A 142,755-nucleotide genomic window follows, 5' to 3' on the forward strand; every position below is an offset into this window, starting at 1 on the left:
TCTCTGACTGATGGTGGTAGAGTTCAGCCCCGTTCTCAAGGACTGCGAAAACTGAGTGAAAATAAACACACGTTAAATTGCATAAATGGGTTGGGGGGGAGGGGAAATGATGCACTCCCATATGTGTCCAATATGTGCTTTGTTATTGTTTTTTATCCTGGTGCCGGGCCATTTTGATTGTTTGATGTCTTATAAGCCTATGAGGGCTGGGTGTATTATTGTACGCATGTCACAATAATGAAAAATAATAATAATAAAAATGTCAAATGTCATGTGTGTGACAAATCAGATTGATCACTTCAATACCGACCTCAAAATCAGTGTTAAAATTACACTTAGGGGGTTGAAATAAACCCTCAAACATATCGTGCCAATATTTTAGCATTCCAGTTTTTACTGTTGGTGTATGTAATAAGTCTTAGATTCTCATAACACAAATAGAACTTTGGACTGAAAATGAACATGTATTTCCAATCCACTTATGTCAAGTTTTACATGATTAGTACTGGGGGGGCACTTGAAAAAAAAAATGTAATAAGGATTTATTACATAATAATAATCATGTAATAAGCATTTTTATTATACATATTGGTAAAAATGTTATTACAATATCGGTTAGGATTTTTTAATTACATAATTGGTGAAATTATTACATTATTGAGCTTAGTTACATTTTTGATTGAGTTAAGTGTAAATTTTATTAGATTTGCAGGCGTTACATTTTCAGGAAATTATTATTATTATGTAGATACATCTACAATGTTAGCAATAATATTCACAGCTATTGATGACTATACAAAAATGCATCGTAACTGGGAAGGTTGGCAGTGAATGATTATTACATTGTAATTGTAATATTGGGGGGGGGGGGGGGGAAATGCAATCAGATTTTTTTCAAAATTGTTCAACCCAAGCTTCAATCTATACTTTAGTTGTTACACTTTGGAATAGAGACATTTTGATCTTCCTGCACCAATGAATGCCTCTGATTGGGTCAGTGCTTTGCCCTTCAATGCGGAGATGATTATGTACTGTCGCTCAAATAACAAAAAAAAACAAAAAAAACATTGGCACCAATACTCATGTTCCAATAATTATTGTGTTTTCATCCGCAAAATGTGTCCAGCTCAGTGGGGGAAGAAAAGGGGGGGCCCTCATTTGATGGATGGCAGAATCCAGACAAATCTCAATGGCGGGAAATGTTTCTACAGCCCCGTCGCTACACGGCTAGCTGGCTACTCACCATCATCGCTGTGTTTTCTTGTCAACGCTTGTCTGCTGCCATGAGCCGTCGCCTCTTCCGGAACGTTATCTAAGTCACTGGCCTGAAAGACAAATTGGTTTGAATTTCTTCATTCAATGACATTTTTAAATCATGTTTCTATCTGTTTCCGTTTTGCAGCAATTAGCATTAGAAGAGAGCTAAGTTTCATCAGTTTTCACAAATCTATTTAAAATTGTAAGTAATTGAGCATTTTTTTCAAGATGGCCCTGGTTGATCTCCTTTGCTCTGCTGCCACCTGCTGGCCGTTTGTATAATAACTTTCATTTCTGCAACCGTTCTTTGTAGTTGAGAGGCTGCATCAAAGCCTTCTGTAAGCTCTAGCATAAAAAAAACAACAACAACAACAACAAAAACGTATAAATACGTCTTTGGGACACTTAAAACATAAAAAAACGTATTTACACGTTATTGGGAGCAAATGAGTTTATTATTGGCATGTGGTGTTACGTATTTTTAAATACTGTCACTTTTACACCCATTTATCTAATTGTTGTAAACATTCAGTAGTGTGCCAACTATTTGGGATCGAAGAGTTTTCCGAGAATGAAGCCTTCGTAAGCGATTGGTGCCTGTCTAAAACCGCCACTGTTCCATGCACAGATGCAGAGTTGTAGCATTTATAATCAGCCCAATTCATCTCCAGCTGTAAACGCGAGCGCGTGCACAACAGCTCGCTTCATGACTGCTTGGACCAGAATGCCTTTATTGGTAGTGTTTATGGCTCCGCAGAGGTGGTATCTATTTGCTCCATCAGCTACAAGATGTCAGCGGCACCAAATAAACAAAGCGTCTGAGGTGGCCCGACAGTCGGGCGCGTGGTGCCCGGCCGCATGCGAGAAGGATAAATGGGATGTTTAAAAACAACGTTTTATAATTGGTGTGGCTTTATGAGTGTCATTAAGGGTCACTCACGGGTACAAATGAACAGGGTGAAAGGCGGTCGACAAGTGTCCACTTCACAGCAGTGATCTGCGATCACTCTGGCCAACATTGTTACATCATCCACCCGTGGAGGTTTGCTTGAAGTTCCTTATAAACATACTTTCCGCACTTTGATCTTCTACGTGGACTCCAATAAGCCTATTTTTGCTTCTGCATTGTCAACGGTTTTGTGACTCTCACTCGCTGATTTTTAAGGGAATGAGAGGAGCCGCTTCTATTTGCCAAGAAATTAGTTTAGTGTGTTCACGCCCACAACGGTAAATGAATATTTCAAAGTATGTCATCTGTGTGATGCCATTTGGAATTCTCTTTCATGTGAATCGAGTTCCTCCAAATTTCACTGAACTTCACCATCTCAGAGGTGATTCAACTTTAGGGATTTATTTGTACAGGGATGTCCTCGAGTTCCGTTCTTACACTAGCGATGTAACCCGAATTTCGAATATCCCCATTAAAGTCAATATTTACATCAAAATAATTTGCATAAAAAAATCTAAAATACATGAAAATAGAAAAAAATAAAATGCTGGACTGAAGCCCAAGTCTTTGCCGATGTTCGTCAGTGTCTCCTTTTTGCCATCTTTTTATGATGTCTAGCTTCGTTTCCATAGTAATTGCTTTTCTTTTGGCTGGACCAACATTGATAAAAGATGTAGCTTTCTTCTTTGGGGTCATGACTGTCATGGTTTGGGTTGGTGTTGGGTTGATTTTGTTACTTTTGTCAGTGTTCAGGTTTAATTTTGATTACATTTGATTTTGTCCTCATGTTTATTTAAGTTCAGTCATGATCTGTGTTTTGCGTTGTTGTCCTTATGTGTCTCCCGAGTCTTGTCAAGAATTGTCATGTCCACCTGTGTTTGCCTGCCCTTCCTCATGTGTCAACCAATCAGCATCCTTTGTCCATGTATTTAGTTTCTTGTCTCCCCGCTGTCCTTGTCGATTCATTGTTGTTTTCACCCTGTCATGCTGCTGCTTTTTTCTTTGTTTTTTTTTTGTTTTTATTGCCTTGTATTTTCCCCAATGTATTGCTTTGCTTACCTTTTGGATTTCGCTTTTGTTTTGGTGTAATTAAATTCCCTTCTTACGTCACCTCTACCTCCTCGCCCCGGTTCTCTGCATTTGGGTCCACAACCACACCTAAAACTTGATAATGACGTGGGAAAAAAAAGAGGGCAAAAAGCCAAAGATACTCCCACAAGTGAACAAGCACTAGCACTAGCTAAGGGCTAAATAGCGAACGAGGGGAAAACACTGCGGGCTAGGAGCCAAATGGCGGACCGGGCCAAAACTGCACACCAGGCGAACCGTTGTAAAGTTGAAACATCTTAGGTCCAGTACGCCTTAACTTGAGGACTCCCTGTATTTGATCCAAGTTAGGAACTGATAACCACAATTAGCTCTTTGACACAGCAAATGCTAAAGATATTAAAATCAACTCCTTACCGAGTTTCTTTGTGGCGACTCCGAGCCACTGGCCCGTTTGGCCTTTTGGGCCAATGACGTCCCAAACCTGAGCGCCTCGTAGACGGGGTCCACTTTATTGCCGCAAGCTGGGTTGGAACATAAGACGGGTGTTTGAAAAGCCGAGTGAACAGAAGATTTTGGCCACTCACCAATTGGCATGACTTCTTTGATGCAGCCGTACTGTTCCTGGATCAGTAACGGCGAGCTGTAGTATCGCCGAAAACCTTTTGGCTGGGAAGAGACAAAATTATACAGCGTTAACGTGAGATGGGGAACAGACTGGACTAGTCACCGGCCAATAGAATGAGCGATATTCTATATTGATATTTGGTCCCTTCCCAAGTGTCAAAGTTCAACACCAAACTGAACCAAAACAGACAAATAACAAGCAGTGATGGGAATAGCATCAGACCAAGACCTTGGTGCAAAAATGTAGTCATGGAAATGGTCTCAGTCGCTGAGCAAGTTAATGGAGAAGCGACGGAAATAAGCACTCGAAATTTCACCTTGGCGGAAATTGCCATTAGATGTGAATTAAGAGAAAGTGAACGAAATCATGCATGACTGTCATAAATCATCCGTCCAAATCTACAGATGGCTTTCAGAGGGAAAAAAATGGGAGACTAAAGTGGTGTGACCTCAAATGAGGACACCACGACTGAGAGTGGATCTGTGCCAAGGTCTTCGATTATCTGACCCAAGATCGTTTCGTTTTAGTTGAGCGACAGCAACGGATGATGTCATCATAATCACAAACTGATTGTTTGTCTCTATTTGTTTTTATCTGCTAGGCGTGTTTGGTTTAGTAAGATTGGGGATTTATTTTTCCCAAATTTCATCAAGAAATATGAGTCTATTTTCAAAAACATTCACTGAGCTCTAATCTCATAAAATCACATTTGTTGGTAGTGATTTCAAGCCCGTGCAGGTGTTCCTAATGTTGTGCCCGATGAGCTTAGTGACGCAACAAATGTCCTCTTGCTCGGGGAGGATTCTCAGGCCGAAGGGAAACAAGCATGCCCGCACAAGCGTCCCAAGTTTAGAGAGTCGAATTTAGAGCTGAATCCCACTGGGGGAAACTTTGTCCTCTTTAACCTCTCAACCTCATTTTCCACTCCTGAGAGCCGATCACATCGCCGCTCCACTTCCGCTCGTCCCCCGACAGGATGTACTGGATGAGCTAGTGCTACAAGTACCAAATAATCATAATAATAAAAATAAAAGTTTCCCTTGACGATATATATAATATAATATTTTAATATACAATGTTAGAATAATCTAGTTCTGTAGTTCAAAAAGTAATACCTATGCAGATTCACAACTTACTCTGGAAAATATAATCTTATATTATTAGGGGTGTCAAAATGAGTGTGTAATTTCGAGTTAATTTAAAGTTCCTTTAACGTAATTTTTTTTAATGCGCAATTAATTAATTTTTCCACCTTAGCAAGAGTATGAAAACGTTTAACATTTTATTATACATTTAAAACAGATATAACATTTGCGATTAATCGCGAGTTAACTGTTGAAGTCCTGTGATTAATTACGGATTTAAAAAAAAATGTAATTGCCCGACACCCCTAAATATTATTAATTTCACAAGAACAGCAGCATTCTTTTTAATAACGAAATTGGGTAAGAGTTGGTATTAGTTTCCTATAGGCTTTAGTAACTATGAAATAATACAATTAATTTAATTGAGCCGCACCTGTTTCTAGTATTAGGGATGGGGATTACTCATCCTTTAATTATTTAAATATTATTTTACATGATTGAAAATAATGTTTATTTTTGTGGTTGTATTGTGTAAAACAGTAGTGTAAAATTATGCATAATATTGACATGAGTATTCACGAAGTCTCAAATTTTTGTCAATGTTTCTGGAACATTCCAAAGTCTCATCTTACATCACATTGGTTGTGTTTTTACTTAAGCTGATGTTGGGGTCTCTTCATAAAAGCTATAATTCACATTTATAAATAGTTCACCATGATGAGGCCACCAGCATTCGCGTTACATTCAAATCGATCCTGCGACATAAATAGGCCGGCGGTGACGTCCGGGCCGGGCCGGGCCGGGGGGCCGAGGTCAGGGGTTTTGCGTCTGTGGCGTGCTTGGTGACAATTAGCTCGCAGATTGACTGGCAGAGGGATGATATAACGATGATGAGGAGCAGGAGGAGGAAGAGGAGGATGACGAGGACGGGTGGACGGCAGTCGCAGATGTACCGGCACACTCACACATACAGTAGAGTGTGATTTCTGAATAAGCGCATTCTGGTGGAGAATAAGTCGATATTATTAATATGTCTGCTATTACTTGTAATCTTTTTTCTGTTTTTTTTGTTTATTTTACAATAATATGTTTTACTAGCCTAAATATGGTATTCTGGTTAATATTTCATTAGTGGAATATGCAGAAAAATCCAACTGTTTTTATCCATCTCGGGGGCGGCCATTTTGCCACTTGATGTCGACTGAAGATGACATCATTCGTCAGGTTTTCATCCATTTGGTTCGAATTTTTTAAGCAAATTTACTGAAAATGCGCAAAACGGGCATGCGACTTATGTCCGTTTCCATCTGTTCTTCTTTTGCGAATATTGAGAGGGGACTCCACCCCTGTAGGTGGCGGTATACACCATAGAGATGTGATCCCCACCAGTAATTTAAACGAAGAAGAACAGGACCGCGCCGCGAGGTGACGTCGTAGGAGTTTGCTTTTGTAATTCTTGATAAACCGTAGAATTTCTTTGCCGTTTTCCATCTAAAATTGCATTAATATTCACTTCTTTAAAGAATTCTAAAAACTTTTCTGGTTCATCGTCCCCCCCCCCAGACATATCTTACTGTATCGTCCGCCATTGCTTTGTGACTCCAAACGAATGTGTGACGTAATATCCAATCAAATCGTGCAATGTGTATCCGGTCTTGGCGGCGTTTATTCACAAAACCCGTCAAAATTCTCGTTTTCCCTTTTTCGATACGCTTCAAAATCCACACCCTACAAGCGTAAATTTTTTATTTTTTTTGCAAATTTTGGGCTCTTTTTCGAATTTCTAGCGTTTACATTCAGGGTTTTTTTTTCGCATTTCTTGAAAATTTGACTACAAATGGGCGGATGAAAACCTGACTAATGTTGCTCAAGGCTCAAGCAACAACCAATCACAGCGCAGCTTCAGGTGAGCTCTGATTGGTTGTTGCCTGAGCTTTGAGCAACATTGATGTCATCTTCAGTCGACAGCAAGTGACAAAATGGCCGCCCCCTGAGATGGATAAAAACGGCTGGATTTTGCTGCTCTATTTATATTCCACAAATGTAATATTAATCAGAATGTCATGTTTAGACTAGGGAGGTCACATATAAAATATTATTGTCAAGAAATGTTTAAAGTTGATTTTCACTTTAAGAATTATATCAATTGTGTGGAATTTATTATTATTATTTTGTTGTAAATAATAAGCATCGTTATGATTGTTTGTAGGTGTTTACATCTCTCGTAGTAGTAGTGACATCACTAATCTGTTTCCTGCTGCCAGATGTTAACGTGATGCACGTTTATTGAAGAGCAGCGGTCTCACCAGTTTGCCCATGCAGCGCTGCTGCCCGACGCCGTTCTCGCACTTGTGGTGGAGGCTCATCTTGCAGGCTTTGCAGCGCAGGCCGTGCTTGGCCGTGTTGCCCGCCAGGAAGACCACGTGCTTGGCCGTGGTACCTGATACACAAAGATGACCGTTCTCATTAACAGGGAATCCATTCAAACACGACAATTAGCTTGAGATCTGGACTTTTATCATGTTTTGTGATCTTCTGAGAAAAAGGTTTTCCAATGAAATGAAAAGGCAGAGGATTGTAAATCGCAAAGCGCGCGTCATCTTTGCACATTCGAACGGAATCGTCGGCAGCTTTTCCCAAGCCGAAATAAAACCTGCGAAAAATGACACGTGGAGCGCTCGAAATGTGACAGATCTCGGGGAAATGTGACACATACATGTTGTGCATTTCTACTAAGATGAATTCATCAAATAAGCGCCTTCACCTTCTCAACACGTGAAAATTGTGTTTGGGTTTAGACTGTGCTTTTCTTCGCTCCATTCTAGTTTTGCAATGACATACAGCTCTTGTGTTGGATCGTACTAAAAAGGTGACATATTTTGACATTTGCCACAAATTAAAAGCTGGTTTTAATCAAATCTGTGACAGGTCAAAATACCCCAAGAACCAAAAAGTACAGCACACTAATCATCCTCTTTAAACAACCCTGCTCATAACAGCTGTTTGGGCAGAGGGCGTACTGCTCACCCCGCTAGCTTTGCGTTACCATGACGACTACTAAGCAAGGGGAGAAACATTGCTTAAATTATGGCCCTAAATATAAATGCGCACAATTTGACTTTCTACTCATTTTTGAAAAGTAAAACTGAGAGGCCTTTTATTGTCAGCATTTACTGTGAGGATTATCTTTGCAAAGGAGAAGTGCTCACTGACACAGATTTGTGAACAATACTTTTTGTATACATATTAAAAGGGATTGAAAAAATCAATTAAGCACAATTTAAGATCTTTCAACATTACCTTAACTCATTCACTGCCATTGACGGCTATATACGTCAAAAAATCCATTTTAACTGGACTGGCAGTGAATGAGTTAAAAAAAGGGCTTAGAGATTTGATTTTACTTAGCTTAGCTTGACTTAGCTCCTCCTCAACATACAAAGCTTGTCTCTCAGTTGAGCTAACCACTTCATCATACTTCCTTGACACCAATTCCGATTTAAACAGGGTTTTGGCTGCATCTTGTGGCATATTAAAACATTTCAGCAAGAGCATAAAAACATGAATTTCAATATGGTCTATGGTAAATTAATCCTATTGTAATGTCACAAGATGACCAAAATCTGAACTTGCTTCGAGACACAAACAAATGACTCGGTTCTGTAATTTCACAGTCGATCGGGAGGCAGGCACTTCAGAGACCCATATATTTAAAAAAAAAGGGAAAAAAAGTCAATTTTCCATTAAACCAAGATCAGAACGCTACCATGCACAGCCAATTCTACATAAAGGAGGTCAGTTTGTTTAATAGTTCTGTCTGTGGTTGTTTATTGATTGGTCAGCGTGCTGTGCACTTGCTTTGGCCCCGCCCACGCTCTGCCCGTGTGAAAATATGGACATGCAAAGGCAAGATCGATAACTGGTGTCTTTTTCAAGCAGCAGTGGGCAATTGTTTTTCTTTCACTTTTTTTTTTTTTTTTGGAGGGTGTGTGTCCTCATTCATTGCTTAACATTTATCAGCATTTTTTGAAGAATTTTGGGGATTTCAAAATAAAATGGGTACTGTCTATAATCAACAGTAAAATATATATATATATATATTATTTTTTTTTAGTTAAGTACATTTTATAATTTGAACTTTTTTTAAAAATTGAATTTACTTTTACTAAAGGGTTTTCAATCAGTACACTTTTATTCATTAATTTTTTTTTACAGTTCAGTGCGAGTGCTTGCCACCAGCTTTATAGTTTTGATATACTGGAGTCTGAGGTGATATTGTAGGTAAACCTGGCGGCACATCTAATCCCCGAACAGGACAGCAAACACGAGTAGACATGAACTTGAAGCAACAAGGTGTGAAAACAAATCTATCAATCTCGGCTCCACGTGCTGACAGCAACGCGAGCTTGCCGCCGCGAACTTGAACCTCCGCTTGTGTGGCTACAGTGAGACGGAAAAAAAAAAGAAGACAGAAACGTGATCTAGGTTAAAAAACCTGGATGAGTGACTACAGATCGCATTAACAACAATGCGTCAGCATTACTAAAGCAACCCGGATTGTTTTTTGAGGTCAATCTGAAATCAGGTCATCTAAATTGAGTTAAACTGAGGTCATGACATCATCGATTGTTCTACCCAAAATGCAGAGACATAAGGTCAAAAGTCTGATCACGCATTTTAAAAAATATTTGTACTTCCAATACTGTTGTACATATATCAGAAAGCTACTTTTGATGCAAACATCTTGAAGTCACTTTTAACTCATTCACTGCCATTGACAGAAAAAGACGTCAAATGGTGCATTTTTTTTTTTCTGGTCTGGCAATGAATGTGTTAATAAATAACCAAAAAAAAAAAAAAATCTAAGTGGCCCTTGCAGCTTTCTATTTTGGTGTATGTGGCCCTCAGAGGAAAAGGTTTGGACACCCACCCCTGCTGTACATTATATCAACAATTTATAATTGCTTCATTGATTTTTACCATGTTTAACTCATTCACTGCCACTGACGGAAAAAGACATCTAATGATGTATTTTTTTTTCTGGTATGGCAATGAATGTGTTAATGAATTGCTCACTAGTTGGCAAACTGATGCTTATTGGTGGCGAGTTAACTTCACTGGTACCTGAAGGCACCACCGTACTCCAATATTGCGTTCAGGTACTTTATACAAGACAGTTACAGTACGCACATGTCCTTGTCACGCTGCTGTCGATCAGCTCGTTTGCTCTGACTCACTCCAACGTGGCGAGCAGAACAATACGCCTCCATGCTAGCAGCTTAGCGGATCACACAAACTGACAGTTGGGTAGTGGCGGGTGGGCTGGGGAGGGGGACCTTGGTGCTGTGTATGAGAGCCTCTCTGTAGTGTATGAAAAGATTTCAGTAGTGTGTATGAAGCGTTTCAGTTGTTTATATGAGTACATTTCACTTGCCTGTGTGAGAGTGTTTTAGTAGTGCGTGTGAGCAAAAACATGGCGGTAGTATGTGAGAGGGGCATTTATATAATATAGTGAAAGATGAAATAAAGAGAGCATGTCAACAGCCTATGAGTGTTTCTGTAGTGCATTTCAATAGTGTGTCCAGTATGAGAGTGTTTCAGTGGTGTGCATGAAAGTGTGTTAGTAGTAACTATGAGTGTTTCAGTGGTGTGCATGAAAGTGTGTTAGTAGTATTTATGAGAGTGTTTCTTTAGTATGTATGAGAGTCTCTCAGTGGTGTAGTGTGTACGAAGTGTTTCAGTTTCAGTAGGATGAGAGAGCATTTATATACTATAGTGAAAGATGAAAGAATTGGAGTATGTCAGCAGTCTATGAAAGTGCTTTTGTAGCGCATTTCAATAGTTTTCTATGAGAGTGTTTCAGTGGTGTGTATGACAGTGTGTTAGTAGTGTGTGTGAGATTCTTTTAATGTGTATGAGAGTCTCTCAGTAGTGTATAAAAAGATTTCACTATAGTGTGTATGAAGTTTTTCAGTTGTTTATGCGAGCACATTTCACTCGCCTGTGTGAGAGTGTTTTAGTAGTGCATGTGAGAGTGCATTTATATAATATAGTGAAAGATGAATGAATGACAACATGTCAACAAACAGTCTATGAAAGTGTTTCTGTAGTGCATTTCAATAGTGTGTACAGTATGAAAGTGTTTCAGTGGCGTGCATGAAAGTGTGTTAGTAGTATCTATGAGAATGTTTCATTAGTGTGTATGAGAGCCTCTCAGTGGCGTATACAAATATTTCAGTAGGGTGTATCAAGTGTTTCAGTAGGATGTGAGAGCATTTATATATTATAGTTAAAGATGAATGAGAGCATGTCAACAGTCTATGTGAAAAAGTATTTCTATAGTGCATTTCAATAGTGTGAATGAGAGTGTGTTAGTAGCATGTGTGAGATTGTTTTAGTGGTATGAGAGTCTGTCAGTAATCTATAAAAAAGATGTCAGTATTGTGTATGAGGCGTTGCAGTTGTGCAGTTGTGTGCGTTTTAGTAGTGTATATGAGTAAAATGATCTCATTAGTACATGAGAGAGGATTTCATTGGTGTGTCATGCTGTTTTAGTAATGCGTGTAAGCAAAAAAAATAAAAAAATAAAAATCAGTAGTGTGTGAGTGAGAGAGGGTTTTGGTATTGAATTATGTCCCTCTCACGTATTTATCTCCACAATCGTACTCGTGCTGCACTTGTGCTGCACCGAAATCTTCCCATCTCATGAAATTGACGCCTTTGCTTATTTGTACCTTTCCCACAAGCACACCTTCACTTTTTTTTCTCTCTCTCTGAATAGCATTGATCCATTAATCCAGCAGTCTTCACGCCTTCATACTTCCTGTGAGAATCTACCTCCTCCTCTTCATCATCTTCATCTCACCTATGCAGCTGTGGCGCTGCAGACTAATTAGCTGCACAAACAGCATTTTCGTTTGTTTTTGCTATGGAAAAAAAAAAGCCCCGCCCCTCCCCCTAATGGCTAATCCACTGCATTTATTACACCACTTCACTGCTTTAAAGATGTTAAAACACTATGATTCCATCAACCATGTACATTTCACACACCGTGAGACACACAAACACATCCCTCGCCCACGCAGGTGTTTATTTAATTAGCAACTTGCTGCAATCCATAACACAGCATCAGTTGGCGCGCAGGTATTTTTATTATATGCCACCGAATGTAATTCACTTCTACGCAGCGCCAAATCAAATTCCCTTTCCGCCACAAGCTTTAAACAGCGTAACGGATAAATCTTGACTAATGTTGTTTTTAAAGGGCTTTTTGAAAAGAGCGTAATTCTTGCATATTTACGATGGCTGGCACATCAAATTTGTGCAGACATTTCTTATGACGAGGAGCAGGTGGGTGTTTAATGCTGCCCGTCTGCATCTTCGAACGTAACGATGACTGATTTAATAAGGATTCATGTACTGCTAACAATGATGACACTTTCCTAAAGTAGGATTTACACACTCAGGATCACTGATTGAGTTTTAAGAAAATGATAATCGATCATTTTGGAGGACTGAGCAATATATCTATTGCTGTGAATTGCCAATTCGATCCATATCGCGATTCATAGGTCACGATTCAATTCGATACCGATTAATCCTGACACGACTCGATAAGTCAATTATTTTGATTTGATTTGATTTTTTTACTCAAATTTAGAAAATACTAATCAGTAAACTTGTACATGTACACTCTAAAAATTGTATGAAAAAGTATTTATCTGAAACTTGAGGCTTATAACTGTGAGCACCTGTATTTATTATTATTTATATTTATTTTGTATGTATTTAACAAACAGGTTGCAATCTGTTTCATGTTTGAAATAAAATATTAAGTCTTAATGTTCCATTAATATAACGTTCTTCCATGCTTAAAGTGGGAACCCTAACCCTAAGTTTCGTTGAATATTTCCATTAAAAATTGATGTTTAAATATCAATTTGGCCGCATATTGAATTGATACGAGAATTGTGCACTGTAATATCGCGATATATCGTCAAATTGATTTATTTAACACCCCTAATATTTACTCTCTAGTCGATCGACTGGCCCAGCCCAAGAATAGTGAAAAACAATGTTTAATTGATGTTAATTGGAGTGCATGGGGGGCATTATTAATTCTTCAAAAAATGCTGATAAACAATATAATTTACCATGTAATAGCTTACTTCGTGGTTTTGATCGATGACATCACTGATAGATTAAAGCCAATCACCGATTTTGCATAAAATGCTAAATAATGTCCAATCCCGATCCAGTCAATCAGATTGGTGTAAAGTCAAGTCAAGTCAAGTGTACACAATCTTAAGGATAAGTAACGTTGGTAAGTAAGTATTTTGTCCCCATAATTTAAATTCAGTTGGCATTATCAAACAGTATTTGGAGAGTTTCCCATAGGGTTGTACTCGCTTTTGTTGCCATCAGTTTAGTCATTAATGGCTGTGTGTTGTCATTTTGAGAAGTGATTAACTGCACACTTTACATTGTAGAAGATCTTCATTGTTGTCCTATTAAAAAAAGTTAAAATGTGAGGCGGGTAATCACATTTGTGAGAGTCGATGTAGTATCGATTCTAGTGCTACTTTTATACACTGCTTTAACATCACACGCACGTTAACCCCATACCTACGATCATGTGGTTGCAAACGTCGCAGAAGGTGGGCTTCTTGAAGATGTGCTCCATGAAGCAGTGCCCGGCCGAGTCCACCTGCATCGGGTTGCGCGCCTGGGAGCGCGACGTGGGCGGAGGCGCGCAGGGGATGGCAGGGGGCACGGGCGGGATGTGCGGGCCGGTGGTGATGTGCGGCGGCGCCATGCCGATGTTGTACAGGTGGCCCGTGCTGCCGCTCACGTCGGAGAGCAGCTCCGTCTTGTTGTCGCCGCTGCTCCGGAAGAAGTTGTCGGCGCTCTTGCTGCGGATGCTCTTGGTTTTGAAGGACAATGAGCGCTTCAGCTTCTGGAGCTGGAAGGAAGAAAATGGGATTTGAGCAGCAAATCCACCAAAACAGAAAAACTGAAATGGTGTAAAAGAGTTTAAAGGGTATAGAAGCGTATTCTATTGGGGGGAAAAAAACAACAACTGTTTTTCTTACTATTTTTTGGGGGGGGAGCTTATTTTAATTTTCTGTTTTTCTAAAAATATTTTTCTGTTTTACTGCATATTTTTTTGTCATTAAAAATATTCTGAAAAACACAGTAATAAATTATTTAAAGGGATACTTCACTTATTTAGCCCATTATAGCAATAAAAAGTTAAGATTTTGTCTATAATTAATTTGATACTTTCATTATTTTTCACGTACAATTAGTACTTTTAAAAACACATTTTGCAACTTGCTGTCGACTGAAAATGACATCACAAGGGCTCAGGGAACCAATCACAGCTCAGCTGTTTTCTAGGTTTGGTCATGTGACATTCACAAGCTGAGCTGTGATTGGTTACCTGAGCCCTTGTGATGTCATTTTCAGTCGATAGCAAGTTGCAAAATGTGTTTTTAAAGCTACTAATTGTACATGAAAAATAATGAAAATATCAAATTTATTATAGGCAAAATATTCATGTTTGACTGCCAAAAATGGCTAAATCAGTAAAGTATCCCTTTAAAAAAAAACGGAAAAAAATATTCAGAAAAACACAGCACCAACTTCTGTTTTTTAGATCAAATTTTAATTAATTAATTAATGAATTTAATTATTTATTTTTGACTGACTAATATTTTCAGGGAACTTTGTCTTTTTTGTGTTAATATATTTTTTTTAATTTTCTGTTTTTCCTGAATTTTTTTTCTGTCATAATAAAAAATTACGAAAATTGGGAGAAAAAATGTTCAGAAAAGATGAGGAAAAAGTATTCAGAAAAACAGAAAAAAAAAATCAGAAAAAATGGGGGAGAAAATTATTTAAAAAAAAAAAAAAAAAAGACGCTAGTGCTCTGTTTTTCGGAGTGTTTATTTATTTTTTTAACCTCTGAACTCCAAGTGGCTTGTTACACTCGCGAATGGCAGACACTTTCCCACGTACAATACACTTCTGTAGAAATGTTAGCTTACGAAAATCATGCTGATCGATTGACACGTTCATATACTGAGCCAGTAAGTGATATAGGTGAAGGTATGTTGGAAGTATGTGGGAAAGTGTCCGCCATGAGCGAGTCTGCAACAAATCACTTGGAGTTCAGAGGTTAAAAAATAAATAAATACTCTAAAAAACAGAGCACAGGCTTGTTTTTTTTTTTTTAAATAATTCCCCCGTTTTTCTGAATTTTTTCTGTTCTTCTGAGTACTTTTTTCTCCTGTTTTTTATTTTTTTATTTTATTTTATTTTATGACAGAAAAAAATATTCAGTAAAACAGAAAATTAAAAAATATATATATACACAAAAAAAGACAAAGCTCCCCAAAAATATTACTGTAGTCACTAAAACTGTTTTTTTTTCCTCAAGTGAATGCAATTCCACTTTCTGTCGACTGAAGATGACATCACAGTTGCTCAGGTCAAGTGGCAAAATGGCCGCCCCCTGAGATGGATAAAAAAGGCTGGATTTTGCTTCATAAGTCATACTCCAAAAATGTATTATTAATCAGAATGACATGTTTAGATGAGTGAGGTCACATATAACAAATTATTGTCAAGAAATGTTCAAGGTTGACTTTCACTTTAACACTATGGGCACTGTTTTTGTGTAGCTTATCTGGCCACAGACATGTTGTTAAAACACGTGATAACTTTTTCAAATTGCACAGTATGTCTCCTTTAATGTCCACTTGTCCCAACACTTTCATCCATACCAAGCAGCAAGCAAACAAGATGAAAACAATTGTTTCCGTATCGCTAATGGTCTTGCGCCTGCTGTCTGTTCGACATCGAAGCGCTTCCTGGTGGCTATTTGCTCTCCGTCAAAAAGCATCCGGAAGCTTCCCCACCAGGACGCTAATGTGATTTCCAGGTGGTGCAGTTGCGGCATGGCATCCGTACCATCCGCCACACGGTTGAGCCGCCTGCTACCGGCCATGCTGTTTATTAATCTCGTTACCTTCCACGCTGACAACTCATTTCATCTACTCTCCTGCTTTAGTCGCTTTATAAACAATCCCTGCGCTGATGTAATGAGACTGAAGGGCTCTTATGTGGGAGAATTGATTCGGTTTTGAGGTAATTGAAGAGTAGAGAAGAACTCCTAATGAGCCTTTGTGACCTAATTAGACTGCACAATACTGGGAAGAATTTGCTTGAAATTGCTAGCAAAAAAAATCCTATTTTCATGTAAATGGCTGGTAGTATTGTCACAAATAGTGCCTAGTTTCAAGTGCTTATCATGACAGCTTGGGTGTGGAGAGGATCAATAAATCCTGTGGGTAACGACTAATCAATTTGGCACACTCACATCGCAGTGGTTTGTGTGTGGTCAGGACCAGCAAGACCCTCCCTGGTCGACGCAAAATCATAAATACTGACCTATATTTACCAGCAAAATTGGAATAGAAATTGTATTAATCTATTGCGTTGGTTCCAATTGACCCAAAGATAATATAGGAGGGTTGGTTATGAGGAGCACATGCTTTACTTAACTTGCAGTTCTGTACATAAAGCATGGGAGCTTAAGGATGAGGATGATGTCGAATAAAATGCAATACAATCAAAAATACATTAAATGAGACTTTAAGAGCACAGTCATTTATTGTGTGATTGCATTGATTAATGGTATTGCTTAATAACTACAGTATGTTGCTATGCACTAACCCTCCTGCACATTTAATCATAATAAACCGCTTATTAGAAATTCATTTAAAATAAATAAATAATTTAAAAATCAAAAATATAACCAGCTGATATTTATTCTATTTTTTTTGTGTACATTTAAAGAGATGAAATCTAGATTTTTCCAGGTCAAAAATCACAGGAGGGTTAATAATATGCGATATATACAACCATGGAGTCTCACCTTCCGTTTCGGATGTTCGGGCCTCACAGTATTCTTAAGAGGGATAAGAAAAAAACAACAAATACAGTTTTATTCACTTTATTTCCCTATAGGGAACTTTGTAGAACTATTTGGCCTTTTAACTGTTGTCTTCTGTAAAGCCTCATTTATAGGACGGCTATATTTACATGATTTACAGCCACCACAAAAATGACCACTAAAGTGAAGGAAGATTACGTTGCTAAGTTATTGCGGTGATGTTGCGCATATTCCAAACTTGGAGTTGGTCCGGTCCGTGGTCTGTTTTTATTTGCGAGGAATGCAATTTGTACTTTGGGAAAATCTGCTTTCGGTCACAACATTAGGTACACTTGGACACTCTAATGCCCATAATATTGCCAGAAGTATTCATTTGACAGTTTATTTACGACTGCTTGTAGTTTGCAGTGGCACTTCATCACACTGAGAGCTGCTCCTAATATTTTAAACCGACAATACAATACTGGATCTGTGTGGATGAGTAACACATTAAACATGAATTAAGTCATCATCTCGTGATACGAGAGGACATTTTTGACCCACAGGCTGCACTAATGCATCCAATAGTGCTAATTATTGCAGTCGGAGGTAACAGTTTGTTCTTTTTTCAGGGCAAATGAGGTCACGGAGGTAATAAGTCAAGTAGAAGGTGTTTTTAATGGCATTACTACACCACAACAAGACATACTGTAGTCTAGAACGCTTAAAATTGACATTTTCTGATATTATTTAAAAATATAAATAAATAAATAAAAATATTTTACTTTATCAGATTAAATAGGAATGTCGTTAAAGTATAAAAGAAAACACACCATTCTTTTTTCTAAAGAAAATGTAAAATAGTTGAAAAATTGAATTAGAACTTTCAGCACTTAAATCTACTTTATCCAACCTCTCCAAGCACTTTTCCATACCTTTCCAGGACTTTTAAATGGTGAGCACAAAGAGTTCTTACCTTGGTTTCTTGGTTGGAAGTGTTGCTCGGGGATTTGGGAGTCTCGTTCTGCTCGTCCTCTTTTCCCCCACTACTCTCCTCCTGGGCCGAGTTGGCCGGCGGGATCATGATTTCACTTTCTAAATATATATATATATTTTAAAAAAAATCAATTAAAAAAAAAAAAAGCAGATTGCGTATCCTCCTTCTCCTCCTCCTCCTCCTCACAACATTTACATCGTGGTCATGCTTTGATGGTCACCGTGACCTGAGCAGGGTGTGCGCCGAGTCATCTACAACCTCCCTGCTCCTGCCAGGAGGTCCGTATCACGTAGGAACACACGAGGAGTGTTGTTAACAAGTCCAAAGTGAAAGTAAAGGGAAAAAGCAGTCCAGTGTTTCCGAGAGAGTGGCAAGCTTCTTCCTCTGTGGTTCGTGTGTTAAGACTCCACAAGCATGCAGTGCTCCACTATGGGAGAGGGAGGGAGGGAGGGAGGTGGAGAGAGAGAGAGCGAGAGAGAGAGAGAGAGAGAGAGAGAGAGAGAGAGAGAGAGAGAGAGAGAGAGAGAGAGAGAGAGAGAGGAGAGAGAGAGGAAGAGAGAGAGGGGGGAAGAGAGAGAGAGAGAAAAGAGAGGGGAAAGAGATAGAGAGGGGAAGAGAGGAGAGAGCGATGAGAGAGAGAGAGAGACAGACAGAGAGAGAGAGGGGGGCAGGGAGGGGAGAGAGAGAGAGAGAAAGAGAGAGAGAGGGGGCAGGGAGAAGAGAGAGAGAGAGAGAGAGAGAGAGAGAGAGAGAGAGAGGAGAGGAGAGAGAGAGCGAGAGAGGGGGAAGAGAGCGATAGAGAGGGAAGAGAGGCGAGAGAGCGAGGAGAGAGAGAGAGAGGGGGGGGGGGGGGAAGAGAATGAGAGAGAGAGGGGGGGAGGGAGAGAGAGAGAGAGAGAGAGAGAGAGAGAGAGAGAGAGAGAGAGAGAGAGAGAGAGAATCTATTTTGTCATTACACTGAATTATGTTCCCAGTCTGTCTTTGATAGTAGATTTTTGTCTGAGCCAGTAGGTGGCATTTTTTTATTTTTTTTTATTTTTACTTTATAGTAAATACAGAGCAGTCATTGAAATGTGAAATTAAAGTGTGTGAAGTACATTTTATCTTAAATGCCAAATAAATGAAATGACTAGTTAACAAATGACTAACAATACTAAAATATTCCATCCATCCATCCATCCATCCATCCATCCATCCTCTTAGCCACTCTTCCTCACAAGGGTATACGAAAATATTTCTTCAAATGAAAATGAAAAATCGCTATCGTATAAGGCGTGTGTTGAAGTGAGACATCCCTCGAGCCGAGGCTTCCCCCCCAACTGTGATGCCATGTCCTTGAAGTTGCATCGTGGGACGGAGGAAGAAGGCGCCAGACTGCAGCCTCCTCACTCTGACGGGGGACGCGAACGCCCACCGACACGCACCCCCGGCAAGCCAACTGAGCACTTCCTTCTCAGCTTCCGTTTCAGATCAGGAGGGATTCCCTCCCCCGTAAAAACTGTAAAGGGGCTCAAAAATGGACGTGGAAACAGTAATCAACGATATTGCAATCTCAAAAGAGATGGAGTAAATCCCCAGTGTTTCATTTCTGGTTAGGAAAAAAGCCACCCAAGTCGAATAAGTCGACTTTACAAATAGGTCGACTGAAAAGGTCTGCCTCGAAGCTCTGCCGGAAACTTGTTGTCCATGTTTCTACATGGACCTTTTTTTTTTTTTTTTTGCAGACGCACGCAGAGAACAGGAAGTTATTGAGCTCATGTAGCTAACACAGGCAGTTCCACTCTTTTATTTGTTGTAGCATCGTCTGTAACTGACTTTTAAGACACTATTTCATGTATAATGTACCGGTAGATATAATGAATGATGTATGTGTGAACTAAATGTTAGTTAGTGTTTGTTTACCTTAAATGGTAATCACTAGCGCGTTAATGCTAATCGCTATTGCTAATCGTTTAGCATAGGCTAATTTTGTTGGTGTTTGCATATGTACTGAAAATAATAAATATTGAGTAGTTATATCCACTCACATTCACCTTAGTGAATTAACAAAAACAATGAAGTGACAGGAACATACTTCACCCACGGAACTTTGGGAGAGTTCTGGGTGGGAATGTTTTGTTGTGACGTACCGAAGGGAAGGTTTAGCCGGTTAGCTTGCCGCAGAGTGAGAAGTTGCTTTTTTTTACCTTGAAAGTTGATGTCAATAAAGCGCCAGCCGTTGACTCCGTGGTTCAACACTCCGCCTCCCACTGCCGTCACTCGCTACAACAATAACTTTAAAAAAATAAGAATAATAAATTATGGGGGCGGGAGGTGCTATTATTCTGTAGAATAATTGATAGGATAATGGATTGTAAAAAGATTCGATAGTAACACTTTTTTTGCACAAGTGTCTATACTTCTACTTAAGTAGAGTGTGAGAACGTTTACCACATCTGGTAACATGAAAAGTTAAAACTTGACGGAAGGAAGTCGAGCACAAGTCGTCATAATGGCCGCCACATGGAAGCAACAATGAAGCAATCAACATGCCAGCTTTTCAGCATGGTCGTGGGGGGGATAAAACACATTGGGTGAGTCAATGTTGCGTGTATGTTTGCGTGGCGGTGGGTTGTGTGCACTTGTGGTAAAAGTGTCAGTGCAAAAAGGCAAAATGTTAACACAATTGAGTCAGGAGTGGAAGAACTGATAGAAACTTAGCAGATTTAGCAACTTATCAGACAACCCCAACAACTTTGAAATCAACGTAATATTCTATGTAGTTATCCATCATCAAGTAATTTCTGTCATTTATCAACTTTTAGCAACAAAATAGAACCACCTTTAGTTAGCAACATCCTCTGACAATTAGCTAGCAACACTGAAAAAAAGAAGGCCGCAGCTACAGGGGGTTAATTATTCCAAATGGAGGGTTTCATCACACCGATGCTATTTCGACTCTCCCTGTGATTACAACACAGACCCTAATGGACATTATGAGTGGGAAAACAACAACAGCTTTTCTTAGAAAGTATATCCCCACATGTGAAAAAATATTCCCTGCGAAACGTGTGGTCAGATCGTCTCGTGGGGAATAGAATGAAGAAACATGGAAACAGCTGGACGCGCTCTCATGGAAGAGAGTTCCTTTCGAGTGATTTGATTGACGTTTGTATTCACACTGATGACGTGGCCGTTTTTCGGGAAGCGTGTGTGAACAAATGCGCCGCTCGCTTGTTTTCCAAGCGCGCCACTCTGAATATTTAACTGCTTCTCCGCACATTGTTGTGATGTGCTAACAGCCAGCTATTTTGGGGCTCCTCCAGATGTCGAGACTAGTATAGAAAATTGAAATCACTACAATTAGCGGCTGCTTAGATGCAAGGGGACACAAACGTATCCACTGTATTCAAAATGATATGCCGCCAAGTGAAAATCCCTTAAATCTCTATTTGAGACTCACTTTAATTTTATGGGCATGTCATGTTGGTGCTAGTTTTATTATTATTATTATTATCATTATTGCATCATCGAGCAAAAACTATCAATCTAGTAAGTGAGACATCAGTCATGAGATGATTAACTTTGACCATAACTTTGGCTTCTTTTTTTTTTTTTTTCTTTGTGACATTTATTTAAAAAGATTTCACAGGAAAAATGTCATTGTAGGTGGGAGACACCCACTGGAGGGCGGTTGTACGAGCATCAAAAGATTAACCTTTGCCATTTGCTATTCCTTGGATTTTTTTTTTTTTTTGTGTGACATTTATTTGAAAAGACAGAACAGATTCTGTTTGATGTCAAAGGTTTCATAATACTTATATGAGCTGCTTGGAGCAGAATGTGATAAAAATCCCCACAAAAGTCATCACACTTGCCAATCTCAGCATTTTGACGACCGTTCTTGAAGTTTGCCATCACTCGTAGGAATAATTTGGATGCATTACAACAGTGATAAACTGGAATGGTGATCGTGATAAAACTGTTATCACGTCAAACAAAAAGGAAGAAAATTAAATGTCACGTTCAATTAAATGGTTGAAATAGCCCTTGAATGCCTGTCATCCAAAAGTGTGCCAATTACCAGCTTGACATTATACGCGCACACATACACACAACTTCCACAGCATGTGTTACAGCGGTGGGCAAATGGATTCCCTAAGAGCCAAGGCTAATTAGGTGATCTTATTATGTGCTGTCCTAGGAATCGTCTCTGCAGGGTCCATGACAAAGTAATGAGAGACTGGTGTGTGTATGTGAGTTAGGTTAAATGACATACAAAGACATTTGAAATCACATTTAAAGGGCCGACAAAACAAATAATGAGTTGTGAAATTAAATTGTCAATGTCATGTAGAGTAATAATGTGTCTAAACAAGAGGTCAAGTCATGCAACCTTTGAGTACTATATGTTGTTGTACAAGGAAATTCCATGGGACGATGTGCCCCAATCTGATCTGGCAGGCGACAAGTCACCTGACTTGCAAGTTTTTTGAGATACAAGCCATCATTTGGCTGATTGTTATTAGGTTTTTTCCCCCCTTTGACTTGCAAGAAAAACTAGAGATACTACTAGTTATTGAACAGTTCTTCAAACGATCAGATGCTGTAGACCAGGGGTCTCCAAGTTCGAGATTAGGATTGTCCATTGGACTGGACAAATAATCGTGATTTAGACTTTGACTTATCATGATCATAAAAACATTATAATCAGAGGTGTGCGTATGCAAGAAAGTTCCTACCTGTAACTGTGCTTCGTTGCTTCTTCTGCTTATATGGAGTTTACTGTAAAACTAACCACACAACAAAAATAATTACAAAAATTGTATCTTTAAATACAATACATAGTCCACTTTAGGTACATCGCCATCTTAATGTTAGCACTCAATGGAAAAACCCAATTGACCGGCTAGCAAAAATTAGCATTACAAATCAAAAGAGAGATTTACCTTCAAATAATAAAAGTTTACATGAAAAACAATGCATGAACATACACAGAAAAGTAATATTACAATACTCACAGGTGCATCTTCTTCCTAATGTGTGAAAAATGAGCTACAATAATAAAGTTTGCCGCTTTCTTCCTCTACTATTTTTATCTTCATGTAAGTGTATCTCCATGTGTGCACTATACTGCCCCCACGGGGCCAAGCAAGTACAGCAGGAATTAATTTTTGTACACAGTACAATACTGTTTTAATTGCTATTATTTTAATATAATTATTTTATTTGCTACAAACTTTTTCTGATTGTTTTTTTTTCAAGTTACATTCAAAGTTTGATAACGTTTACATTTTGAAATCAATGAACAATCATGCTTACTAATAGCAGTTTCAATATCAACCAAAATTATTGTGATTATTTTTCCAAAATCGTCCAGCTACACAAAAAATAAAAAAATAAAAAAATGGTCCCCCCTGAATTTTGCCTAGCAACAAGTGGCCATTCAAATGTACTATATGGAAACATATTCAGTTACTGTGCCTGCTAGCTAGTTAAAATCTTCCAGGCAGCATTTACATTCTAAACAATTATGTGATGCCTATTAACAATGATTAAAAAAATATATATAGCGGCCATTTCCTAAATTGTACAGGTCATACTTTTGTGAAATCTTTCAAAGCAGAATGTTTACACTTCAAACGCATGTTGATTGATTGAAACAACCACAACTATTTTCACATTCAGACACCAATGCATATTTATAAAGATCTCATTCAAAGTCAGTTTTCCCGCCTGCATGTTCAAACCCACGCCAGGTTTCAAGTTTGCCTTTGAACTAATTCATGAACGTTCAGCACATTTTCACCACGCGTTTGACGCTCAGAAAAGGCGTCAAACTGATTGAAATGCCAAACACTTTTTTTCTCCCGCTGCGACGACCCTCAGAGCCAGCCATCAGTCTTTTCATGATGTTTCTATTATTTGATGGAGCGATGCCGCATGACCTTAACCGGTCTCCAGCTGGTCATCTCGGACTCTCGGTGCGTGCCGGTCAGCGCTAACGAGGCGGCGGCTAAAAACAGACCAGGGAGAGCAGCCGGTGACTTTGGGTCGCCACTCGTTTCATGTCAGAAGTGGCTTTGCTTTCAGTTGCTTCTGTATAACTTTGGTTACATATGTTTAGTATGTCTTATGCATGATCTTTTTTTTGTTTTTTCCTCCGCCCTCATGTTAATTTTGTCAACGAAAACTAAACAAAAATAGTTTCACTAACACACATTTTTCACCGGACTAAAGCGAGACTAGACTAGTCTAAAACCTCCATTAATAAACAATACCTGGGTCTAAATCAGTCTGCATTTTCGTCAACTAATAAAGACGAAACGGAAATTGGTGATGTAATAATATCCAAACGTCACAATACGATATTATCGCGATACGAAGCTCAAGATACGATAATTATCATAATATCGTGGGGGTTGGCGATATTTAAAAAAAGGTCACAATATTGTAAACAAATGAGCTCATACTAAAAAAAAACACACACACACACAATATTGTTGCTTTTGTACATAACAGCAATGTTATGTTACTATTATTATTGTTTTATTATTATTATTTCGATGTTATGTTGTGAGTGCACACACCAATTGAGTTCCTTCACATATTGACTTGCTTCACAGGCATACTACGTTCCCCTTCATCTGACAATTAGTGTAGTTTTTAAACATAGAAGGGCCAAAACATCCCTAATGAAAATTCAATTGCACTAAAAAACAAGCCATGAGAGGGCACTAGAACTGCACAAATGGAAACCAATTTGACTTTTAACAGATGTGTTGCATTTAAATATCGTGAACATGATGGCGACAATATTATGGCAGTTTTAATAGCGGTACACCCCTAACGAAAATGTACGTCTTCACTTCATAAAAACTGGACTAAAATCTACGGATATTTTAGTTCATGAACAAAAACGAGACGAAAATGAAATCATTTTGTAAAATCCTGTCTCTGCTAAACTGTCACTGTAACACACCCGCTTTCAAATCTACAGCTAACGAGTGCAACATGCACAAACACTTGTAACACACTTGGAGGTGGAGTCACAGATAAAATAAATAAAAAAATAAAAAAATAAAAATAAAAAAGTCAATTACAGTTATAACGTCGAATTATCCAACGTCTGGGCTATAACGTACCAACAAATAATGTTAATCCAACCACTAACTACTGCTGGCTACCTTGCTAGCTAGCTTAGCATGGAGTCATTGTTGATATACTGTAACTTTGTGTGAAGTACATTTTATGTGAAATCGTTTTAGATCCGAAATGTTCAACATTAGGGTAAAAGATTGTGCTGCTAAAACATTGACAGTTTTTGTTGACGAAAACTAGATGAATAAAATTTTCTTCTTGGACTAAAACAAAGACTAAAAGGCTTCATTTATAGTCGACTAAATAAAAAATGGGATGAGTTTGACTAAGTATAATAAAAACTAACAAGCGTGATTGAAACTGAGACTACATTTTAAAATGCCTGATAAAATTAACACTACCCCCGCCATGTTGGAACAGTTCCACCTATAAGTGTCGTCAGAGCGCTAAACAATACCGCGCAGGCCATAAGTGCCACAAACAGCTGCACGTCTAATCTCATTTGTATTTTCCAAATAGCAAAGTGAATGCAAGCAAGCGTCCCGTTGTTAGCTTTGTGTCTTGATGACGCCAGGAGCATGCGGGGATGACATCTGGGGAGAGAGAAGAGGTGAATAGGGCACAATGCCTGTCTTACACCAGACCTTTGTCATCCGCTCTGCGTCAATTTACGGCCGTTGCTAAGATACGAAAGGGAAGATGACAATCAAACTGAGCAAAAAAAAAAAAAAAAAAAAGAGAACGAAAAGTCAATTCTTGGGCAAGGATATACACTAGATGTGGACTCTATGCTGGCTTTTGTGTCCATCTCGCTTTCTTTTTGTTTATTGAACAATTGTAGCTGTGTTAATGCAAATGGAGGCTAATGAAATGAGTGGATTATCATTTCCAACTCTTTAAACATTTTTAATGCTATACTTTTAACGTCAAATTTTCATATTTTGCCTCTAATGTGGCTTCTTTTGCCCAATTGAAACCCATGATTTTTTTTTTAATTCATGTTATGTGTTTCATTCTAAACAACACTTTTCTCCCACAAATGGAATCAAATTTGTCATTAACTCTTTGACCACCAAAAAACGTTTAATAATGTATTCTAAAATCCTAATGAATGCTGCCATAAACGTTAATTTACGTTTATTACGTTGTTTTTTTCTTCTTCTCTCAATGGGCAGCGCAACATCTTTTAGAGCACTGCCTTGTCACAAAACAAAAAATATTAGTGTCAAAGTCACTGTTGTGCAAAAAAATGTATCTTTTCATAAAAAGTTTTTCTCATTATATTTTTGTATTTTAGCTTATGTCATTCAATGTTTGCTTTGAAAAATGAGTGAAAATGCTCGAACTCGGCTGGCACCGTTGGGGTTGTTTTTGGGATAACGTTTGGCAGTCAAAGAGTTAACCAATAGAGGGAGACAGGACAGGAAGCCTGACGGGTCATCAAAATGGCACCCTGATTTCACATATTAAAAACGAAAACAGAAGGGGGAGATCGAGGGGGAAAGAACCAACCCCAAGGCAGCATAATGTCTCCTTTTAGGTGGCATGCGTCATTCAAACAACGACATAGAGGCATGTGATCATGTTGCCGCTACTCTCAAATGTACCTCCTGCACACTTGGAAAGCTTGTGGGACCATCGGAGCATTCCGCTCCGATATTTCCTTTGCCTTTTTCCTAAGTGGAAGGTTACTCAGCCAGGAAATGTGAGTGAGTCACAATTTGGCATGGGGAAGGAAAAAAAAGAAAAGTAGAAGACATTTCATATTTTCATTTAATACTCACAGGATAGTACTTTGCTCTTCTCTTTCATTTGGCCGTTTTCAGACACTCGTTTTGGACTGGAAAAAGAGGCAATGTTCGGAAATGTGACCCAAGAGCCAAGCTATTTCCCGTCACTAGTTGGGAGGATGCGACATGTTGAAGACTATTAACTGTGACGACACCTGTGGTCTGCAAACGGCAGCTGCTAGAATGGTTTGAATGATGAATGGACGCCACAGCGGCAGGCTCATCAATCAGTTAAAAAAAAAAAGAAAAAAAGAAAAGACAATATTTTGACACGTGACGCATATCAGGCAAACACCAAGAAAAAAAATGAACACAAAATCAACCAACACAGGTGGAGCAACTATAGAAGGTCAGGTTGAACATCAAGGTAGCGTAATCAACACCGGTTGTGACAAACCGACTCACTTGTGAGGTCATCAACACAAGAGAGTATAATCAAAACAGGTCACGGGTTGAACAATTGAAATATGAGAGGTACTCAACACAGGTAGAAAAGTCGAAACAGGTGGGAAAAACAACACACTTAAGGTGATAAACACAGACAATATCAAGTGATACGACCAACAGTTAGCATAATTGAAACAAGTCAATGAGGTAATCAACATAGGTGAAGCCATTTGATACAGGAAGCAACATCAACACAGGTAAGGCAATTGACACCAAAAGTGTGGAAGTGATGCACTAGTAGGGTAATTAACACAGATAGAGCAATCGAAATAGCAGGAAAGTAAATTGAAATATTGTGGGATACAATACAGGAGGGTCATTTCGCACAGGTGTGGTAATCAAAACAAGTAAAATCAAAAGAATACAGTACAGTTTAGGTATTTTTTGACATACTTGCAAAAACTAGGTAACTATAGTGAAGGGAAGATGTTCAGGTAACACATAAGAGAAGGTAGCAAAAATAAATAAATCTGTTGAACATACGTCTATATATATATACAATAGAACCTAATTATGACGGCAAGTCTCATTTATGATAGCCCCCAACAGACATTTATAGGACCTACATTCAGGAGGGTGTTCATGGTGAAGGTGAACTAGGCCAAGGACTCTCTCAGAAAATAGACCGTCTCAATTAGGAGCAGCGACATTTGGAAACAAGGAGAGAATGGGCCAGAATATATGATTATGTTTGAGATTAGTGTGATACATTACAATAATGATCCTTCTTTCAGTTGTTTATCCGAGCTCTTCTGCCTCCTTGTGGTAACATTTGACACCGCATCAGCAACATGTTGGTTCAGAAGCATTTGGATGACTTTTTTTTTTTTCTTTAATGTTTTTGAAATATGTCATTGACATGGACTTTAAAAAAAGAACTAACTGTGGTGTATTGAAACAAACCGCATAACTTATGAACATGAACGTGCAGTAGCTTTAGCTTAATGCTAACATAATTGGAAACTCAATGGATGGGCGAACAAAACTGGCATTGCTATAAACTTATTCAGACAAAACATTCAACAATACTCACAGGCATATTAAATATTGTATTCTTTATGCTGTATAAAAAACGACTTAAATTACTGTATTTTTGTTGGGGCGTGTTTTGTCTTCATTTTACGTGGCCTAGCTCTATATGTTGCACTGCCCCCTCGTGGCCAAAGCGCTCACACCAGGAACAGCACCGTGTCCACTGAAATAAAGCATGAAATCATGACGTACAAACTCGGTCTGCTTTTATTAAATACAAAATTGTAACGTGCTATTTTTTTATTTATTTTTTTTAGTTAAAATTAAAAAACTACAAATGTTTTTGTTTGTTTTTTGTTGTTTTTTTGGGGGTGCTGGTACGAACACGGACTTTGACCAATGCACATAATGATGCGACAAATCAAAGACCAACAGAACATTTTCAAAAGATCTGACCATCTTTATTTACAAATTAGTACATGACAAAAAAATATAATAATAATAATAAAGTTCACATACATGTCATACAATGTGGAGGTGTGTCCAACCCAACAAAGAGGTTCAAATGGTGAGAAACTGAGGTAAATTCTAACTTGTTAGGAAACTTTAAAATGTCCTAATGATATCCATTATCTTTACACTGTTAGGCTCACCCAAAAAATAGTATGATGAAGTTAAACAAGCTTTTTCCGTCAGGTGGTCATTCCTACACATTACTTGGTGGCGTAGTGTGGTGGGAGGGGGAAAAAAAACAGCTCACTAAATAAGTTTCAACAAATAACACACAAATTGTGAGGCAACGAGGGATGAGCTTATAAAAAATGAAGTTGTGGCACAGTCGGGGGTGGGGGTGAATAAAATCAGGCATCTGAGCAGGCAACAGACGTGCGGTAAGGCGTCACCAGGAATATTTATCGTCACAACTCACGTCATGTACAAAGTATCGTAAAACACACACACACACAGCTCACTTTGCTTTGCCTTGTCAGTAATTCCCAATCTTCTTCAAAAGGCTGCCATGAGCTCGGATCATCCGTAGCGTCTCACTTGACCTTTCAAGTATGATACAGAACTGGAAAATGTTCCGATTTAAAAGCCCTCCTTTTCTACGCTGGATGGGTAAAAAGTGCTCCTTAAAGGGACCACTGGTCACTCCTCAGTTGAAACAGTCTGCTGAGTCATTGTTTTGAAAACTGGAGCAAGATATAGAATATTACAATACACATTTGTTTACTAACTGGCAGCAGGCAGCTACCGCATTGAGGTCTGAGGAGCAAGGCTGCGGTCCATGGCAGTTCATGTGGAAAAGGCCTAAAAACAACCCGAGTGAAGAAAAAAAAAAAAATGCTCAAGATGAAGACATAAAACGTGGATAAAAATACCCATTCTGACTTACCTGGAGCAGCAGTACCGGCAAGCCAAGGTGAACTACTTCCGCTTCACGCCAACACTGTCTTCTTCCTTCAGGACAAACTTTTTCCTTAGAGCTTCGGAGATTAGAGAAGCGGAGTCCTCCTCTCTCAAGGACGTACAGCCTCTGTTATACCTGATTTTGATTTAAAAACAAAAAAAACAAAAACACAAGCTGTGAGGTCATAGGCCACAAAAACTGAATCTATTTGGCATGGGAGAACAGTTGAATACACACCACTGCCCTGGTTAAACATATGGAAGTACAAAATTGACTTGAATGTGTTCCACAAACTACATGATGTAGAGACAATATGAAATAAAAAATAAAAAAAATAAAAAATAAATAAATAATGTGATTGGGAAGCTAAAATAAGGGCAAATGCACCAAATAGCCAAATGAAAGACAGACTATCTACTTCAATTAGTTGTTAACATACTCATCACTACGACTTGTAGTTTTTTAAGTGTGCAATACAACAATGCCACAAAATTCTACCAAATAAGTGTGGCGTGTACATGTATCATTAAGTTATAAATCAGGTAATAATAATAAAAACAAATCTGTTGCTTTATCAGTTCAGCGTTTCATGAAACAATGATATGTAAACGTGAACTGCATTTCTTAAGAACGGAATGTGTTTAGACAATATATAAATAAATTAAATATGCATTTATATAGGAAAATAAAGCCTACCGACCAATGACAGACCAATACTGCCAAAATAAATAAAAGTGAAAATAAAAACTAAATTAAGAAATCTAATTCAAAAATTTAATAAAAAAAACTAATATAAATAAACATAAATAAATATATATATATAATTAAAAGTGAAAATAAAAACAAGTATAAAAACTAATTTAAAAATTTAATTACCATAAATAGAAATAAAACAACAAAATATATACACAGAAACAAATAAATAAATAAATAGATTTAGAAATGAATACAAAAATAAAGGCAAGAGTCAAAAATTAAAAATAAATGTAAACAAATTTATAACTACAATTAAATATAAATCAATAAATAAAAACTCTGCTGTCCCCCAAAATTGCAGCCTTTGCGATTTGGAAATGGGATTCTACTAAATTATGATGTTGATTTGAATTTGATTAATTCTTCAGCCCTATTGGGACATTCCTAAATAAACTTATTTTAAGTTTAAAACAAATAAATTACTGAATGTTTTGTAGTGCGTCTGTGAAACTCTCCTCTCCTAACCCTACTGTTAAAATCCATCAAAAAATATCTCTTTTTGTCCTTGTCATGTGTGGTGTCACTCAAATGTTAAAAATATGCACGTAAGGTTACCCTGTGCGTTAACTCATTCACTCCCAGCCATTTTCACAGAAGCAATCCCGTTCGCTCCCGGCTGTTTTACTGAATTTTGACTGATTTTGCAAGGCCCACAGAATATTGTGTTCTATTGCTATAAAAACACGGAACCTATCAAAAGAAAGATTAAAGTCTCTTCTTTCATCAGGAAAAAAAGTATGTTTCTATCTGTTTCCGTTTTGCAGCAATTAGCATTAGAAGAGAGCTAAGTTTCATCAGTTTTCACAAATCTATTTAAAGTAATTTAGCTTTTTTTCTAGATGGCCCTGGTCTCTGCTGCCACCTGCAGGCCGTTTGTGTAAAAACTACCATTTCTGCAACCGTTCTTTTCAGTTGAGAGGCTACATCAAAGCCTTCTGTATGCTTTGGCATTAAAAAACAAAAAAAACGTATAAATACGTCTTTGGGACACTTAAAACATTAAAAAAACGGATTTATACGTTATTGGGAGCAAATGAGTTAATAGATGTGAAGAAAAATTTCAAAAAAATAAATCCTAATGAGCCAGTTTGTACCTGTCTTTGCTCATCTTCATGCGATTCATGTCCTTCAGGATGTCCATCACGTCGGCAAAGCTGGTGGACTTGGACAGCGACACCGTGTCCTCCTCCGCCTCGCGGTAGTCCATGCTGGGCCTGTCCAGGTCGAATGTGGCCGACGCTGTCATGGAGACAGGCGGCAGGGGATCGGGGACCAGCTCTGACACCACGGACACCATGTCCTTATCGTCGTCGTTGTCGTCTTCCTCCTCCTCCTCCTCGTCCTCCTCTGTGACGTCGCTGATGACGAAGGAGGCGGCTGCCGCGGCCGCCGGCTGGTAGGGGACAGTCTCGAAGGGCGCCATGGAAAAGCTCATGGTGGTGTCGTCGGGAGACAGCAGGTCAGGGGTCAGGGGGTTGGAGCCTGAAATGAACCGAGTAACATTAGCAATAGTTTATGTTGACTAGCCACAACATTAGGTACACCTGCACTGTAGCTCACCATTCAGACACACATTCACACAAAAGGACAATTTGGGGCCTGGTGGCCTGACGCTGGCCCAAACAGTCCACTGAGGTTATAATACAAATTTCGTCCCCATTTCCAGCAACTATAACGGACCTACCAGTATCGCCGGCCACAATCTTGGCAATCTGTGCTCGAAGTCTGCTCAGCTCATCCTGCAGGGCGGTGGTGCGGTTGAGCGCAGTCACCCCAGGTTTCCTCAGGCCCTCCACCCGCTTGCCCTCCCGCCGAAAGTTGGGCACCGACGAGTTCCTGTGCAGCACCAGGAGCGGCGTGGGCCTCCATTCGTGTTTGAGGGGGCGACTGTCACTCCTGGAAGGAGGAAAAACAAGAGTTAAGCTTCTAGCTTGTGTAGTAAGTCGCCACATGGCTGGCTGGATTTGATCATGGACTGGATTTACACTACAGTAAAGGCCAAAGTTCCCAATTCTGATTTAATGCCGCTATATAGCCGACTTTGACAGTGTTGCAAAGAGGGTGATTTATGTATTCCTTATGAGGAAAAAGATGTTTTTTAATGGAACTAATTAACAGAATTTCCATTCATTTCAATTGAGAAAGACAATTGGGGATATTTTATCAGCGTGGTCACAAAACAAATAAATCAAACCCATCTCAAGGACCGCTGCACTGTAAAATGAAACCCCGAAAAAGAAAAAAAGAAAAAAAATGCTCTAAACTACAGATCTGCAACATAGATGGGATTTCTGTGATATATAGAGATACATTCCACAAAAAAAGAAAATCTAAGCTGTTTTAGAGCCACATATCCACTATAGTTTGAGGTCTTGCCTAAAATCCATGTCCAAAAGAGATAATAAATTCCTGTATTTGACTTTACCGCACTCTGGCATACGTCTCCTCTTCATCTGCAACAATCCATGCGATATCTGCCAAGGTGGGAACCATGGGTCCGTCCATAGGGCGAAGGGCAGGCAGGCCAGGTAGCTCCTGATGTTTACGGAAAAATGAACGTGCCTTATTGTACCAGAAGAGACAACCTTTCAAGAATGAGGCGCAGTACCTGGAAACACGCCCTTTGTGGGGGTTTTAGCGGAAGAGTGGAGCCTATTCTCCTCACCACACTGCGAGTGGATCCATGAGGCTTGTTCTGCCAGATAGGAATGACGTCCTGCAAAGAAATAAAGACAAAGGATCAAAAAAGCACATGCCAGCCCCATTACATCTGATAAAGGGCTGCCTTACTGTTTGGGTTTCCATGATGACGGGCTCAGCTTGCTGAGGAGCACCGACGCGTTGGTGCTCTTAGTGGCTCAAGACTGAGCAGTTCACTGAACAGATGCAACGTTAATCTGACAACTCTTCTTGGAATGTCAATTGGAGATTAGTCAGAGCATCTGTTGGGGAGACACAAGCGCAGGGAGAGAGGGAGGAGGGGAGAGAGAGAGAGAGAGAGAAAGAAAAGACACATCATTGCGTTACCAATAACTTTAACTTTAGAGTAATCAACTATTTAAAAGGTTGAAGGATGCTTCATTGTAAATAGAACCAATTGGTGGACATGACCTGATTCTTGAATTACAGCAATTAATCTCGTACAAATTAACAGATATGATGTAACGAGCCTAATTTCAATTGGATGAACTGAAATAAAGAGCTACATTGTGTTAAAGGGGATAGAAAATGTACTTTGTTGTATGTACAGTGTCAGCATTTACGAATTTGCTGATTGACAGATTTGCGTTTGTAACCAGTCCTCTGTTATTCACTAAAAGACACTTTAGGGCTGTTTTGTGCTCATTCACAATAACAGTACTACATTGGCATCATCAAGTGGCATCTTAGTGTCAAGGACAGATGTTGAAGTGACTTTAGGAGTTACCTTTAGATATAAGCAAGTGTTTTCCCACCATCTTTGGAGGTGTGTAGGAGCGGGGTCCATTATTCAGGTATTTGAAATGCTGCCTCCACAAAGGAAAAATAGGGAACCTAATCTATGATATCCTGTATGGGAATGTGCATGCTTCACTGTTTGCAATCTTTGCTTTTATTTTTTACTTGGGCAATTAGGTGCAGCTACAACAAGCTCCGCCCCTAGTCATCATAGCAACAAAATCTGTATTTCCCATGGGACCAGCAGTATGTAGGGTGAGACGAGGACTGTCATGACATAGTCACCCCCTCTATCAAAACATGCTAGATAAGATGGACACCCCCCCCAAAAAAGTTTTGTTCTTTTTACAGACTGTTATGATTCTTAACCTTGGGGTGTTTAAAAAAAAAACGCGTTTCACAGATTTGATTGATCCTGAGAATATATTCAAATTATGGCACAAAAGGGGGAAAATAATAATAAAATTCTCCTGTAATGGCGTCACCGTTTACACTCTGTTACGTAAAAATGACGTGGGATAATAACATGTAAAGGACGCCCAAATGTGTAAGAACAGCGATTTTGGAAACAGCGTCGCTACATTGATGAGCACCGGCGGCTAACTGTACCAAATACACACACAAGGCCGTCTGTTAGCTTCAGTTGCTAAGACGGTGACCCTCAAACTGTGCCCCGATTTCCCGAACGGTCCGTTTAAATTCGAAGATAAAACTAAAAACACAAAAACTGAACTTACGGCAAACAAAAGCTGGGAGGTTCGGAGTGGTGGGTTTTATTTGTGGCGAAGTTTCTCCTTTTCGTCTTTCACTGTTAGTTGTGTTGATGTTCATTACCGGAAGCCGGTGGTCAATTTCCGGTACCTGATTATCGAGATGATTTTGTATGGCGCCCCTATAGGTTTCGGCGAGCACGCTTTTATTCAAGTTTTTGTTTAATTTCACACGCACATTTAAAAGCATTATAAATTTAAAAGTACTAATTAGTGGTTGGAGCTGCTAAAAAAAAAAAGCAATTAACAAATTGTTAAACACTGGAGTAAAGAAAGTTGCGGTTTTCACAATTTTTCATCTCGGAAAATACAAGATCACTACCTCAAACACACTTCCGCTTTCACAGGAAGTCGGCCCTGTCAGTGAGAAAACTGGATTCGTCTTAAATTAACCAGTGGGCGTACCGTGAACGCAGCACTGTCTTGAACGTGATGATATCGTAAAGGACGGCGGCATCCATCGGCGAGTAACCGTGACTGGTATGTGAAAGCCTCTGCTGGCTCGCGGTTCATCCGTATAGAAGTTGCTGTGTTGTTATTTATCCGATCAATTGCTGCCTGTCAGGCTTAAAAGCCTTGTTCTCTACTTCCCCTGTGGCGATTAACGAAACCCAACAGCACTTCCTGGAAGCACACTGATTATTTGCATGGGTGTGCGTTGTTTAATTTAAAGAGGCGAGGTTGATCAAACAAATCACCATCCGCAATGAATGTCGCGGGCCTTTGAAATGCTGCATTCCTGTGCTGTGATTTTATAATACGGTACTTTACAATGCAGCATTCATGTCTGCATGCAGCTCATAGAGGCAATGACTGAAACATTTGGAGCAATCTTTCTTTATAGCGCAAAGGCTCATATTTTGCATTTGGAAAAAAAACAACAACTTCAAAGCACGCAACTAAATAAATTTAAGTTCAACAAAAAGCTATGTACTGTTGTATGAATGGCAACAGCCACAGGTGACTACAGAGGTTAATTGTCCCTTCTGAGGCTCTGTCCTCTAGTGGACATTTAATTGCTCTCCGTGTCACTATATGTCGCTGGCATAGGTAGATAAGCAGACACATTTTTATTGTTATTTTTGTTTGTTTTAAAATAATTTTCAAAACAATGATTGGGTGAATTTTAAAACTGCTAAGAAGAATTGGATGCCCCTTAATTAATCACTCCAATTAAGTATCTGACGAAAGCTGCGGCGCTCACTGTATGTGCGCAATGCTCAACTATGGCCATTCAATATGAAATGTGATTATAAAACTGCATCGTTGTGATAAATAGTTACATATGATTGCTGTCCAGCTTCTACAAGATAGTAACACTAGCAATACTAAGCTAGATTTAGCACTGTAAACAAGTTGACATTAGCCTTTGCTGCTACATTGGTTGTGTAACTTATTTGTAATGTTAGTATAACACAAAAATATTATTGATTTGAAATAAGGGTGCTGCGATCAATGTTTTATGCTGCCGATTCCACTACTGTCAAATATTCTATCTAAAGTTCCATCCCTTATATAAGATATGAAATTATTTAAAATTAACAGCGCAGAAAATAGAATAATATTAGCAGATTTGGAGGTTTTAATGTTAAATGCCATCTATTATGGGGATTATTATTATTTTTTTTTATGTTTGTATACACTTATTTCGGTATGTGTGCCCATTCCTGCTTCATGCATTTTTCCTCAAACATGCTTTTAAGACAAATAAACTGTGAAAAATGCTTAATATGTCTCCTTTAAGAGCTAGTTGCGTCCCCTGCATACACCCTCACGATTCATTTGGCATGCTAATTGAATTGGCCAACTGGCTCCATTAGTCCACTAAGATCACTTTTCCTGCGTCTGCAGATGCAACCTGACCCCCCTCTGCACCACAGTTAAGTTGCCGCCTTGTGTTGTGAGCTGCAGATGCTGTAACACGGGAGCGAAAAAAGCCAGGCCAGTCATGGTGAATAAGAGGAGGAGGAAGGATGCCAGTTGAGTCCCCTCATCCTTCTACAGCGGGATCACAGCCAGCGTCAGACTAAAGAGACAAGAGAGGATGGCTCAGTCTGTGAGGAGGATGGACATCGCCATGGACCACAAGCCGAAGAGGGACAAGACCCGGGCGAGCTATTTTGGCAATGTGAAGACCAGGTTAGGATTACCGCGCGCCGTAATGCCGCATGGACAAAGGAAATAAAAGCAACTCGCGCGACACATTTGACTCATTTTTGCCCTTCAGGTTTAAACGTACCACAATCAAGCCTTTCATTCATATTTGTTGATGTGAGGAGAAGGGCAGGGTGGCACAAAGGATGTGTTGTGACAGATTATGGCATGAATAAGATTTTTATTTTTTTTTTAAGCACAATGCGAGTAGCTGGACTCCAAATAAACCCCCATGCTAATATGCTAACTTTTGCAAGAGGGCCACCAAACACTTTTTGACATTCAAGTTACTAATAATTAGTTTTGTTCCGATACCAATACTGGTATCGGCAGAGGTGCCGATACTGCATTAAAACAGTGGTATCGGTATCGGTGACTACTCACAAGTAACATGCCGATACCATTAATTACAACGCTAATATAGGATTTTGGATGCAGCATCTTGTGTCTTGCTCATGCGCGACATTCACTGATATGTGACATATTCACTGCATGCCGATCTAAGATATCCTATTGGCCCTTGAATGCTCTAAACCAATGGCAGGACAGCTTTTTCATGTTGAGGGAAAAAAAAAAAATTAAGTATCGATATCGGCCAATACTGCATCGGTATCAGTATCGGTATCGGGAGCCAAAAAACGTTATTGGAACAACACTGCTAATAATTATATGAATCTAATCTTGAAATAAATGTTTGCAACCAGCTACAAGAATTATCTTTTCTACAATTTGTGAAATAAATCGATAAGTTTAAAATCCACCCATATATGCCAAGTGATGAAACAAACAAGCAACAAATTGAGCTAAGCCATTCAGAAGCTCACATATGCAATCAATGTCATTTTTAAACAGATAAATGACGAGTCTCCTTTCCATTGTGTTTCTTTAGGCTGGGCTCAAAGCTTCCCTCGGGTGTATCCCAGCCTCCGCACTTCGCCATGCGGCCTTGGGACACTCAACCACAGGCCCGAGACCTGCAGGAGCCTTCAGCCAGCAACCAGCTTCAGCATCATCATCAGTACCAAACCGCCTCTGGCCAACCTCTGGACCACATCCCGCACATCAGAAATCCGATACTGCGGCAGTATTACCTGCAAGGTACTCTGGAAGTATGTCACATCTCTAATGTGGAACATGCTTTCTTTGAATTTAAAAGTTTATTTTTATTTTTTTTATTTTTTTTGTGAAATAACAGCAAAAATCTTTCAAAAATCTTTTAAAAATATTTTATTTAAAATAAATAAAATGATTATTATAGAATTAGTTTCCCTAAGGGCGGCACGGTAGTCGAGTGGTTAGCACGTCCGCTTCCCAGTTCTGAGGTCTCCGGTTCGAGTCCAGGCTCGGACCTTCCTGGGTGGAGTTTGCATGTTCTCCCCGTGCCCGCGTGGGTCTTCTCCGGGTACTCCGGTCTCCTCCCACAAGACATGCATGGCAGGTTAATTGGGCGCTCCGAATTGTCCCTAGGTGTGCGTGTGAGTGTGGATGGTTGTTCGTTTCTGTGTGCCCTGCGATTGGTTGGCAACCAGTCCAGGGTGTCCCCCGCCTACTGCCCAGAGCCAGCTGAGATAGGTGCCAGCAGCCCCCGCGACCCTTGTGAGGAATAAGCGGTCAAGAAAATGGTTGGATGGATGGATAGTTTCCCTAAAAAATATTGCTATATTAAGGTAAATACAACTGACCTGAAATTGCACTAGGAATTTTTCAGCTACCACTAGAGTGAGCCATAGTACCACACAGTTCTTTGAGAATCAATATTCCACTGCCACATTATGTGATGTCACTGCCAAAATTGTGTGTGGGTTTTTATAACATGACTTTTTTGGTTTCCTCACAGGGACCTCATGGGACTCCAAAACCGCAGTGAAGAAAGAGCAAATGGGACAATTGTCACATGAGGGCAAAAGCAACACGGTCAGTCACATACTTTGCTTTATGGTTGATGAGCCAAGGGCTAATTCTTATATAAGTGTAGGAAATATGATATGACTATTTTATGGCAGGGAAACGATAATGTAAGAGTTGTCCAAGGTTCAGTTCATTGGTGCGTTGGTCGTCATGGGTAGACTGAATGTGTTCCAGAGCCTGTACAACAAATACAATAGGAAGACTGTGTTTTCTGATGTTAGCTCAAAGGTATTTTCTCTTTTTATTTTTTATTTTTTTACATGAATCAACTAAGCTATTGAACAGAAATAATCACTAGTCTTTGCGTCTTCGAGACAGAGGTAATTTGCATTGACCTTTGCGCAGAAATTCGATGCATCGCTATGGTTACCTACTTCTGTAAAATATCTTTTGTGTGTGTTGGCGCATTGCATTCCATCTCAGGGATTAGGATGAAGATTTCTTTAAATCAAGGTTTAGGGTTGAGTTCGACAAACTGTATTATTTATCTTTGTCCAAAAGTAAATTGTTAATTTACATTGTGCCGATTCTACTATGTAAAATGGAAAGATTAAAATCCTGGCAGTCATTTTTGTTGTGCAGTTCATGTGGCCCCTTTAAGGGGCAAGCGAGGGAGTGAGGAAGCTGTAGCGCTTGGTAGGAAGGAAGTGTAAGGCAAGACAAGGCAGCTTTAGCTATTAAACGCATTTCATACACAAGTTGCATCACGTTACAACAGTTTAAAACAAACAACAAAAGTTTAAAAGCAAAGAAAAGAATGGGCTCTTTGCACAGCTAGACTACTTCCTGAACTGAATATCACACCTTCATGAGTGGACAAACTGATTAATCCAGGTGTGTCTGGCCAATGTCGTTGGAGTTACTGAGATCAGGCACACCTGGATTAATCAGCTTGTCCACTCATGACAGACAGGAAATGAAGGAGTGGTGTTGAGTTCATAAGTAGTGGATTTGTGCAAAGAACCCATTAAGAAGTAGTTTACTACAAAAAAATACTAAAAGAACATACAATGTAGCGAGGATTGTGTATTTTTGTAGTAGTAATTGATCCAAATGAACTTTGTTACATAATGGCTATATTTGGCATTAAAAATCTTCTATTTTGTGAAAAACAAATGCTCTGCTTGCATGAAATAGCGGTTTCCACAAAACATATCTACTATATCATAAAAGATTATATATATATATATTTTGTCACAAACTACTTGTTTGCCATAGAAATACATCTTTTTCACTAAATTACTAGTATACCACAAAAGTTTATTTTGCTACAGAAATCCTATAATGTCTCAAAACTGCTCTATTTTGCCACAAAAAAATGACATTTTATCACAAAACTGCATTTTTCAAATATTTTGTATTTCCATTAAAAATGTATATTTTCTCATAAAACATAAATCATTCTATTAAAAATGCTGCATTTTGTCACGAAACAACTACTCAATATTTTGCCAAAAATCAACTATATAGTCACATGAACAACATATTTTGTCTTCAAACATATATTTTATTTTGACAGAAAAGTATATTTTGCCACAAATTAACAATTGAAAGTCTTTAGTTACTGTTTTGTTTCTTTTTTTTCTTTCTTTTTTTTTAAACCCAAATGTTTGGGCTAGTAGTTTGGTTTGTTTATCATGATGATTTGTTCATGTGCGAAGAAAAAGAATACAACACAAACCTAAATATTTTACTTAGACTGGCTGTCAACCAGTTCAGGGTGTACCCCGCCTACTGCCCGCAGCCAGCTGGGCTAGGCTCCAGCACCCCCACAACCCTTGTGAGGAGTAAGCGGTTAAGAAAATGGATGGATGGATGGACAGAAAATTGAAATTTAAAACCACTTCAACTCGAGATTGTGCAACCAGTCTCTTATTTTGTGCTTTCACCTACTTTGAATTTTCAGTTTGTTCTAATCTTAGCTTATGTTTATTTCATTAACATCTTTTGAGACTTGGCAGAGTACCTTTTCATTTCATTTCATGGTCAATTTGCTTGCATAAACTTGTGACATACATTTAATATCATACGTGTTTTGTTGCTGTAATTCCCTGTGTTGTTATACTGACAGCGTTCTTTCCACCTTGGCGGAAGTCTGCGTTTCGGTGCATATTTTTCTCTAGGTGTACCTAAGTAATAAAGTGTCCTGCAGTGCTTGTTTTTGTTTTTCCTTCCCCATGCAGGATGAGTCAGTGTTCAGCATCTCATCCCGCTTGGGCAGTGATGACACACCTCCCTGTGCTCATTCCCAATCACAGTCGTCACCTTTGTGCTCTGCCCTTGTCTGCATGGAGGTAAGAGTCAGCACATGTCACATGACACAACCGAACTTGTTGTTGTTGTTGTCTGGAGTAGACATGCAAAACAGCACTTGTGTATGTAACTCTTGACTGCAGCTGATGGATGTCGAAACCTAAAAAAGTGAAGGTATGGTCAACTCATGATCAATATTGTTGTGTTAAATGTAGATATACATACTCTTTCTTCACAGTGGCTTGAATGTCTAAACTGGTGTCATGTGGAGCACTGCTATGACTACAAACAGAGATAGGAGGGGAAAATGCAGGCAGAAAGAGGAAGTACTTGACTGTTGCCGGGCTATAAGTCACTCTTAACATGGCTGCTATTGTGAAGCAGCAGCAATCAGAGGAGGGGAAGAGGACCATAACAGCCGACCGGGACGGTTGTAAGGAGAAGACGGCGCTGGGGATGGATCCAGATTTTTCGGATCGGCTCACTGCTCCCGCCCAGTCACCCTTGCCGGAGGCAGAATACGACAAACTTCTGGTAACTAGTACACATTGTCTTCTTGCTCTTAGAATATAGCAACATCTTAGTTTACTTTAATTTGCTTTAATCAATTGACTGTATTGCAGAAGGAGATTCAATTATTCAGCTTTGATCCCCTTTAACTCGGTCACTCCCAGCCATTTTCACAGAAGCAATCCCATTCGCTCCCGGCTGTTTTACTGGATTTTGACTGATTTTGCAAGGCCCACAGAATATTGTGTTCTATTGCTATAAAAGCATGGAACCTATCAAATAAAAGATTAAAGTCTTTTCTTTCATCAGGAAAAAAAGTATGTTTCTATCTGTTTCCGTTGTGCAGCAATTAGCATTAGAAGAGAGCTAAGTTTCATCAGTTTTCACAAATCTATTTAAAATTGTATTTGAGCTTTTTTTTTCTATATGGCCCTGGTTGAGCTCCTTTGCTCTGCTGCCACCTGCTGGCCGTTTGTGTAATAACTACCATTTCTGCAACCGTTCTTTGCAGTTGAGAGGCTGCATCAAAGCTTTCTGTATGCTCTAGCATAAACAAAAACCAAAAAAAACGTATAAATACGTCTTTGGGACACTTACAACATTAAAAAAACGTATTTATACGTTATTGGGAGTAAATGAGTTAATGACATTGAATGTTTATATATAACGCCTTTTAAAACGTGTATTGACAGTATTAGTTTAGTATTATGACATGTCAACACCCTTTTACTAAATTTCAGTTATATAATACTTCTTATTCGCCGCTTTTGAATGTTTACCATTGTGAAGAATCACACAAATACCTCAAAGATGAATCATAGAAATTCAGATAAAAATCATGCCTCGTGATGCTATTCTGATGCCTTAATTATTTATTTATTTATTTTACAATATGTTGTATGTGTCCCCATTCGTCTAACATTAGAATTATGATAAAAATTGTTTGTGGAATATGAATCAGCAAAATTCAGCCATTTTTAATCTATGTCAGAGGGCGACCATTTTGTCACTTGATGTCAGCTGGTAATGAATTGTAGTTGCTCAGGCCAATCACGCATCTGAGTTTGGTCATGTGACATAATCAAGCTGAGCTGTGATTAGTCGTTACCTGAGCAGCATCTGTGATGTCATTTTCAGTTTACAAGTGGCAAAATGGCTGCCAGATAGTGCTGGATGAAAATGGGTGGATTTTGCTGCTTAATTCAGTGGCTGCATAGAACATATTGTAAAGGAAATGTTTGAGTTGACTTCCTCTTTAACGACGGAGTTTTTTTGGGGAGAGAGAAAATCATATTTGCAAATCTTAAACCAAAGTAGATGACATATAGTCATTCAGTCTTGTCTTTTTGATGCAAACAGGATGTGGAGGCGGTTCCGATGCCCGACGGACAACTCTGCCTTTTGGCTCTACCGCCTGAGTGCTGTCAGGGGGAGGGGCCAGATGCCACGCCTTACCTCAAATTGTTCTGCCGTCACATCACCGACCGCAAAGTAAGTACGGCGGTACCTCTAAATCCATTTCTGAGCCTATGGTCTGCCTCCAATTATACATAACTATATTTTCTCTCTGCCGTCGTCAGGGTGTGGTCTCCGGTATCCTCCTGGTGACGACAAACAAGCTCTTCTTCGACCCGTGCAAGACGCACCCGCTGGTGAAGGAGCACGGCTGCGAGGAGTATCTCCTGTCCTGCTCCGTGGACCAGCTGTCGTCCGTCGCCTTCTTTTCGGATATCTCGCATGTTCACTTTCACAACTCCCAGCAGAGGTGAAAAAAAAAAAAAAATGCAAAATCTGGTCACCATCATCAAATTTGAATTTATTGACGATGGAATCTTAACTAGTTTAATTAGTTGCATGAGCAAGCAAGAAACTCAATTTAACATTGAATCAAATCTGTTTTTAACTAATTAGCTTCCAGAAACGTATAAATATGTTCTATTTTAAATATTACCATGGTCCCAAAGACATATGTATACGGTTTGTATGTTTTTTTTTTTTTATGCTTGAGCATACAGAAGGCTTTGATACAGCCTCTGAAGTGAAGAGAATGGTGGAAGCAGTGGTAGCTGTTACAAAAACGACCAGCAGGTGGTAGCAGAGTATAAGAGATCAACAAGGTCCATGTTGCATCAAGCTATTTTCCCCACTGTTTTAATCAGATTTTTTTATAATGATGAAACTTAGCTATATTCTGATGCTTATTGTTGCAAAACAGAAACAGATAGAAATATACTTTTTTTTTCTGATGAAAGAAGAGACTAATATTCCTTTTGGTAGGTTTCATGTTTTTATAGCAGTTGAACAAAATATTCTGTGGGCCTTGCAAAATCAGTCAAAATCCAGTAAAACAGCCAGGAGCGAAGGGGGTTGCGAAAGTGAAAATAATTCTTGAATTTTGTTTATTATTTTAACTCATTCACTCCCAGCCATTTTCACAGAAGCAATTGCCTTCACTCCCGGCTGTTTGACTGGATTTGGACTGATTCTGCAAGGCCCGCAGAATATTGTGCTCTATTGCTATAAAAACATGGAACATACCAAAAGAAAGATTAAAGACTCTTCTTTCATCAGGGAAAAAAAAGGTTGTTTCCGTTTTGCAGCAATTAGCATTAGAACATAGCTACGTTTCATCATTATTTACAAATATATTTAGAATTGTGAGTAATTGAGCTTTTTTCAACATGGTTCTGGTGGATCTCTTATACTCTGCTGCCACCTGCTGGCTGTTTTTGTAATAACTACCATTTTTTTTCAACCATTCTTTGCAGTTGAAGCATCAAAGCCTTCTGTATGCTCCAGCTTAAAAAAACAAAAAAACATGACATATAAATACGTCTTTGGCACACACACACACATTTAAAATAGAACGTATTTATACGTTTTGGGGAGCAAATTAGTTAATGTGTAATTTCCTCCCAGTTTCATTGTGCTATAGACTTACTATATACATATTATGCATATCAACAGTTTATGTCGGGTCTGTTATAATCATTATTAGCTATATTTTTTTGCGTGTACATTAGATATATAAAAAAAAAATCTATCTCAGGCTTATTTAATATGTATAATGTGAAGTTATTTGTTTTGTTTTGTTTTGTTTTGTTTTGGGTTTTTTTAGGAGAAAAGGGAGGAAACTTTTCCAGAGGCTAAAAAATGCCAAAAGCCAGCATCAGAAGGCGGAGTCGGTTTCACTTCTGGCACCTGCAGCTCTCTCCAATTTGAGTCTCAAAGAGGACGCTTCTACAGCAAGTGAGCCAACTGACAGCAGAAACGCGTCTGAGGACGATCTTGACAAGAGCCCGTCTGAGATGTTGTCAGAAGCTTCCGGGGGAGCTCTCAGCGTGGCCGCCACCTTCTGCTGCGGAGCTCCAAGGGTGTCCAGAGAGGCGCTGTCTTCATCTGTGGAGAGTCAGACAGCAGGTACAGTAGCTACAGTCGGTAGCGTTTAATACAGTCACGTGTGTTTTCAAATGAAACTTTTGAAATCTGCAGTGCCTGAAAGGTCCTCAGCAGAAAGTCCCAGGTGCGTCATGTTTGTGCGGCTGCGGGTTCAGTCGTCTGCAGGGAAGAAGAAGCGCGCCGGAGGATTTCAGTTTGGCATGACTGAAGCGACTGCTGCCCGACGGGAAGCCTGGATCGCCCTTTCGCAGGAGAGGTACGTGAAAAATGTGAGAGTGGGCACGTGGGAGTCCTTAAGAGGTGCAGAAGTCGTACATTTCCCGCAAGAAACTCATCGTGGTTTCGTGATGGACTGTGGCAAAATCCTGTTGGAGGATCTGAATCCTTTGTCAGAATCTGCATGGAATCTGTGATGTCATCAATGGCACGCCCACATTGAAAGAACCCTCTGTTGAGTTGTCAGGAAAAAATATCGAATTTGTTTTATTTCTAGCTCTTTTTTCAAGGTCCTCTTATCATGAATCTTTAACAAACAAAAACATTAAATTAATAATTTTTTTTAATAGATTTGTCTTATTGTGTAGCCTTACACTTAAAAAAAAGGAACCATGAATTATTGACAAATTATCTACCAAACAAAACAAGTGTGGCTTAAACATAAATCAGTAAATCCATCCATGGCCTGCCGCTGTTTATAGGCGCCTCTGACAAAATAGAGATGGGCGAGTACCAATATCAGGTATCAGTATGAAGATGGTTTTATTTCAAGGTATCGGTACTCGCGACAGTAGCCAATATCAGTCGATAGGCCTTTTAAAAGAATAAAACAATATAAAAATAGCAGGAATTCCATGCAATTTGAAGGGAAATGTAAATAGCTGTCTTTTTTTTTTTTTTTTTTTTTTTTTTTTTTTTTGGGGGGGGGGGGGGGGTTATGTATCAAAAGTAGTAGTGGTATCAGTTTCAGTGACTACTCAAGAGTTGAGCACTCGCACTGGTCATCCATTGAAGCGTAAAATTGTCTAAAATCTCTAAAGCCTAAACCATGAAATATATGAGAGAAAATTCTGATTCTTTTTAAATAGAGTATTTCGTGGTCCTTTTGAGCAAACAATTTTTAAAAAATAAACTTAGACATATGATTTTTGATTTGTCTCATATTTGATACATCCGGTCACAGTACTTTAAATTTGTACATTTATATAATTAAAAAAAACAAAAAAACATATCAAACATATTAGTATTTCAAAAAATCAGAAAGAACATTTCCCACTGTTATTAACTCATTCACTCCCAAAGACGTATTTATACGTTTTTTAGGTTTTTGTTTGCTAGAGTTTTTGTATGATGGCTTTGATGCAGTTTCTGACCTGAAGTGGTCACTTAAAGTGATAGTAGTTATTACAAAAAAAAAAAAAAGTGTGCTTCATCTGTTTCATTCATTTTTATTTTTTTTCTAACAACTACCATCACTTTAAGCTTCCACTTCAGGTCAGAAACTGCATCAAAGCCTTCATACAAAAACTCTAGCAAACAAAAACCTAAAAAACGTATAAATACGTCTTTGGGAGTGAATGAGTTAATAAGTAAGGTTGCTGGAAAATCCATCAGCTGAGTGATACTGCCCTCTAATGGATTATCCGTGCAATGCATGTGTGAGATCATCTACGTCAGGATTTTAATGGGGGGGGAAAATATTCTACTCCTGTCTTATATTTAATATGATACATTTGACTATGAAAAATGACCAGCTCATCACACTACAGAAGAACTAACCCAACCCCTGTGTGTATCATCTCATCTGAGTTAATCCTTCAACACTGTTCAAGATGACTAACAGGGGAATGCTGAGTTGCATTCGGGTGTCGCTTGTTGACACAGCTGCTAGCCTATTTGTCCGCCCGAGCTGCCCCTGACAAAAACGCTTTCTGTCCTCCCGCTTAGCTCCGATGAGCTGCACGCCTTTCTCAAGCACCGTCGACCCGACTTGTGTCTGCTCAAGGGCGCAGGAGGAGGAGAAGAGGACGGGGAGGCGGATCACAATGAAGAGGAGTTTGTCCTGGTTGAGGACAAAGATGATGATGAAGAGGAGGAGGAAGTGTTACAGAAGCAGCACAGCTCGGGAGACGACTGGGAGGTGAGTGGTTTGTTTTTTTTGGCAAATAATGGCTGCGTCGCTTTGAAAATTAGTAGAAGGAAATGGCGTTCTGTTTGCAGATGGTGTTGATGGAGGACAACGGGGGGGGCAAGCCAGGTCAGCTGACTGACCCTGAAGGACTTAACGCCATTGTGGAGAACAGCCACATTTTAGAAGCCTCGCATGTCAGAGAGGTCAGTGAACCCACAGGCCTCTCATATACGGACAAAAGTATTGGGACACATTACAGTACAGTACAATTGATAGATGAACTCCACGACATAGCAATCTAATATTTATTCTGTTGTTGAAATGTATTTTAAATAGGGATAGACGGCGCCGATATTCAGCATTTTGACAAATATCAGAGAGATAATAAGAATCAGATGGCCAATTAATATCAATTACAAACTGTGTTATCTTGAGGAAACTATTAAAAATTTCAGTTAACTACGTAAGAAATGCTGGGAACTCTCTATACCTAAAAAAAAAAAAAAAGTGAGATAAGTGAAAATTTAAATTTTCAGATATTTTGAAATTTTTGAAAACTTTATTTACTGTAGAAAACAAAAGGGAGTACTTTTAAGATTTGTTTAAAAACTTTTTTAAGACATGCTAATGGGCTCTCGGAGTTCCCTGAACTTTTAGTTAGAATTTTAAAATCAATCAGTCAATCAAACTTTAATTATGTAGCACCTTTCATACATTCAAATGTAACTTAATGTGTTGAACATTTAAAACATCCATAATACAATAAAAATAAAAAGCCACCCCTCCCCCCATGATCGTACCCACAGACAGACACGCAAACCACAACATGGCGGGGCACAGAAGAACCCTGTGAGGAAAGGCACCCAGGAGGAGTTCATCCAGGATATCTATTTATTTAAAAAAAAAAAATTCCAATATTTTGCCAATCTTAAAAATTGTTCAATAAACATATGCTTACAAAATGTCAACAAAGTTACGAGTTTTTTGTTTTGTTTTGTTTTAAATTTTACGCCAGCCAATATTTTCCCTTTAAGTGAAAATGAATATCGGTTCCAAATATCTGGCTCATTGACTACTAATAATTTGTATCGGTATCGGCATGGGAAAAAAACATCGGTCTATCTCTAATTTTAAAGGTTCATAGATGTAATACCAAAATGCAGTGTTTCCTCATTTTATGCTGGGGTTAAGTTCCAAAGAATACTCGCAATAAATGAAATCCGCAAAGTGGTTTGCTTAATGTTTTATATTTATTATAAATGTTTTAAGGCTCTAAAAACTCTCACCACATTTTTCACTTGTTTAAACATTCTCAATGTTCAAACATTCATGAATGTTATAAAATGGGTACATTTCTGTAAAAAAAAAAAAAAATGCATGCATAATTGCACCAAAAAGTAAACTGCGTTATAGCGAGGTAACATTGAATTATGCATTTGTGGTGCAGATATTTTTTATTTATTTTTTTGTCCACTTGGACTGCTGTATCGGTGAGTGTCTTTAGATTCTACTACAGTGCGATTTGAATTTGATTATTTGTTCAGTCCGAGTTTGTCCCAATAACAAGTCCATTTTTTTTTTCTCATCTCCTCATCTTTTCTCAGCTGTGCAAGGAGCTGCCCCCGAAGACGGTGGGCCACACCTGGCAGCTGACGTACAGCACGTCTCGCCACGGCGCCAGCCTCAAGACCCTCTACCGCAAAGTGAGCGCCGCGGACTCGCCCGCTCTCCTCGTTATCAAAGATGCCCTGGACGAGGTGAAGTCTCGGCTTGACGCCGTCGCGAGAGCGTAGCGGCGACCGCTAACGTCTCGTTTCCCTCCGCAGGTATTCGGGGCTTTCCTCTCGCACCCGCTGAGACTCAGCGAGGCATTTTACGGCACGGGAGAAACCTTTCTCTTCATGTTGCATCCTCGGTTCAAGGTAGTTAGCATTTCTTGCGTATTAGCTGAAGTTGCTAGTTGTAAACATGCACTGTGAGTAAGTGCGCTTTCCCTTTTTCACAGTGCTTCAGATGGACTGGAGAGAATTCCTTTTTCATTAAAGGGGACTTGGACTCATTTGCCATTGGTGGAGGAAGGTAAATTTTATAATGCACTCATGGAATTTGAGGGGAACCTATTCTCTGGCATTTTCTGAAAAACTCATCTAAGCCATGTTTAAATTAAAAAATTGGCTTTGGCGCCTTGATGTCAAATTCCTTCTGTTACTCGTACTTTATCAGAAATAATTTTTTGCATTGAAATGAGTGGGAATGTCATTCCAGCAATCATATTTTTTAGGGGTGTTTAAAAAAAATCGATTCGGCGATATATCGCGATACGACATCGCGCGATTCTCGAATCGATTCAATAATCGGCAAAATCGATTTTTTTTTTTTTTTTTTTTTTTTTTTAGGATTCACACCTTAAGCATGGAAGAATGTTATATGAACGGAACATTAAGCCTTAATATTTTATTTCAATGCTGTTCAAACATGAAACAAATTACAACCTCTATAAGACTGAAATTTCAGATAAATAAATAATACATTTTCATATAAATCTTACACTCTACAAGCTTACTGATTAGTATTTTCTAAATTTGAATGGAAAAAAATCGCAACAATCGACTTATAAATTCGTATCGGGATTAATCGGTATCGAATCGAATCGTGACCTGTGAATCGTGATACGAATCGAATCGTCAGGTACTAGGCAATTCACACCCCTAGTATTTTTCTTCTTTTTTTTTTTTTTTTTAAATCAATAGCACTCTATTATATTGTACTTTGTTAAAAATGTACATTGACACAATTATTTATAATATAAAGGAATTAAACAGTTTTGAACCACATTTTTTGCTTAAATTCAAGAATATAAAGGAATTTATCAGTTTTTAACCATGTTTTTTACTTGAGCCATTTTTAGCAGTAAAAAGTTAATATTTTGTCCAGAATGAATTTTATAACATTTTTTCACTTGCTGTCGACTGAAGATGACATCACCTGTGTTGAGGAAATAGGTAATGACCAATCACGGATCACCTGTTTTCTGGGTTTGTTCAGCAAACTGAGCCATGATTGGTCGTCACGTCACCTACTTCCTCAGCACAGGTGATGTAAACTTCAGTCGACAGCAAGTAGGAAATTTTTTTTTTTAAAGGTATTAATTGTACAATATTTAACTTATTTTTTTTACTCCTGAAAATGGATCAATGAGTCACGGATCCCTTTAAATTCAATGGTCATTGTGCTGCTCCTTCTGGTGTACGTGCTTTGGCCACCTGGGGGCAGCATAATACAGACAGCGATTATGAAAGACAGTCACAATTGCGCAGAAAATCGCAATAATAATAGCTGTTCTTTGAAGAGGATAAATAATATATGCATGTGAGTATTATTGTCTGGCTACGTGTTGCGCCACTGTTTGTGTTCAGATATCCGTTGGTTACAGGGTTATATAACACCACAACACTGATGCTATTCGTTAGCCCATCTATGGCATTTCCCATTTAAGCTACCAGACTTTAATGTGGTTTTTAAATACAGGTGCAATGCTCTTTATTTATTAAATAAATTATTTATTTATTTATTTATTAAATTCATCATCTGTTGTTATCCGGTTTTATTTATTTGGTTTGACAGTAAGCTTCAACTGGGAGAGGAAATAAGCAGCTAGCGTACAACGCTAATGTAACATTTTTGCCATTTTTGACTTTAACCCAGTTTGCAGCATGTATTTTCATTATTTGTCTTTTTCCCCGCAGTGGTCACTTTGGTCTGTGGGTGGACGAGAATCTCTACCTGGGCCGCAGCAGCCCCTGTTACACCTTCAATAACTGTTGCCTCTCAGAAACCGACGACTTCAGAATCATGGAGCTGGAGGTGTGGACGTTCAGCTGAAGCATCTCACCGCTGACATGCCGCAACTCGGCTTTCGTTTCATCATGGTACCCGTCAGGTCAAACTGTTGGACTTATTCGCACGGTCAAACGGATCAGGATGAGTGGGACTTTGGAGCGCTGGCTGCCAGAAGGGACGTTTTAATGGCTGACTCATTCCTGTGGGAATGCTCTCAAGAGGCTTTTGCACTTTGCTCCATGTGTGAATCGGTCGTCATTTATTATGTGAAAAGCTATGCATCTTCATGCTCAGACTTGTTAGTCACATTAGTTTGGAAAAGGCGCTTGTGAACAGTGTTATATCATGTGTACTAATACTCAAGTATTATGTATGCTAATGCTCCCTTCCTGACAGGATGTCATCAATTAATGTAACAGGCTGCATAAATAAATGTATCTGCACTTAGAATGAATCATAATTGCATTCTCTTTTGTCTGTGATGCTGCAAAAGCCTTTTTTTGTGAATTAAAGTTTAAATTTTACTCACCAGCTACAATATTAGGTTCAGTACAAGAGTTATATTTTAGAAAAAAGCTTGATTCCCCCCACCCAAAATTAATTTATGCTCACTTTTGAATTTCTGTAGGTAACAATATGATTTCAGTTTACAATGGAGTAAATTGGACAGTGTCATAGTGATGTCTTACTAATATTTTGCACCGCTGATACACTGGAGTCAACATTTTTAAAGCAATGTCTGTCAGCATTATCTTTAGAGGCAGACATTTTTATACATCTTTTAATCTCTTTAATATTTAAAAAAAAAAGAAGACATTTTAACGTGCAATGGTGTGTTAACAGATCATCACACCATGCCAGTTAAAAAAAAAAAAAGTTTATTTTGTCTTGTACAAAAAGTGATGTTACAGAATCACAGTGTTTTCTGTTAAATTCCAACTTAAATGGGAATTAGCAAGAGATCTTGGCAATTTGTCTTCTCAGGAAAAAACAAAATATGACATTGAAATCAGTGACACATTTGTGTAACAGGAAATAAGGCCAATAATTTGGACCATCATGAGGACAACAATTGGCAAATAGTGCCGCTTTGCTAATTATTATTATTATTATTATTTTTGTTTCCTCTGAGGTGACTCGAGGAGAACCAGGCAGCTTGTCGGACTGATTTGCAACTGTTACAAATGATAACAATTCTTTGGTGTAGTGTAGACTTAGAAAATCAAAAAAAAAATACAGACACAACATACAACTTAAAACACATTTTCATAAGTTATCAAATATGCTCAAGCTGCTCTTATTAAATATGTTTTGCTTGATTCATATTGTGCGCCACAAACCGATGTCAAACTTTTATCTGCTGCGTCAGTCCCCGAAGAGGGAGTAAGATTGGGGCGTTTCCTCCGGAACGCTTCATCAGCAACTATCATCAGGTTCTGCCCGGCCCCAGAGGAGCTTTCAGGCAACACCGTCACAAACTGCTGAATGGTGCTCGGAGGCTCCATTTCCAGATGATCTGAAAATGCACTATAATCTTAACGGGTTGAAAGTTTAAAAACAAAAATCACTGTCTTATTTGTTGTAACTGTGAGCACAAAAATAAGGCCTGAATGAAGAGCAGCTCTCAGTGCTTCGCCACTTGAACTCTGGAGAAGCTTTCTTATCACGCTTCTTACGCCACAGGAATGATCTCTCACAAACACTCACATTTACAAATACATCCACACATGCTCTACTGTGCCAGGTACTGCTGAGCCCTCTCCAGCCCCTCCTTCAGGAAACTGATGTAAGTGGAGGTGGATGGGTCTTCAAACCCCCCGGAGAAGCTGAAAGTGGTTCCCTCCTGCTCCTCGCCCTCATCGGGCTTCATGGACGTCTGGTCCAGAAAGAAGTTTGCGTTGATGTGATGGACCTACGGATGAAAACGCTTTAGTTTCGTTTGGCTAATTTTGCAACGCGTTCCTACTCATTGCATTTGTGTCTCGAGTGTGAGGTTATTTACGATGGTTCCGTTTGGAAGGGCGACCATCATCTCCACAGGGAAAGTGTACTTGTCAAGGTGCAAGCGGGCCTTTTCGCTCAGGGCGGGGCTATGCTCATCAGCCTGGTGCAGAGGAATGCATGTGTTTGTTTTAAATTGGACATATTATGGGAAATTGACTTTTTCATTTAATTAGTATGACATTAAAAACAATCTAGTAAATCTTTTGTGAGATATATTTAGGGAAATGTGTGTGATTCAAGATTATAAATTTGGGATTTTTTTATTAGTTTTTTTTATTTTTTGTTATTATTAATTTGTTTAGAGTTTTTTTGTTGTTGTTTTTTTGTTTTTTTATAATGTTTTTTGTTTTTGGTATGAAATGAAAACAACCAAGTAATTTTTTTGTGAGATATATTTAGGGAAATGTGTGTGAGTCCAGATTATAAATTTGGGATTTTTCATTATTTTATTTTTTTATTTTTTTATTATTAATTTGTTTTGAGGGGTTTTTTTTTTGTTTTTTTGTTTTTTTATGTTTTTTGTTTTTGGTATGAAATTAAAACAACCAAGTAATTTTTTTGTGAGATATATTTAGGGAAATGTGTGTGAGTCCAGATTATAAATTTGGGATTTTTCATTATTTTATTTTTTTATTTTTTTATTCTTAATTTGTTTTGAGGTTTTTTTTGTTGTTTTTTTGTTTTTTTATGTTTTTTGTTTTTGGTATGAAATTAAAACAACCAAGTAATTTTTTTGTGAGATATATTTAGGGAAATGTGTCTGAGTCCAGATTATAAATTTGGGATTTTTCATTATTTTTATTTTATTTTATTTTATTTTATTTTATTCTATTATTAATTTTATTTTTGTAAAAAAAAAAAATCAGTTTCTTTTAATTAGCTTCCACAGCAGGTATATTAGTTTATATATTTTTAAAATGCTTGGTTTTAGTTTATTTTTTTCTAATTATAATTAGGTTTAATTAGTTTTGTGAAGGTAAAATGTGGCTTCAGTTATTTATAGATATTTTGTTTTTATTTCATTTTGTTCACCAAAATATTTTTTCAGTTTTAATTTTCATTATTCCGTTCATTTTTGTTAAATATAATAACCTTGAGAGAGCTGTTCTGCACTTGTGCTAGCACACTGTCTATACTGTTGCCTCTACAAGTTATAAAGCATTTATCGTTCATTTCCCCCCCCCCACATTCTGGGCTCTGCTCCTGAGCGTAAAAGCCACTCTTCTCTCAAAGCTCAGGGTCTACCCGTCGTCATGGTAACGAAAGCCAGACTTGCAATTGATTGGCCTAACAGTATTTGAGGCGGTGTTTACAGTCACTTGCAAGAGACATGGCTGCCCCTCAAAACAGGCTACTGTCAGCCAGACAAGTCATACTGTGTAAAGTTAAGACTGTCATATTTTCTCAAAAGCGTAACCCAGACATGTTATATATTATATACATCTTGAGTCCGCTTTAAACGCCATCGTAATGATTGCAGATGTGATTATTTCAAAGTTCTCACCTGCATGTTCTCCAGCTCTTTAACCAGAGACCAGCTGCTCACGAAGCTCTGGTTGAGCAAAGCCAAAACGGGCGAACTTTCCAGGACGGTCTCCCGGAGAGTTCGCCCGGAACCTACAGACCAGATGGAAGATATGTGACACATGCAGATGTTTATAAGACCGCATATAAGCAAATGTTTATCTTTGTATGTGCAGAATTGCTAATTGTCAGTCAAGGTCATAAATATTGGGATATCAACAATTGGTTGTTTAATTGGATGTTTTGCTCTTTGACCAAATATTTTCACCCAAGTGTAAAAAAAAAAAAAAAAAAAAAAAAGGAAAATGTTTACTAAGATGAGGTCTTGTTGACAGGTTTTGTCCCACTTTAGATACATAATTGCTCTGAATTGTACATATTTAGTGGTTCCACTGTATACCACTGAGGGCTTATGAGCAATAAAACTAATGACATCAGAGCATTTTAATTAGACGGTTAGTCTAATTTCTGGCAATGCAATGACTTCATTGCCACAGACTAGCTTTTATTTTTTACTTGGTCCTTCAGAAATAAGTGAGAATAGAACTCTTTCATAAATCAAGAACCTCCCCTCTATAACTACCCAGCAATGACAATTAAAAATCTTTTGTGGACATATAATTGCGCTAATGTGTTTGTCAGTCGAGTTTCTCACCTCAGCAGGACTGGTCGTCCAGTGCTCCCCAAAGCAAAATGGAATGCACCAACTTTTTCTCCGCTTCGGCTCGCTGGAAGACCTCCGAAAAAGGCAGGTAGGAAACCTGTAGTGCACCATTAGACAGCAATGAAGCAGCATGTGGAACAACAACAACAACATGATCACGTTTACCTTCTTGAAGGGATAGAGGGTGACCTCCAGGCGACGCGCGGCTTCTTTCCGATCGATCTCCGCGCTCCATTCGATGTCCTCAAAGACAAACTGGATGGGCTCGGCGCTGCCGCCTCGGCTGTCGATGACGTTGCCCTCCTCGTCCGTGATGACGGAGGGGATGGACGGCCCGGTGGACTGCAACTCCAGCTGTGGAACACGTCGACATGTAACGCAATGCGGATTCAACTGCTGAGGAGGAAATCTGAATGAAATCGATATCCCATCTTGTCAAGGCCTTTTCACACTGCACTTGGCAAAAGGAAGCACAAGGTGGACGAAGCCATTTGTTGTGTATGTGTGCGAGGGTGGATTGCAGTGAGATTTTCCTTACATTCTCAGATTTCACAGGTCACTTTATGAGTAAATCGTCGTCATTATTTCATACTTTTTTTTTAAGTGAGATTTGAGTTATGTTTTTTTTTTTTTGTATTTTAAAACAGGTGCCCTGCCTCAATAACAGTTGGGAAATACTATTTGTATAATACCTGTACTACAAAAAAAAGACACTAAGTGGATATTCTTTACCTGTGGTAGGTACCCTATGTCCACCTCCATGTTGCTGCTCTCACTAGCACCGTACAACCACTCCATGTCTACATTCAGAGACCTGTGACACAGACGGAAAAGGCAAACTGCAAATTCCATTCTATCTAAATATTGTGCATCTGAAGAGGGCTTTACTTGTCACTGGGGACGTAGAGGTGAAAGTGTCGCACGTGAGAGGCGTCTTTGGAAAGGACGATATTGCCTGCGAATTGGCCAGGCGTGAACCAGAAGGGAAAATTGGGGACGTCGTTGAGCTGGAACTCTGCGTGAATCCTGTTTAGGATGAACAGAAGGAGTGAAGTTTGCGTGAAAAGGATAAGGAAGCTCTTCAGAATGGCCAATGTAAGTGTCCTTAGAATTGTCATTCAAAAAAAAAGTCCATCCCCGCTTGCTCACAATTGGACATACGATTAGCATACAGAAACGGGAATCAGAAGCGATGCTAAAATTGCATAATAATGTTGCACTATATGGCGCACCGCATTATAAGGCGCACCTTCAATGAATGACATATTTTAAAACTTTTTTTTCATATATAAGGCGCTACAGTAGAGGCTGGGGTTACATTATGCATCCATTAGATGGTGCTGCGCTAGAGGGAATGTCAACAAAACAGTCAGATAGGTCAGTCAAACTTTATTAATAGATTACAAACCAGCTTTCTGACAATTCACTCCCAAAATGAATAAACAGCTGTTTTATTATTTTCTCTGAGGTAAAGTATTAGTATTAGCTAGCGATCCAAGATGGCGGGATCTTCCTCGCATGCGCGTCACTGATCATGCAGGGTCACCGACAGCGTCTTGACAGCGAGACCTGTTGCGGCTCAATATTGATCCATATATAAGGCGCACTGGATTATAATTTGAAAAAATTGAAGGCTTTTAGGTGCTCCTTATAGTCGAGAAAATACGGTATGCTTAGCAAGTACTTTTATCACCTCTTTTTGACTTTTGTTTGTACGGTCCAAAATAATTTTAATTATAATGTAGCGTCATAGTAACACTACGAATTAGCGTAGCAGCTGTGGCCAAAGTTTGCTTGTTTACAGCGCTAATGCTAGTTTGGTATTGCTATGGCTGCTATTTTGTCGAAGCCGGACAGCGTTCTCTGTGACTATTTATCACAATAAGGCACTTTCATTATTGCATGTTGCTAACTACAAACTTCGTCTTTAATTAACTTCCCATGTTTTGGTGAATGAGACAATTTTCAAAACCCGTTTGACATCATACTGTGTTTCTCCTCACCTGAACACGATATCATAATAAAAGTCGTTACTGGCACGTATGCACGCGATGGCGCCCTGCGGTGCGAAGCGAGACTTTATGAAAGGTCGGGGGTGAAACATGGACAGCAGCGAGTGGATGAGAACCTGCAGCGAAAACAAGAGCGCAACATATAATACTCATATTGACTCAACGTGAATTGAATCAGTTTTTTTTTTAAATACCTCTTTGCCCTTCGGTGTGGGAGGGTGGTAACGGTTGTTGGGCAGGTACCCCGTGAAGATGTTGAGCTCGCTGGGGATCACCCACCACGTGTCTCCTACCTCCTGCTTGTTCTTCGGTGGGAGGAAGACCTTAAACTGGCTGGCAAAGAAGGAAGAGGAAGGCACGGCTGGACTCTTCCACGAGCGCAGACCACTCAGGCAGCTGTGAGAAACCTGCCACATCAACTATCCTAATCAACAAATCTGCAAATGTTTAGAGCCTGACTTCCTATGTTGTAATTAGGTAAATTTCACAATTTTTCACATAACAAACTAACATGATGCTGGTGTCTGAAAAGTGACCATTTGGGAGGTAAAAAGTGCAGCGAAATGTCAAACTGTATATAATTATGTTGTAGCCATGTTGTCCAGTATTTTACCAAATTATGATTAGCAATCATTTTGCTGGTCTTGCTCTTACCCCAAGGAAACCATCTTTGCTTTTTGTCATCGAGTCCATAAGAAGCGGCTCCATTTTGGCCTCCAGCGTTAAAGTCTCCCCATCTGGATCTTCAATCACCTCATCATCAATATCACCCGGAGGTGCAATCCCTGTGGAAAACAAGATGGAGGAGGAGCTGTCATTTATCATGATAGGATATAACAGAAATGTTAAGTTTCAGATACCTGTGAGTTTCTCCACAATTGGTTTAAACTCCTCTGGACTGAGATAGGAGTCATGGTTGGTGTCTAAAGAGGAGAACAGAAAAAGCCCCTCGGCACCCAGAGTTCGCACACTCTCCTCCTAAAGAGTGGGGGGGATTCACATTCATTAGACATAGTGGAGTGATTTCATTGTCAATGTGTGCTGCGGCAAAACTGGGTTACTGCTTCAACAACACATTTTGCAGAAAACTGGAAAAAGTGGAAAAGATCTGCCCGGAGGCCACAGATTCCTTGCATATGTTCCATCCAGTCAAGCCACGTCTCCGACACATGTTCACTGCCAGATACACAATGGGTGGCAGCAGGGGGAGAAGAATTGAGACCAAACATTGAGTTTTACCAGCTGGGATGACTAAAAGACACACCCTGCTTGTAAAAGCACAATGGCTAGACTAACTGCAGATGTGGTTTCAACACCAAACTTTTGGAAGCCAAAATGGTTTGAGGCCAGATGCAGTTATTAGGTCACACAACTGTTACTGGCTATGTTTTTTGGTTTTTTGTTTATTTTGGTTTGGATTAATGGGGTACATGTTATGGAAAATGTATATTTTTCTGGCTTGTATACAACATTGTGTCTCTGGAGTGCCTGTCCACACAACAAGTGATATTTTTAAGTTTTTTTTCTCTCTCTTTCTCTATGGAGAGTGTGTCCATAAAATCTAAAATAGTGGGGTGATCATTCTAATATTTGCATATTTTCAGAGGCCAAACTGCACTGGGCATGAATAGAGATATTGCACCTGAATTTTGGTGGCGATTGATCACGTGTTTTTATTTATTTATTTATTTATTTGTTTGTTTGTTTGTTTATTTATTTTGTTTCGTGTTTTTTGTAAAATTTATTTTTATTTATTTATTTATTTTTAATTTTATTTAGAATGTCCGTAAAACCGTGTGGATTCATATTCTACAATGATTTTGTATAAATCAGGGCACATAGAACATATTATCGCAACATATATATATATATATACAGTATATATATATATATATATATATATATATATATATATATATATATATATATATATATATATATATACAGTATATATGTATAATCAAGTTGACTTGACTTCTGCTTTAAGAGCTGTGTGAATGCTTGAGTTTTAATTTAATAAGTAGTAGTGCTTAATTAATTATACTGTACAGTACTTTTTTTTTTTTTTTTAAATCGCTACAGCAAATGTTACTGTTATCTGTTATATCTAATATTTTGGAGTATGATTTCATCTCACGTGTCGCTTCAGAAGGTGGGCTTCTTGATAGTACTTGACAACCCAAGCCAGAAAAGGAACCGCAAGAACCAGGAGCAGGGTGGAAGTCCGTGTGGAAATCCTGGAGAGGGAGCCCCGAGTCTGCTGACCGTTCTGGCAGTCGTAGCGCTTCTCCTCGCGGGTCTCTTTATGCACGTCCGCGGCCATCCCCTCCTAACACAACGGCATGTCGGTCGGATGATAACATCCAAAAATAAAAATACCACAGACTTATGTCTATGCTGAGCGAACGACTATATGCTGCTGTCTTCGACGCAAGACAGGAACGTCCTTTCTGCGGAGATGAAGTTGCCAGACAACCGCTAGCAAATTAGCCGCACATCCCTGGAGGACTGCTCGTAGAATGTGTCATGATTCAAACGTAACACACGACAACCCGGAAGTTACACTTCTGTCCTTTCAAAATTAAAATACCCTTGAGAAGAGTTTCACCGCTTATTTTTATTTTGAAACTAAATTTCCGGACATGTAATCACAGGGGGTTTAAAATATTTGCTACTGTTTCGGAGGCTGTTAAAAGGGGTCGGCTCTTGTCTACTTTCAGTGTTATTTTTTTCTTTTCCTCCCAGGAAGCTCTGTTAAACAACTTAAATTATATGTTGGTCTGCCAGAAGGAGCATTAGATCAGAATCTGCATCTTCCGACAGTAATTCTTTGGTACAGTACTATAGTTGGGCAAACAGGCCGATACTTATGAGGAATTAATAAATAAATAAATAAATAAATACATACATACATAAATCTACACACAAGACAGTTTCATTTTATTATTATTAGTGGTCATATTGTGAATAAAAGAATCTATTCATTCTCTTCTGCTTATTATATTATTATATCTGAGGTCGCAGAGCTGAAGCAGGGAAACTCAGACTTCCCTCTCCCTAGTCACTTCGTCCAGCTCCACCTGAGGAATCCTCACGTGTTCCCAAGCAAACCAGAGAACAGAGTCTCTCCAGTGTCCTGAGTCTTCCTCCCAGTGGGACATGCCCAGAACACCTTACAAGGGAGGCGCCTAGGCAGCATACAATAAAAATGCCCGAGCCACCTCATCTGGTTCCTCTCAATGCAAACTCTGACTCTGAGTCCCTCCTCCCAGATGACAGCGCTTCTCACCTTATCTCTGAGGGAGAGCCCAGAGATGACTTTACCTGTATTTATGCCAGGTTGTAAAAAGTAACAATCCTATTTTGACAAAGCAGTAAGTGCAGTTATCTGTTTTCAAATGGAGGAATTAATACCAATAAATCCAAGTAAAGCACAGATACCTGTAAAAATCTTCATTGGTCAAACTACTGACTCATATATTGCATTTACAGTCCCAATAATCGACATATTTTTCTCACAGTATATTGTACTGTTTTAAATAAAACACATACATGGAGTCTAAACTCAGCATGTGTTATGTGTGCAATACATTAAAAAATAAAAAAAAATAAAAAATAAATAAAAATAGTTTATGAGGCTTGTGTAAAGGTAATCCGACTCGGACTTTATTACCACTCACCACAGTTTTACACACTTTTGTATTTACATAAGTTACACTGTGTATTACCTACAATAAGGCAACACGTCCATGTTGTTGATAATATTCAGCCACTTATGAAAGAGTTGGCTGCAAAAACACACAATTTAGTGCATTTTTGACTTTTAGGTTTCCCGAAATCTAAATATCAGTTCACGGAGAAGGTTTCAGCACATATCTTCTTCCACTGGTTGTGTCTTGACCTCCATGACCTTTGGAGGGATGTAGGAGCCCATCCCAGCCGCTCTCTCTGCCTCTGCCTGAGTGTAGGGCTCCTCCTTCAGCTTTTTCAACCTGGTTGGCAGAAAACCAGGCTTGGCGTCCAAATACTGCATATTCCAATGCATGCAAAACTACCATAGCCTTACCGTCTCTTGTGGACTTTAGTCTTGAAGTGGTCTTTCAAAGATTTCATATCCACAAAATATCTCCTGCAAGACAAAAAAAAAATCACAATAACAAAGTAAAGGGCTGCAGATCAAATGGCCTGCCCCAAGTAACCTTTGGCAAGATTACAGTACACCTTGGACTGGTTGCCAGCCAATCACATACTATATAGACAAACACATTCACACTCACAGAAATTTAGAGTCTTCGGTTAACCTAATATGCATGGAACATTTTTGGAATCTGTTCGGAAGCCGAAGTATTACAGTATGCAGAGAAACTCTTGATTGTGAGGCAGACTTGCTAACCATCCCAGGAAGCGTCAAAAATGCCATGAGAGTGTTCCAAGGCTAGCCACTGAATCCATCAATGGCTGATTCCAGCAAGACATGACATAGGAAGTATTAAAATATGCTATAATTCTGCATCATTGCATGTCTCATAAATACATACACAGTCAAACTGTTGTAAATAAAATGAAAAAAAAAAATCTCCTTCACCATTATCGAATAGGGACTGAAAGATCATCAAGCTTTATCTCAACGACGAGTAGTATAGTTCACTTACGCGCAGTGTAAACAGTAGTGCTGTGCACATCCCGTCACATCATAGTCTACCTCCTGATGAAGCAGTTTGGCAGCGATTTCAGGCTTCATGTCTGAATGGATCTCGTCCAAGTCTTTTGTCCTGCGCTTTGTCTTCCATGTCTTTGCAATGTTCTTCTTTTTGCCATTATTGTGATTTTTTGTTTGTTTGGACTTCCCCATGGTTAAGCCGGTGGGCTGTAATGACAAATGTAACAAGGTAAGCAAAACATAATAGCTGAGGTGTGCGAATCAAGTCACATGACTTGACTCTAGTCCGACTTAAGTTGTAAATTGGAGTACTTGGAAAGACAATCAGGCTGTTTTGGTCCCAACTTTGCCTCGCACTAGTTTGATGAAGAAGTGACACCTCACATAACAGAAAACTGGCAAAATATATATATAAAAAACTGTAGAGGAGAGGTGTATGTATACGCGTTAATTTTGGAAGAAAATATTGTGATCCAACCTCGAAGAAGTGGAAGAAAATGGACAGCTGGATGGTTATAGTTTTTTTTTTATCATTTAAAAATATATTCATGAGCACAAAATAATTGTCCGTTTTTTTAAAATAATAATAATAATAATAATAATAATAATAACCTCACCTTAAAAAACAACAACATTATCATCATCATCATCATCATATTGGATTTGTTTTACTTTGTACCATATTATTACCTAAAAAAATAACCATAAGCAGATTATATTAATTAACCCCACAAGATCTTACTATGGTATTTTACTTTCAGTGATCATTCCCATGCGGACACTGGTGGGAGACTGCAAAAAAATCACTATCACATTTAAAGGTTTTTGCCAACAGTGAAAATCGACTTCATAAGGTTCATCTAGCCAACACTAAGAACATTTTTTTTTCTAATTCAGCTCGTACAGATTAATCGTTATCACGCGCGAGTTCCGCGACTTTAAAAGTCAATCATGTTTAAAATACCACAGGGCAAGTGCTGCCGTTTTCTTTATGAAACAGCTAAGGTAAAACATAAGCCTAACATAAGCCTGTTTCTTCATAATTTAGCCATTTATTTGGTGTCATCGTCTTCGTGTTTGCTTACCTTTCACACGTGCAGCCTGGAAGGACTCATTTACTTCCGGGTCGAAAGAAAGCGTGACCGTGATGTGTCTGTAGAGGGCGTCGTGCGCCACTGTTAGAAATAAAACAATAACGTTTCTATTTACGAAAAATGTGTCTCACAGTAATGAGGTGAGGCAAGGAGGAATTCTTTCCACACTACAATTTAATGTATACATGGATGACCGGTTGGATGACTGGTTGTATGATTGGAAATTTATTAGTAAACCATATTATGTATGCAAGATGACTTGGTGATTTTTACTCCCAGCAGTGCAGGTCTCCAACAGATGGCTAAATAAATGTTCAGAGTATGGGGTACATCGCGATATTAAATATAATGCTACAAGAGTGTAGTAATGATTTGTCGAACAAAAGAGGATAAATATCTTGAATTTCCAACTTTCAGGCTTTTGAATAATAATCTCTCACTCTGTGATAAAGTCAGGTATCTTGGCCATTTCTTTACGGACAAGATGACTGATGAAGATATTTGTAGGCAGCGCCGGGTTTTATATACAGGCAAATATTCTTAGACTTAAGTTTAATGCTTGTACTAAGGAGGTGAAGCTGTCGCTGCTCAGAGCATAATGTACTCCTTTGTATACGGCCCATCTGTGGTTAAATTATAGCCGAACTAGTTTGCAAAAAATTAAGATAGCCTATAATGATGCGCTCGAGTATTACTAAAAAGATCTCGATGGACTAGTGCGAGTGAAATGTTTGTAACTGAAAGGGTTAACACATTGTAGGCGACACTGAGAAATTCGATGTTTAAATTTGTCTGTCGGCTAAATCACTCGAATAATTAAATTATTGTACATTTGTCAAACATCTGTCTTAAGTGCTATAAGATATCAGTCCCAGTTCTGGAAACATTGGTACTGTTGTCTTTTATATAATGCTTCTTAGTGTATTTTGGTATTTATGTATTTTTGCTTTAATTTGTTTTTTTATTGTGAAGTTGGTCTGTTTGTGTTTGTACTTTGAGTCTCTAATAAAGCTTCGTCGTTATCACTGCCGTGCTTTGAATTACAGCAATCTTTTAGATGCGTTTTGCATCTTATTCTTAGGCCACGCAAACATAATTTACTACAGATCACTCTTTAACATGATCAGTTTCTTCTCATGGAGAAAGAACATCATCAATTATTATAAATAACATGTAGTTAAATGTCATTTAAACAATTGTGTTTTCCAAAGTGTGTATCAAATTGTGTAGCTCTCGCGCTCAGGTTTTAAAGCATTGGTGACGCCCATGTAGTTCATTAATGCAGTAATCATTGCTAGTCAATGGGTGGCGGTAATGCACTATGATAATTTGCAAATCGCGATTAAAAACAAAGAAGAAGAAAAGAAGGCTGTGTCAGACTGCTGTAGTGCATACGCGCCGTGGAGCAGAGGGAAGATGGCGGAGCGGAACGGAGATCCACAGTACGAATGGAGCGAACGGGGCCTAGACATGGCCGAGGACACGCTGGTTGCAATGGAAACCCTGTTGGCCACACTGAGGGCCTTCGAAGACGGGCTTAGGCAACAGGAATTGTCCGTGGCGTCGTCCGCGGACTACTGCGATAACTTTTGTCAGGTAACGAGTGCGTGAAACCTGGATGCTATCATTAGCATAACGCTAGTTCAGTTTGGGTTGTTTTCCTCAGAGGGGGCGAGGTGGTTCTAGACAGGGGATGCTCTGAGATAGCTGGCTTTTGCAATTGTAAAACGTGTGTTTTTGAACAAACGTATGTTGTTAGGCGACTAGCATCTAGTTTAAATGATGCTAACACCGTAAAATCAGGTTAAATGACTCAATCCGACTCCATGCATGTTTAGTGTTTGCAGAAGCCCAGCCGCACGCCTATTTATATTACAGTGGTGTGTTGTGCATTCAAAGTTGCACATTAATGGTGTGGGGCGGGGCGACGTGTGCATGTGTTCAAATTGATTACCCCTGACATAGTATTCTGCTCAAATTTCATCATTTTATTGCATTTGACAACAAAAAAGATGACACTATTTTTTTACTAAAGTAATATATATACTTAAAAAAAAATGTTTTTCTTTTATCCAGAAGTTTGTACAAGGAGGCTGTTTCAGGATCAATTTAACAAATTTTTACACAAATTAATTTTATATTTACAAGTGCTTAAACAGAAGAACATGGTGGGAATCTTGACTCTGAAGCTGTATGTGCAATAAATGTAATGTAAAAAAAAAAAAAAAAAAGTGACACTGTTAAGTGTTGCTGAAAGGATCATGGCGGAATCTTAAAAGAGGTCTAATAAACTAAATAAGGGACAAAAGTTATAAAAGAGTTGGCATATGCAGAAATCCATAAAACAAGTACATGTAGCATCAATTTATTCACTAAGGGAAGAGGAGGTCGTGAGTTCGTGAAGCTACTACCTGAGCTGTGCTGGGTGTGAACGATAATCTGGATCTTGTCATTTTGTGTTCCCTACATCATGTTTTTATACTTCAGAGGTGAATCATGACATACCCTAACACAACAATCACTAGTTAAATTTGCATCTCTGCTATCTTACTTACTTCTCTGTATGTCGTATTTTGTAAAAACTACCCTCTTTCCAACTCAAGCATCACCGTTTAGTCGTAAGTAGGGCTGAGGGAAAAAAGTAGACCAAGTCGGTTGGGTTGATGCAAAAATGCATGCGTCAAAGCTATTAAAAAAAAAAAAAAACATATTTGCAGCACCTGGAAGTTGCCGGGAGGCGGTTTCTACTATAACATAGAGCAAGACTCAACCTCCCAGATCCCACGGCAACTCCATTTTTTTTTTTTTTTTTTTATTCCTCTAAGTAGTTTACAGGCTAGCCATCTAGCATTTGCCATAAAGACTATTACTATGGTTTTACGCCACCAAATATACAATAACTGAGCCAAATTGACCCAGTTGGCCACAATGACGCAAAACGGGCGCTCGCGGACCTTAGAAATGAACTCACTTTGTGACGTTTATGGATTTAAAATGGGATGGAACCAAAGAAAAACATCAGGGGGGGTGGTGCAGCAACTTGGAGCAATAAAGTAAGTTATTTGAAAACCTACCTGTGGTTAGTATACTGCATCAAATGACCATTTATCATTTAATAGTTTAATCAAATTGGATTTTTCATATGTTGAAGTGAAGTGAAGTGATTTTCAGGTAAAGTAAGTGATTAGAGTTTATTCAGGGCTAATGCTAATCACGATTGTTAATTAGTTTAGTTTATTCATTTTTTCCTTTCGGACACATTACAGTTTACATCAATCAGCATTCGGCCCATTGCTTTCAAGCAATTTCAGCACTCGATTCTGGTCAGGTAGCACCACTGGTTGCTAGCATGTTGTGGATCTGATGACTCCTGTGCGCTGCCCAGCCTCGCTCACCCAGCAGAGCGGCCCACGCCAGCTGCATTCCAGGAACCAGACCACCAACCCCATTTTGCATATTGACAGCAGATTCATTGGAGCCACAATACAGCTTTATCATGTAGCCTTGACTGTTAGAACAAATGTTCAAACGGAATTCGAGCCAGACAATATTTAGATTCAAACGGGAACAGCAATACATGTTATCAATGCAGGTGTATAAACAAGAGTTAGCCTTGGCAAAGTCAGCAAGTAATCATATACAACTCCAGCTTTGGGTAATTAGTGATGTTGTTGTTGTGATATTGTGAATTACTGTTGTCTCTCAAGCGCTGCCAATTCCTCAGCTCCTTTCACGATTCGTGTTTTTAGTTGACCAGAGTTATCTTTAGTTTGAATAAAAATTCGGCAGTCTTTTGTCCACGTGCTTTCGATAAGTCCATTCTTTCTCATTTGTCGAGCCTTTTTGGCGATGTCAGCATTTCGTTTGGTGAGGTTTTCGTTGATGTAGACATGTTTCCCACGAAGCTTGTGACGGTCTCTCAGAAGAGCAACCTTTTTCTTTCTGTCAACAAACCTGATCAGAACTGCCGGTGGTCGTGTCCCTCCAGTTGGAAGCGAAAAGCACATCTGAATGTGCGCAGGATCAACAGTTAATCCCAAATCTCCGAGTTGAAGTGTCACTTGCTGTTCCACAGTCTCGTTCCCTGAATATTGGTCAGAATCTTCCGTGCTCGTGCTAGCCGCAGCTCTCAAAGGGCCACGGCGCGGCTTGATCTTGATACCGGTGACTATCACATCGTTGATACGAAGATTTTGTTCCAAATCATCCACTTTTTGTTCCAAGGCAACAATGCGTCGATCTTTTTCCTGTGTCTCTTTCTTCAATTGCTGTATTTCCTGAAGAAGTGGCTCAATGCTCTTCTTCATTTCAAGTAATTCGGCAACCATTCCACTGAGTTTTTTAAGATAAGATTTTATCTCCTCATTCTCGTCAGCTCTTTTTCCGCCAGGCATTCTGCAGCAATGTAGTTAAAAATCCCAATGCAAAAATCAACAAGTAGTTAGATTCCCGAGCGAATGCAGGAGCGAGTGCAGGAGCAAGTACAGATGCGTCCTTCCTCAACAGATGCGTCCTTGAGTATGAGTATGTTAATCGTTTAGCATAGGATAATTTTGTTGATGTTTGTGTAATATGCGCATATGTGTGCAGAAGATAAGGAAGAATGAGTATTTAGATCCACTAAATTCAACTAACGTTCAACCTTAGTGGACTTAAAAATAAAAAAGGCAACTGGGCAATTAGTCGATTAAACGATAGACTAATTATTATTATTATTTTTTTAAAGAAGTCGTTCGTGACAGCACTAGTCGTAAGTAGTCTCAATGTAATTAGTATACCCATGCAAATCTCCTGGGTTGAGATCCTTTTAGGAAGTCCCCCTTTGTGGGGGTGCCATAAATAGACGGTGGGGAATTAATCAAGGCTCCCTGTAGACACCCAACCTGCAAGGCTGTCTGTCTGGTACTCGGGTGTCTCGGGATGTCGTATTGGTGTTGTGGTGTTATCACAAGCTCAGCGGCCTGCAGGATAAAGGTGGCACACGTTTTCAAACTTGTTCCTGGCTTTGTAAAGATGTACTGTTTGACATTCCACAATATGACTAAAATAACATGGACAAGAAGAAGTGAAGGAGTAAATTGTTTTAGGAGATTAAAAAGCAAATGATATGCAGTGAAAGTGGACCGATCATCTTTGCGTCGAATCAAAAATAAACCATTGCTTTTACTTTGAAAAGCATTTTTGCACATTTTCTGACATGATAATGAACAAACTAATAACTCAATCATAATTAATATATTTGTACAATTTCTACACGGTCAATTTGTAATAATGTCCTGTTTTGAATCCATTGATTGAAATATATTTATTTTTTTACATCTGATTTGTCGATTGACAAAATAATCGACAGATAAATTGATAATGAAAATAATTTAGTTTGATAACTAAAGTTAATGAAGAAACTCAAGTGAATTTCAAAATTACACATTCCTTCTCTTATTAGGCCTGTTATTATCTGATAAATTGGATTTTTTTTAAATATACGTTTAATTCTTAAAAAACCAAAACCAAAGTAGGACTTTAGTCCAAGTCCTGCAATAATACGTTGTTTTTTTAAATACTTTATTAATGTAGGAATATCAAAAGGAGTTTTTTTTTTTTTTTTTTTTTTTTGTGCTTGGTATGGCAGTCTCTCTGCACTTTTTAAAAATGATATAACATAATTTAGTAACTTTTTTTTTGGGGGGGGGGGGGGGGCATTGCAGTACTGCCTTGTACTCTTAAAAGAAGAACAAATTACACTAAACTGGTATTATCCATAATCATTACAATTGGAAGGTGCCTCCTTGCCGAATTGAAATTTGGTTAAAGTTAATTGGTAAACCATAAACCAGTTCATCCTTACTAAATATGCACTATGTATTTGACAGTTTGTCTAGGTTATTTTCCCCTCTCTGAGTCAGTCCCCTCGGGCTTAATCAGCCGCACCTCAAACCAGACTGTGTCAAGTGGGATCAGTCAGGTGCAGTCTAGCATATCCCCTTCCCCTCAGGTGGAAAAGCCTTGTACATCTCACCTGATGATGATTGTTCTAAGGGGAAAACAAATGTGCTTGTAATAACTAACGCTACATTTTCTCCCCAGGCACTTATGCATTACGCTGGCAGCAGAAACTCCATAGAGCACGGACTTCCACTTCTCGAGGTCTACTGCCTGTCGATAAACTGCTTCGCCGCCGCCCGCTCACACCTCACCGCAGAGTCGGACCGAGTGACTCTTGTTTTGAAGAGGCTAGCTCTGTGAGTGCAATTGACATGACATGAATTTTGTTTTTCACAAATCCTATTGATTTGTCTTCATCTGTTATTTTATTTGTAGGCATTATTAACCATTTTAAAACATTAAATAATTTTAAGAAAGAATATATTAAGGCACTTGAACGCCTGGCAACCGCCGAAGTTTTGTACAAGTCTATTCAATGACAACACAATGGCGGCAGACGAGAAAAAATTATCACTCACTGACCAAGCCTAGTTGTTTTGAAAGTACACAGTCTTATTTTTACTTCTCTTATACCGCTCACTCTACTTGAAGTGTCGTCCTCCTCTTGTGACTTCTACACCCAGTGTCGAAAATAAGAAGCACAATGTAGCATAATGCGCTAATGTGGGCAGCATTTAGTTTCATTTTTTTGAATATGCCACTTGTGGGCCATTCAAAAAAAAAAAAAAAAAAAAGTCTAAAATTAATAAATGTGCAAATAATGCCTGCCGTGAATGAATTTATTGCACAAAATCGTGCTGCATTGTGCACAATCAAACCAAATCCAAGCCTGCCTTGCTTTTAACTCGCTTGTAACGTCCTCATATAATCCAAAAGTGGAGTCTGACGGTGCATCCTGGAGCCACACATGTGTTCCTTTTTATTGCTAAGCGCTCTCAATGGCCATTTAATGGATGGGGCACAGAAGAGCTCAAGTGTGGGAATCACTGTTCAAGGATGTCTACTGTTTTGTGGGAAAGTGTGCATTTCTAAAGATAAAAGATTAAGTCCTTTATTGTCAAAACAACTAGTGTCAAACGCCATTCATCAGTGACATGCAGTTTAGCAGCTCTCTCAAACATTTTGGTGTGTCTTTTTTTTTTTTTTTTTCTTTCACGGTAGTGACACAGAAAATAACTGATGAGTTACTTATAATTTACACCAGCGTTCTCCTTGTTTGTCATACAGAAGCTGTTTTGAACTATTTCTGTCAGTTCCTGAAAATGCAATCCCTTATGAAGCCTGGGTTCAATTCCACCAATCTGTTCAGGTAAGACCTCTATTTATGCTGTTTTGATGTGGTGGTTGAGATCCTTGAAAGATTTTAAAAGGCTTTGACTCCATGAATCGAAAAACAAGGCCTTAATTGGCATCTTTCAAAAGCCTATAAAATGTTAACATAAGTAGAATTTTATGATTGTAAAGCTCAGATTATCGGTAAATTATCATTTTTGCTGTTCGCAACTTTGGAAAACAGGACACTGGGAACATTTTGAAGTTGGTCTTAAATCGAATTTCAAATGGAATTAAAAAGCCTTAAAGTATCGAATTTAGTTTGCCTTATAAACTTTAGGAACCTCATGTTGCACACAGAAGTGAAATAATGTGTACTACCATATTTGATATTGTATCATATTTTTATACTTGTATTTTTGTGTCTGTGTGTCTATGATGATTTGAAAGTATCAGGAAATAAGTTGTATTTGTATAAATGATTTGGAGTTGGTCAAGATTTAAAATAATATAAAAATTTGTATGGAGATATTTTGGTACTGTGGTGTTATTTTCAGTCCACAGCAAGTGTCAAAATGGTCAATTATAGAAATAAACAATCTGAAAATCTTTAAAAAAAAAAAAAAAAAAAAAAAAGGTCAATTTTGCTGCTTAGCTCATATTCCACAAACACAATATTAATCAAAAATACAGTACCGTGTTTACACAAGTGGAGCTGCCAAAATAAAAAAAAAACTCTTTAAATGGAAGATGCATTCCTCTGCAATTGAGGCACAACCTTTTATTGAGGTGTTAGTCTAACAAAAATGTTTGGTTTGGATTTTGGTTCCTTTCAGATTGCACATGACACCTTGTTACAGTACGGGAGTACAGACCTTCAAGCGTTACTGCAGATCACCGGAGAGGGGGGCGCATGGAGCAATCCCGTCCTCGCTGCCCTCCTCTCTGGCCAGCCTACCGACCAACAAGAAGGTTAAAAGAAAACAAATTTGTCACACTATAGTAATTTCAATCTTATCATATTGTCCTGTTTATAGTAGTTTGCTCATCAATGTACGATGCATTCTTTGAAGTTGACGCATACATCAGCTTGGAGGGTGACGGCTTCATGGAGATGCGGGTGAAGCATCTGGAGAAGATGGGCGACGTGGCCAAGGCTGTGGTGCTGGCAAAAGCTTGTACAGACTGCAGCGCCATCTCCAACAAAGCTATGTTTCGTCACACATACATCACCCTGCTTTGCCAGCTACTTCCCAATGAAGAAGCCATAATGGAGGTGCTCACTGCTGCCTTACCCATCTACTCTTCTGTTTTTGTTCAGGAATGCCTCCTTGCTTATGTGACCTCCCTCTTTACATTTTATGTTTTCTCCCTAACAGATATCCAGGCAAAACTGCAAGGATATTATTGAGATTACCACGAACTTGGAGATGGAGGGGGAGGAGAATACCGGCTTTATCTTGTGCACAACCTTCCTGACACAGCAGCTTCAGCAGCCCAGCCTTGACCGCTCCTGGTGAGTCTTTTGCTGGCTTTTAGGGCTTGAGCCAAAATGGACGTTGGGCTCCTTCTATTGGCATTGTGACAAGTGGCCATCTTCTTTAAGGAATTTCCTTAAAAGGAAAAAAACAAACCTTGGAATGAGCACTTCAAAACCATCTTAAATCTTCTCGAACAAACTCGGGGGTGAAAAGAATTAACGACCTATTCTAGTGCACACGCTGCTCGTCTCGCTATTAATCGGCCATTTGCGCTACTTAAGAGAATTTAGTGCATCTGATTTTGACGTCGACTTGGAGAACGCCTTGGACTTTCAGCATGTATCTGCTTTTTCCTGGGTTTTTTTAACTGAAACTTGTCAACCAATCAGGGAAGGGGTTACAAAGTAGCAGATGAAACTAAAGTATCTTCATTCCGAGGCATTTTCACCAGATTTTCTATTAATCACACAAACGTTTCTCAAAAAGACAATTTTCCTGACGCATTGGTGCATTGTACTCACGTTGAAGTGACCATTCCAACTAGACAAAGGATTTTGACAGATTCATATTCTGGGGAAATAAATCTCTTGATGTTGCTACTCGTATCACAGCTCATTCAACTTTGGTAAACTTATTCTCCTATCTGTAGGGAGCTGATTCAACTGTGGAGTAAACTTCAGAGGAAGCTGGACCCTTCACTTGTGTCTCTTCTAGAAAGATGCCTTCAGCTGGGTGCCATTGCTGTAACTGTGCAGCATTTGCTTTACCTGGTCCGTTTAATTCAAACTGAGGTGAGATTTTTTTTTTTAATACTCTGTTGCAAATTGTTAAAGGCACACAATTTAGTCTTAGAGAATTGAAATATAGTATGTGATCTTGAAAGGTCAATTGTGTTGCTTCTGATTTTGGTTGCAATTTTCCTGTTTTTTAGGCAGGGGCAGTGGGCACTGCTGCTTCGGTGGAGCTGTGTGTTAAAGCGCTACAACTTCCAAAGCACAATGACTCAGAAAGCAGAATTGGCATCTGTAAAATGTTGTTGTGCCTCCTCAATGATCTGGAAGTGCAGCGGGCCTGCCTCCTCACAGAGTTCCTGCTTGGCCCCAGCCAGCAGGTCTTAAGCCGCCTCCAGGAGCTTTACCAGTGCCCAGACCAAAAGCATGATCAGGAGAGTAACATCATTCCCAACTCGCTACGTTGTGAACTGATGCTCGTGCTGAAGGCACACTGGCCCTTTGACCCAGAATTTTGGGACTGGGAAGCCCTCAAGTATCACTGTGTCTCTCTTCTCGGGTTGAAACACCAGTCGGAAAGGGAAGGTGATGAGGAAAAAAGTGAGAAACCACTCGTGCTACAAGTCAACACACTGAAAGAAAAAAGTGAGCACAAGCCCTGTTTAAATGGAAGTCTTCATCTTCACAAGCAACGTGATAAGAAGACACGTCACGTAGGAGGAGAAGCAGCATCAGCGAGGAGAGGCAAGCCCTTTTGTCGGATTTGTTCAAAGTCCTTCACTGACATTCAAATCATAAACCACTCCCAAAGACACATTGTGGATGACAGACACCCCTGCCCCATTTGCCTGCAGGAGTTTAGGAACCGAAAGGAGCTTCTTCCCCACTTGAGACATCACTTCCAAAGTGAGACGCTTCATAACAGTAACAACATAAAGGTTGACGATGATGAGTTGGAACCCGGTGAGATCAGAGTTGACCCTTCTTTAGTTGTGCACTACGAATCCACGCTTGATCCTGAAGTCTGTCAACACGTTGTGCAACAAACCAACACCGTCAAAGATGAGTGCATGGACAACGAGCATGTGACGTTCGACTACATGAACCGGCACTTCAGTCTGCGGAACCGAGAGGAGTATTCTTGTCCTGGAACCGGGTGTTCCAGGGTTTTTAAGCATTCCAAGTACTTGTATGTGCACTTGAAGTCAGACCATAAAGGCGATGAGAATGTGCAGCATTTTCATCAGATGAGAGAGCAGCGGGAGAAGTGTGCCTTCTGCCGACGCCATTTCGTCTCTACTTACCATCTCCAGAAACATCAAAAAATTCACTATTGTAAGCAACCGTACATGTGCGTGGCGAAGGATTGTGGCGCCCACTTTTTTTGTTCCAATGAACTTTTGTTGCACAAACAGATCCATGGCTATCAGATAAGCTACCAGTGTGAGCTGGAGGGCTGCTCTGTGAATTACTCAGACCTGGCACAACTTTATCACCATGAAGCACAGCATTTCAGGGATGCTGCATTCACCTGCCCAGGTCCTATATGTAAAAAATTTTACTTTTCTAAAAGGGAGTTCATAGAGCATCTATCCACACACAACATTACTTTCTCTGAAAAGGACTTTGAGGCTCAGAGGAAAGCAAAAGAGAGCGTTTTTAAGGCTGATTTGGAAAGGGCTGCCGCTGTTAATAATCCAGGTGATGTAGAAGGTGGTGTCACTGGAGATGGCCAGAAAACTTCCGCCACCTCCTGTGAACCATCTGTCAACACCAAGCCCAAAGCAGTACTGACCTTGGTGGCTATGTGTTTCGATGGAAGCAAGTTCACCTGTGGATTTGAGAAGTGCGGTATGACTTTCTCCCGGGCTAGAGATGTCCAGAGGCACCTAAAACATGCCCACCCAGAACACCTTAAACTGGAGAACAAAGATCACAAACATGATAAGGAGCGGGGCCCAATGTCCAAAAAGATCAAGATTGAAATTGCATCGGACAATGAGGAAGATGAAAACCAACTCTCAGCTCCGTGCTCCCCTGGAGAAGATGGGAATGAATTTACAACTACTCCCCCATTTACAAGAAACCTTTCTAAAAATGATGTCCTTAAAGACATTATCATAGGCCTAAGTAGACTGGATCTCAATTCTTTGTCCCCACAAAGTGTGCTAAATAAGCCACCTGAATCTATCAAAGATGCAAATGCATCCCATCAACAAGCTGTTGTGGAAAAACAACCTGTGGTTTTGCGTTCTAAAGAATCCCTCCAGCTGCCTAAAAGAAATACAACAGAAGAAAGAGCCGTCAAATCCCTTAAAAATATTAAACCTTTCGCCTGCGAGGTAAGAAAGTGTCCATTTAGGACCGCGCGGAGCTATAGTTTGCAGCGCCACTATGTTAATATGCACGGTCGCTCGTTGGAAGAGACCAAAGGATTGGCTTGTTTTACGGACAAGACATTTAAGCCCTTTAAGTGTCAACTGTGTTTCAAGTGTCATCGAGAAATTAAAGGGTTGACGACCCATTATATTCGGGACCATAATCTATCTCCCAGTTTGGTGAAGAAATATAGTCTTGGCTCTAAAAAAACAAAAAAAAAAACATTACGGAACTTGAAGCCGACAGTTAAAAAAGAAGCAACCAGTAGGGAACAAGAGGGGGAAAAGAACTGTGAAAGCAGACAAAGTCCGAGTAGTTGTTCTTCACCTCTGGCTGTAAATGTAGCAGAGATTCAAGAAGAAGAAGAAAATTACCCCAAGGGAGACGATGAAGATGGGGTTACGCTCCAGGTTCGAACAAGACGCTTGGTGGCCAAAAGTAATCTATGCTATATTCTAGATAAATTCAATAAACCCTTTCATTGTGTTGCCAAAAACTGTGACGCAGCCTTCTCCACCCAGGGAGGGCTAGTGCGCCACCTTCAGCTCATACACCATTACAAACGCTCTCAGCTCCTGTTGGAACAAGAAGTACAACACAGTCCCGAAGTCAAAAAGGACAATGTGAAGAAAAGTCAAGTTCCAAACTCAGATGAACCAAAACCACAGTATAAATGTCAGTTTTTCAACTGCAATGCCTCGTACCTTCTCAAAAGCAGCCTAGCGCGTCACACTCGAGTTGTGCACTCTCAGATGCTAGGGCTAATTAAGTGCAAGTATGAGGGTTGCACTAAAGTATTCACCCACACTGAGTCCCTGAAGAAACATACTCTGTATCGACACTGTGAGTACTACGACTCCTTGGTAGTACGGCTCCAGAGCACTCAAAAAGAATCTGTTACAGGATGCCAAAAGAAGCTGATAGTAACGCCACCTAACCCTGCCACACCCGTCTCAACCAGATCACCAACACCTGAACCGCAACAACCCGCCCAGTCAGAGGAGGAGGTTGAGGATGTTATCGAAGACAAGAAAAAGTCAAAGGTTAAAAGTAACACAAAATTTGTTTTCAGATCGCATGAAGAAGCTTTGCAAATGTGCCAAGACCGTTGTTTACGTTTGCCTTACCCTTGTATGATCCAAGGCTGTGACTCTGTCCTTACGTATGACAGAAGCTTGAACCGCCATTACAGAGTGGTTCACCGCATGGCCGTTTGGTATCTTGAGGAAAATGCTGACCAGCTCTTCTACAACGCAGAGCAGCTGGAGGAGTTGATTCAGAAGAAGTCTGCTCGGCCAACCGTCGCAGGAAAAGAGAACCCAAATGGAGTTTGCAAAATGGAGTATAAGCCGGAGACGTCACAGGGACAGGATGTACAGGTAAAACTGCACTCTGTCCAGGCAGAAACCCAAGAGGAGGCTCTTCCAGATCCTCTGAGGTTCCCTGTGGAGGAAGTGTTGCCACCTGCCGAGAGAAACGGTATCCTTGTCGATGCTGATGATGTGTTAAACGGAGAACCGAGTACGAACTCTCACACTGTGGAGTCTGTTGTAGCGATGCCAAACGATCACAAACAAGTAGAACATTTTTTACACTTTGAGAGAAACGGTGTCCTTGTGGGCTCTGATGATGTGTTGCACGGAGAACCGAGTGCGAACTCTCACACTGAGGAGTCTGTTGTAGCGACGCCGAATGTTCACAAGGTAGAAAAATTATTAAACTTGGAGAGCAACAGTGTCCTTGTCAGTGCTGATGATGTGATATACGGAGAACCGAGTACGAACTCTCACACTGAGGAGTCTGTTGTAACGACGCCGAATGATCACAAACAAGTCGTAAAATTATTCAACTTGGAGAGAAACGGTGTCCTTGTCGGTACTGATGATGTGTTGTACGTAGAACCAAGCACTGACACTCACACTGAAGAGTCTGCTGTAGCGACGCCAAATCGTCACAAGCAAGTGGAAAAATTACTAACCTTGGAACAAATAAAACCCCTCCTTCGTAACTTTACCATCAATCTCTCGCCACCATGCTCTGTCCGCTTGCCGATGGACGAGGGCCTTCGGGACGCATCAAAAGATGGTAAAACGACAGAAAAGCCTCCATCCTCTCCTCTGCCCATACGGCAGCCTCTCAAGCGAAAGAATGAGATCTCCGTGCAGCCTTCAAACGTGATCGACCCCCAGCCTCTCGGCTCCCCTCCAAACAGTTTTGACATAAACACGTACAAGCCAGTTGGCTTTGAGGTGTCCTTCCTCCAGTTCATACAAGACACCGCCCCAAAAGACAAAAAGATTGCCAAACGGCGAGACTCCTTCCGGCGCAGTTGTTCAGTCAAAGAGAACAAGCAGCTGGGAGTCTCGTTCACCCGAAGCAGACGCTGTCATCCCATGATTCACAAATCCCGCGGTACGATTGGAGACTTCCAGTCTGTCCGGAACTTGAAGTCCATCTTGGACAAAGCCCTTGCTGGGTGCGGGGATCTGGCCATCAAGCAGCTGCAGTACCTCAGGCCCGTGGTGGTCCTGGGGAAGCCAGTGTGTATGGCCTCCCTGCCTCATCTCTTCCAACCAGACCCCAACAACCCAAAATTGCTTCTGGGAAGCAAAGTTTGACATTGCAACTTAAATGATGTAATTCAAGTGATACTCCTTTTCTGAAATTGGTGATGCTGTTTTTGTTGCATAGGTTGCAAAAAGACTCGCAAATCAGCAGCACAAAATTCAAGCCATGCCCACCCCACCCCCAAGCAAATCTCATTTTCTATACATAATTGCTTCAAGATCTATGTACATTTTTACAGTTTGCTAGAAATGGTTAGTAGCAAGAGGCTTTTTACCTGTGTCAAAATGTAATACTTTACTTCCTGCGAAAGTCTAAGAGTGACTGATCAGCACTTTTAAGGTCATATAAAAATAAGTGTGACTTGGTTGGAGATAAATACCAGTTTAACTTTCTAATAAATGTGAAAATTAATATCAAGTGTCTTATTTTCTCATAGCATGTTCCATAGTGAATATATTAACGAACAGGCATGATATGACATGATAGCTGTTAGACTGAGGTTTGTTGTTAACTGTATTAGTTGTACAATTTGAAGTCCTCTGCAGTAAGCACAGCTTAGTCACAAGGTCTCCTTGGGAATATTGTGACTCGGACTGCAACTTATGCTTAGTTCAGTAACTGATTAATCAATGGATCAGATTTGGAAAAAAAGGAAAAAAACATGCAAATTTGCAAGAAAAAAAATTGTAATTGTGCGTGTTTGGAAAGTGGCAAATTTACTTGGAGATAAGGGATCAGCGAGCTCTTGCTGGAGCGGCGAGCGGGAGAAGCTAGCAAAAGCTAGCGAGAGCAAAGCAGAGGGAGACAAAACGGCGGAAGCCCGACTCAAGGGACTCAGCGACGACCACCTGCAGGCCTCATTTGGGGATGGTAAGGAAAGGTCGACCCAGTATGATAGCTGCAAGCACTGCCAGAGGCTTACTGCATTTTGTAAGATAATTAGCAGTTACTAAACCTATGCTGATATAAAGAAAAATGTACGTTGATGTGAAAAGTTTTTTTTTTTTTGCATGTTAACTAAATAATACACACTTATCCTTTAAAATAGATTGAATGGAAAAACAAATTCTGCTGCGGTTTAAATAGCTAAAAATAAATTAAAAAAATGTCCGTGCGAATGTAAAGTGGATAAAAACAGACCACCCTACAAGTTTATTTATTTTTTTTGTATTTATTTTCTCTAGACTAGTTTCTCAGTAGTTTCCGTTTCTATGTCACTATTCCACATCCATCCACTAGGAGGTGCAGTAACACTGAGGGAATAGAGTAGCATTCGAGCACAAAGGAAGAATAAACCATTTTCCTTCTTGAAGTGACAACAGCAGCTCAACGTGTGTTCTAGGTGCTAAACACTAGTTAACATGACTGACCCTTCATCTTCATTGGATCGTAAAGTGTTCCGTTCCAATGTTCTGACACTGTTGAAGGTTTTTTTTTGCTGCTTGTTGTCACTTCAAGAAGGAAAAGGAATGTTTATTCTTCCTTTGTGCTCAAATGCTACTCTATTCCCTCAGTGTTACTGCACCTCCTAGTGGATGGATGTGGAATAGTGACATAGTTTGTGTTATGAATTTTGATCATGTTTTTACGAACGCGATAGGCATATAAAGGTATTTCAAGTGTGTGCCGTAGTTAGCGGCCGATCTTCTGCGCATGCGCGTCACCGATCGTGTAAGATCACCGATAAGAGTCTTGACAGTGTCACCTATGCTAGCAAAATCTGATTTGTTTATCTGAAACGTGAAATCTGAAACGTTTACATCAAGCACATCTGATTCTGGAGGCCCTTGGCAGAAGAGATTGATATGGAACCACATAGAGACATACATCTGATCATTTAATCTTTTCCAAATAAATACTTACATTTCATGCAACAACCATTTGGATTTTGTTTGTAAATATGGGTCAATGTGTAGTTTATCATTGTGTTTACTGTTTCGGCAGAGAGGTCCTTTGGTCATTGGTTCAGTAAACCGGATGCGGAAACAATGTGCAATGTGACAGCAGCGGTTCCTATCCGGATCTTTTATGCTGTTGAACTGACTGCGCTTTCCTGAATGAAGTGTCATTATTCACGATGAAGCCTTAAAAAAAACTCTCGATGCACATTGCAGTCAGTTTTGGGTCAATTCGACGTTTATAAGAGCTTTTCGTTGATTCGACTAATACCCCACTTAGTGTGTAAAGTTTATGCGTTAGCAGCTAGCCAGGCTGAGGGAGCAATAACGTTGCTGTTAGCCTGTTTAGCTCGTGAAGCTCTTCCTTAATTTCGTAGTCCCTCCACACAAAAACATTGAGCAATTATGCTCGACTTTATTAATGAGCTTCCCGTGGAAAAACAGATATTTTATGCTGTTTTGGGCTTTACGTGGGCGGTGTATATATGGGAGGCATACCTTGCACATAGACAGGTAAGTTGATACTTATGCACAAAGTAGTTACATCATGTTCGCTGTTTTAAAGAAAATATGCTGTTAGATGCTTCTCACAGTGATTGAAATGGCAAACACATTGGTATTCCTTTTTTTTTTTTTTTTTTTTTTTTTAATAGAAATTAAAAACTGCTAACGTAATTGAACTTGCATTAAAGGTTTGCGTCAGGGTTGCTAAAGTGACGAAAATTGCACCAGACTACATGGATCGATAGATAGACATGGATGGATAAATAAGGAATCATATAAGATTTTTCTTTTCTTTTTTTAACTTTAAATTAATTGTATTTATTTTGTTGATTTATGCGTCTAATTTTGCTTCACATATAGTAGAAATAAATGTATAATAAAATGTTTTTTAATGACTTATTAATGGAGGGGCAGCACAATGTACCATGTGGACAACGCAGTCCTGTTTTTTAGCACGTGCATTCATTGGCATGATTATTGCCAGTGTTTATTAACTACTAGTATCATCCCTGCAGCGAAAGATATACAGCTCGACGACATGTGTGCCACAAGAGCTTGGAAAGATAATAGATTCCGAAACTTTTGAGAAGTCCCGACTTTATCAGCTGGATAAAAGCAACTTCAGTTTCTGGTCTGGTCTGTATTCAGAGACGGAAGGAACGGTAAGATATCGAGAGATGCTTATTATATGAATGTGATTTATGGAGTGTTTCTTGTGGAGTAAGTTTGGTGTCTACTTTTCTTCTACTATGTTATTGTGAAAGCTGATCCTGGTCTTGGGTGGGATTCCTTTTCTGTGGGGCATCGCCGGCGCAGCGACGAAACACTTTGGATTCGGCCCGGAGTATGAGATCACGCAGTCCCTTGTGTTTCTGACTCTCGCCACCCTGTTCACTGCTTTAACTGGCCTTCCCTGGAGTTTGTACAACACGTTTGTCATCGAGGAGAAACACGGCTTCAACCAGCAGGTAATCTTCGCCGCAAGAGGATGGAAAATACTTGTGTTGTTTTGCCTTGACCCAGAAGACCTTCTGCTATAACAATACAAGAAGACATAAGCTTGAGGGAAACGAATAAGTGTCATTTTTGTTTTGTGACTTGTGCTAAATAAACACATAGTTCAAGATAAAATTCAGGCTCGTTTACAGTTTTTCAGTTTCCAATTTTTAAACAAAAAAATGGGAGAGGACTCGTTACATTCAATGGAGACAGCAACACTGCCTCCTCGCCGACGGTGTAGCGGTGACCTTTCAACCCGTGAATGCTTAGACCCTCGCTGCTGTTTGTGTGAATATTATGTAGCTTGTGTGCATGCCCGCCGATCCACAAACTCACATTCGACAACACACAAGCAGAATTGAACATTTACATAATGTTTATAAATGTCATAAATGCATACACAATATTAACAATATTAACAAACGTGAAAAATCACTGATATTATTTGTGGATCTGAAAAACGTGTGGCAATCGCAAATATGTTTGTGTGAATAATTTTGAGATTCAATTTCCCCCATATAGAGCTGAGGATTGAGACTAGGGCTGCTCGATTATGAAGAAAATATTAATCGCGATTATTTTGGTAATAATTAAAATCACGAAAGAGGAAAATGTTGAAACAGAAAAAATATAAAAACAAATAAAATTGTTTGAAACACTACAATTATTCAAGTTACTTTTGGACCACACAAAATTTATTACATTAGTTATTTTAAAATTAAAAGAGGTGCAAATGTATAAATTTAAACAACTAAAAAATAGTTTTAATATTTATTCATTTTTTTACAATTATGCTGATTTTGTAATTGTGGAGTGTAATCATTGAATTTGTTGTTGAATTTTGATTAATTGATTAGCCCAAACTGAGAGTTCAGTTGTCTTTTTCTAATTTATTCAGCAAAAATGAGGAAGACAGTCTTGTGTTGTCTTTCAAATTTACAGTGTAATGTGCGATATTGTGTTACCACCTAGTGGTCAAAAGTGGAATTAAACCCCAAATTAAAGACCAAAATTGAGTTATAACTGGGAAGAAAATGCCCTTGAAATAGCGGGATGGTGAATATGGAACCTGTGAATCACAGTGGTTTGTGACTATTGGTTTCTCACCACAGACACTGGGGTTCTTCATCAAAGACGCCGTGAAGAAGTTTGCCGTGACTCAGTGTATCCTGCTGCCTGTAACCTCACTGCTCCTCTACATCATTAAGATTGGCGGCGACTACTTCTTCATCTACGCCTGGCTCTTCACCTTAGCTGTTTCTCTGGTGAGTAAGTGGACTTTTAGAGCATGACACCGTTGGGGATTTCACTATCAATGGTGCACATTTGTACTTGCTGCTGTCTCTCTGTTCTCAGATCCTCGTTACCATCTACGCTGATTACATCGCTCCCCTGTTTGACAAATTCACGCCTTTGCCAGAAGGGGAACTGAAGACGGAGATTGAGGCCATGGCCAACAGTATAAGTTTCCCTCTCACTAAGGTTTACGTCGTTGAAGGTGTGTGAATCATTCGCAATGCAACGGTTATGTTTTTGTGCGCTGTGTTTTTATTGTTTCCTGTGTTTGCAGGCTCCAAACGGTCTTCGCACAGTAATGCGTATTTCTACGGCTTCTTCAAGAACAAACGCATTGTGCTCTTTGATACGCTGCTGGAGGACTATTCCCCCCTCAACAAGGGGGACGAGGCGAAGCCCGAGGAATCAGAAAATGACGGAGTTCAGGCCAAATCAAATGCCAGGCCAAAGGTTAACGAGCCCTTTAACAATGTTGCAGTACAACAAACTAACATTTTTACACATTTAAATTTGATATCATTTGAGGCCGAATTTTCATTAGCGCACAAACATTTTATCGGAACACCCTGTATATTATGATACTTTTGGGGTTAAACTTATAGCTTCAATTTGTATCAATTTTATTAGATTTTTTAATGGAACATATGGCGCTTTTCCACCGTACCGGTTCCACACCGAAGCGGCAATTTTTCTCCCCGAATGTTAGTGTCTCCACGGGACTTTTTTGGGGCCGAGCCGTTCCGTTGTAACCGCTGTTTAGAACCCTTTCGGCAGCAGTTCTGCAGCTCCGGTTGTCGGGGGACTAGCGGGGCCGTGACGTCACCTGTCGTCTGATTGGCCGACCGCATCGCCTCAAGCAACGCCGTGGCACACGCCCATTTCCTTGTTTTAAGCGAGAAGTGCCGGTCTTTGCCAAAGTCATAAAAATACAGGATATACAATAAATATAATGATGTTTTATAACAACGCTGAACTATACAATTTCAAAGGTACTTGTGGAGGGATTTGTAATGTTTGTGGTTTTAAAAAACATCGCCAGTGCACAACGCTGGCTGGTCGTGTGTTCCCATTCACTTGAACGAGAGCTCTCCATTCAGAAATAGCTTCGCGAGCCGGTCGTGAATCGCAATATGTCATCCATGGTGGTCCATATTAAATTCTAAATATGGTTCAATATTGGCGCGACTTGCCACACGTGAAATGTTATCTCAGATCCGCACGCGATGCGGGAGTGCAAGCTTTGTTTGACGGTTCAAATGTTGCCTCCCCCTTTCGGCAGTGCGCCAGTTGTAATGGAAAACTGGCGGTTGCGGTGTGGTTTGGTACCCGGCTGTGCCGGACCGATGGAAAAGCGGCAATAGTTTCCCCATCCTCCTTTTAGAACCTTGTAAACAAATGAGTCGGCACCAAGGCAGAAAACCTTGGTTAGTGTGATTCTCTTTTTGGTCAAGTGAGAACAAGTTGCCCTCTCTCCATTGGGAATCAAAGCAGTGGTGTTCCTGATAAGGTTCCAAATAAATAATTTTGTGAGAAAGCAAATCCAATCAAGTTAGACCCTAAAAATGGCATAATGATAATAAATAGTAAATAGATGAAGAACCTTTACTTGCTGAACTCATCTTAGATATCCATCTCACCCACTATCCTTATGAGGGCAAACATTATAGAAAATTGTTGGATTGGCGTTGTTTTACACCGCCACACTACCAATAGCCAATCTATGTTACTGTAAAAAAAATAAAAAAATAAAATAATAGTTCACTTGCTTGTCTGTGTAGCAAACCTACTTGTTGCTCATTTTCTTGCAATTAAGAAGAATTTTTTTTCTTTAATACCAAATGCATCAAAGCACCCTCACAACCACCTTTAGACATTCCAAACTGACCGAATTAATGACATTTTGTGTCATCGAGCAGTATTAACTGTTTGCCATTTTGACAGCACAAGAAACAAGGATGCAACAACCGAGAGATCCTTGCCGTTTTGGGTCACGAGTTGGGTCACTGGAAGCTTGGTCACACTTTAAAAAACATTGTCATCAGTCAGGTGATTATTTCACTGGTTTTCACATTTTTTGACGGACGTTAAATGTGGCATTAACGTCCCCCCCGTCTCTCTTCCTCAGATGAATTCCTTCTTGTGTTTCTCCCTGTTTGCCGCTCTCATTGGACGCAAGGAATTGTTCGTCGCGTTTGGCTTCAATGACAGCCAGCCCACTTTAATTGGCTTGATGATTATCTTCCAGTTCATCTTTTCTCCATATAATGAGGTGACCATGAGGAAAACCTTTTAATCTGTGAAATCTTGTTTATCGCCGGGCGTACGTTCCAGACCAACCTGCGGTGATTGAGACCATGTACATGTTTATTTTTTAATTTGAGTAATTTTGGTGCACATCTCCAAATTATCACTTAGCTGTACAATCCCATTAACTCATTTGCTCCCAATAACGTGTAAATACGTTTTTTATTATGTTTTAAGTGTCCCAAAGACGTATTTATACGTTTTTTGTTTTTTTATGCTAGAGCATACAGAAGGCTTTGATGCAGCCTCATAACTGCAAAGAACGGTTGCAGAAATGGTAGTTATTACACAAACGGCCAGCAGGTGGCAGCAGAGCAAAGGAGATCAACCAGGGCCATGTAGAAAAAAAAGCTCAATTACTTAGAATTTTAAATAGATTTGTGAAAACTGATGAAACTTAGCGCTCTTCTAATGCTAATTGCTGCGAAACTGAAACAGATAGAAACATACTTTTTTTTCCTGATGAAAGAAGACACTTTAATCTTTCTTATCATAGGTTCCATGCTTTTATAGCAATAGAACACAATATTCTGTGGGCCTTGCAAAATCAGTCAAAATCCAGTAAAACAGCCGGGAGCGAACGGGATTGCTTCTGTGAAAATGGCTGGGAGTGAATGAGTTAAAAAGTCTCTTAAAGTCTGAAATATAGCAGGGGTAAGAATGATTTAGTTTAGTTTATTCATTTTTTGAAAATGATGATAAATTGTCGGAATTTTGTAATTTACATGTTTACATTTCATCATTGCAGCTTCTGTCCTTCTGCCTGACGGTCCTGAGCCGCAGGTTCGAGTTCCAGGCCGACACTTTTGCGCGCAACATGGGCAAAGCCTCCGACCTCTACTCGTCCCTCATCAAGCTGAACAAGGACAACCTGGGCTTCCCTGTGGCCGACTGGCTGTACTCCATGTGGCACTATTCGCACCCGCCCCTGCTGGAGCGCCTCAGAGCGCTGGGCAACGTCAAGCAGGACTGACGGGGCAGTAAGGGGGAGCGGCGAGCGCCGCCTCCTCCCAAGGGCCTCCGGAGACCTCTCTTGGCCCTGTGACGCCTCTCTTAGCCTCCCCCTTGATCTTTTTTTTTATCTTGTTTTAGTAAATTTGTTTAATGATTCATTTGTGTTTGTTTTAAATTGTAAAACATCAACATATGGCAGCATAAATACCCGAAGGGCGCAGAGGCATCTGAAAATACGTGTGAGCAATGTGTGTTAAATTGAAGTGATTGTCACCAAATCATGTTTGGTAAATTGGCTCAGTAATGGCGTGACAGCTTCAGTGACACACAGGCCAAAATATTCATGTCCTCGCTTTTATTGCCACTATTTCTTGACCCAATCAAGAATATTAGTAATACTGAATTCTTAAGTTCCCAGTTTAAAAGAAGTGGGCGGTTGTGTATGTTCTCATAATGTGCCTCCTAATTGTCTTCGTTATGATACTTGACCCTGTTAGAGACACAGTTGTGCTGAATTTTCATTTGCTGCTGAATTTGACTTGTGTGTTTCAGTTTTCTTTGGAAGAGGGGAATGGGTCTTCTCAAGCACCTGTTTGCTGACTGGGGTCCAATGTACCTGTTAAATATGTTCCCACTGATTTAATGTATTGACTCGTGAAAAGGAAAAATGAAATATGAATGTGGTTTACATTTTTAAGTTTGTTTGTTCTCTTGATATTGGGGGTCTGGAATGAGCCCAGAGTTGCCAGGCGATGTGTTTATAAGGGACATTACTGGGGGGAGGTTCTGTGAGTGTCCTTGTTAAAACATGTTTCAAGAACGTTACTTTCTTTTATTGAATAAAATTATTCCAAGCCTTGCATGTTTTTGTTTTTTTTGTTTGTTTTTTTTAAATAAAGTACAATAATGTAATGATTAAGACAATTTTACATAAAATAATATGAGGGAAATAAAATTAATGTAATTTAACAAAATGTCAATTATAGTTGAATTCTAACACTTAAATAATCATATCAAGTTATCGTGCAGTCTGGTTCCCCCAAGCAAAACTTTAGAATATATGAATACATTGGATGAGATAATTACTACAAATGAATATATTGTAACTAATCAATTTCAGGAAAAACTACTAAATTAATACAAATATTTTCCACTCTATAATGTTTAATGCCGCTTTAACTTTATAAAACCTCATCTACGAAACACCTGGCACTTGAGCTACCGCGACGTCAACATTTGATTTGATCAAACTAAAAATAAATATTTTAATTATTTTTATCCGGTATTAATTTAGTTTTATCTTACTGCATTTCCTTTGTTTACATTTTTTAAAACAGAACAAGTAAACAACTTCAGGTCAAAGTGAACGTGCAGGTTCACGCTTTTTATTTTGAGACGTTCCATTGGGCAAAATGGGGGTGATTTTATGTTGTGTTCACGTCTTACAACGCATATATTAAATATCTTGTGCCACGATAGTTTCATTGTTTCAAATTAAAAACGAACATTAGTCATATTTGTTCTGTCTTCCTGAAGAGAACCTTCAACGTGGTGCCTCCCCCTCTGTCTGGGTACCAATGGCGCCGTCCTCTGGCTGTACGTATTTGCGGACAAGGGCAAACTGGTGGTAAAGCGTTCCTGCTAGTGTCATTCGCCACTAATATTAGCTAGCATGGCGAGGTTCTTGAGGCCCAATATCCGCGGTTTGTTCACCTTACAACAAAGAATGTCATCCGACCAGGTAAAACAATATCCTTCGGGCCTATCCCTTCAATAAAATGTCGATTTCTGGCGTTATAATGCAATTTATTTGGAGTAATTTGAAACGAGTTAATATTAGCTTCAAAGTTTTCCTAGCCATGTATGACACCTTGATAAACAACAGAAGTGTAATTTCATGAATATAGGACATAGATCGTGTTAATAAAAGGGAGTCGAGGAAGCTTATGCGTTGCGTATTAACAACGTAGAAATATGTATTTATACTTATACATGGATTTGCACTGCTGTCATGGCAGCATGGTTGTTTAGTTTGTCTATTACATTACAGAATTACTATAATTTCCTCATTTGGGACAAATTAAGCCTTGACCTCGAGAACGGTGTTTCCCAAACCTTTTTGAGCTACTGCACACATATTACTTTTGAAAAATATCAAGTATGTCAGCAAACTGTCAATACATTTTGTGTCATATGTCACAAAACATAGTTTATACTGTATTATTGGCAAATAATTATGCTTTAAGTAACATTCCTCATTTCGTTATTTTTAATTCCATTTTTTGCAGTGTAGGCTATTCGTCTTTATGAATTAATCTTACACTTAAGTATCAGTGTAAGAAAAGACTTTATAAATGTCTTTGTTACATACTTGCTAGTCAACATTTTTCCACTGGGATGGCTTTCTGCATTGCAGCTGGGCGAGCTGGGTACAGGTGCAGGAAAAGGTGGCGGAGGTGGCGGCTCCATCCGAGAGGCCGGTGGAGCCATGGGAAAGAAACAGGCGGCCGAGGAGGAAATGTATTTTAAGTAGGTGGTGTTTCTCTCCTGCTTCACTAACCTTTCAGATTCTTGGTTCATCCTTAAAACGGCTTAAAAATGTTTAAAACGACGCATATTGGGTTATTTTTAACTCATGTCGGGTTATTTTTAAACCATTTTAGGCTATTTTTTAACCCAGTATTTTGAAGGGTGTTCTCAATACAATATCTTGATTTACATGTGTCTCAGCTTATGAGTTTCAAGCCAAAAATGAAGCAGTTAAATTACTCTAAACTCACACCCTGACACTCGCATGCAGATGTACTGGCCAAACTGGGCCAACCCGACCTCAGTTGCTGATTTCACTCACTCAGTCACGCCCCTTAAAGGCACACATACAACACTACAGTTGTTACTTTTCCCTGTTACGGCCTGACTGATTATTATTTGTTATTATTTATTATTATTATTATTATTATTATTATTATTATTATGTATTTATTTATTTATTTAGTTCTGATTTTTATGGTGGTGTGATGTTTTGAATGTCTTTTATGTGTGTGGTTTTTTTTTATTGCATATTTCAAAACGGCTAAGAAAAGCTGATTAAATAAATTGGCTGGCGGATTTTAAAAAAACCCACTTATATAAAGCCAATGTATTTCTTTACACTCTTTGCATTTATGCAGCATAATGCAGACAAATAAATAAAAACCTTACCAGAAAAAAAAGTGAGGTTTTTTTTTTAGTTTATTTTTTTAAATGTGTGTGTGTGTGGGGGGGGGGGGGGCTTCAAATGTTTATTAATAGTGTTTCAATTCATTACAGTTGGGAAAATTGATTGTTCTGTGTTTTATCTGCCCAAAAGGCGCAAGGAGCAGGAACAGCTGGCAGCACTGAAGAATCACCACCAGGAGGAAATTGACCACCACAAAAAAGAGATTGAGCGCCTACAGCGGGAAATTGACCGTCACAAGGGGAAGATCAGGAAGCTGAAGTACGACGACTAATCAGAACAAGTTTCCACCAGATATCGGCTGTATTGCATCTAAAAAATTATATATTCTCCCTTTTAAAAATAAAGAAATAATCACGTGTTCTTTTGCTGCTCACCATCTCAGAAATGCATTACTGGCAAGGCATGATTGTGTGGTGAATTGTTATTTAAAGCAATTGCAAGAGTTCACAAAATGGATGTTGTTTCCATGGAACAGTGTGACATGATATGCATGAACTGTTATATGTTTCATGCAGCAAATAAACATGACCTTGTGTGATAAATGTGTTTCTAATGCAAAGACTGAGCTTTGTCTGTTGTTTAATAATGTAATTTATCATTCATTTAGCCATATATTGAAACCACCAACTTACATTATTAGGATGCATTTCAGCACAACAAATAAATCTCTTCAGATAATAGCTAAAATAAATAAAATAATAATGCATTTGTATTAAATGCACAATTCGCAATACATTATCTCATTCTATTTTAAGAGTCTAAGGAAAGAATACCATTAAGATATTTAAACTGTATATGTAGTACAGCTGTTGTAAAATTGATGCATGGATTTAGCTAAAAATAAAAAATGGTTAGGGTTGGGTTACTGGCCGGTTATTAATAAAAAAATAAATAAAAAAAAGTTAAAACAATTATATACATTAACATCCGTCTTTTACTAAAAAAAAAAGGCTGTTTACAAGTAAGTGAATATAAATAACATTTTTAAAACAAGAACAAAAAATGAGAATAAATTATTTCAAGTCAAACTTCCATAGTTTTGCACAGTCGTCTTTTGTGCATCCGTCCATAGGTGGCGCGGGAACATTTTCAACACAGTCACAAGCAAATATTACCAAAGACGTCACTTCCGCCCGCCCGTGTCTTTTACCACGGGCGTCCCCGTGTCTCTTTCTTTTTGCACATCATGGCGGACCGCTTCAATAAGGTGGGTAACAGACAAAGGACGATATTCTTAGTTTAGTCATTTTCCAGCCGTAGTTTCTGCACTGTGTCTTTATTAACATGTGGTCGAACATTGTTCTCTATCACAAGGGTAAAACACGGTTACAATTATGTTGAAAAAATGCAGTTAAACTCGTGTCGCCATCGGCTAGCGTGTCCGAATGGACATGAATTCCATCATGGCAGCTTTGCTAGCCAACCCTGTTAGCTAGCTGCTAGCTAGCTTGCCTTACATTTGAAGTCACTGGTTAGTGAATTTGTCCCTGTAAAAAAAAAATAAATAATTAAATGGTTTGATACCCCGTTAACGTTATTCACAATGTTAATCCATTTCCATTTGAATGGAATCCTGCAAGAATATGTCGACTGAGGCGCCTGCTGGGTAATTTTATTACTTGATAGGACGCGTAATCGGTGTTGCGGCCATGTGCTCATTTTTATAAAGTTCTTGGCTTCCAGCAATACGTTTTTTCCCTTTTATCGTGTTATGCCCTGTATTTTTTTTTTAACAACACCTATTGTGCAGGTTCTGCTACTAGATGGCAGGGGCCATCTGCTTGGTCGGCTGGCTGCCATCGTTGCCAAGCAGACTTTGCTAGGTATGTATATCCTATTAATCGGTATTTTGAAACCTACGTTAACCAAGTTTATTTTTTTCGTCGTCACTGATGATTACTTTCACCCTTGGTTGAGTTTAACGACCATGAGAAAACTCACATGCACTACCATCTGAGACAAAATATTTATAATTTTTAACACAAACAAATTGTTCTGCACATTTTTGGGTGGTATTTCATTGGTCTTTAATTTCCATTTTTCAAGGACACAAAGTTGTGGTGGTCAGATGTGAAGGCATCAACATCTCTGGCAATTTCTACCGTAACAAGTGTAAGTAGCTCAGTAATGCACAAGGCTGTACTCTCATTTTAACTGAGATGCATTGAGTCAAATGTATATTGCAAAAAAAGGTAATTTTGTGCTTTATGTATTCTAATAAAGCTCACATCAGGCGCAATGAGGGAAAACCTTTAAGTGTGTCAATGATGATATACAAAATACTTTTTGAGTTTTAAATGACCATGAGAATACTTCACATGCACTACCATCTGAGGCACATCCTTTTCATTCAAATTGAAGCTCTCATTATCCCTTGAATATGCTCTTGCAGTCACATTTAATGTGTGATATTGCAGTGAAGTATCTGGCATTCCTGCGCAAGAGGATGAACACCAATCCTTCTCGCGGACCATACCACTTCAGAGCTCCCAGCAGGATTTTCTGGAGGACGGTCAGAGGTGAGACTGAAGGAAACACAAAATGACAACCAAAATTCACTTGTGTACTCCTTCCAATATTAGAAAATGTACAGTGGATAGTCCAATGTTGAACGCCCCAAAAGTGGTATAGTGTGGCGACAGAGCAACTGTTTTCTGGACTAATGTGCCTCAAAGGGTTAATGGGTGAACTCAAGTGAAACGTCAGCAAATGTCAAGAGTGGAGGCTTTATAACACGAGACAAGGACCTAAACTGTCAGAAGATTAAAATTTAACTGAATAGATAAAAAGTTTTGGATTTGTTATGCAAAATGTTACACAGTGATAAATGCTCATTGAAGTTTTAAAAATTCCATGTTATACAAATATTAGAACAAAACTTGTAATATTTTGGATTAGCATTGGAGGTGTGGCCAAAGTCGTATGCATATTAACAATTACAACATTAATATAATTAAAATTGCAAGGTTCATTATATTTTCAGACTGATTAGCATGTCTGCACATGTCCCCATAAATTATGGTGAGAACCCATTATGTGTGTGTATATATATATATATATATATATATATATATATATATATATATATATACACACACACACACACGTGCTTGGGTGAATTCTTAACTGATGCATTGTTTATATCTTTTGATAGTTTGTTTTAATGTTAAATGTGTACCAACTAGGCATGCTGCCCCACAAAACCAAGAGAGGCCAGGCTGCTTTGGAGAGGCTGAAGGTGTTCGACGGCATCCCCCCACCCTACGACAAGGTGATGTCTCGACACAACATTGTGGGCCTTTTGTTATACTGTCAATGATGTTCTACCTTACCTTACCATGCCTTGTTTGACTGAGGTTTGAAATAAAAAAACACACAATCTGAGACATGCCGTCCTCAAAATGTTCAGACCACTGGAGATTCTTTTGCTGTCTGATTTTTGGCTTTTCTTCCCCCTCATTCAGAGGAAGCGCATGGTGGTCCCAGCTGCCCTTAAGATTGTGCGCCTGAAGCCCACTCGTAAGGTGAGTCGCTTTGATTATCAGTTAATTGTTCAAATATTTCAAATTTAGTAAGCCATTGTCTCAACGGTGATGATCTGAAATCTGATAACACATTGATGAAAGCACACTTTTACGGATCTGACTTCTGAGTTGAACCACAAATACGTTGGCTTTAAATCTGAACCCATGCATTAGTTCAATGTTTTTAACGTACTACCCGTATCTGTGTGCAGTTTGCCCTCCTGGGACGTTTGGCACATGAAGTGGGCTGGAAGTACCAGGCCATCACAGCCACGCTGGAGGAGAAGAGAAAACAGAAGTCAAAGATTCGCTACAACAAGAAAAAGGCCACCATCAAGCTGACCAAAGTGGCCATGAAGAACGTCGAGAGCAAAATTTCAAAGTACACTGACGTTCTCAAACAATACGGAGTTCTTGTCTGAGCGTGTATTGTCTGGCTATTAAACAAATTAAATGTTTATAATGAAAAGCTTTGTTCATTAAACAGATTACGTTTTCAGGTATACAAGATTGTGGTTGATATTCATTCAGTTTGTGTTTGTGTCACCTGTAAGAAAGCAGTACACCAGGACAACTTTCCCTGCAATAAATGCTTAGTGTCAGTCCTCATGTTTTTTTTGGGGGGTCTACGTATGAGACTTCATTCTCCAACAGAGGGCAGTGTTGCACTTAATTTGGCCAACTCTTAAGTTTTGACGGAATACCTGACTTTATATATAATTTAGGTTTCTGCAAATTCAATACAGGTAGTATTCATAGCTTTATGTAATTAATGCATTTAGTCATTTTATTTTATGCCAATATACCATTCAAAAAGCCAACCTCCATTTGCACCTAAAGTAGAGCTATTACTGCTAGCAATTGAAATGAGCGTATTGACCAAGGCCGACCTGAGCTAATAGATTTTTTTTTTTTTTCAATTTGTTGCGATTTGGCGTTCATTTTCTACTTGTACTCTAAAATGCACAGATGAAATCAGCATGCACAAAAAAAAAGTTGAATGCATGCTATGAGGAGTAATTTGTATTTCAGAGAAATATGGCGGGGGTGCAGGCGAAATATTTGCACTCCATTGGTCTTTTGTTGTGGTCCTATAAACACAAGACCTGATACTGAAGCTAGCATTTGCATTTTTCTCCCCACAGTGAATAGTGACTACATCTATGCAGTGCTTTGAATGAATGACTGGAATAATAATGATTGGAGACATGACAAATGCTATAGGAGCTGGGTACCTATTTTCTCTTCAAAGATAACATAACTAAGCTTGTCAGGCCAGTCATATCAAGCATTTAAACCATGACACATGAGGTCCATGCGCACATTTTTTTTTATTTGTTCATTGTCATTGACCTCTAAGTGTACTTATGTAGAATGACAGCTCCTTCATTCACATGGCGATCATTCTCCATTTTGAAGACAAGAGCATGTCCAATCCGACAAGTGAGGCAATTCCACAGGAGCCAGAAAATTGGTAAGAGCTCCACAGAGAGAGCAATGTAACCAAGCCATTATCAGCTCCGCTGTAATGGAAACCCCCTCGCATTCGCTGTGAAATGTCACGTATTTGAGGTATGTGACAATGACGAAAAGCAATGTGAACAATGAGAGTCAATCCATGTTGTTGCCTGTTGCAAAATCATTAGCTGTGACTGCATTGTAGTCGGACTAACTCCACTGCTGTGCTTTACATTGGGATGCAGTTATTAGCAAATTCTGCAAGGGCCCACAACAAAAGTGCACACGTCAACACTGATAAACAAATAGTTAACTTGTGCTACGCATTTATTTCACAAAATCAATTGACGTGGAAGTTGTACTCAGGTGTCACCGAGAGACCCCTCGTGTAAATGTGAGTTTGTCTAAATGTCATTGGCGACCAGTCCAAGGTTTACCCACCTTTCCCCCCAAAGTCACCTGGAATAGATTCCAGATCAACCGTGAGTCCGAATGACGAGAGTGATATTGAAAGTAGATGAATAGCAGACCCAACTACTTCTTAAAAGCAATTAAAATGTCATTTTCCATCATAATATATCCTTTAAAAATGTCTTCTCATTCATCACATCACCTTTTGCCCTGTGGAAGAAGAACGTCATCTAACTTTTTTGCAGCATAAATGAGCCTTTTCTCAAACTAAGCAAAAACTTCGTTTGGTACACCCACACAGTCTAACGAGGTCCACTAAATGAGTGCATGACGACTGCACTGCAGTCTCTCAAATGTCACCTATTTGCATGCAGACAAGAGATATGAATTAATGAGAATATATGAATAATAAAATGTATTTAATTTGACAGAGTTTAGCTAAGTTTGAGGTAAAACGGTGAAAACTACACAGTAGTTTCTTTCTTACAAGATGATGTCCTAATGAGGGCTAAAGCTACGCAAAAACCATCTAGTAATAAAGTTTAAAAACAAAAAAAAGTTTAATCTACAGATGATGTTGAAATCCAAAACCAAACAACGACAAAATGGTGACCAAAACAAGCAGCGGGGGCATGAAGCCAGCGCCTTCAACATTACTTAGGGTCAGTTTGACATTTTGTAACATGCCACATATGTTCACATCGGCATGAAAATAAATCTTAAAGTCTTAAATCTTATGTTCTATGCAGCCCCACTAATTTAAATATGGTATTCTGTATATTGTGTTAGTGGAATATGAGTTAAGCAGCAAAATCCAGCCGTTTTTATCCATCTCAGGTGGCGGACATTTTGCCTTTAGCTGTCAAATGAAGATGACATCAATGTTGCTTAGGTCGCAGGTAACAACCAATCACAGCTCAGCTTGAGAAAACAGGTGAGCTGTGATTGGTCGTTGTTTGAGCCCTGAGCAACTGTGATGTCATCTTCAGTCGTCAGTGGCAAAATGTCCGCCACTTGAGGTGGATAAAAACGGCTGGATTTTGCTGCTTAACTCATATTCCACAAATATAATATTAATCAGAATGTCATGTTTAGACTAGTGAGTTCACATATAACATTATTGTCAAGAAATGTTTATGGTTGATTTCCCTTTAAAAAAAAAAATGTCAACAAGTATTCAAGTATAGTTTCTTATTCATAAATGCTTACCTCGGGTTAGCTAGCAAGCTAGAGTTCATCAATTTGTGACTCTGGTGGAGTTGTTTGACTTGCAAGGATTTTCTTGTTATCGAGATGGAAAACTGAATGATCCATTTTCAGGCGCGGTATCGTTTTTAGAGCTGATATCCTCCAAGCACCTTATCCTGTGCACAAGTAATAGCCTCTTGTGTTTAAACAGTTCAACCTTCACACTAAATGAGCCATAACAAAATCGTTTTGCTTTGCTTGATTTCATTGATTTTCCTGCACCATAAACTTACATTGTAGGTTCTTTCCAGATTCCACACCGTGTCGTTGTATTCTCAGAGGACCTCTAATCTGTCTGTCAATGACATTCATCTTGTAATGACATTAAATGCAGTTTTATAGCTTGTTGAAGGGACATTTAAACATAGTTGTTGGCCTCTATCGATCGTTTAATCTGTTTAAGCACCGGCCGATGGGCTTTACAGACGAATACAGTAAACAATACTTGAAAGGACTGACAGTAAAACAAAACTCCTAAGATCTTTACGAAAATGTGCTTAACAAATGTTTTGGGTGCAGCAGGGCTTCAATTAGCCAAATTATCAATGGTATTAATTCTCTTTCCATTATTTTTAAGGGGATATTCCCCTCCAAAATCTAGGTAGATATGAATTTTTAAAGGATCATTGTGCAGTTTGTCACTTTTTTTTTACTCACGACTGCCACCTCTGGCCCAAAGTGTAACTGCAGCATCGTGGCTTGTTCATTGTGCACGTGCGAGTACGTGCACGATCTTAAAGTGACAGCCACAGGTGACAAACGAAGACATGGCTTCAAATGTAAGAAAAACTCCGCCCATCCCCTCACAAAGAAACTGTGGAGTGTGCGGACCCCTGCACACTCCACAGTTTCTTACTATAAAGGGAAGTTAAAAGCTGATAGATGCAGTCAGAGTAAAACAGCCAGGGCTCTTTGTACTCATCTGGGCATTGGTGGAGCATGGATGATGTAGAAAAATATGTAACAGGACCTTTATTTTTTATTTTTTTCCCCTTTTTTCTTTATATTTCTGTTTTTTTTTCCCCCAGAAAAAAAAGGTGGATATTAATTTTTGATGTAAAGCTGTTGAATAAATCAGATGGCTAAATGGCTGAATAAAACTGCCTATTAAAATTTACATTTCTTTGGAAAAAAGAGTGTAATTGTAGAAGAATAAGGTCATATTATTTTAACAGAAAAAAATAAGATTTTTTTTTTCAAAGAACAAAGCATTAATTTAATGGGGTAAAAAAAATAATCTTTCAAGAACAAGTTCAGTCAGAGTAAAAAAAAAAAAAGAAAAAAAAAAGAAGACACCTTTATCCAATGAGGCAAACCAATATTCAGCGCTCTGCCTTATCACAATTATATAAATGTGTAAATAAGTGTTTGGATGCCACTTTAGAGAGAGCTGCCAACAGAGGCTGATCAAATCTCAGAGAAAAACAAAGGTCGCTCTTCATTTCCCTCCCACGTGACGGCTGACCATCACGCACACAAGAAAGACTGTCAGCAAAAGGAAAGGCTGAAGAATTTATCAGGAGGATAAATTAAATGCAATGTTTGCCTTGGTCCTATAAAAGGCCAAAGAGGTCCACGTTGCCGCTTTCTTCTCTCGTCATTGATTTTTATTTATTTTTTTGTGCCTACAAGTTGCCCTGCAGCTCCATTGATTGTGCAGCCTGACTTTGCACAACATGGTAAAGAGCAGTAACCGTGTGGGGTTATCAAAATGGATGGCGGGGTGGGGGGCTAGTTTCAATAATGCTCTCCGAGGAACAATAAACAATTGCTGCGTATTGATTCTAAAACACAGAGGCGATGTGTGCCTGTGCGTGTTTGTGCGACACGTTCGGACACAAACATCTGTCGCTTTCCGTGGCCGTTTGCTATTCAAATGCGTTGGCCCCAAAGCCAGTACAAGACGCTAATGCATCTCACACGACATTAACGCTCTCCCAGGTTTTCCTGACGCAATTTGGCTCCGCATCAGCATAAACGGGCCTTTTTAAACCGGCATCTGTTCGAATGCTTGATTTTTTGTCTCCTTGCACAGCGCGCCCGTCTCAGCCGCTCAGCACGGACGCCATTAAGGGCTTCGGTTGCAGCCATGCACCTCCCAAGACGCACGCTCGCACGCACAATTTACCTCGTCTGATGGAGGTGACCCAGAACAAATGCATCCCTAATGAATCAATTGGAGTCGCGCAAACTGTATTATAGATTGATTTTGTAGTTTCTCAAACGCGGTTTTGCCTGCGTGAAATGAGCTGTAACGAGACAGATACGGACGGAGGCTTAAGTCATCCCACTTATTTTTAGCCTTCATTATCGAATGATTACCGAACTTTCGAGCAGAGTCCAGAGATTGATGCACACTAGAAGGTCAAACAAACTATGTGAAGACACTGATCAACCTCCATTTTGTTTGGAGTATACATATGGAACAAACATGGGCAACTTACTGTAAATAATGGAGGAAGCCACTGTCATGGTTTGGGTTGGGTTTTGGCTTGTTTTTTTTGTTTTTTTGTGCTTTTGTCACGGTTCTAGTTTTGAGTGTGTTTTGTTTGAGTTTGTTATCATGTTCCTCTAAGTTTCTGGTATGTTCTGCTTTCCTTATGTGTCTCCAATTGTCTCGTCAAGCATTGTCCTGCCCACCTGTGTTTGCCCGACTTCCTCGTGTGTCAACCTATCAGAACCCTCTGCCACTTGTGTTGCCCAGCTGTGTCTCGTTATGTCAATTAGTGTGTGTGTGTGTATTTAGTCTCTTGTCTCCGCTCTGTCTGTGTCGATTCATTGTTGTTTCCACCCCCGTCATGCTATCGCCTCGCCCTGCATTTGAGTCCACAACCACACCTAAAACTTGACAGCCACAACTTTTTGTCAGCACTACTAGGGACACGAGCATGTTTAACATATAATAATTAGGAGTGTCAAATTGAGTGCATTAATTTTAGAGTGAATTTAAAGAGTTTTATGCAGGACACACCCACTGCAATATGATTGGCTGCTGCATCCAGGCTGTGCACACCCTAGTCTACGCAGCTTAAATGAGATGACTACTCCAAATATGTAGGGCTGTTCAACGTCACTTTTTTTTTCAGACTGATAACAGTACGAGTACTCAAATCTTGAGTAGAATTAATTTTCTATTCTTCTCATTTCTAGCTCCAGATTGTAAGGGTGTGGTCGATACTGGTATCAGTCGCCGTTGTGAGTACTGATTGTCATGGTTTGGGTTGAGGTTGATTTTGTTACTTTTTTTCATGGCTCAGATTTAATTTTGGTTTAGTTTGATTTTGTCCTCATGTTTCTTTAAGTTCAGTCATGATCTGTGTTTTGCATTGTTGTCCTTGTGTGCCCCCCTAGTCTTGTCAAGCATTGTCATGTCCACCTGTGTCTGCCCTTCCTCATGTGTCAACCAATCAGCAACCTCTGCCACTTGTGTCTTGCCCAGCGGTGTCTAATTGTGTCAATTAGTGTGTGTGTATTTAGTTTCTTGTCTCCCTGCTGTCCGTGTCGATTCATTATTATTTCCTCCCGACATGCTGCCGAATTTTTGCCCCATTGTTCCTCCCAAGTTTGCCTTGTTTGTCTTCCCGGAGATTGTTTGTTTCTGACCAATACCTCGCACATTAACAAACTTCCAGGTCACGTAAACATAACCAGTAAGATTTAAAATCAAACTTGTCTATTTTTCAATTCTATACATTTGATTTAGCCTGAAATGGAATGATAAAAAAAATAAATAAATAAAAAATCTGGATTTTTGGTGTTAGATCATATACAAAATAATAAACTAACCACTTTTTCATCTTCTAATTTTGCATTGCCAATTGGAATTTGGAAATTGGAACAATTTGAAAAATTGGAAAAACTACTGTATTTGTGTCTTTTAATGATAGACTTTGGCACATTCTAATTTGTGTACTAGTTTGTGTTACTATGTTGTAGGAATAAGCGAGTACCAATACCAGTTATCGGTATCGGGTCCATATTCTGGCCTTATTGCTTATGTCAAAAAGGGAAGAATAAGTTTCGTGCAGTGGACACGGATGGAGGCAAACTTTCTTCTGCTGTTTTCTTGCGGTACACCCACAAACTGACGAGCAAGCAATAGAAACTACTTTGAAAGCTTGTTTTCAGACTATTTGCCCACGAGTAGCTACGTGACATCCATAAGACGAGATAAGGTAGAGTGAATGAGTGCGGCGAGAATTGTGAATTGATCATGATAAGCCGTAATGAAATCCGCTCACTCTCCATTCACTATTGATTTGCTCTCCCGTGACGCAGAATTCACAGTCATCTACAGTCATATGCAAGCCTCTCCTCGACGGTCACGGATTGCTGTGCGAGCAAACAAAAGATGTCTCTGTCTAGCTGCCGTGTGTATGTATGTGTGTGCAGGTGCATTGAAGTCATGGGGGACCCTTGACTATTTCCATGTTCCTGCTAGCTCCATTAATCAATTCTCCAATAAGTACACGACTCGTGTCCTGGTAGCACAATAAATCTGCTGTGTAGCTCAACAGTCATGTTCCTTTGGCCATTTGATGTGAACTCGGTGACACCTCATGCACTCTCTTTTTTTTTTGCAGTCAAAGGAGTGTGAATCTTCACACTGAAGCCTCTATATTTTTATTAATTCATATGTGTCCTCATGGAGGCCACTTCAGGTTTCTGCAAAAATGGATGTCATGCTGCAGTTTTTTTTTTTTTTTTTGGCTCCAGTGCAGCAATGTGCTGAAAGGTACATTTCGGGGCAATGCTAATCAATTTTACATAACTCAACTTTTCATTTAGTATCTCTGCAGAACCCAAATTCATATTTCCACTCACTGGACGGCTCATTTAGGTTTCCCTGCACAGAAATAATGAGGTCCAACACAAGAGCTGAATCGAAAAAGTCTAACTTTGGAGAGATAGTAATGCTCGGTTTTGACTGACACTATAAGGAAGAGTGTTGGACAAGAAATATGCAATATTAGGAATGAAGTCGGACTTTTGCGAGAAAAGTTTATATCACTACGGCAATAAAGTTCTGTAAAAAAAAAAAAAAAAAAGAAGTTATGTTTAGAAGACTACATTTGTGGTACTTATAGGAAAAAGTCTTTTTGGAATAAAACTGGAATAAGGTCATATCTTATAAGATAAAAGAAAAGGTCATAATTGTTTGAATTTTGAGTCAAAATACTCAAAATACTATGAGAAAAAAAGGTTAAAAAAAAAAAGGAAAGTAATATTATGAAAAAAGGATATTTTTTTGTTGAAGTCAACCTAACTTGTTGTAAAAAGTTGTAATGTTGTGAAATAAAATATAAAATATATTTTCAAAAAAATCTATTTTTTAAAGAATGCATTCGTTACATTACCAGAATTAATGCATACATAGAAGGAGGACGGATGATTCACACTTTATTATATCTTTCTATCAGATCAGTAGTATGATATCATTTGTATTATCAGTTCATTGACGTCAATAAAATAAAGATTTCACAATTCATTAAATCAAACAAAATAACATTATATAAATAACATTATTAGAGTATAATTCCTCTATATTAATGAGAGTATTTATTTAATATACATAACGTATATTATTTGAGTTACATAATAATCAGGTTAATGTTCGCTGCTGTGTGAAAAACAAAAAAAAAAAATGAAAAAAAAAAAATATATATATATATAATTTTTATTTTACATTTGTATGTTTTTGGTATGAAACTGATTGCAGACATCCCCAAAGCGTAACAATAAAAAAAGTAATAATACTTTATTAATACTAAATACATAAACTTGAGGATTATACATTTCAAATAAATAGGCTTTATTAGACAAATGGATATGTATCATATTAGTTTGTTTTGGTAGGTTTATGTTAAAATTATCTAAAAAACAAACAAAACAAAAACAAAAAAACAAATGGGAAATATGCAGCCATTCGATCATTCAGAGGCTCCAAAATAGCATCGCTTAATTCGGCAGAAACAATCTAGGGTACACTGACAATGTGTTTGAAAAGTTGAATGGAATGGTCCATTGGTTGGAGTGTGAACCAATTGTTCGTGTGTATTTGCACTGAAAAGTTCACTGAGATAGTTTTTAGCTCACCCTAGCTAATGAGCTTCAGCGCTAACGATGAACGATGGAATTTCAAGGCATGATCTTACTGTGTAACAGTAACGCTAATGAAAATGGATTCAATGTTGTTTCACAGGCTAATTACCACACTGTGCTTGAACTCTTATTCTGCACGGTCATCTCTCCTTTCACCTTCATCATTTGACAAGGCGGTCTGGAATGTTCCACAAGCTAGTTAGCGCCTTTTTATCAGCTCTGTTCAATATGTAATCACTTCGTTAGGTGCACCTGCAGAATGTAAGGACATCTGTAGGTCACTGATGGTGTCGTGGCTTCCTCGCCTGACCCCGTGCAGGCAACTCCAACTCATTGATGGTGTGAATGTGAATTGTTATCTATCTCCCTTTCGCAGACTCTGGATGGTATAAACAGTAATTTAAAAAAAAAAAAATGGATGGATGGGCCTGTGCTGTATTGGATCTACAATGGATGAGGTTTGCAGTGGTATTTTTATTATCTTTTGTTACCACTTAAGAGGGATGTATGATGAGAAATATCCCACCGTAGGACGCAGGGTAATTGCACACGCCTGCAAACTACGACTGCAGTAATAACCATCGTGTCGGAATGATAAATAACATTTGGTGTTTGCTGCGAGACAAAAATGCATGTCCTGTTTCTTTTTAATGCATTTTTTTAATCGGTTTTCACATAAATCATAAACACAAACAAAAAAATGACAGGTATCGAGATATATATATAATATAAAAATCTAAAAAAATAAATAAAATAAAAAATCAATTTCACATAGGGGTGTACTCACTTTTGTTGCCAGAGATTTAGACAGTGATGATTGTATGTTGAGCTATTCTGAGGGGGCAGAAAAATAATTATACAAGCTATACGATTACTGACTTTCATCTACATTATAATAAAGTGTTTGTATAGTGTCAAAAATAAAGATATTGTAAAATATTATAGAAAATATGAAGATATGCTCACATTGTGAGACTAAATATGTTTTTTTTGTGTGTGTGATTTTAATAATTGCATGAAAAAAGTTCTCATTATTTATGTATTTAATTTATTTATTTCCACATTTACAAAACACTCAGCTCATGTTGAGTCTGACTACATTTCCCATGATTCTCAAACCCGGAAGTAGGAAGTAGTTCTAGCTCTGATATGACACAAACAAACGTGTAAAGGTAAATAGGAAACAATTTAACATTTCCTTTTTAATTGGTTCATTGCATAAATCGGGATGACAACTGAAAATAAATCCAATACAAAGTATAGCCGTCAAAAATCCTTTATTACTGTAACTTTAAAGTACATGTTAAGTGAGTAAGGATATGTAAAGCGTCTAGCCCATCGTAATTAGCGCTGGCGGCTAACGTTAGCACTGTCTGGACTTCACTGTCTTCACAACCTTCCACTTATTGCTCTTTTGCTGCTGGCAGTCAACTCCTGGCTCAATGTTGCGTCATCCCTTGCCAACACAAAAAAAAAGTTGGTATGACTCCAAATTTGACTCCTTTTGTATTACAACAGCATTTCCTCAACATTAATGACCCAAGCAGGTGCAAAATTACAGCGCATACAATATCGATAAACTGCACGCAGTGCACAATACGAGCTGCTGAAAATATCTGTGGGAGAATCTCCAAGAATAATCCACGAATATGCACACGCCCACCCCTCCTCTGTCTCTCTCGGCGGGGACAAAAGGAAACAATGAGACATTCATGTAGAAGAGCTTACCTAACACTAAATTTATTCATCATGACGCACCTTGGAAATGCCTCCGAATAAATCACTTCTTCCTTCCAGAAACCTCGCACTCTGTCCTCCCCCCCTCATTCCTCAGAGGAGAAAAGCAGAATGGAGATAAAGGGCAAGAGTGTGAGGGAGAAAGCGAGCGAGGACATACTGTATTCCCCTCCGAGGTGGAATTTGTTATCAGACTGGAAGCGCAGCGTTTTTTGTTTTTTTTTGCAGGGTGATACTGGGGAGCGTCTCACCTGGTTCATTTGCATAAATGCATAAACTGCTTAAATCCTTCTCAGGGGCATCACCCGGTCACACGGTGGGCTTTTAAAACTTAGCGGGACAGTAAACCTGAAGTGGCTCCTTCCATAGATCAGAGTCGGGCGTGACCTGGCGCCGTAATTCGGAACACATCTCCAAGAGCCAATTAAGAAGTCTCCAGAATGCATCATTAATTCCGGCCGAGCCACCGAACAGTTTGTTCCAGTGTTGGGTCCAATTACGACAAGTGGATGTGGAGATTGCTACTTGTACTACTTTCTGGATTCGCTCTTACTTTAAAAATGAGTTCCTGGGTGTGTCGCCCACGTGAGATTTCCTCAAACAAGGTTGGGAAATATAGATTACATTGTGTTTGACCTCAAAGTTTTTTTCTTCTGTAATAGCAGTAGCAGAGATTCCTCGTCATTTCTCATTTACGTCAACAGCTGGTTGCTGCCGGTGGACTCTGCGCGCAACCCCTCAGAGATTCTTTCCTCCAACGAAACACGAGAGAAGCTCCAGTACGCGAGCATCCGAAAGCTCCCCGCAGGCCGACGACGCCTGAGGTCAGAAAAAGAAGATCTCGTAGTTTCTGCGGCTTTGAAAAAAGATGAGCTGCGCTGTCAGCTGCGAGCGCATCAACACAGCGTGTTGTTAAATAATGTATATGATTGGAGGACCACGCTGGCGAACAAAAGTGTCAGACATTTGTTCAAATAAATCCGATAGAATAGGAAGGTTAAGCCCTTTATTCGTTAAGCTGCACAGTTTCGTTACATGTATGGTGTGCGCAATATGTACACGAATTGGGCGAAGGACAGTTCTATACACTACATTGCATTCAATATTGACTTAGTTCAAATGTACGGTAATTTCATGTCCTTTATTATACTACACCCATTGTACAAAAATTCAATACGTCTAAAGTAAACTCAATACAATAAATGCAACACTATACAAAAATATATTTATCTACCGCGCGAGCAAAACCACTATATTTAACTCATTCACTCCCAATAACGTGTAAATACGTTTTTTTAATGTTCTAAGTATCCCAAAGACGTATTTATACGTTTTTTTTTTTTTTTTTAAATGCTAGAGCATACAGGAGGCTTTGATGCAGCCTCTCAACTGCAAAAAACGGTTGCAGAAATGGTAGTTATTACACAAACGGCCAGCAGGTGGCAGCAGAGAAACGGAGATCAACCAGAGCCATGTAGAAAAAAAAGCTAAATTACTTAGAATTTTTTAATAGATTTGTGAAAACTGATGAAACTTAGCTCTCTTCTAATGTTAATTGCTGCAAAACGGAAGCAGATAGAAACATACTTTTTTTTCCTGATGAAAGAAGAGACTTTAAAATTTTTCTTTTGATAGGTTCCATGCCTTTATAGCAATAGAACACAATATTCTGTGGGCCTTGCAAAAGCAGTCAAAATCAAGTAAAACAGCCGGGAGCGAACGGGATTGCTTCTGTGAAAATGGCTGGGAGTGAATGAGTTAAAGGGGAAGTCAACACAACTGAAAGATGACATCACCTGTGCTGAGGAAATAGGTAATAACCAATTATCTTCTTACCGCTGAAAATGGCTCAATGAGTCAAGTATCCCTTACGGTACAAGCTAGTATAGTTGTAGTCAAAGATACTGCATACCGTACATAAAGGAGTGCTGCCAGCTATTTTGGTAAAATCACTTTAGACTCCACCGCTTCAGTGTCGTAAATTGGAAATATTTTTCTCGAGGGCCCCAGTCAGTCATGGCCCATTAGAATTGTCATCACTTGTCTTCCCCTTACGACACCCATGAATACATAAATACAAAATTCTACCTAAAGGTAAACTATGACCTTACTTATTGCAAGTGTGTGTGTGTGTGGGCGTGTGTGTGTGGGTGTGTGTGGGTGTGTGTGTGTGGGTGTGTGTGTGTGGGTGTGTGTGAGTGTGTGTGTGTGGGTGTTCTTGTACATAATACATAGTGAGGACCAAAATACGTCTTTATCCAACAGAATGAGGACATTTTTGTGAAGTGAGGACATTTTGGCCGGTCCTCCCTTTGCAAGACCTCTTTTTGAAGGTCAAGACTTGGTTTTAGAGTTTAGGTTTGAATTGGGTTATGGTTGGGGTTAGGGTAAGAGTTAGGTTTAGGCAATCATTTTTGATGGTTGCGGTTAGGGTAAGGCTCTAGGAAATGCATTATGTCAATGGATGTCCTCACAAAGATATATGTACAAGGATGTGTGTGTGTGTGTGTGTGTATGGGGGGGGGGGTGGGTAAGAGAGGTCTAATATCGGTAGTATGAACTTCATACTATGAAGTGTCGTACTTAACTCATTCACTCCTAGCATGTTTTTCGCTGTTTTACTGGATTTTGACTGATTTTGCAAAGCCCACAAGATATTGTGTCCTACTGATATCAAAACATGGAACCTACCAAAACAAAAGATTAGAGTCTCTTCTTTCATCATTATTCACAAATCTGTTTAAAACACTGGGGAAAAAGAGCTTTTTGCAACATGGTTGATCTCTTATACTCTGCTGCCACCTGATGGACGTTTTTGTAATAATTACCATTGCTTGAAGCATTCTCTTCAGTTCAGAGGCTGCACAAAACCGCCGATATGCTCTAGGATTAAAACAATAAAAATAAATAAATAAATAAATCACAAAAAGATATATATACGTCTTTGGGAGCATGGTAATATTTAAAATAGAACGTATTTATACGTTTTTGGGAGCAAATGAGTTAATGAAAAGAGCAAAACGACCCTAGTCAGAAGGACAAAAGGAGCCAGTCGGCAACAAGCTCACTGCAGTCAATCCTTTTGTCACTTTCACAGGTCAGAAAATCAACAGGCAGCTAACATTGGCGTGTTGGAACTTACTATCCCAACTTCTTCCTGGGTGAGCAATTGTTGGATTCTCGAAATGTGAACTTTATTTTCCGGTTCATCATGTACTCGAAACTCCACTGTAAATGTACTTTCCTTCTCCCTCATTTGTTTTGAAAAAGCTGCTGAAAGGGCCAAGGTAAGAGCGAAAAGGAGGTGCCATTGTGTTTGGATGTATTGGTGGGTGGTGAAGAGAGGAAGACGCGTGCTGCTGGCATCACAAGAGACTTTAATCATCAACAGCCAGGAATGCAGGCCGGGTCTTGAATAGATGTATTGTTGGTGCGACAAACAAGAGGATGACGCCAGGAGCAGGTAATTGCGTCGCCTTCTATGCTTCTCTTTCACTTTTGGCTATTTATCTCACCACCCATCATCTGCCGTATCTCAAACTCACCTAAGCCCAGCGCACACAATATTGCAGAGCCTTTAATTCGGGTTATGGCAAGCTGTCAGTCAAACAACACCCTTGGCCTGATTGTTAGAAGACATTTTCATCTCTCTGACAACATAAGAGTTATCTTTATCATACAGAATCCAGGTTGAATTGCTCTGGTCAGAGAGAAACAGACTTAGAGTAGACTAGAGCAGGCTAAAATGTGTTAATGTGGAAGCCGTGTTAGCAAGCGTGACGGTCCCATTAAAGGTAATAGAAAGCATGGGCGTTAGCTTAGCATCTTATCTACCTAGCCTATTCCTATCTATGTCTGTTTTTTTATTCAGGCACTAGTTGTGTAGACATCTTTCAAACATTCTGTTTTTGATATAGTAGGGCACACACAGTTGTTTTTGTACCAAAATAATAATAATAATAATAATAATAATAATAATTCTATGGCATCTAATTGTCATGGAGGTGAAAAAGGTAGTGCTAACATTGTGGCTAATGAACACGACCTGTTGTATGTCATTATCCTCGACACAAGCACTAAGGTAAGATTGGATAAACTTTCAAACTTTTTGAATAGTTCCATAGTTATTTATTTACAATAATTTTGTACTGTACTGGGCATTTTTAGTCTATGAAAAAAGTAGTTTGATGTAATCAGTTTGTTGTATAACATTACTCAATTTTGATGGACAGTTAGCATTTATTAGCTTTTTTTGTAGTTTACAGAACTACAACTGCACTCCATCATACTGTCAGGTCTTTCTAATATTTTGCACCTCCAAATAAGGTAGCTGAAATAATATGACCTTTCAGTATGATACAATACCTAATGAAGCTTCCACTGAATGTAAATCTATAGAGTAAGATAAAGCCTAGCCTATATCTCTCCAAACACCTGGGCAACTTCATTGTTAAAACATTGCCTTCCATAGACCACAATATTGTATTCTTTGCTACTAGATTGCTAATTAATCAAAATTAGATTTTCGGAGACGGTCCAGTGTGCTGTGCTTGTGCCCTTGAGTAAGAAACAGACCCCTGAAAATAGCCGTTTATGCCAGGCCACTCACTAACTAAAAGTCCACGTGTGACTAGAAAATGGACGGATTTTAAATAATTATGTTTTTTTTTTCTTTTTATGGGGACTCAAATCCAGAGAAGTTTGGCATTTGCAAATTGTCAAATTGGATTTATTTTTGGGACCTCTTATTATTTGACTCATCAATTCTCTGTTAATAATGACAGGAGTGCTTTGGCGCCATCTAGTGGCATCTTGGTGGTAAGGAACTGTTGGAATTAGTTGAGGAACTTCATTTACATAAAGTAGTCCTTTTCCACCATCCTGTGGCATTTATAGATAAAAGCAGTACAGTCGAAAACAGGGGTGGGCAACTTGCCTCGAATAATAATTAAAAACAACAACAACAAACAAACAAACAGAAAATTGTTTTTTCTTTTCCCATTTTTTTTTTATGTGCAGAAATTATAAACCTGTTTGCTCAACTACAGTGGACACTTGCATACTCACTGTTTGGCACACAAAGATTCACCTGTTTGTGGATATTTTTAAAAATATATTTTTTCAATTTTTATTATTTTTGTTTTATTTTGTTTTTGGGGAGATTATGGGGTGATGAACTCCGTTTTTTTTTTTTTTTTTTTTATTTGCATATTTGTGGTTTACCAGTGTTTTTGGATTTTTAAAAATTTTTTTTTAAATTGTCCATCTTTAAAATTGATTTATTTATTCATTTATTTTTTTTCTCACAAATACCACCCATATACAGACCTCCCTATATGGAAAATTGTGGCCATCCCTGGTCTAAACTTCTTTAAGGCAGGCTTCATTTACAGATTTTTTTGCTATTTGCAGCAGGGATTTGTCCATATCCCCCGTTAACTGTACATAATGTTCATTCATATAACATAGAAATGAGCAGCACCACAACGCACTTCCTAAATTGGGCAACACAGTGGTGGAGTTGGAGTAGCAGACTGCTGCAACTCATTTAGTTGAGCCGTAGACATGATGGGAGCGGTGTTAAGCGGGAGGAAAGAGCAACGAGGTGGAGGAAAAACAAATTCAGGCCATTAATCATGCTTGCTGATGGTGGTTTCCAACCAGAACTTCACTAATTGCTTCGCTGCCTCTGACATTCTCATTAGCGTCACGCCGCCTTGTCTATCCCGCTCGCCGGCCGTCTCGCAACGTCTTCCTCTCTCGCTCTCGAGTCCGTATGTGACTTGTTTAGCGAGAGCAAAAGGGATCACTTTCACTTTCTTGGTTTTGATTGTTTTGAAGCTAATCCAACTGAAATTGGGGTATTAGCAAGCAACAAACTATCAGGTGGTTATGTTGGTCTGTCTTTCTAAAACTTAAAAACTTGTTTAAAATAAAAATATATCGTTGACAGTCTTGTCTGTGTGTCTTTCTGACTTCCTTGTTCCTCATTTTCAGTTTGTCATTCAATCAACCAAGTTTGTCGGAATATCAAAAACAAGTATATTTTTTTTTCATTGGCCTGTGAGGCACTTGTGATTGAAAACTGCTTGGCGCAGATCATTCCACTTACTACCGATGCTTGAGGAGATGAATTTTCACCTTATCTCCGATATCTACAGGAAGTTGTTGTAGTATATATCGTAAATGTAATCATCTTCTCTCTTTGCTGTCAGTCATCTGTCACGGCGTTACTGTGGAATCCGTGACCCCCTGTCATCTTTCCCGCCGATATTCTACTGCCCATAAATCAACTTCATGTCCGACTGGTGGCATGGGGCTGGTCGAGAGAACCATAGACGCTCTCATTAAACTTTTAACATGACAGCAACCTGGTGAAAACGGAAGATATATATTTTTTAATCTACAGAAGATTACAAACCACCATACAAAAATGTCATGTCAAGTATTTATTCTGAAATAATGCTGATCACGGTTTTCCTCTTACCTTCTCCTCCTCTCTGCTCTCCTGGGACAACATGGCTTCATTTTCCTAGGACTGCACAAGCGCAGTAAGAAGATGGATTTGTCCATTGTGTGAGAAGGGAGATGGCAGAAATTGAGCATTTGGAAATCTTTTAAAATGTGAATTAAAACTAAATCATCGGCTATTATGAGATTTTTTTTTTCTAAATCCCAGGCAATTGCCTGTGTTTGCATCTGCCCATTTAGGGATTTTTGTGTCATTTTGACTTAGGTTTCAGTTTGCTAGGAGCGTTTAGTCTAGTAAAAGTTTCTGGTGGGACTCATTTAGTGTCGGACAGGTTAGCCTGATTTAAAACAGTGGAACCATGTGGAAATGTTTGTTCAGTCAAAGATACAGGCCACATGGGCAACTGGTAAGAAATGTTTGGCTCTTTTGTGTAGCACTATGTTATAATAAAAATGTTGTAGTTGTCAAAGACATTTCATCACATTTTGAAATCAAAATAATCCTCACAAATCAAATTACAAGGGTCCAAAGTGCAATGCTTTTCAATGGACGGAGATGGTAATTTCACCAAGTAAGTCCACCATTTTGACTTGTGACGTAAACCCAGAATTATCAATTTGCAGGGGAAAATATCCCAACACTGCCACATATTATGTTGTTTGAAAGACAAATAAGGATTACACAGGTGAATTGTACTCCTATCTAGTGGAGGAGCAAATATTGCTTTCTAGCTATCTATTTCTAGCTATCAATCTATAGGTAGATAGAGTAGCTAGGTAGCTAGCTAGCTAGCTAGCTGGGTAGTACTGTAGATAGTTTTATCTTGAAAATGGGTGGGGGGGGGGGGGGGGGGGGGGGTGTAATAAATTCCCAAGGCTTTGCAATTTATGTAAATTAATCTAATGTATTTTATAATATCCCTCCATTGCTCATCCTGTTCAGGGTCAGAGTTAGCTGGATGTAGCGATGACATCTTGTTTTTGTTATACTGTATCCTTATAATATATTATCTGAGAGTGAATCAACAGCCTGTCCTCGAGTTGCATCATTTAATATGCCCCGCATTAGTGCACAATCGACCTGCTTTGCAGTTTTTGTGTAGGAAATCCAACACTGATTGGTATTCTTGTGCACTTTTCCAAGTCATAACTCACACATTTTCGACTGCTTCATCCTGCAAAAAATACACTGCCGGTTTCCTAGAGACCTTATGGAAAAATAATCCATTACATTTGAATAAGCAGTTCGGAATATGGATGGATGGATTTGCAATAAACCAAAACAGACTACAGTGTATCCGTTTCTAAAATTGTCACTGGATGCGACTTGGAGTAGCTCGCAGCGCTTAAAAAGTGTCGCTCGTGATTTCCGACAGGCTCAGGAAATATCCTGCAATGTCATTAAAAGCGTGTCATGCTCTCGACGTTAAAAGAAGAAGGACGAGGGAGCTTTCAAACCGTGAGATGCGAGTGGTGACAGTCACCACACTGAAATAAAAAATGATTTTCTATTTCTTTAATGGGCTTCATTTTCAGATGGAGTCCTTTTAGTTTTATGTTCGACTCCACCAAAGCGAGGCATGAATGGCGCACGCTTGCAAGTCGCAAGTGTCATCGATTCAATTCAAACCTTCAAATAGTTCCTCACTTTACAGTGCTGATCCGCTTATAGCGTTTTTTTTTTTTAAAAAAAAGAAGGCTGCTCATGTTTTATAAGCGTATGCATGGTTCAATGAAACTCAACATGCCAGAGGACAACAAAACATAAACATCATAATGCATCTGAAGCTCACATTGTCCACACAGTGCTATTAAAATGACTTAACAGCACACACTATACTAGTATAATAAAACATCTTTACTGCTAGGTAAGAACTGGAGAAAGTTGCACACAATTTGCTCTTCATATTTTCTGTCCATTATATCCAAAGCTACTATGTGTATTGAGTTTCTTTTTGAGAGCTTATCTTCAAAACACTCAAAACATTTCATCACCACCATAAATGCTAAGTTAATATCAAGTCACCAGTGTTGCCTTTGTTACGTGTGTGACAACGTTAATCATTTGCATTGCAACTTTATGCCTTTGAGAATATTACCTGCATTTTAGAATTTAACATTTTTTTGTCTGTCTACTATTTGCGGGGTATAGGGACCGGCCCGCCCTGCGTCTAATTGACGACCGCTTTAGTGGCTTCACTAAAAACAATATCTTATTCCACAAAATAAGATTTTTTTTTTTTTTTTTAAACACAATTTATGGTCTGCGTCTGTTTTGGTTATTCAAGTATGCACCATTTTAATTGCCAAGCTAAATCTTTCTACGAGAGCCTCCGAGCGCCCAGGATGAAGGGTATTATAGCAAAGCCGTATCTTGTCAGCTTATGTGTGCATGACAAAATGAAATGAATACATGTGTTTTGTGAATAATCAATTATTCACTTTGCTAGTCTTTGAATTGCAATAAGTGGAGCTTACGTGCTTGGGTTTCATATATCACGTGCTTTCAGTTCGAGTATAAATAATCGTTCCTCTTTTGAGCTAATGTAATGTGATTGCATAAGTGTGCACACCCTCTTGTAAGTGGATGTGGCTGGCTTTAAAATGAACAGTCACATTAAAGGGAGCCAGCACAAATCTATCGCTATTTAGAGTGTCTTTGATTCATTCAAAATCAAGTTTAGGTGCTCTAGTAGGCTTTTTATGACCCCCCCCCCCCCCCCCCCCCCCCCAACCTTGCTGTCTAGCAGATGCCTTACTGCTATTTGGAACTGTTCATAAATCACTCCACTGTGACTAAACAACAATTTGAGTTGAAAGTTTTAATGATTTATTTATTGCTTAAATTTATTTTACGCCACAAAAACCAGGCATTTAATGACGGGTGTGTAGACTTTTTATATTCACTGTAGCTCCCCTTCAAACACCTTACGGAGATAACATTTCTCAAATACTTTTAATGACTCGTGTGACAAGCTGAAAAATCACTCTGGGTCAGGTCTTTCTGCTTTGGAATTGTTCTCCCCTCCCCCCGGGAGGTTAAAGTTTGGATGATAAAGACAGCGTAGGCGTGACAGCGCACTAAGTCACCGTTTTTCCACGCTCCGATGCTTTTGAGTCATCGACGATAGCTGAAGAGTCAGATAGATAGCAAGTTGTGTGGGAGGTTAAAAAAAAAAAAAGCTTCCTGCATTTCCCACCCGTGTAAGGACCATTAGTGGCTGTTACATACAGTAGCTGCAGACCCCTCTTGCTTTTCTCTCAATGTCAAAAACAACAAAGCCATTGGGGGTTTGGAAGACTGCACATAACTGATTAGCAGGTGAAACGGGCAATGTACATTTCATCTTTAATATTTCATTCATGTATATCTGCTATAAATTACAGCATTATATTATTTATATACCGTATTTTTCAGATTATACGTCGGATTATTAATCGAACCAGCGAAAAAATGCATAATTAAGAAGGAAAAAACATATAAGTCGCACTGGCGTATAAGTTGCACTTTTGGGGGAAATTTATTTGGTAAAATCCAACACCAAAAACATACACGTCCTCTTGAAAGGCATTTTAAAATAAAAATAAAAGAGAGAACAACAGGCTGAATAAGTTTACGGTATACTAATGTTACATGACTGACATGCCTGGTAATGTCAGTAACGACGTAACATATTAAGAGTTTGTAGCGAGCAGTGACGGGAGTCAAAGACTGGCGTTTTATTGACATCAGCTTCTGAGGTCTTAACAGCAACTCCCCACTCAGCTAGAAGCTAACAGGCTAACTCCCCTTTTCCACATAACCTTCCCACCCGGAACTCTCCCTTCGTCCCAACGTTCCGTGGGTGAATTATGTTCTCATCACTACAAGTTATTCATATAACTCTTGCATAAAGAACATGCTAACAAGTTCACCAAACTATCAGTTTCACTCCAAATCACTAAATCCAATGAAATCTTCATCCTCGGTGTCACTTTTAAACAACTCCCCCAACGGGGAGGGAGACGATGCGCCGCTTCCTCTTCTACCGGCAATGTTGAAATTATCAACACAGGCCTAGAGCGCCCTCTTGCGGTTGAGTGTGAAAATAACATGTGAAATTATATAATAATGTGTTAATTTCACACATAAGTCGCACCAGAGTATAAATCGCACCCCCGGCCAAACTATGAAAAAAAACATGCGACTTATAATCCGAAAAATACGGTACCCAAAAGTACCGTATTGGGAAATCTGGTCTTGAAATCTACAAGCGGTGGCAATCGCTAAGTAACCTATGATAATATCACAATGCTATGCATGATTAGGGAAAAACAAGCAAACATATTAAGCATAGCAACAATTAGAGGAATGAAAGAGTCACATACAAAAACGCACATCACTTTTCACCAAGAAGAATATGTCCCATTTAAATCTGATATTGTTTATTGTAATACAGATTAATTTCATGCTTGTTTAAAAAAAAAAAAAAAATCATAGAAAGTGGACTTTTTAAAAAACAATTGCATATTAAATCCCAATCGCAATATTGAGAGGGGAATCGAGAATAAAGGATTTTAGAAAATCGTTTAGCCCTAATGGAAATAAGCTGTTCTCAAGATGGAGCTTTACACTCTATTTTTTTTTTTTTTTTTTTTTGAATCACGCGGTTATTATTCTAAACATTACTGTGTGCTTACAAATATGTCGCCTTTTTTATGTACGAAAAGACACAGTCATTACACAATATCAATCATTAGATATAAACACAATACTCGCAGCTGTTTACTTTGTTGTTCTTATCCTTTGTGGATGCACTTTAATTGGCTAGCAGCTGTGCCTTTGTTTTCATCTACTACTAAATAAACGTGGCCGTAGATTTTGAATTATCTCATGAGTTTGCCAGTTTTCTTCATGCAAAGGCTTCATTTATTTTTTTTGAGTGAAGTTTCATATTCATATAGAAAAATACATTCTAAGGCACACAACGAGCGATTCAGGCATACATTTTTATTGCAGCATCCTTCATACAAAATATCTATTTTATTTTATGTTATTTTTCAATTTATTTGCCCATGATAACATTTCAGGCTCTGACTGATGTCCTTGCTTGGCAGCTTAAAATCCTGACTCATCTCGCTGCCATTTCCAAAGAGCGAGAGGTTAACTACACAGAGTATTTTCAAGCAGTCATCGGTTCAAGCTGAGTGCAACTTCAAGCTGGTGAGACGGGGAAAACGGACAATTTCAGACTCATTGGACATGCTTTGGAAAAGTCGACAAAACCACTTCAAGAATATGGTTTTATAATAATTACACCAGCATTTGCTGTCCTCGTAACTTTACTTATGTCAGTTCCAGAGGTGGGTCGAGTAGAAAAAATCCAAAGCAAAATCAGTATCACTTTAAATAAACAAAAGATGCATAGTAACACAAACTCAGCCATATATACAGTAATTTAACTTTATTTGTTTATGTAGGTGCAATAGCACAATGTGTGCTGATTTTTTTTTTGCAGGTTCACGCTGTGCCCCCCTTTTAAGAAGCAGAGTTTGAGCCTTATCCCCCCCCATGTTTCTTTCTTGCTATAGGCTCATTAAAAAAACAACAACAATAAAAGATAATTAATACTATATAGATCCAAACAGTGGTTAAAAAAATGTCCATTAGTTCACACGTGTGGAAGACAAATATTTGAAAATGGTTAGTATACAATCATTTGAATTCTGCCCGACACATTTATGACTCAGCACCTGCAGAATGTGGCACATTTTTAATAAGCCAGTAATCTCTTTCTTACCTGGTCCACGGATGTTAATTTCCTGTCAGGCGTGCGCTAACCGAGTGAGCGCACACACGGACGCACACGCACACAAAACCGTGGAAATGATAGCCTGTAAGAAGCATTCGGACACTAAACAAAAACGAGAGTGTACAGAGGATATTTGGGAGCTCGCACAGCATTGATGCTAAATTCCGTTATATTCTATTCAAAGTTAATAGCATCTCACCTCGCAGTCTAGGAGTCAAAATGTATCAAAAAGCATTGCTGTTTCAATATCGTAGTACTCCTTTTTAATGGCTTATTTGCACAACTGACCCCCTCTTACAGGGTCACAAATACTCTTTCAGAGCCTTCCCTGGGGCATTTTCATCTTTTTCTTACTTGTATAGCTGTATGAAGACACTTGCTATCATATGCAACAGAAAAACATACAGTGTAAAGTGCTGGACTAAACACAAGACACTGTTCCTATCACTGTTTTGGTTATTTTAAATACAGAGTTGTGGTCAATTGTGAAATTATGTGTATAAATAACCTTTATAACGTTTGTAATTTCCCTAGTATGTGACTGTCCAGCGTTATCAGCCTTTTGTTTGTCTGTCTGCCGAGAGCAGTGTGTGAACATTGACTGAGCAAAGGCACATCTTTTATATTAAAACACCACAAAAACAAAAATAGCGCTAAGACGCAAAATATCCAGTAAAAATATTTGTATAGTGACATAGTTTAAATATTGTTGCTGTCCTGTGGAAAACACTTGTGTCCATTTTTTTTTCTTCATTGTTACGTTTACGGGATGAAATTGAATGCAGACATTCCTAATACGTAATAAAATAAAATAAAAATAATCGACAAGTGTTTTTGACAGGACATTGACAATATACAGTATTTTATTGATGCAGTCAGGGAAGCGGCTGTTCACTACTCTTGTCAGAGTCCTTGCTGATGCTCATTCATTCCATGAATCACTACAAGTGTCTCAGAGGCTGTTAGCTTTACGCCCGTGAGATAATTCTGCCTCAGAGAATAATTAATGGTCAGCATTCACGAGAGGCCTGGCCTTCATTTTTCAGTCTCAAGATCAGATGACTCCTAAGCTATCTCAAATTTATATCATAATTACCCGAAGCTGGCGTGATAGCTTTTGAGGCTAAAAGAGCTTTGAGGATTTATAGTGTCTTGAGTTCTCAATACAAAGTTCAAGAAACAAGTCTTGTGGCAATCAAATGTGCTAGGAGCTGAAAGGCTTATGAGGACTTTCAATTGGGTTAGGCAGGTTGGCCTCGGATAGTTCAAACATCTTGGCTTGAAAATGCTCTAAAATTCAATGGACTTGAAGTCTGATGATTGCGTCAACATTGTTTCACCCTGTACAGGATGAAGCAAAGAAAATGGATTGATGGATGAATAGGGCATTGCCCTGATTTGTCTTTTGACTGCAGCTACGACAGCTTTAAGGGGTTAGGTTAACCCTAACCCCATTCCAAATGAGAATTATTAGTTTGCTATAACTGAAGAATCCCTAAAGGTTTGATGGTGAGGAATATTAATATTGATTGCGGGTGAATATTGTGAAGACTGCAGTTCAAACAAATACAAACCTTTTTAGCTCAACTTTCTAACTTCAGGGATAAGGTGCTGAGCTGTGTTGGCGCGACAGACTTTTAGCTCACTGGTAGTGCTCTGATCGCAGTGTGGGTTCAATCGCTCACCATAAAAAAATAAAAATAAATCATCCTAAAATTTGTAACAACAATGTCATTATTTATTCATTTGTGAAGTAAGACTTCAAAAGTACGACAGCGTATTATTATTATTATTATTATTATTATTATTATTATTATTATTATTATTATTATTATCATTATTATTTTTTTTTTGAGTTAGGGGGTGGAGGGTAATATCCAGAGTAAAAAAAAAATCACAAATTTATGAGAAAACACTCAAATATTTGTGAAATTATACAGTGGCGAATTTGCAAGAAAAAATCTCATAAATTTATGAGAAAAATCTCGAATACTTGCGACATAAAGTGGCAAATTTAACACTTTGAAATGGTATTTTTTCTTGTGAAAAACATTTTCTTGCAGTGCCTCTTCAAATTGTGAATGCTTAATATGATATACTGTAGTAATGACTATTTTCTTATCTGAAAACCCGACTGAAAAGTTTAATTTCCTCAACCTCACACTTGGGAATAGTAACTTGGCAAAACATCCGACTAGGCTACGGGTATTTCTCGCAAGTTTCTGAGTTTTTTTCTTACCAAACTTGTGAATTTTTCTCGTAATTTGTGAGATTTTTTCTCGGAATATTACCCCACTCTTCAAAAAATAATAATGAAATTATACATGGCCCTAATTTCGCTGTTATACAAAATTATGTTTGTTTTTTGTTGATTTAGTTTCTTTCATCAGGAAAAAAAGTATGTTTCTATCTGTTTCCATTTTGCAGAAATTAGCATTAGAAGACAGCTAAGTTTCATCAATTTTCACAAATCTATTTAAAATTCTAAGTAATTTAGGTTTTTTTTCTAGATGGCCCTGGTTGATCTCCTTTTGTTCTGCTGCCACCTGCTGGCCGTTTGTGTAATAACTAACATTTTTGCAACCGTTCTTTGCAGTAGAGAGGCTGCATCAAAACCTTCTGTATGCTCTAGCATTAAAAAAACCCCAAAAAAAAACGTATAAATATGTCTTTGGGACACTTAAAACATAAAAAAAAAACGTATTTACACGTTATTGGGAGCAAATGAGTTAAGACTGCACCGCTTCTTGGTATTAGTTTGAAATAGAAATGAAAATATCATGGAGGGATCCAAAATTAATTGCTAGTTGCAGCAGATCGCCATTAATATGCATTTCCCGCTGGACGTATTCACTGGAAGGGATGCATAAAAGGTGAGTGTGATCAATGATGTCCCTGGTCCATTTGGACCTCGAGTGGTGTTTGTCTATCCTGGTCCCTCCCTCCCTTTTCTATCCTTTTGCTCACTTCCCTGTTGCCTCCCCTCATGATGTGCTCGTCAAGCTCATTTGTCAGGCAGCTGATTCTGTTAGGGATGCGCGTTGTTAGTTTGGGACGTCAGGGCCTCGTTTCACGGCTGAATTACCCCCTCAGCGCGGGATCCGACCCTTGATTAAAAAGTAAAAAGAAAACACCCCGTGGAAATCGCACAAATGATGAATAGCTACGCTCAGAGGGACTTAATAGCATTTGAAGCGGGAGGGCCGGTATAAATGTGTTGGCCGGCCACCAGAAATAAAATAAACGCATGCGCTCAAGCATACTGTACACACTGTCATGACTGGATGCATGCATGCATGCAGAGGCAGTTGTGCTTCGTAAAGCCTTTAATACAGCATGCTGACAATGTGGGCGGATTTGATAAATCTCAAGCTTATAGCCTTTGTTTCTCCTCTTATCATTTGGGTATGGCGAGCGCCGTCTTCTATCTCAGGTCTGCCACGGATGTAAATGTGAAATTGAATTTCGACACAACTATGCTTGAAAATACAAAGTCTTCAACACGTTTTCTCTAAGTGGTATTGGCTTCAACTTTTTGGCGTTTCAGCTCAATGGTTGTGAAAGTGTTGCACTTGATGACCATCTTGTGTAACAGCCTGGAAGGTGTTGTATGAATATAGAATATGTTGAAGCAAAATGTGAGTAAACAGCAATAACTGAGCTGAATTTTGAGCATTTTCTCCACTCTTCCATCCCCACAAAATTTGAAATGCAACATTGAATTTTGAACGTCCATCATTGGTCAATCGTGAACACCCATCTGTCATCAGTATTTTAAGCTGAACCAAACTACGTGGTGGTGTCCAAACTACGGCCTGGGGGCCATTTGCGGCCCACCGTCTATTTTTCAGTGGCCCGCGACATATGCTAAAAATGGCATTTGACTCAGTTCAAATAAAATAAACAAAACAAAAATGTTTGGAGAGGGTCAAAGTAAGAATGGAGGGTATCAAAAAACAGGTGCCATTAAAGGTTATTTTAGTTAACTAAAACTAATGAAAAAACTAACTAAACTAAAATTCAAAAAGCAATATTGTTACCGAAATAGAATAAAAACGAAAATGCTCTTTAAAAAACGAAAACTCACTGAAACTTCATTTTATGTTTACAAAACTAACTAAAACTAACTATAATTACAGCAAACGTGTCCTTCGTTTTAGCCTTTGGTAATTAATTGAATGCATGAGCATGATTTTAAATGTGATTTTCAGTAGATTTATTTTGATATAAACCGGAATAATGACGTTTGAAAGTATGTCACACAGAAGTGTCGTCATCTAGCAGCAGCCAATAGAAAAGTACCTTCAGATGACGTTGCGCCCATGGTGATTTTTTGAATATTGCGCACAGGAAATACACATTAAAAAAATTTTAAAATACTTATACTGAAACTAACAGACTAAACTAAAACTAAGCATTTTTTTTTAAAGAACTAAACTAATACAAACTAACAGAACCACCCTGAAAACTAATAAAAACTAATATAACCCTACTGCCATATTACAAATAAATTGGTTTATATACTGTAGCATTTCTCTAAATATGCAAAAGCACAAATAAATTATTTGTACAATTTTTAGAACTAAACACAATTTCTCTTCATAACATTATGTGTCCCTTTCGTCCTTATGATTTTTTGTATGTGGCCCTCAAATGAAAAAGTTTGGACACCCCTGTCATAGATGAAGATACAAATGAGGCAAGTTTGTTGATTTCTTGCCCACAGACCAAATTTCTTGGGTAAATTTCTTTGAGGTTAATTCATCACGAAAATTTCACATGTTATCAGGATAAAGATGGAGAATAATAAGTAAACTTAGCGTTGTTTTTTTATTTTATTTTATTTTTATTTTTTTTAATTGATCCAGTTTTATTTTGATAAGGTTGTAGCTAAGGAAATCCAAAATGGAGGATGCTCTCAAACAATTTTTTTTGGCTAGTTATAGGGCTGGAGAATTAATTTCTAATTTCTTAATAAATATGCAAAGGCAAGTCAAGGCGAGCACAAGACGAGTTTTTCGACGTGGAAATACGTTCATTACTTTACTTTAGTTGAACAGTGTATGTTCTTTTTTTTAAGTAACTAATGAGTTACTTTTAATAGTAACGCATTAGTTTTTTATTTAGGTAATCATCAGAGTAATTGAGTTACTTTTAAAATGAAGTAACTAGTAACTGTAATTAGTTACTATTTTTTAGAAATGAGCACAACACTGCTCTAGACCATAAGTTATTATCTGCGCTATCAAAAATTCATGACTGATTGTATCAGTATTGAAAATACGCCTCTTTGTAAATACGCCAAAGTCACTGTCTACAAAAATATCAAAGGGTGCCAGTGGGCAGAAAAGAAAAACAATCTTCAACAGGAAACGTAATCAAATCACAACTTAATTATGTGGCAGTTCTATACCTCCAAGCAGCGTTATCAAGCTGACACAGCCCTGCGATTTGCTTCACTTGTCTGTATAATGGGGGTGTCACCCCACCGGCGGCATGCAGCTCAAGTCCATTATGGAGTATTGTTCCAATACGATTTCCTTAATCTGCAAATTGCCTGTTAGGATTTCGCTGCAAGAAGATTTTGCATGCAGACAGACAGATGGAAGAAAGTGTTTCTCAGTCCAACATAAATCAAATTGCGTTTAACGGAACAGTTAAATCTTAAAATGGAAGTCATAGACAAACAAAAAAAGTAAAGGGAAGAAGTTGGTGTTTTCCCAGTCATTCAATCTACCACTGCATTTCTTTTTCATTATTTTGGGGAGGCCGTCTTGTTCCATTCAATGATTTTCTCTCTTCTCTGCTACCTTCAATCTTTCCACTTAAAGGCTGACTGACAGTCTGTCAATAAAAACCCGCATTTTTTCACCCAATTCACCTGCCACTGTACTGCCACGTTTCCTATATTATATCCATTATTGAGAACCAGAATCCTGATCCACAACAAAAGCCGGATCCCTGAGGTGGTTACTTTTTTTTTTTTTTTACTGGCCATGACTCTGCTTGAAGTTGTTTAGCTTCTTAAAATCTTCCTTTTATTGTTCATATGAAATAGTTTTACTACTTTTATTTTGCTTTTATTCCCTCGTGTCTGTCTTGTGTCTGAATGTTAAAAGTTGGTTTCATTAATGCTGCGCTGGTCTTTTATTGTTGTTTTTTTCCCCCCTCTGTGTTGAGTTTTGTTGCTTTTTTATTCGACCGCCTCCTGCTGGTGTTTTGCATTTGGCCGACTCGACCAGGCGATCATAACAGACAAGGTTACACATTAATATTCTGACTTTGTGCAAAGGTGAGCGTGCTGATGACTTTCTGGGGAAAATGAAAATCGATGAGGTTGTGAAACTAATCTATCAGAAAAAAAAAAGAAAGTTGTTTGAAGTCTTAATTAATGTACCAGACAGACATGGTGTAGCCCATTTAATCAAAAAATACTTTAAAGCCAAATATATACAAATATAGTTATTGATATATTCACACCGCATTCACATTCAACACCTGTTTTCTGAAGATGAGCCATGATTGGTCGTTACCTGAGCAACTGTGATGTCATTTTCAGTCGACAGCAAGTGGGAAAATGGCCGCCCCCTGAGATGGATAAAAATAAAATGGCTGGATTTTGCTGCGTAACTCACAATTATTATTTTTCATAATAAATGCAATATTAAACAGAATAGACCGGTTTAGACTGGAGGGGGACATACGAAAATTTTTAGGTTGACTTTACCTTTAAGATTTACTGTCTACATGCCTGAACACATGTCTATTAACATTTGAATTAAGTTCTCTTAAAATGAATCATATACTCTTACAAAATTAATGATTTCAATTCCAGTCAAAGAAAGGGACTGAAAAGCACTTTTTCAAAAGCACAATTGAAGGAATTCTATTCAGTCACTTGTTAGTGTTGCCCTTGACGGTTTGTGTCTCAGGCTGCTAGTACTCGTGCTGCTCTCGCTGTCATGATTGTTCTCGAACAGGGGTGTCCAAACTACGGCCCGGGGGCCATTCGCGGCCCGCCGTCCATTTTTTTTTAGTGGCCCGCGACATATGCTAAAAATGGCATTTGACTCAGTTCAAATAAAATAAAAACAAAAATGTTTGGAGACGGTCAAAGTAAGAAGGGAAGGTGTCAAAAACACAGGTGCTATTAAAGGTTATTTTATTTAACTCAAACTAACGGAAAAACTAAAATTCAAAAAACAATTTCGTTCAAGAAATAAAACAAAAACGAAGATGCTTTTTTTTTTTTTTTTTTAAACGAAAACTAACTGAAACTACATTTTATGTTTACAAAACTAACTAAAATAAAACTATAATTATAGCAAACATGTCCTTCGTTTTATCCATCCATCCATCCATTTTCTTGACCGCTTATTCCTCACAAGGGTCGCGGGGGCTGCTGGCGCCTATCTCAGCTGGCTCTGGGCAGTAGGCGGGGGACACCCTGGACTGGTTGCCAGCCAATCGCAGGGCACACAGAGACGAACAACCTCCTTTGTTTTAGTCTTTTATAATTAATTTAATGCATGAGCCTTTGGGGATGATTTTAAATGTGACTTTTAGTAGTTTTATTTTGGTATAAACTGGAATAATGACGTCGCGCTCATGGTGTTTTTAAATGTTGCGCACAAGTAATACACACACACACAAAAAACAACGAACTAAAACAAATACTGAAACTAACTAAACTAAAACTAAGCATTTATGAAAGAACTCAAACTAATTACAAAAAAACTAACAGAACCACCCTGAAAAAGATTTTAAACTAACTAAATTAAAAAAAACAAAACTTAAACTAAACTAAATATATAACTAAAACAAAATATATATAACTAAATATGCAAAAGCACAAATAAATTAGAGCCTAGATTTGAATCCTGAATCTATAAAATAAACATGCTAACCACAAATTTGGTTGCATCGGTTTCAGCACGTCAACAAATAGCTGAGTGCACTTTAAGGGAAAGGCAAATTATACTGAAAAGATGAGCTCTTAGACGACACCTCCAGTCAGTCAACGGTCTGTTTATCTGTAATGTCGTCAGTAACTTGGTTCATTCTTTTATCGGCTGTCTTAGATCAAGGTCAGATCTCTTTCTCACAGTTATCGAACTGGAAGTAACAACACTTTTTCGGAAGATTGTTTTTTAAATGTCGCCATCTCAAGACCTACATTTGAAAGTCAGTGCCCAGACTGAGTGTTCTTGGTTTACGACAGATGAAAAACAGTTGTAGGGAATAATATGGTGTGAAAGTAATGTTTTTTTTTGAATGAATGAATGTGTGAATTGTGACAGAGTATTAAGGTATCTAAGAGTACTTGGTTCAGATGAAAATGGAAGGAAATTTTGACGTCCGTTGGGGGAGATTATGAGATGCAATTAAAAACCATGAAACTCTAATTTAAACCACATTGATTTGATGTATTTGTAAACTTCACTTGCAGGTGCTTCGGGGACTTCATGTGATTTGTGTCCCATTCTGATGAAAGGGCCCAAGACTGTTATTTCAAACCAAATCTTTAGTTTAAGGTTACTCAAGCGCCTCACAGAAGGTATGAGAGATAAATCCGATAATTTAGCTGACATCGTCGTTCTTTCCTTTTCTTGTTTGTATCGAGGACCAACATTTGCACGCTTGCCAAGCCTGTGAGGGATCCGTCCCACAGGACCCGCTCGTCCTCATCAGCTGCGCCGTATTTTTAGACCTCGCGTCATTTTGCTGCCGGCCGTAGATTACCGGCTGCTTCTGGGGTCGCCGAAACTTTAATCACTCACCATGAATTTGTTATCCGAACGCCGAGAACGACTACGTCCTAAAGAACTCGGCTTTCAATGGTCTCTACATAATCCCCGCAGTCGTATATCAGTCCAATTAGGCTGACTTCTGTGTAACCGTGCCCCCCCTACTGTATATGGATGCATTCAGCTGTACGGTATATCAAGCAGCTCATAAACTCCTTGAACTCGCTGTGTGACAATCCCTGAACGTCTCATGCAATCTGCATTATCACAATTCTGATCTTGACTTCATTAACAGGGAATCAAATGAGCAATTCATTTGGCTGATTTCAGGTCCAGTTTTGGCCAACACATGGAGCAGAAGTGTTATGAACAGATTGACCTGAGAGTTTTGCTTTGTACTGACTGTATTTTCTTTCTGTTCTACTTCTGCCATTAACTTTGATTTGTGCATACTGGATTTAAAAAATTAATAATAATGATAAGGATGTTCTCCAAACTGTTCCCTGGGCTTATTCCAACCTATTAGTGTGTCCTAGGATAAGACTCAATCCAGATCCATAATATTACTTGGTTAATGTAATATAATTGAACCCACTTCAGCTTAACAGTGACATATCCAGGCTTTATTTTCTATCAAAGGTTTTTATTTTTTTTCCGGTTGCTTTGAGTTAAATGTTTTGGAGCCGTTTCTCCTTTCCGTCTTGCTCCCAATTGCATACCTATTAGTTTCGGCTGTGCTGTTGTCTGCCCTCGGGTTTACAACCTGTGGCTTGTTCGGGAGATTAGTTTTGCTGGAAAAAACTACTTGAGACGTTTAATGTGCACTCTGCGTGCGCGTGGATTTTACTACAGCATACAAACAAGCTCTGATGAAGATGTGTAAGCGAGAAAACTGACAAGCGGTGTGAATAAGCAGAATGTTCTGTACTTTCAAGGTCCACGGATAATTTTTGTTAGTTCTTTGGCATTCATTTGTCCCACATTGTGAAATCTTGAGGGGATCAAGTCAAGTAGCAGCAAATTTGAAAACGTCGAGTACTTTGCTTACCTTGAGAATTGAATAGCTCTGCTTTTAGTATGATGTGAAATTTCACAGCCCCCCCCCCCAAAAAAAAAAAAAAAAAAAAGTGTGAGTACAACCACACTTGTGAAGTACATGGAACATATAAAAAATGGATAACTAACTATAGAAAGAAGAAAAGCTTCAGTAATCTGACAATAACACTTTGCTTGCCTTGAGGTTTGAGTGTGATGTGAAATTACACAGAAAAGAAACTTGGCTATTATTGGCAAAACAAATAAAAAATACTTGCACTTTACTTTTTCAGATAAATGGACAAAAGCTTAAACCACCAAGAAAAAAATCCTTCAATTCTCTGACCTGAAAATACATTTGAATGCCCCAAAAGTGGTTGAATTCAGAGGTCAACCACACTTTTCCACATAGTTAAACAAAACTTGGAGTTTAAACCATTTTATTTATTTATTTATTTTTGGTAATAACACTGCAACGGTAGCAGATGCTAACATTTTTTAAACTGCTAGCTAGATTTGAATGTAGCCCCACTTCACCAATCCCTCGGCACAACTTTCGTAGATGAGCATAGTTAGAAACGGGAAGTGGGAGTGAACTGCAACGGTAGCAGATGCTAACCTAAAAATTACATACGATACGACACAGTACATATTAAAGGGGGAGTTTGCGGTTTTGAAACTGCTAGCTAGATTTGAATGTAGCCCCACTTTTTGTAGACAAGCGCAACTTGTTTGTGCCGTTGTGGGAGTGAACACTGGACATTCCTGGACAATGGAGCAGCTCCTTTGACATTACGAAAGCAGAAGTAGACTCGCTGGAGTACGCGCACAAAGTAATTAGCCCCAACGCTTTATATCAACAAAGATAAAGTACAGATACCATTTTTAGCAATGGGCTGTGGATAATTAACAATTTACTTGATTGATTACGTTCACATTTGATGGGCGGGAGACACCAATTTGTATGTGAACATTAAAAGAACAACTTTAAAAAATATGTCAGTCCAGTAGCAATGTTACTTTATTGATTTAGCGAGCTAGCTTGTTGAGTTGACATTAAATTGTGTGACTGACCGACTGTGGCGAAGTCTCCCATGAGACGATGAGCAGCAGCGGACAGAGTGTGACATATCTGTCATTGCTAGCATTGTAAAAAAAAAGAAAAAAGAAAAAAAAAAGTTGCTTGTCAAGGAACCTCGATCGTCAACTTGTTGGTACGTGGAACAGTACTTGTGGAATCAGACCTCATGGCGTGTCGACCTTTTGTCTCTTTTATGCAATTTCTGTCTGTTCCCTGCCGCAGTTGGTTACAAGGTGCGAAACTAAGAGAAAAAACGGGAAGAAAACGCGGTACTTACTGCTTTCATGAATAATACATCATTTGCATAACCATCTGTACGCCCTTTCCGCCTCCTGTTATGGCTTTCGACTTGACCTCCGGGCGAATAGGTCACATTTCACTTTTTTTTTTTTTTTCCTTTTTCTATCTATTTAGTACCCACATCATCAGAATTATATAAAACATCTGATGCAAGATTGAATACACTTAACTTCAACAATGTTCTTTTTGTTTTGGTTGCATTTTCCGTCTGTTGGCCAGCAATTGTTTTATATGCTGTATTTTTATTAAATATAAAGCTTCATGTCTTATTCTTACTCGGCTGTTCCCTGTTATGTAAGTTATGTATATACATGACTCGTACTGGACAGAACATGCCTGTATTCAGAATATCAAGAACTTCAGCATTTCTCACCAGAAGTGCTGCTTTTTGTTGCAGCTGCAGCCATTGTTGTTTTCGTGACCAAAGCGTTTGGTGATCAGCCGGCAAAATTGGAAGGTTACTGTTTCGATCCGCTCCCCCCAGAGGCTGTGTGGACGTGTCCTTTAGCCAGACACGAAGCCCCTAATTGCTCCTGATGAGCCGTTTGGCAAATAGCACGGGAGCTCCTGCTTGTAGGGACACACTTGCTGAGAGGATTTAAACAGGGATCTCAACTCTGTGAGTGGTAAACGGAGGATGTAAAAAATAAACACAATTCGTTGTGGGACGTTGGTTGACTTCTGATTAGTGGGAAACACTGGAAAGAAAATAAATCTGTTATAGGGTCAAGCTGTCGCCTTTATAAAACCTTAATTTTTGTAAAGTGAAAATGTTTTCTAAATCTGACACACCACAGAGAAGATGTTTGTTAACCCCTGCAAATTTGAATGATTAAAAATATCAATTAGTATATAAAATTGTCAAGACTGGGTCATGCCAGGGTTAAGCTTGGGTCGTGCAAGGGTCATGTTTGGGTCATGACCGTGAGGTCAAGTGTCGGTTGTGAACTGTTGTTTTGAACTGATGTAATCACCGTCTAGTTTCAACTGGGTTTAGCTATGTGATGTCATGAGCTATTTGATGTCAAGAATCTTTAATCTCTTTACTTGATCAACAGCCAATCAGATAATTCCATGTAAGTCCTGTTACCCACATGTCTAGCTACAGCCAATCCGATAAATTCACTGTCTATTTAAGCCAAACTGGGAAGAGTGTGTTTGTCGGATTATTACCTCGGTTCCTCTGTGCATCTCCACAGCCCAAAGGGGCTTGGCTTCTTGTGATTCTCGATGCCTTCTCGTTGTTTCGTTGTGTCCACCATTAATTAGTCTGTAAGTCACCTAGAGTTCAGAGGTTTAAAAAAACAAACAAACAAACAAAAAACCTCTGGAAGCTGGTGCTGTTTTTCAGAATCATTTTTTTGTGTATGTGTGCTTTGAATATTTTTTCCCTGTTTTTCTGAATATTTTTTTCTGCTTTTCTGAGTAATTTCCCTCCGTTTTTTAGAACATTTTTTTCCCCTCCTGTTTTTCAGAATATTTTTTTATGACAGGAAAAAAATCCATCCATCCATTTCCTTGACCGCTCATTCCTCACAAGGGTTGCGGGGGCTGCTGGAGCCTATCTCAGACGATCTTTTGGGCAGTAGGTACACCCGGGGTACACCCTTAACTGGTTGCACAGGAAAAAAATATTCAGTAAAACAGAACAAAATTAGTCAGAAAAATAAAAGTTTTTTTTCACCCCAAGGGAATGCCAAACACTTCCATATAATCACACTTGTAAACAAAACGTTTCAAAAATATTGACGACATCCTTGCATCCTCCTCCTTGGGGTCTGTCCGTTGGATCAGTCTGAATATGTGTTGGACTGCATTTCCAAGAAATATCCATCAGAAACCACAACAGAGGGTGTACACACTATAAAAGGCTCCTGTTGCACAGCAGTCGTTAATTTTCGTCTGAATCAAGTGAAATTGGATGATTTCCCGCAGCACTCTCATGGCACACTAATGCGCGGTGGTAGGGAATCTTGATTTCCATTATATAGCCATGTGCTCATTCGTCTTGATTGGATATGGTCAAAACGTGCTGCTGTGCATGCATCAGGCGCCGTGAATAAAAACCGGCAATCACACAAACGTACACAAGCTGCTTGATAATGAGGAATTATTGCACAAATAAATAGCACACGCTGACTTGACGCCCCAACAGCACGGCAGGGAGCTCCATCTCGGGAGATAATAGCAGATGGTTCCAAGACTCATTTGACGAACACGCCGACAGTAAATGTCAACAGTGTGGCGCTGAGTGGAAAACAAGCGTGAGGAAGGCGTTCCGGAGAGGATTGCGAAATCTGAAGGGGATGCCGTCACAGTCTCACAAGGCTCATGTACACTACGGCGATAATCAATGTTTTGCCTCAAACCAGGCCTATAGATCACAGGATTTTAATTAACTCTCTTGCAGTGTCTCCATGTGCATACATTAGCTCGGCGATCTCCTGATAACATGACCTCGGAGACGTTGCGGCAAGGATTTGCATTTGTCAGTGAATTATGAAAAATGTTTATCACTGTTCAGCAGAGCTCATCGCCCTCTTGTAGCATTTGTTACCATTCGTCTAAAATTGGGAAGAAAAGCCATGTTATGTCTCCATGTTTTGCTTTTCTTTGCCTTTTTTTTTTTTATACCACTACAGAAGAGTGCAAATATGACGCCGTATTAGGGCCAAGTATAACTTATTTATTTTACATTTTTTAGAGGGTGGTGGTAATATTCCTTGCAAATTTGCTACTTTATGAAGTGGCAAATTTGCGAGTTTATAAAGTGGCAAATTTGCGAGCGAAAAACTCATAAACTTACAAGAAATACACGTGGCGTACTACTCGGATGTTTGTGCCAATACTTTTTGGTCAGGTTTTCAAATAAGGAGATAGTAATTTCTTTACCAGAGATATGATGTTAAGCATTCAATTAGGGTACGGCCAGCGACAAAGACGCCTCGCTTTGCGAAGGTCCCCACCTTGAAGATCAAGCATTTAAGTTAATTTGTTAAATATATTCCGAGGAAAAAAATTCAAAAATTTATGAGGAAAAAAAAATGTATATTTGCGACATTACAAAGTAGCAAATTGGCGACACAAAAAATACGCAAATTTACGAGAAATAAATTTGCTAATTTGTGACATTATTTACGAGAGAAGAACTCGTAAATTTATGAGAAATAAATAATGTATATTTGCGACATTACAAAGTAGCAAATTGGCGACACAAAAAATACGCAAATTTACGAGAAATAAATTTGCTAATTTGTGACATTATTTACGAGAGAAGAACTCGTAAATTTATGAGAAATAAATAATGTATATTTGCGACATTACAAAGTAGCAAATTGGCGACACAAAAAATACGCAAATTTACGAGAAATAAATTTGCTAATTTGTGACATTATTTACGAGAGAAGAACTCGTAAATTTATGAGAAATAAATAATGTATATTTGCGACATTACAAAGTAGCAAATTGGCGACACAAAAAATACGCAAATTTACGAGAAATAAATTTGCTAATTTGTGACATTATTTACGAGAGAAGAACTCGTAAATTTATGAGAAATAAATTCGCAGTTTGCAAGAAAAATCTCATAAATACATGTAGTATAGCCTACTCGAATGTTTGTGCCAATACTTTTCGGTCGGGTTTAAAAAAAAAAAAAAAAATGTACCTGTACCTGCGTTTATGTTTCCAGAATTGTTATTTACACATTGATACATTTTGGCATAGTTTTTTTTGTATAAGTAGCTAAGTTGATGTGTCGACTCTGCCGCTCTCCGTCATTCACTTGCATTAACCTAAAGTATGCTAGCTTCTGATTGGTTAGCGTTAGTCCATCTGACAGGGGATCAGGAAGTGTCGTCGCTTTAGCTGCCATGTATGACGAATAAAGTTTAAATTAAAATTGAATCTGGTTCCATTCTGCCTTTTCTATGTCTAAACAGTAGGGATGTTCGATACCACTTTTTTTTCAGACCGATACCGATACTCAGACCCTCAGTACTCACCGATACCGATACCAACTGCCGATACCAGTAGTACATTTTGACAAATAAAAGAAATCACTAAAAGATATTTTTAAACAAATATATTTCCTTTAATTTTGACCAAAAAAACAAAACAGCACAGTCACTCTACAATAGTCTTAACGCTCAAAATAAAACACAAAAATGCTCTTTTAGTTTAAGATTCACAATTTTGAAGTATTTCCAAACCGGTGAAGTTTTGGTGAAAAACAGCTGCAAGCTAGCGCCAGTTACAGGCAAGGAGGACTCACTTAACGTCTTCCCCCTCTGCCATCGCTCGCTTGTACTCGTCTGCGTCACGAGTACTCGAGTACTTGAAAAAAGGCTGGTATCGGCCCGATACCGATACCTGGTATCGGTACTCGCCCATCCCTACTAAACAGTGCCCCATCAACCACCAACGAATAGTCACATTAGACTATAGCTACACTGTTTTTTTTTGTTGTTGTAAGTTTGAGTTTTTTTCTCGCAAATTTGCCATTTTATAGTCGCAAATTTTTCACTTATTAAAGTGACAAATTTGCGAGTTGTTTCTTGCAATATTACCCCGCCTCGGAGAAAAAAAATATATATACGTGACCCTAATACAACATCGTACAAGTGATGGTAGAGTTGATGACCATAGAGCTGGAAATGGTTGCAAGAGTGTCACGCAGACCTAGCTAGTCATTACTTTTTGTTCTTGAAGTCATATCTAATAACCCTCAGCTTGATTTATAAAGCCATGTCAAAATCACTTTAAATGCTTAAAGGAGTCCCTTGAAATGTAACCTAAGCCTTTCTGAGGGATTTTTTTTTTTTATTAAATCCACGCCGCATGTCATCCTTTTCTCTGCAGGGTTGTGTAATGATCTTGCTCGGCGCCACCTCAGCTGTCAGCCTCAGTTAATAGTAGCTGTAACCTCATGTAGTAATTCTCATCAGCGCGAGAGCGGCAGCCCTTCAGGCAGAGAGGCCCAGGGAGCCGTGAAACGAGATGTGGACCGACCGCCGCGGGTGCCCCGGCACACTTGAATGGTGGCTGACGTAGTGAGGAGCGGCGCGCTGACACACAGGTTGGTGCGGATTTGGCTGAGGGCTGACACATTGTCTCCAAAGACTTATAGAGAAAAAAGGGCGGGGGGGGGGGGGGGGGGGACGGATCTTCAAGCAAAGCTCTCATCTCGCTTCTTGTTGCTGGAAGATTAAAGTCAGACTGGAAACACAATCAACTCTACTTCCAGATGGGAATAAGAGACGGGAGATATGGATTAGTTTTATTAAAAAAAAACACACAAAAAAAAACACAGGGAAGTCAAGTTTCTGAATGTTCAGATTACAATTGGTGAAAGGGGAATCACACGATGTCTCAGTATACACTGAATATTAGCACAGTGCTTGAACTAAAATATATATTGTATATATATCCAGCCTATACAAAAAAATTTTTTTTTTTAAAAAGGAAATGAAAATTTAATCAATCTGAATAAGCGCTACAGAGAGAACGTTATGAGTGGATGTTTAACTCATTCACTCCCAACCATTTTCGCTTTAAGTGTTTTCCTGGATTGTGACTGATTTTTCAAGGCCCGCGAAATATTGTTCTATTGCTATAAAAATATGGAACATACCAAAAGAGAGATTGGAGTCTCTTCTTTTATCAGGGAAAAAAAGTATATTCCTATCTGTTTCCGCTGTGCAGCAATTAGCAATAGAACATAGCTAAGTTTCATCATTTTTCTCAATTCTGCTTAGAACTGTGGGGAAATCAGCCTGTTTTAACATGGCCTGGTTGATCTCTTATACTCTGCTGCCACTCAACCATTTTCTGTAGTAGAGAGACTGCATCAAAGCCTTCTCTATGCTCTGGCATTAAAACCCCCCCCAACAAAAAAACGTATAAATACATCTTTGGTACACTTAAAACATTTAAAATATGACGTATTTATACGTTTTTGGGAGCTAATGAATTAGAGTTGCAATCACAAAATCTTAACTATATGGGCAATGGTTATTGTATTTAAAGAGGAAGGCAACACAATTTTTTTATTATTATTATTTTTTTTTACAATAATATGTTCTATGCAGCCCCACTATTCTAAATATTCTGGTTGATAGTGTGTTAGTGGAATACGAGTTAAGCAACAAAATCCAGCCATTTTTGTCTATCTCAGGGGGCGGCCATTTTGCCATTTGCTGTCGAAGATGACACCGATGTTGCTCAGGGATCAGGCAATGACCAATCACATCACACCTGTTTTCTGAAGCTGAGCTGTGATTGGTTGTGATGGATAAAAATGGCTGGATTTTGCTTCATAACTCATATTCGGCAAATGTAATGTTAATCGGAATGTCATGTTTAGACTAGTGAGGTCACATAAAAAATATTATTGTCAAGAAATGTTTAAGGTTGACTTCCACTTCAACTGTCACATGTGAAATGCAGTTAACGACTGTAATATTGCAGGAAAACAAACTCTTTAAGTGTTGACTCACAGTCACAGAACTGCAGTGTAGTTACCAGACAAGCTAACAGTTAGCCTAGCTTCTTCTATTTCTTCTACTACTAGTCTGGCAGCTCTGTGCACCATGCTGCCTCTCCCAGGTTAATCTAGGTACTACATCATATTGAGTGTTCATCATTTGTCGTGGTAAAGTTTGAAAATATAAAGTGTTGATTTCAATGCAATTAGGCACGATGGCATCAAGTCAAACTATTACCCAGGGAATCATCAAGTCCCTACATTAACTGATGGGAATCATTCACTTAATTTAGGGACATATGGGATTAATGTGTGACTAAAAATCATGTAATGAAACGCTAATAATTATGCAATTCTTCACTGTAATTAATCACAAAGAATAATTTGCTTAATTACATATGATCATGATTTTAGCTTGATTAAATCATCAGTTTTCAATCCTCTGTCTGCACGTCCTCATCTCAACGCAATTACAGCCCATCAGTGTCATATCCTCTTCCTACATGCATACAAAAGTTTTACATCCCTCCATAAAGTGTCTACTTCTCCATATATTAACGCTTACATAAAACGAGAGCGGATGAACAGTTGATGTTGCACTCTGGGAATATACCCGCATATGCTCAGTATGTGGAGGAGTGTATGAGAAGAGGGAACATATGCAGCTCATATTATCTGAAGCGTCTGACTCATTAGGTTTTCTGCATGAGAACATTGGGGATGTGCGGACTCGCTCATGACTAGCTTGTCCCTCACTCGCTGGCAAAAAAGATGCTCTTCGACTAAAATAAATATTACATATACCTGGCCATATTTTTAAAACAAGTGAGGGAGTATGTGATGGCCTCAGAGCTTACCACCTTTTACTGCAGTCAAACATGCACTCAAACATTGAGTGTCACATGCTGATGTTTTTTTTTTTAATTTTTTTTAATGTCAGACTGTAATGACCACAAGTCTTGTGAAGTCAAGTCGTAGTTTGGGTTTGAAATATATCTTTTGTGACACTTTTGGATATTTTCTGACACACTTAATGTATTTTATAGCTTTACTTAATTTTGTGAACGCTCCTTTGTAGTCTGTCAGTTTTGCATGTACATCCAGTGACTTCTTAACTCATTTGCTCCCAATAACGTGTAAATACGATTTTTTTTAAAAATGTTCTAAGTGTCCCAAAGACGTATTTATGCGTGTTTTTGTTTTTGTTTTTATGCTAGAGCATACAGAAGGCTTTGATTCAGCCTCTCAACTGCAAAGAACGGTTGCAGAAATGGTAGTTATTACACAAACGACCAGTAAGTGGCAGCAAAACAAAGGAGATCAACCAGGGCCATATAGAAAAAAAGCTATATTACTTACAATTTTAAATAGATTTGTGAGAACTGATGAAACTTAGCTCTCTTCTAATGCTAATTGCTGCAAAACGGAAACGCATAGAAACATACTTTTTTTTTCCTGATGAAAGAAGAGACTTTAATCTTTCTTTTGATAGGTTCCATGCTTTTATGGCCATAAAACACAATATTCTGTGGGCCGTGCAAAATCAGTCAAAATCCAGTAAAACAGTCGGGAGCGAACGGGATTGTTTCTGTGAAAATGGCTGGTAGTGAATGAGTTTTAAGCATGCCTAAAATGGAGTTTGGTGCTGTAAAAAAAAAATAAAAATAAAAATAAAAAATTATAAATGCTTCATCAGTCATGCATAGAAACCTTCATCAGTCTGATGTGATTGTTCATGTAATTGAGAAATACTTTAATTTGCGTCACCCGGTCTTGATTAATGAATTCAATATGCTCTTATTGAAGATTTTTTTTGATGAGATGCACAAAAAAAAAGTGTGCCGCAAGAGATGTTTTCAGGGTGTTTCGGGGTTAGGGTAGTGATATCGTAAATTTAAAAGTTTTTAAAAGGATACTTGACTCATTGTAATTTTCAGCAGTAAAAAGTTCATATTTTGTTCAGAACTTCATTCTTTTTCATGGGCAATTAATACCTTTAAAAACACATTTTCCACTTGCTGTCGACTGAAGATGACATAACCTGTCCTGAGGAAATAGGTAACGATCAATCACGGCTCACCTGTTTTCTGGGTTTGGTCAGTAAACTGAGCCATGATTGGTCGTTAGCTGTTTCCTCAGCACAGGTGATGTCATCTTCAGTCGATAGCAAGTGGCACAATTCATTTTTAAAGGTATTAATTATTCATAAAAAGACCATGAAGTTTATCACCTTCATTTTTGACAAAATATTTTCTTACTGTTGAAAATGTCACAATTAGTCAAGTATCCCTTTAATGGGTTGTAGTCTTTAAAGGGGAAGTCAACCCACGAAAGAAAAAAATATTCTTGATATTTTCTATACAGCCCCACTTAATATTGCCTTGGTGGAATATGAGTTAAGAAGCAAAATCCATCAGTTTTTATCAATCTCAGAAGGCGGCCATTTTGCCACTTGCTGTCAAATGAGAATTATATCACATTTGCTCAGGTCTCAGATAACAACCAATCAGAGCTCATCTTCAGAAAACATATAAGCTGTGATTGGTCGTTGCCTGAGCCCTGAACGACTGTGATGTCATCTTCAGTCGACAACGAGTGGCAAAATGGCCGCCCCCTGAGATGGATAAAAACGTCTGGATTTTGCTTCATAACTCATATTCCACAAATGTAATATTAATCAGAATGTTATGTTGAGACTAGTGAGGTCACATATAACATATTATTGTCAAGAAATGTTTAAGGTTGACTTATCTCTTTAAGGCGAGGGAGGATCAAAGTAATGGTTAGGGTTATTGTCGGTTGAACCTTGATTTGATCCGAGGCACTCATTTTACATTACAAATATCTCACGTTTTGACATCAACCAAGATTTTTTGAGCACTCTCAGAGTTCCCATTGAAAACATTGGTTTGCAGGTATTTGATGGCCACTTGCGCATAGACATGATGTATCCAAAGCAGACTATTCCACTGATGTTGGCTCTAAAACAGGGGTGTCCAAACTTTTTCATTTGAGGGCCACATACAGAAAATCAGAAGGACGCAAGGGCCACATACTATTATGAAGAGAAATTGTGTTTAGTCCTAAAAATTGTACGAATAATTTATTTGTCCTTTTGCATATTTATAAAAATGATACAGTATATAAACCAATTTGTAATATGGCAAAAGGGTTATTATAGTTTATAGTTTTGGAATTTTTCATTTTAGTTTTTATTTTGTTTTGAGCTTTGTTTTTTTAAATTTAGTTAGTTTTAAATAGTTTTCACGGTGGTTCTGTTATTTTTATTTTTTTTATTAGTTTTAGTTCTTTAATAAATGCTTATTTTTAGTCTAGTTAGTTTCAGTATTAGTTTTAGTTTTTTGTTTGTTTTTGTTTTTATGTTTATTACTTGTGCACAATATTTAAAAAACACCATGGTTGCAACGTCATTATTTCAGTTTATATCAAAATAAATCTACTAAAAATCACATTTAAAATCATCCCCAAAGGCTCATACATTAAATTAATTACCAAAGACTAAAACGAAGGACATTTTTGCTATAATTATAGTTTTATTTTTAGTTAGTTTTGTAAACATAAAATGTAATTTCAGTTAGTTTTCTTTTTTTGAAAAAGCATCTTCGTTTTTATTTTATTTCGTCAACGAAATTGTAGTTTTGAATTGTAGTTTTTTCGTTAGTTTTAGTTAACTAAAATAAACTTTAATAGCACCTGTGTTTTTTTTTTAACTGAGTCAAATGCCATTTTTAGCATATGTCGCGGGCCACTGAAAAATGGACGGCGGGCCGCAAATGGCCCCCGGGCCGTAGTTTGGACACCTATGCTCTAAAACCTTCTTTTCACCAGCTATAGTCATGCTTGATTATTAGTATTCATCTTAAACAACAAGATGAAACATTCCAAGTAATGCTTACATAGGAAAAAAATAAAGTACACTCTCGAAACATGTTCCAGTCAGAGTTGGAAAGATCTCGAAGAAGTAAAAACACAATCCAGAAGACACTTTATCACTTACTTTTCTATTTTGGCGGTGACATTGCATTAAGTTTATGCTGGGTTTCATCCTCTCAGCTCAGTGAATATGTGATTGGAGTGCAGCAAGAAGCAGAGTGGCAGCATCTTTCAGCGCACACCTCGCCGCTTCATGCCAAAGCCAAATGATTGCCTGGTGAAGCACACGAGTCATCGGCGTGTCGATTGAGCCTTTTGACAGTCGCCGTGGAGACGGCGGGTCATGTCTGCAGCTCAAATACCACGTTTTATAATTCATACGATGTACCGTCGACCTTCGTCGACTAGCGTAATCGAGGCGGTTGTGTTTAGTTCTTGTCGGTCATCTTCGAAAGATAAACGAATAAGATCTAAAAGTGTTCTGCGATCTGAGCTAACGCTGCAGCAAACTTATCGTGGCGCTGATCAGAGTAGCTACAAGATCAAGTGAAGAACGACCTGGATCTCCTGCTCGCGAGGTCACGCGTGCGCAATCTATAATTCACCTCAAATGTCGCTTTTAATGAGGAAGCCAAGGACTTTGATTTCCCAGATAATCGGGTGTTAGCGGTGACAAAAAGCGTCATGTGAATTTATATGCTCTGCGTTGATGACGTCACGTCACTCAAACCAACAAACTGAGCCACAAGTCTCATGTCGTCACCCTCTTAAAATCATCTCCTCATGAGGCAAATGGTTAAATTTTTTTGTGATTACTGAAAAATCAGAAAAATTACTTAGATATTTAAAAAAAACAAAACAAACAAAACTCAACTTCGATTTGCGTACCTTGCTAAGTATCGAACAATTTAAGCCTGAACAGTTCAAGTAGCGTGGGAGCAAAATGTCCTTCGTCTCCATTTCAGCTCTTCCACATTAAAATGTCACATTGGATAATTATGCCTCAAGTATACTTTAAACATACTCTTAAGGCGATCGTAATGAGGTTTAATTAGAGATTGCCATTTTAGAATCGCTCAGCATGACTCCATATTTTTCCCGCCCTCACTGAGATCATTATTACAGATTTACGCTAATTGCCTCCTAATCAACTGGTGTCAATTATTGTTAATGACACCCAGTTGCTCTTCTGTCACCATAAAGCAGTTAAAGGAAATGCACATCAAGATTAGTCACATGCTCAGAATAATGCAGTGGTTATAAAAACATCACAACCTGCTAGAATGTCTTTTTTTTTTTTTTATTGTATTTTTAATTTATCTATTTTTTTTATTACAACAAAAATTACAACTTAATCAATGTGACCTATAACCTGGGCTGGGTGTCAGGCGATTAAAAAATTTTAACCGTAATTTTAATCACATGGCTTCAATAGTAAATTTCATGTTTTAAATGTACCAAAAAAAAAAAAATCAAATTTTTCATACTCATAAAAGTGGAAAAAAAAGTTAAAGGGATACTTCACTTATTTAGCCCATTATAGTAATAAAAAGTTAATATTTTGTCTATAATTAATTTGATGCTTTCATTATTTTTCACATACAATTAGTACCTTCAAAAACACATTTTGAAACTTGCTATCGACTGAAAATGACATCACAAGGGCTCAGGTAACCAATCACAGCTCACCTGTTTTCTAGGTTTGGTCATGTGACATTCACAAGGTGAGATGTGATTGGTTACCTGAGCCCTTGTGATGTCATTTTCAGTCGACAGCAAGTTTCAAAATGTGTTTTTAAAGATACTAATTGTACATGAAAAATAATGAAAATATCAAATTTATTATAGGCAAAATATTCATGTTTGACTGCCAAAAATAGCTAAATAAGTAAGGTATCTCTTTAAACTAATAGAAATAGGGCTGCATCTTTTAGTCATTGATACAGCAATTTCATAATAATTCATAAAACGAGTGTGATATAGATTTGTGTTGGTCATTTTTCTGCCACTAGATGGCATAATTGTATTTGTAAGACTGGTGACAGATCAATGCATTTTTCTTTTCATATTAAGAGCTGTCTAATGATTTAAAATGAAGTAAGATCTGCACATTTTTAAAATTGTAAAATCTAACTTGACCCAAGTCTTCAAGTAAGGGGCGGTCATTATTCGTGCGTTAAAAAATATTAGTGCTCTTAAAAGAACCCAAAATTAACCCAAAATTAACACACTAATTTTGACACCCCTAAACAGCTTGAGTCAACTGAAAATGATCATATTTTTGGAGCAAAATCTTGCCGGACAAGTCCGCAGAGTCCTTCCACAAGATCAGAGACAGGTGAAGAGGAGAATCGCAATAGTCAAGATGTCAACAGCAAAACATCATCATTTTGAGTTGGGAAAAAAAAAAAAGAAGTAGTAATTCAAGCCATGGGACATTTTGGTGGCAGAAAAATGGGAAAACTACACCATGAAAGGCAGAAATGATTTGAATTCCTTTTATTGCACCACACAGCCTCATCCTCCGCACTCCCATCAGAAAGTGTTGTGTGGACCGACGCTTTCACGGTTCAGGGTCAGTCTTTGGATCTTTTAAGGCGGATGCGCTTACGATTGACATTTCTCTGTGGCGCCCAGCAGGGACCCAGAGAGCGGAAACCATATCGACCACTTTATAAGAGAGAAAGGGAAGGATCGCAGATGTTAGTTTTTTTGGAATATGTTGGAATTCAAATATAAAGTGTCTTTCATGAATATGCTGGGTTGAAGAATAAAGTCATCTGTTTTATAATACTGCTGTCACATTGATCAGTGTCGGTGATTAGTGTTGGGAAAAAAAGCAAGAAAAATTCAATTCACACTGGAATATTAACTCATTCAAAGCCAAAAACGTGTAAACACGTTTTTAAATACTTTGTCCTTCACTCCCAAAAACGGATTTACACGATTTTTATGCAAGCGCATACAGAAGGCTCTGATGCAGCTTCTGACATAAAGAGATACATAAAGCAATTGTAGTTATTACAAAAAACGGCCAGCAGGTGGTGATAGAGTATAAGAGATCAGCCAGGGCCATGAACAAGCTATTTTTGCCAAGTGTTTTCACCAGGAATGTGAATATTTATGAAACTTAGCTATATCCTAATGCTAATTGCTGCAAAACGGAAACAGATACAAACATGCTTTTTTTTTCCGGATGAAAGAAGAGACTCTAATCTTTCTTTTGGTAGGTTCCATGTTTTTATAGGAATAGAACACAATATTCTGTGGGCCTTGCAAAATCAGTCAAAATCCAATCCAAGGGGGTTGCTTCAGTGAAAATGGCTGGGAGTGAATGAGTTAATAAATGCCTCACTCTCTTACCTCCAGACGTGGCGTATACCTGCTCACGAGCCGTAACGACGGACCGGGAGTAAATTATTAACTGACTCTGCAGCTCTACTCGGCCTTCTGGAGCTTTAAAGCTGTCAAGATGGCAACTTTTTTTTATTTATTTTTTTTAATTCTATTAATGTTTACAAAGTGCAGTTTTGCACTGCAGTCGGTCTTGGGTGGGAAAATCTGAAAATGCTGTTTTTAATAAGAGGTAAAAAAAAAAAAAAGTTGCAGGACAACACAATGGAGGAGCATCAAAAACTGATGTGTGGCCTCGCTTTTGCCACACATTAAGGGTCAGTCCAGTTTGGTATGATATGCGTGTTCTGCTGTTTTCACGGTTAAGTATGTCCAAAAAAAATCCGGTCCGCACTGCATTTGTTTTCACTAGTCAAAATGTTGTCTCTCCAAGTGTGATGCACCGTCAATAGGTAGTCCCCAAGAACCTTTACTTCACATTTACTGTATATTTACATGTTCAGTTCCATTGGCATCTTCATCATCCCTGTACCAATGTGAATGTCTATTGAGATGATAAGCAGAAAAAGAAAGAAGACTCAATAAACACTTATAAAAGTATGGCATGAGAGGCGAGGGAATGAGGGAAATCAGCTGTCTTATCCTTCTCGCCCTTTTATCGATTGGATTCTGGACTCTTGTTCAACACTATTCTCCTTGGGATTTCAGGTCAATTTCCAAGTTGCCATTTGTTGTGAGCTCTGCTTAACTCGTTGAGGCGTTATGTAGGATGTGATACCGTTCGTTCCGCTGTGATATTCATATTTTATTGAGCCAAGAAGCGATGTCAAAATGAACAACTGCCTTAAAGCCAACGAGTTTATTGAAGCTGGTGTTTCACAACCTTCATTGAGCCATTGCACATATTATATGAGGGAAAAAAGACGGGTACACCAAGAACGATTTAAGTTGTTCATTAGACTCAAAACATTCAGTGCCAAGAACGAGTTTTCTCGTTTTTGTTTCTGTTTTTTGTTAGAAGGGATAGAGAAAGGTTTGATGCTGTTTTCTTTCAAATTTTCCAAACTCACTGTTTCAAATTTAGAATCACCATTTTTTTTTTTTTTTGCCAATTGTTTACAGAGGACCTACTAACGTGTAACAGCACTTAGCGGCTTTCTGTTAGATATAAAATTCAGTGGACCTATAAAAATCTATCAAAATGCTCTAAAATCAGTAGCACTCGAGGGGTTCTGATTACTGTAAATGGCTAAGCTGTTGCAAAAAGTGGACCCGCTTGTCAATTACTTTATGTATCTTCTGCCATCTACTAGAAGAACATTTAATTGTCAACTCAGGGGCATGTTTTTTTGGATCATAGCTTGTGGTTATATTTACACTTTACGGTTATAAAGATTTTTAGCGAGCCGAAGGGTCTGTTATTTGCATGGCTCAGTCCCTATCTGTATATATTTTTTTAAGGGACTCCCTGTTCACACTGAGACGAAAATTGGATAATGATTCTTCATTGCAAACAACAGCTGAGCAGCTTGTTAAACAATGTGGTGAGTGTTGGCATTTTAGTTGTGGGACTGCTGGGATGGAGAAGCGTCGAGGAGAAACAGTCATCTTCCGTCTTTCCGAACAGCGTCGTAGGAATATTAATGCTGAGAGGAGTCTGAGTCAACACTGGAGACGTTTTTTTTTTTTTTTTTTTCCCTATTTCATGCATTTCTGACACTTTGTGAGCTTTTAATGACAATGCGACTCTGGGAATTTCCTGAGGGGACAGAGAGTATCAAAATAGAGGAAATGAGAGATGAAAGTGGATGGAAAAGACGGAAGATTTCTTCAGGTTTTGTCTTTATTTTCCAGTCTTCACGTTGTTTGTGTTTGTGGCGCTGTCTGTCGCACAAGCTTATCTTAATTTTGTGACATTCCCTCCGGGGGCTTCGCCGTGATGTCTCTGCAACTCCATTACCTTTCCATATCTTTGAGATCATCATCAAAGTCGCAGCTTGCGCTATGATGTGTTATCATAATTACTGTCAATTAAAGCGTATAGTTTACTGATATTTCTAAAATAAAAAATAAAATCCTATGTACTTCTCTTCAGCACTCTTCACAACACTTGCAGCCAGACTGATTTTATCCTGGGAAAACTGGACATATCATGGACTCTTTTGACCGTATTTATCCCACACGTCATATATATCATCTGTCACTTCGAAATCAATATTGCTCTTGCTTTGGCAATTGCAATAATGAACCCTGAAAATTGGGGTAAGATCTGTACAAAATCAGGAACTGACACAGTACCAAAGACTGATATACCCATTTGACCTTCAACCTCAGATGACTAGGGATGTAACGATATCCAAACATCACGATACGATATCATCACGATATGGATGTCACGATACGATAACTATCACTATATTGTGGGCGGGTAGGCGATATTTAAAAAAAGATCACAATATTGTAAGAAAAAAAGAGCTCATACTAAAAAACTATTATGCTTTTGTACATAACAGCAATGCATATAAACCATCTACAATCTCTAATAACAATACTGAGGCACTTGCTAGGACGGAAATTTTCTGCCTCGAAGCTCCGCCCGAATCATGATTGGGCCGTCAATGTTTTATACACTAAATTTTTTTTTCAGATGCATGCATACTGTATTGGAATGGCGGCTGTGATCTGATCTTTATTTCTTTTGTTAGTGCTCCATCTAGTGGCCAAATGGAAGATGCTTGATAACGGTTTAGCACATAGGCTAATACCCTTTATTTTATTTTATTTTTTATTTTTTAATAATGTTGTAGTATTGTCTGTAAGTGACTTTTAAGACACTATGACATGGATAATGTA

General features: G+C 38.7%; 9 protein-coding genes and 3 non-coding genes across 18 annotated transcripts in view; 8 read left to right on the plus strand and 4 right to left on the minus strand.

The window, feature by feature from the left end:
• stac (SH3 and cysteine rich domain) overlaps positions 1–22,673 on the minus strand; it is a 33,121-nt gene extending 10,448 nt beyond the window's left edge. The window contains exons 1-9 of one of the 4 annotated variants that reach the window (XM_077539891.1): positions 22,623–22,673; positions 17,881–17,999; positions 16,908–16,940; positions 13,592–13,928; positions 7,273–7,406; positions 3,841–3,922; positions 3,671–3,777; positions 1,244–1,325; positions 1–51 (exon numbers count right to left, since the gene is read on the minus strand). The exon at positions 1–51 is cut by the window's left edge and continues 20 nt beyond it. In XM_077539891.1, the coding sequence (XP_077396017.1) occupies positions 1–51; positions 1,244–1,325; positions 3,671–3,777; positions 3,841–3,922; positions 7,273–7,406; positions 13,592–13,928; positions 16,908–16,940; positions 17,881–17,988 (934 nt within the window). In that variant the 5' untranslated portion in view covers positions 17,989–17,999; positions 22,623–22,673. Of the gene's footprint in view, positions 52–1,243; positions 1,326–3,670; positions 3,778–3,840; positions 3,923–7,272; positions 7,407–13,591; positions 13,929–16,907; positions 16,941–17,880; positions 18,283–20,087; positions 20,184–22,622 lie in introns of those variants that run through there. The other 3 variants (XM_077539892.1, XM_077539890.1, XM_077539893.1) reach the window with 3 other exon arrangements.
• A 5,956-nt stretch (positions 22,674–28,629) lies between these two features.
• mtfr1l (mitochondrial fission regulator 1-like) lies at positions 28,630–35,137 on the minus strand. 2 transcript variants are annotated; one of them, XM_077538940.1, is made up of 8 exons: positions 34,971–35,137; positions 33,148–33,299; positions 32,966–33,073; positions 32,783–32,892; positions 32,042–32,253; positions 31,452–31,839; positions 29,587–29,736; positions 28,630–29,501 (listed from the first exon to the last, which is right to left on the minus strand). In XM_077538940.1, the coding sequence occupies exons 2-7, from the start codon at positions 33,160–33,162 to the stop codon at positions 29,619–29,621; spliced, it is 951 nt and encodes a 316-aa protein (XP_077395066.1). In that variant the 5' UTR covers positions 33,163–33,299; positions 34,971–35,137; the 3' UTR covers positions 28,630–29,501; positions 29,587–29,618. The 2 variants fall into 2 exon arrangements, with proteins under 2 accessions (XP_077395066.1, XP_077395065.1); XM_077538939.1 differs by lacking the exon at positions 34,971–35,137 and adding an exon at positions 34,533–34,692.
• On the plus strand, positions 34,913–51,211 carry LOC144031622 (oxidation resistance protein 1). 3 transcript variants are annotated; one of them, XM_077538937.1, is made up of 16 exons: positions 34,913–35,045; positions 36,471–36,704; positions 37,609–37,817; positions 38,557–38,633; positions 40,811–40,921; positions 41,262–41,414; positions 42,750–42,881; positions 42,971–43,155; positions 44,509–44,810; positions 44,883–45,045; positions 46,734–46,926; positions 47,007–47,120; positions 48,522–48,674; positions 48,744–48,839; positions 48,923–48,996; positions 50,664–51,211. In XM_077538937.1, the coding sequence occupies exons 2-16, from the start codon at positions 36,610–36,612 to the stop codon at positions 50,797–50,799; spliced, it is 2,193 nt and encodes a 730-aa protein (XP_077395063.1). In that variant the 5' UTR covers positions 34,913–35,045; positions 36,471–36,609; the 3' UTR covers positions 50,800–51,211. The 3 variants fall into 3 exon arrangements, with proteins under 3 accessions (XP_077395063.1, XP_077395062.1, XP_077395064.1); XM_077538936.1 differs by having other exon boundaries at positions 34,915–35,045; positions 36,477–36,704; XM_077538938.1 differs by having other exon boundaries at positions 34,915–35,045; positions 36,477–36,704; positions 41,265–41,414.
• A 413-nt stretch (positions 51,212–51,624) lies between these two features.
• Positions 51,625–59,502, minus strand: selenon (selenoprotein N). Its single transcript, XM_077539814.1, has 12 exons — positions 59,099–59,502; positions 57,822–57,939; positions 57,616–57,746; positions 57,156–57,368; positions 56,953–57,077; positions 55,838–55,975; positions 55,682–55,763; positions 55,115–55,303; positions 54,941–55,046; positions 54,266–54,378; positions 52,760–52,861; positions 51,625–52,669 (listed from the first exon to the last, which is right to left on the minus strand). Exons 1-12 carry the CDS (start codon positions 59,282–59,284, stop codon positions 52,490–52,492), a joined length of 1,683 nt encoding a protein of 560 aa, XP_077395940.1. The 5' UTR covers positions 59,285–59,502; the 3' UTR covers positions 51,625–52,489.
• Positions 59,503–60,586: 1,084 nt separating this feature from the next.
• On the minus strand, positions 60,587–62,811 carry znf593 (zinc finger protein 593). Its single transcript, XM_077538892.1, has 4 exons — positions 62,707–62,811; positions 61,614–61,828; positions 61,028–61,090; positions 60,587–60,953 (listed from the first exon to the last, which is right to left on the minus strand). Exons 2-4 carry the CDS (start codon positions 61,811–61,813, stop codon positions 60,827–60,829), a joined length of 390 nt encoding a protein of 129 aa, XP_077395018.1. The 5' UTR covers positions 61,814–61,828; positions 62,707–62,811; the 3' UTR covers positions 60,587–60,826.
• Positions 62,812–64,067: 1,256 nt separating this feature from the next.
• Positions 64,068–77,500, plus strand: rlf (RLF zinc finger). The gene is made up of 8 exons (XM_077538926.1): positions 64,068–64,311; positions 68,800–68,954; positions 69,886–69,967; positions 70,767–70,902; positions 71,004–71,206; positions 71,310–71,446; positions 72,061–72,202; positions 72,343–77,500. Exons 1-8 carry the CDS (start codon positions 64,132–64,134, stop codon positions 77,137–77,139), a joined length of 5,832 nt encoding a protein of 1,943 aa, XP_077395052.1. The 5' UTR covers positions 64,068–64,131; the 3' UTR covers positions 77,140–77,500.
• Positions 77,501–79,078: 1,578 nt separating this feature from the next.
• zmpste24 (zinc metallopeptidase, STE24 homolog) lies at positions 79,079–85,906 on the plus strand. The gene is made up of 9 exons (XM_077539473.1): positions 79,079–79,500; positions 80,007–80,153; positions 80,256–80,459; positions 81,603–81,755; positions 81,847–81,988; positions 82,061–82,236; positions 83,728–83,832; positions 83,912–84,055; positions 84,839–85,906. The coding sequence occupies exons 1-9, from the start codon at positions 79,393–79,395 to the stop codon at positions 85,061–85,063; spliced, it is 1,404 nt and encodes a 467-aa protein (XP_077395599.1). The 5' UTR covers positions 79,079–79,392; the 3' UTR covers positions 85,064–85,906.
• Positions 85,907–86,614: 708 nt separating this feature from the next.
• On the plus strand, positions 86,615–88,823 carry atp5if1b (ATP synthase inhibitory factor subunit 1b). Its single transcript, XM_077538711.1, has 3 exons — positions 86,615–86,785; positions 87,461–87,573; positions 88,394–88,823. The coding sequence occupies exons 1-3, from the start codon at positions 86,717–86,719 to the stop codon at positions 88,533–88,535; spliced, it is 324 nt and encodes a 107-aa protein (XP_077394837.1). The 5' UTR covers positions 86,615–86,716; the 3' UTR covers positions 88,536–88,823.
• Positions 88,824–89,350: 527 nt separating this feature from the next.
• Positions 89,351–92,390, plus strand: rpl13a (ribosomal protein L13a). The gene is made up of 7 exons (XM_077539598.1): positions 89,351–89,471; positions 90,015–90,087; positions 90,311–90,376; positions 90,682–90,783; positions 91,450–91,535; positions 91,729–91,788; positions 92,001–92,390. The coding sequence occupies exons 1-7, from the start codon at positions 89,451–89,453 to the stop codon at positions 92,208–92,210; spliced, it is 618 nt and encodes a 205-aa protein (XP_077395724.1). The 5' UTR covers positions 89,351–89,450; the 3' UTR covers positions 92,211–92,390.
• On the plus strand, positions 90,147–90,227 carry LOC144032310 (small nucleolar RNA Z195/SNORD33/SNORD32 family). Its single transcript, XR_013287774.1, has one exon. It is a non-coding gene; the product is annotated as a small nucleolar RNA Z195/SNORD33/SNORD32 family (small nucleolar RNA).
• Positions 90,522–90,604, plus strand: LOC144032306 (small nucleolar RNA Z195/SNORD33/SNORD32 family). Its single transcript, XR_013287770.1, has one exon. It is a non-coding gene; the product is annotated as a small nucleolar RNA Z195/SNORD33/SNORD32 family (small nucleolar RNA).
• On the plus strand, positions 91,850–91,919 carry LOC144032312 (small nucleolar RNA SNORD50). The gene has a single exon (XR_013287776.1). It is a non-coding gene; the product is annotated as a small nucleolar RNA SNORD50 (small nucleolar RNA).
• Positions 92,391–142,755: the final 50,365 nt, after the last annotated feature.

The sequence above is a fragment of the Festucalex cinctus genome, chromosome 12 (assembly GCF_051991245.1).
Source record: "Festucalex cinctus isolate MCC-2025b chromosome 12, RoL_Fcin_1.0, whole genome shotgun sequence".
NCBI classification, from domain to species: domain Eukaryota; kingdom Metazoa; phylum Chordata; class Actinopteri; order Syngnathiformes; family Syngnathidae; genus Festucalex; species Festucalex cinctus.

Bases quoted from the DNA above. Each gene is read 5' to 3' on its own strand.
- zmpste24 (XM_077539473.1), top strand. From the start codon at position 79,393: ATGCTCGACTTTATTAATGAGCTTCCCGTGGAAAAACAGATATTTTAT. The intron at 80,460-81,602 runs GTAATCTTCGCC...TTCTCACCACAG, and splicing joins AACACGGCTTCAACCAGCAG to ACACTGGGGTTCTTCATCAA. The intron at 84,056-84,838 runs GTGACCATGAGG...TCATCATTGCAG, and splicing joins TCTTTTCTCCATATAATGAG to CTTCTGTCCTTCTGCCTGAC.
- LOC144031622 (XM_077538937.1), top strand. From the start codon at position 36,610: ATGGCTCAGTCTGTGAGGAGGATGGACATCGCCATGGACCACAAGCCG. The intron at 45,046-46,733 runs GTACGTGAAAAA...CCTCCCGCTTAG, and splicing joins ATCGCCCTTTCGCAGGAGAG to CTCCGATGAGCTGCACGCCT. The intron at 48,675-48,743 runs GTGAAGTCTCGG...TTCCCTCCGCAG, and splicing joins TCAAAGATGCCCTGGACGAG to GTATTCGGGGCTTTCCTCTC.
- rlf (XM_077538926.1), top strand. From the start codon at position 64,132: ATGGCGGAGCGGAACGGAGATCCACAGTACGAATGGAGCGAACGGGGC. The intron at 69,968-70,766 runs GTAAGACCTCTA...GGTTCCTTTCAG, and splicing joins AATTCCACCAATCTGTTCAG to ATTGCACATGACACCTTGTT. The intron at 71,447-72,060 runs GTGAGTCTTTTG...TCCTATCTGTAG, and splicing joins CCCAGCCTTGACCGCTCCTG to GGAGCTGATTCAACTGTGGA.
- rpl13a (XM_077539598.1), top strand. From the start codon at position 89,451: ATGGCGGACCGCTTCAATAAG. The intron at 89,472-90,014 runs GTGGGTAACAGA...CCTATTGTGCAG, and splicing joins TGGCGGACCGCTTCAATAAG to GTTCTGCTACTAGATGGCAG. The intron at 91,789-92,000 runs GTGAGTCGCTTT...ATCTGTGTGCAG, and splicing joins GCCTGAAGCCCACTCGTAAG to TTTGCCCTCCTGGGACGTTT.
- znf593 (XM_077538892.1), bottom strand. From the start codon at position 61,813: ATGGGGAAGTCCAAACAAACAAAAAATCACAATAATGGCAAAAAGAAG. The intron at 61,091-61,613 runs GTAAGTGAACTA...TTTGTCTTGCAG, and splicing joins CACTACTGTTTACACTGCGC to GAGATATTTTGTGGATATGA. The intron at 60,954-61,027 runs GTAAGGCTATGG...TCTGCCAACCAG, and splicing joins ACTAAAGTCCACAAGAGACG to GTTGAAAAAGCTGAAGGAGG.
- atp5if1b (XM_077538711.1), top strand. From the start codon at position 86,717: ATGGCGAGGTTCTTGAGGCCCAATATCCGCGGTTTGTTCACCTTACAA. The intron at 86,786-87,460 runs GTAAAACAATAT...TCTGCATTGCAG, and splicing joins AAAGAATGTCATCCGACCAG to CTGGGCGAGCTGGGTACAGG. The intron at 87,574-88,393 runs GTAGGTGGTGTT...TCTGCCCAAAAG, and splicing joins GAGGAGGAAATGTATTTTAA to GCGCAAGGAGCAGGAACAGC.
- mtfr1l (XM_077538940.1), bottom strand. The intron at 32,893-32,965 runs GTACTGCGCCTC...CGTAAACATCAG, and splicing joins CACAAAGGGCGTGTTTCCAG to GAGCTACCTGGCCTGCCTGC. The intron at 31,840-32,041 runs GTAGGTCCGTTA...GGTTCATTTCAG, and splicing joins GATTGTGGCCGGCGATACTG to GCTCCAACCCCCTGACCCCT.